The sequence below is a fragment of the Sciurus carolinensis genome, chromosome 4 (genome assembly GCF_902686445.1).
Source record: "Sciurus carolinensis chromosome 4, mSciCar1.2, whole genome shotgun sequence".
In the NCBI taxonomy this organism is placed as follows: domain Eukaryota; kingdom Metazoa; phylum Chordata; class Mammalia; order Rodentia; family Sciuridae; genus Sciurus; species Sciurus carolinensis.
In genome coordinates this window covers 38129718-38273896 of record NC_062216.1, presented here as the reverse complement: position 1 = coordinate 38273896, position 144179 = coordinate 38129718, and the positions used below count along the sequence as shown (strand labels likewise).

Here is a 144179-nt window from a genome sequence, read left to right as displayed (position 1 = left end):
GTGGGGGAAAAGGAATGTCTGTCTTTTCCAGTTTGGAAAGGAATGTGTACTTTAAGCACATTACTCTTACTTATCATGTTTGCTCAGTTCTAAGCTTTTTGCTCAGGAACCACAAGATAGGTTTAAATAAAGTAGAGAGGAAATTGGATTCCATCAATCAATACACTAAAACACAACCAAAATTAGATGTCATAAGGTTATACCATTTCATCACTTGTAATTAATGTTGTCTGTGCATGCCCTTTCTGAGAAAATATTTATATAACATTCCATTTCCTACACAGAAATTTATCTTCTGGCTTCCTTACAAACTGAAAAATTACCTAGTGAGTTAGGCAAAAATAAAAAATCATTGTAGTACCATTGCTTAATTTTAAAGCAGAATTTATTACAGAAAAATATTCCTCTATCCACATAGAAGATGATTGATTTTAAAGATTTGTCTACTTTTTAAAATATTTTTAGGTGGACACATCTACACAAAATATTCAGTACATGGACACAATACCTTTATTTATTCACATGTGGTGCTGAGGATGGAACCCAGTGCTTCACATGTACTAGGCAAGCACTCTATCACTGAGCTAAAACCCCAGCCCAGATTTGTCTACTTTTCTTAAAAAAATTAACTTCTAAAAAACTATAATCTGAGGCTATGTACTCATTCTTTGGCTCAAGCCAAAATTCAGTACCAACATATAAATCACAAATAAATGAAAATTTCTATTTATCTTTTTTTCACCAGAAATGCTTGTTTTTCATATGAGAAGTTTTTTAATTTTTTTTTCTCCTAGATATGGTATCTGAGGAAACTTACTATATAGAAAGTGAAATGTCTACTTAAGGATATTGATAATATAGCTTCTAGTCTTTCCTCTCTAGACAAGCCAAGGACAATCCACTATGGAACTGACTTCAGTTTCTTTAATTATGTAGCTCCTGTTTCCCCAGGTAGGATCTGACTCATATAGTCCTCGGTATACAAATTTGTTGGTGTGTGACCATATGCAAATTAGTTACTTCTATAAACTCCTGATCTGTAAGCTGTACGTGGAATAGAGCAGGATTCACTCTATAGGGCTGCCATACAGAAACTCAGTAGCTGGGGGCAGTGGTAGTGGTTTTGAATCCAGGGCAGCTACCAAGTCTGACAGACCCACGCTTTGCTGAATCTTCAAGGTATTTTGCTGTCCTCTTGTTCACTGGCACCTACGACAGTTTGTGTTAACAGCATTTGCTCTGCTCTCATACCTTTGGGTTGTTCCACCGCAAGCACTTCTACAAGGCTACTTCATTATTCCCATCTAAAATGTTTTAGCCTCACTCCCATCTTAAGCAAAATGAATCCTTCTACTTAATTTTTGCTACCAGGCTACTTTCTACAGACCTCTTTAAGAGCTAATATTATGCTGTAATAGACTATTCATGTGCCTCTCTCCCCTAACATGAATTTTTTTAGGGCAAGCAATAGTCTTGCTCTCCAACGTCTAGTCCAATGCCTAAAACATAGACATTTGAAACATAAGTGAATAAGTGCATGACAGCCCAAAGATCCTTGCCAGAAAGTTAAAAGCCTCCTAAAAAGGTAAGTTTTAAATCTATTTTCTCACTCAATCCTCCCCAACCCCTCCAATCTCTGCCCATGTTCCCGCTTCCTCTTCCTTTACCTTCCACCTGTATTTGATGGTCTTTTCACCTATGTGGTTTTGCCAGGCAAAGCTAAACCCTCTCTTCTCTGCCAACTAAGATCAAATATTTTCTTCATGATGTGGAAAAATATTCAAGTACTCTTTCCTAACAATTTCCACCCCTAATTTTTTTTTCAGAATTCTCTTCAACTTTTGGAATTTCTAACACTCAGTTTATCCATATATTACCCTCCACTTGTTTTATGAAGCATATCTTGGCCTCTCAAAGACAGGGAATGTCATTATTTGTTTCATTGTTATCTGCTATTACACAATTTCAGACATGAAGTTTGTTAGATAATCAAATAAGCAAGAAGTCCGTGGATTTACAATGATTACTTAAGAACTAATTGAATACAACATTTTTAAAACTATTTCTAGTAAGAATAATGTATTGCTCATACTATTACCAATATTCTGATGCATTGCCAGGGAATTTTAGGGGAAACCATGCCAAACCTGACCTTTGCCATGGGATATGATGCACCATATCAAGATTCGGTGCTGTGTTGTTGTTTCATGATTGAGTTTTTCTAGCTTGGGACCTCAACATTTGATCCTTCAGTACACAGGCTCCTGAGTCCATAGTTTTCACCTGCCCCTCAGGGGCCAGCTCACAAGGGTACATGTAGTGCCGGGTTTCATTCTGATCCCTGCTGCTCTGGCAGACATCCACACCATTTCAGTCCAAAACATCTCTTCTGGAATGAGCAGCTCCATCTTCTTTGCCAGAATAGGCCTTAGTCCTAAACCAAATGGGGCAGCTGTTTGCCAATCTCAGAGGTGACGTCTGATGCTAATGATCAACATGGAGCTAGGCCAGTGAGGAGTAAATGACCGAATGGAAAGTAATGATGCCCAATTTCCAGGATAGCAGCCATAATATATTTTAAAAGCATCTGTCTAGTTGGCTCCATCCTATAGGGCATCAATAAAACTTATCTCCCTTTATGTTCTTTTTACATTGGTAAAAAGAATGTTTTACTTATATCAAAGCCCCTTTCCATACTAAAGTTGGAAATCTTGAAATTAAGAAAACATGAACACCTTTAAGGTGAATAGAAGGAAAGCTGAAAGAAAAGGGGAGTAAAAGGAGTGCTTTACAATCACTTCTCAATTGTTTATTATTCTCTCTAAACACCTGAAACCTCAAAACATCACCAATGAAGTTGATATCTGTACTACACTGGTCAAATCTCATTGTCAGGTTGTTCTAACCTGGAATTAAGAGAGGGTCACAGTTAAAAGCAGAAGACTCCAACACTGGCTCTGCCCCCTCGTTTCTGTTAGAAAGCCAACTCTCCTTGAACTCGTCCCCAGTTCTTCTGTGTCCCCAGGAACATCTTTCATGTGCTCTACAATGACTTTTTGTATGGGCCAGCTCCTATAAGGTTTATACTAACAGGGGCAATTATTAGCAACTAATCTAAATGAAATCTGTATCACTCAGGGTTCTCCAAAGAAACAGAACCAGCAAAATATATACAACCTATTTCTATGAATAAATGTATGTTGAAAGAAAGAAAGAAAGAATGAATGAACAAGAGAAAGGATGAGAGAAAAGAGAGAGAAAGGGAGAGAGGGAGGAAGGAAGTGGATTTATTACAAGACATTGGTTTATACAATTACAGCCCGAAATATCCCATGATCTTCCATCTGCATGCTAGAGTCCCAGAACAGTTGTGGCATAGCTCAAAGGTCTGAGAGCTGAAAAGTTAACTGCATAGTTTCCAGACCAGTTTTGAAGCCCTCAGAATAAGGGGTGCAGGGACAAGAGAAGATAGATGTCCCTCCCAAGTCAAGCAGTCAAGGCAGAGTTATTTTCAGCCTTCCCCCAACTTTTTGTTCTCTTGGGTCCTCAGTGGTTTGAACAATGCTTACCTACATCATGGAGGCCATCTGCTTTATTCCACCAGCTCAAATGCTGATCTCTCCCAGGAACATTCAGAGATCATGCTATTTCTCTGAGCATCCTACAGTCTAGTCAAGCTGACGTATAAAATTAACCATCAAAAGGTCAAAACTACAATGCCCAGAGCTGCCACCACCACTGTGGATGCCCACTAAAGTCACCAATCCTACTAATGGTTCCTAGGAAATTGGACATCAAGTCTAAGCCATGTCCACAGATGCTCACCCAGACATAGCTGCTCACGTCTACCTACTTCTGTTCCAAGGCCTTAACTACACAACCGTTGTTTATGCCACTTTGAAGGTGCTGCTGGCTAAGAAAGTTGCCCTCTGAAGCCACTAGTTTTTTGGCGCCATTGTAACTGGCAGTATGCATGTTCAAATCCCATAGATATTTTCATGAAATTACTCTTTCTCATTCCTTTATTATAACTTCCTGCCTTAAGACTCAGAAATGCAGTGACCTGGCTGATCTGACATACTATCTACTGGCTACCCTTAGAATTACTTCTCTCCTTTAAAATCTGTTGGGTTAAACTCTCATCAGTGCCTATGAAAGCACGCAGTGAGATAAGAAGTCCCCTAAAGACTGTGAGAAGGAAGGAAATGGGGAGAGGAAGCTGGCCACTTCTCTTATCTCCAGTCTTTAGGAAAGGATCCAAATGAGTGACCTTTGTTATAAAGTTAAGTAATGTACCCGTAAAACATCTGAGGACATCCACCTGTGCAGCGGGTATGCCAACCCATCCTGTACATTCCCCCTGCTTGTAGCCATGGTACGGCCCTCCGTTGCATCCCAGCCTACCTCCAAGGAATACACTGTTCAAAACCTCTCCACTGAGTCCTCAGAGATCTTTCTTTGGGACTGGTAAACAGTATGCCTGGGGCATTGCGGGAATTGAACAAACCAATCCATGGACTCAAACTAACCTTTGAGTATTTATTCAATGTCTTATTCTCTCTTCCCTCAGAAACAGTCTCTTCATAAAGGGTTACTTATGTAAGTACTTTTCATTTAAATATCCATTTAGAATCCAATCGACAAATGGGCTAAGGAAATGAATAGACACTTCACAGAAGAAGATCTACAAGCAATCAACAAACATATGGAAAAATGTTCAACATCTCTAGTAATAAGAGAAATGCAAATCAAAACCACCCTAAGATTCCATCTCACCCCAATTAGAATGGCGATTATCAAGAATACAAGCAACAGCAGGTGTTGGCGAGGATGTGGGGAGAAAGGTACACTCATACATTGCTGGTGGGGCTGCAAATTAGTGCAGCCACTCTGGAAAGCAGTGTGGAGATTCCTTAGAAAACTTGGAATGGAACCACCATTTGACCCAGCTATCCCACTCCTTGGCCTATACCCAAAGGACTTAAAATCAGCATACTACAGAGATACAGCCACATCAATGTTCATAGCTGCTCAATTCACAATAGCCAGATTGTGGAACCAACCTAGATGTCCTTCAATTGATGAATGGATAAAGAAACTGTGGTATATATATACAATGTAATATTACTCAGCCATAAAGAATGATAAAATTATGGCATTTGCAGGCAAGTGGATGAAATTGGATAATATCATGCTAAGTGAGATAAGCCAATCTCACAAAACCAAAGGATGAATGCTATCTCTAATAAGTGGATGATGACACATAATGGGGTGTGGGAGGGGTTAGTGTTAGGGTTAGAGTTAGGGTTAGGGAGGGGGGCAAGAATGGAGGAAGAAAGGACTGTATAGAGGGAAAAGAGGGGTGGGAGGGGTGGGGGGGAAGGGAAAAAGTAACAGAATGAATCAAACAACATTACCCTATGTAAATTTATGATTACACAAATGGTATGCCTTTACGCCATGTACAAACAGAGAAACAACATGTATCCCATTTGTTTACAATTATAAAAAATAAAATAAAATAAAATAAATAAATATCCATTTAGTACCAGGTGGACTTACTAAGTTCTCTACCCATACCCAGGCAATCTTGCATTTGAAGGCATAGTAGTTACAAATGTATTTCCTTCATTCAATGTATTTACTTCAAAGAGAGGACACATATAGAACACAGTGAGTAATGGTCTTGTCCTAATTCATACCAATTTGTGGAGTTCAAAACTCAAACTTAGAAGTTCAAAGCTTGAGTTGCAAAAAGCATAGGCAATCAGCTCAATTTTGACCTGTTGGTTATTTTGTTTTTCCTTGTTTTCTTTGTGTCCCCCAAAGTATGACCATACTCTTCTTTAAATAAATTAAAATGTGGGCTAATTCCAAAAGTACCCTGCAAAACCTTAATGGATGATGACAAAGAAACTTTTTGAAAGTCCAATTAAAGAACATCCAGGTTCCTGACAATTTGAAACTGTGGTAATAAATAAAATTTTCATTTCATAGCTAGGTACAAGGATTTAAAAATTTAAGAGATCCCTAAAGCAATTTTGCAGTAGTGATTTTTTTTTCTAATTTGAAAAACCAAGCAGAAGAGCAAAAAGCAAGACATTACACTCAGGACTCTGAATATCCTGGGTATCATAGCTCTAGCCTCCCCATCACAGTTAACTGATCAGGCGAGATGAAGGACCCCGAATAGAAAAAAATCTTGTGTCTTCTATTTTAAACTGATTCATAAAATTAAATTGGGCATGCCTGCAATTCTAGGGCTGCCTGCCAAACTTCCCACCAACCTCTCAAGTCAATTACCATCTCATCCACCTTCAAAAAACTTTTAGCTACAAGGCATTAGATTCCAATGAAACCCTATGTTATTGTGTATATGGAAGTTAGAGGGCTAAATTTAACCCCTGAGAAACAGATACAAAACACCATTCTCCTAAAACAAAGGAGAATATCACCACTAAACAGATTAGCATGTGCCACATGAATGGCAGGCAGTCATTACAGTTGATTTGTGCCTAAAGCCCATGGACATAAATTCCTGTTTCTAATCTTGGCTTATTTTAAACATCATGCTGCCAGGGAAATGCACAATTCATTCTTTATATTTCACTTGTAGACTTGTATAATGCTCAAACTATTTTACTTATCTTTTTAGGCAGCACACTATCTTAAGAAATATATATCAACTCGCATGCTTTTCAAGATGTTTGACACATCTTAAAATAACTCTTAAATCATTAGATTTTCAGGAAATTTGTAATCTGTAGCAAGTCAGTTTCTGAATAGGAGAATAGAAATTAAAGAAACACAAGTAAAAGGATTCAGATGCCATGTTATCAAATTAACTCCAAATTATTTCACATCCTCAGACTGTAGCCATGAACACAGATAACTATGGAATGCTTGCAGGTCCCTCATCAGAGGAAAACTAGTAGAAAATGTGTGCACAGACAGCAAAACCCAATAACCACTGTTTTTCAAAAAAATCCTCCCAAAGTGTGTTGGTAGGTGATCAGTTTTACATCTAAAGGAATATACAATTTATACTTCTTTTCCAATTTTCTGGGAATATGGGTGACTTCAAAATATATGGCTACCTCTCACTGTCTCAAGAAGTAAAAACACATAACAACTTGATGAATCCCGACTGACTTCCAGGCAATCAACTCCCAAGAAAATATCACTTCATGACTATGGGAAGTCAGAAAGCCTTCAAAGAAGGCTACAAATTCCAATTGAATATCACAGTCACAAGTTTATCAAAAACATGAGAGAACTTCAATTGTCTCTCGCTGGACATCTTACGTAAGTTGAAACTCTACATGTGATTTATAGATCCAATCTCTTCCATGATCCACATTAAGTTTTGATAGTAAGGTGGGAAGATTTTGAGATTCCCTTAAGGTCTCTGACTTTTAAAAAGAAAGATGACCTTTTAAATTATTTGTGGTGCCCTCAACTAGTATTATTAAGTGAAAATTGTATGATACTTCACTTGTTCAAAATTAAACATTGTTCTTTTGTGTGTGTGTACATGTGTGTGTGTGTGTGTGTAACATGGTCTCCAGTGTTCAATGATTTCTAGTAATTTTATTTAGTCTCAGATATTAGATGTTGTCAGTGTGTCCTTGAAGGGCTATAAAGAAATAATAAACACATTGAATAGTAAAAAAAAAAAAAAAAAAAAAAAGAAAGAAAGAAAGAAAGAAAGAAAGAAAGAAAGAAAGAAAGAAAGAAAGAAAGAAAGATGGAAAAATGAAGTTTCTATTGGAGCTATGTATCCACATCCATTAAACACCTACTTCATGTCAAACATTGTATCAGGTATGGGAAATAAAAAGACATTAATATTGACCTTACTCTTTGGAAGCTTAACGTCTTTAAAGACCATGCTTTGCAACTGTGCAAAATATGATGTGCACGGAGAATGCATGACTTCATCTCTGCCAGAGAGGACACTTAAGAAGCAACTGCAGTATTATTCAGCGTGTACTAAGCTAGGAAAATACACATACCCCTGTAAGAAGACAGAAGAAGTAAATATATCACGTTGGAAAGTGGAGATGGTCAGAGAGTGCTTCCCAGAGAAAGTAACACTGGAGCTAAGATTTGAAGGTTCTATGGAGAAGACTAAAGGAGCCATGAGTCTGGAAATCAAAATGGCACATTCATTTTGATGAATTTGATTGGAGAAAGAGATTTGGTGTGCAGCCTTGACTAAGACCATCTTGACTACCTGAGCTTGCTAATACTCCGCCCACAGCCTAGCTCACCCTAAGTACTGAGTGCTCTGGGTGGAAAGTTTGGGTCTGCAGAACAGGACAAATATCTCACCCTGGGCCTGAAAATACAGAGAAGAAAAGGCACAGAATCTCCAATTATTACAGCTTATTAATACAGTAGATCTACCCAATAAGAAATGTGGGACAACTACCAATAACGTCACAAGAAGAGTGAGTGAGATGTGGGGTAAGAAGCCGAGAATGTTGTATTAGAGAAGTTTCTCTACATGAAAATAAAGAGTAAAGATTGTATTCCTCTCTAATACTATCCTAGTTTAAACTGCCATCATTTCTGGCGTGAATGACATTATTAGTCACTTATTAGGCTCCCCTCCCACCCTGTGGCATGTTCCACACAACAGTCAAAAGCAATCATTTTTTTTATTGTGGTAAAATACACATAATACTATGAACTGAACTGTTTGCTGTTAAAATTTATATGTTGAAGCTCTAACCTTCAAGGTGACTGTATTTGGAGGAAGGAAGTTATGAAGGCTAAAGAGTTAAGGGCATGAACCTGAATCAAGAGGGTTAATAAATCCTTTTAAGAGGAGACACTGGAGAGTTTGTCCTCTCTCTCGCCCTCTCTCTCTCCCTTTCTGTCCCTGTGCGCACACACATTAAGGAAAGGCCCTGTGAGCCCATGGCAAGAAGGAGACCATCTCCAGCCAAAGGGGACAGCCCTCCCGCAACATCAGTCCTGCTAACACCTTGACTTTTGTCTTCCTGCCCTCCAGAACTGTAAGAAAATTAACTTCTGTTGTTTAAGCCTGCTGGTGTTTTGTTATAATACCCTGTGTTGACTAAGAAAACAAAATTTACAGCTTTCTTAGAGCATTTGCCTAGCATGCATGAAACCCTCCATTCAATCCCCAGTACCACACACACACACACACACAAACACAAATACACACACTCACAAAATTACCCTTTTAACCACTTACAGTGTACAAATCAGTGATTCAGTGGCATTAAGTAAATTCACAATGTGTACTACAATCTAGTTCTAGATTATTTACATCACCCCAAAAGGAAATCCTACACCTACTCAGGGGTCACTTTTTCCCACAGTCCCTGGTAATTACTAATGTGCTTTCTATTTCTACAGATTTGCCTATTCTTTATATTCATATCAATGGAACCATATAATAACTGTCTTTTTGTGTCTGTCAGCTTTCACTTCACATCAAAGTTTCAAGGATTATCTATGCTGTAGTATTATGGTTTGGATGTGGAGTGTCCCCCAAAAGCTCATGTGTGAGACAATGCAGGAAGGTTTCAAGGAGAAATGATTGGGTTGTGAGAGTCTCAACCTAATCAGTGAATAACTCCTTGTTGGGATTAACAGTGGTAACTGAAGGCAGATGGGGTGTGGCTGCAGGGAGTGGTTCTTTGGGAGTGTGGTTATGGGATATATATTTTATATCTGGAGAGTGGAGTCTCCCTCTCTTTCTCTCTCTGCTTCCTGATCTCATGTGAGCTGCTTCCCTCTGTCACACTCTTCCACCATGATGTTCAGCCTCACCTCAAGCCCCAAGGAATGGAGTCGGCCGTCTATGGACTAAGACCCCTGAAACCGTGAGCCCTCAAATAAACTTTTCCTCCTCTATAATTGTGCTGGTCAGATCAAGTAGTCAGAGCAGTGAAGTAGCTGACTAAAACACGTAGCATGTATGAATAGTTTATTCTTTTTTATGACTTAATGATACTCCACTATAATAGATATATCACGTCTTATTTATTCACTCATTAGTTGATGGACATTTGGATTGCCACCTCTGGGCTATTTTAAATAGTACTGTTATGAACAGTGGTATATGAGTTTTTGTTTGAGCACCAGTTTTTAATTATTTGGGGGCTATACCTAAAAGTAAACTGATGGATGGCATGGTAGCCCTGTGAGGTCACTTACTGAGGATTTGCCAAGGTGTTTTGCACAGCGGTTGTACCATTTTACATTCCCATCAGCAGCATGAGTCTTCCACTGCTCCACACTCTGACAACACTCATTATCTTAGAGCAACATTTTAAAGACACACATCTGATCCTGTCACTCCCCCTGTTTAAATAAAAACCTAGATCCTGTGCCAGGTCCGTGTAAGTTCTGACACTCCGGGGCCGCCTCTTCACCCTCACCTCACACCACTCCCTCCCTCCATCTCTGGATTGCAACCACAGTTCTTCAAAATGCCTCTTGAAAACATTTAAGGGCCTTCTCATCGCACAGGCCCACATGGCTGCTCTCTACCAGGAAACAACAACAACAAAAATCGCTGCTAAAATTGCCCTGCTCAGAATAGCTTCCAGAGAACCTGTATAAAGAACACCCTGCAGATTCACACGTGTTGGGTCCTTGCTAGCTCATCACCCTGGTTTTGTGCTTTTGTGACTTTGAGAACTATCTAAACCTCACAGTCGCTTGTCTACCATCTTCACCCACTAGAATATGAGTTCGTGAGAGCAGACTCCACTGCGCTCACGGTCACTGCTGTATCCCCAATTGCTGATGGTGTCTGAGACAGAATAAGCACCCCAGAAGCATTCTTCAAATAAATGATTTAATCAATGAATAAATAAAAAAAATGAATTCTGGGTCAATAAAGCATCATGGTCAAGGAGTTAGAGAAAGGATGTCTTTCAGGGAATAGTAGAAGCTAAAGCTAGAGGACTAGAGTGTGAGGCAGAGTTTCAAGGCCTTGTGGGCTAAGCTAAAGAGTTTGATATTTACCCTGAAGGAACTCCTGAGGAATTTTAAACAGGCAAAATACATGGTCACATTTACCTTTTTTGGAAGATCACTGTGGTGGCAGTGTGCAGTGAACTGGAGGGAGGAAAGTTAAGGGCAAGGAAAGAGGTGGGGAGAACTTTCTGCTCACCCTAGGAAGAATCTGTGAAAGCCTGAACCGAACATGTAGACAGGGAGACAAGAGTTTGAAAACAAGAGCTAGTAATGTACTGAGGTGAACAGAGTCTTGATAAACCATCATACCATGTGCTTGAGGGAAGACATGGAGGACAGCGCTTGAACTTGAGCCTTGAGTGACAATTATGGTGGCGCCATTCACCAGAACAGAGAGGAGCGGAGGGGAGAAGCACAACTTTTAGGTTTTGGACAAGCTGTATTTGAGTATCTCAAAAGAAAAATTTAAATAGATACATCAATATATGGATCTCTCATTCAGTGAAAGAAAGAAAGAGAGGGAGGGAAGAAGGGAGGGAGAGAAAAGAGAAGAGAAGAGAAGAGAAGAGAAGAGAAGAGAAGAGAAGAGAAGAGAAGAGAAGAGAAGAGGGGAGGGGAGGGGAAGAAAAGAAGTCTGGAGCAGGAGGAGGGTGAGTCCAAAGCCAGACTCAGCAACTTAGCAAGGTCCTAAGCGACTTAGTGAGAGCCTGTTTCAAAATAAAAACTAAAAAGGGCTGGGGATGTGGCTCAGTGGTTAAGCACACCTGGGTTCAATCCCCAGTAACCACCCCCCCAAAAAGAAAGGAGAAGGAGAAGAAAAAGAAAAAAAAAAAAAGGAGGAAGTGAGGGAAGAAGGAAGGGAGTGAAGAAGGAGACAAAGCAAGCATTGATTGGGGGAGATAGGATTTATTTTCAAGTATAAAAGGTCATAGATTCTAATGAAACTACCCAGTAAGATTACAAAACGTGATATGAGTCTGGGAACAGTTGATATTTAAGAGGCAACTACAGAAGGGACCTTTTCAAGAAACTGAGAAACAACATTTAGTAAAATATATCAGAGAAAATCTAGAGATCCAAGGGATGGACAATTTCAACAGTATACCAAGGCTCAGGACCTTAATATCCAACCGATGTCTCCAACGTAGCAATCTTATTATTCTAGGGGAGTTTCAGCACGTGTGTTTGCCTTGTAGATGACTTTCCTGTGGAGAGATGACTCTCCAACCACAACTGCATAACCAACATTTAAAACAAAAATGCTCATTTCCTGACCAATGTCACCAGAAAACTGGGGAAATCAGGGAAGAAGTACTGATCTCCTTCCACTCCATAATGTCTCACGCACTTATTCGAGAATAATATTTTCCATATAATTTAAATATATGCTATTTAAGGTAGTCAACAGTTATTGTTCCCAATTTTTCATCTTTAGTTAAAGAACTTAAAAAGGAAAACTAGACTCTACTAAGATGACTATATATGGAACCCAGTTCTCTCTCAATTTAACTGTCATGTCTGGTACAGAACACACACATTTTATTTGTTAAGAAACCAGCCATGGATCCCAGTGGTGAAACAGGTGGAAATGCTCAAGGAGAAGGCCAAGGCGTCTGTAATAGATTAAATACTAGCATGAGTGCTTCACTTCAAACCTTCTGAGTAACTAAACCAAGACCAGGCATTCAGCCATCCAAACCAAGAGCTCCCTGTACAATTCCCCAGGGTTTCTATCCACTCCGTTCTCATTTGAAATGTTTTTATAGTGATGATAAACTGACTCCAAATAGAAAAGTCCCAAAACACATGGTCTCTGTTACTGAAGAGTAGGTTCGGTTGCGTTTCTATTACAAATATGCACCCTGGTTCTTCTGATTACTCTCCAGTGTTGGCAAAAGCAAGCAAAGGTGCTTCGAGAGAGAATCTGAGGCCAGTTAACCCAAACAAGTAAAATATCATTCAGGCATTTCTGACTTGGGGAGACACATTTAGGTAGGGATTTCCAGGATCCTGACAACAGCATTAATAAGCTGTTCAGAACAGAATCAACTTCAACTTTCAGAGGAGTAGTCTCCACAGTTGTGATTCTACCCATAGTCTCTAGGGAGAATGAAAGCTCATTTTGAATAGAGCTGTTGTCTTTTCACAAGTTCACTGCACTAACCAGTACATAGAGTTAACTGTTGGAAGAGCTGTAGGGCCATTGAACCTCAGCAAATGTGCATTCTCACAAGGCAACAGAGAGAAGTCAAAGGATCAGGAAATGGAAGGAAGTCGTATTAGGTTCGAATCCAGCTCTGCCACTTGCCAAGAATCCTTTATCTTTTCACAGTCTTTGTATCCTAGGATAATTTCTATATTGCAGAATTATTTTAAGAATTAAAAGCAAAAACACTGTTTGGCTCTTCTAATCGAGTCCACTTTCACAGAACCAGAAATGTAATTATCCCACAAAGAAAGAAGCATCTTTCTCAACAGCCAGTGGAAAAAAGCCACATGTCCTCATTCAGATTGAAATCCAACCAGAAGATAACCCAGTAAGGATGGAAATATCCCATTTAAGCTGCTTAAATGGGCAAATGTTAAAATCTTCTCTGTCCTGATCCCCTCACACACACACACACACACATGCGCATGCACCCTCTTTCTTCACAGCTCTATGATTAGCAAAAACACCATTATTAAAATGGTAGCCACTACAGTAACAGGATCGGGTGCCCACAAGGGGCCCCTATTTGCTGCTCACACCACAATGCCTCCGTTCATGTTTCCCAGGATACTAATGGCTCCCTTGATTATTATTAGTTAATTCAGAACAAACAGTGGGAAAACTCAGTGACATTTCAGAAGGGAATACCAAATGAACTTGAGCTGAACCATCACATCGTCCCAAGGAGTGTGAAGACGTGGGAATGAAACAATATGAGAGCCTGCCAACACTGAGGGCAGACACAAAGCATGGAATTCAGTGTGGCTAATTCCCCAGAAGAGATTTCACAAGGGCCCAAATCCTCCAAAGCATGAAAATCACATGGGCTCTTACCAAGGAGGAAGTCAGACACAATACACGGAAAGGGCTTGGGAGCACTGGCTGGCTGCCCAGGCCTTCGGATAAGTTGGTTTGCTTGGCCAGACCAGCAAGTACATGCAAATACAGCAAAGCTAGGTGAAGGTGAGGAAGATGAAACTGTAAACAATAAGGATGAGGGCAATCATCATGGAAGGTGCTTCTTGGTAGGACTATTGTTGAAGGAAGACTAGAGAAAGAAAAATCAACTTCCCAGTACAACCAACCTTAGAAACAAAACCTGTTTCTACCTAATTACTGACCATCGACTCATTGACTAGGATTGGGATGTAATACAGTCACTTTCCTGAAATACAATCTAATGTCTGATTGGAAATGTAAAAAGAGCCTCATGAAAAAGTCATCTTTGTAAACATATGTCTCTCTAGGTTTGGATCAATGCCTTTTTTTAACCCCCCAGTTCCTCTTGCATCGCCAGGTGTTTTGTTAAATAAGAGGATAATTAAATTAAAAGCATGTAATTGACCAGATTTAAGAGCTGAGGCCTGGGGGTGTAGCTCAGGAGTAGAGTGCTTGCCTAGCATGTGTGAGGTTCTGGGTTCAATATCCAAAACTATGGAGAGAAAGAGAGGGGGGAGTTAAGTAGACAGAAATTTTAATATAGACAGACTGTAAATAGAATCTTCTCAGAAAATATGGAAAGAGAATAGCATGTGTTTTAGTGAGGTTTTTTTTTTTTTTTTTTTTTGCTGTTGTGACTAAAGACCTGACCAGAACAACTGCAGAGAAGGAAAAGTTTATTTGAGGGCTCACAGTTTCAGAGGTCTCAGTCCGTTGACGGCAGGCTCCATTCCTCAGGGCTTCATGTAAGGCAAAACACCATGACGGAAGAGTGTGGCAGAGGGAAACAGCTCACATGATGACCAGGAAGCAAAGGGAGAGACTCCAATTGCCAGATACAAACATACACCCCAAAGTCACACCCCCAATGTCCCGCCTCCTCCAGCCACACCCCAGCCTTCAGTTATCACTCAATTAATCCCATCAGGTGATTAATTCACTGATTGGGTTAAGGTTCTCATAACCCAATCATTTTTTCTCTGAACCTTCTTGCATTGTCTCACATGTGAGCTTTTGGGGGACACCTCACATCCAAATCATAACAATATGATAGAAAAAAGAAGAAGAGGAGGAAGAGGAGGAGGAGGCAGCCAGAAAGAAGGGACAGCATATTGAGAAAGTACAAGGTACAAGAAATTATAATCCTGTGTGTTGACTTTAAGTATTGTTTCTAAATGTGTGGTCCACAGACCACCCACAATGAATTTTGGCCCCAGCAGTTTAATTCAAACCTCTTGAGTATAGAGACCACAAATTTGCATTTCTAATAAGTTCCTAAGCTCTTTTTATGTATATAAAATTTGAACTGGTTAAGGGAAAATCAAATTTAAACAAATACATATTCTTCCCTTAAATATGTGAAGAAAGACAGTATTTATTCAAAAGAATTAATGCTAGCATACTAGAGATACTTGCATACCCAGGTTCATAGCAGTGCAGTTCACAATAGCCAAATTATAGAACCAGTCTTGGTATGGATCAACAGATGAATGGACACTGTCTGGGTAAAGAAAATGTGATATATATACACAATAGAGTTTTATTTAGCTTACAAAAAAAAAAAACCACAAAATTACATTATTTGCAGGGGAATGGATAGAATTGGAGAGCATCATGTTAAGTGAAATAAGGCAGACTAAGGAAGTTAAGGGTCATATGATTTATTTTATATATGGAGGATAGAGAGCAGAAAAGGGGGATGGAAGATCTCATGAAATAGAAGGGAGACCAGTAGGGCACAGGAAGCAGGTCAGAAGGAGGAAGCAGGGGAGGACAAGGGAAGGAACTAGGAAGTGAAATTGATCCAATTATACTCTGTGCATGTACAAATATGCCAGAAAAATCCACTCTTCTGTATAGTTATTATGCACCAATAAATATTTTAAAAATAAAATGGTAATCACTGTTTGTTTTAAAAAGATGGGAGGAAAGAAAAGAAGATAGGAAGAGAAAGAGAATAGGAAGGAGAGAAGGAATGAAAAAATTATTTGAAGTACTGTATAGAAAATAGGAGTCAGTGACCACCTACCAGTCTCTATTGACTGTTCCGCAATTCAGAGACCAAATCTGAATAGCACCCAGGGCATGTGCCATAGGATGAAAATGCCTCTGAGTCTTTCATTAACAGAGTTTTGCTCTATCCTAAGGACAATGACGCTCCGGTGTAGGTTCCTGATCCAGGAAGTGACCAGATTTCAACCTTGAAAGTATTCTGTGAGGTAGAAAGTAGGGTGGAAATTTTTGGCAGGGAAGCTGTGTCAGAGGAACACTTGGCATTTGAAGAGGTGAAGTCCCTTAGTCCCCACACAGGCAGGTTAGAATTTGTCATGGTTTGGATGGGAGGTGTCCCCCAAAAGTTCACATGTGAGACAATGAGGGAGAAATGATTGGGTTGTAAAAGTCTTAACCCAATCAGTAAATTGATCCCTGATGGGATTAACTAAAGTGGTAGGGTGTGGCTGAAGGAGGTGGGAATTGGGGCCTGGCTATGGGGTATACATTTTGTATCTGGAGAGTGGAGTCTCTCTCTCTCTCCTTCCTGATGATGTGAGCTACTTCCCTCTGCCACGCTCTTCCGCCATGATGTTCTGCCTCATCTAGAGCCCTGAGGAATGCAGCTGGCCTTCTACGAACTAAGATCTCTGAAATCATGAGCCCTCAAATAAACCTTTCCTCCTCTATAATGGTGCTGGTCAGATCATTTAGTCACAGCAGCGAGAAAGCTTACTAAAAAAGAATTTAAAATGAACTGAAGAAGTAGGTCATCTATCATTGTTCGGCTAACACCTCTTCACTTATGGGAACTCCAACTGTACTCAAAAGAAAAGGGGTCTGTCCTCTTTGACACCTATACATCCACCTGTTCATCTTTCATACCAATCCTCAACCTTTCTTCATCCATATTCCTCTTCTGTTTCCTCAGCATCTTCTTTATCCTGACTCAGCAAACATCATTAAGCCCCTTCCATCTTAAAATAATGTTTTCTGGACCTGCATCTCCTTCAGTGGACCATCCTAGGTCTTCCCTTCCCTGTCATTAACAATGCCTTGAGAGGATTTCCTATCTTCATCTCTCCTCCTACTATTCTTCAAACCATGGCAATCTGCCTCCATCCTCGCCATTGTGTTGCCATGGCTCTAAACCCTCCAATAGCTTTGTAATTACAAAATCTAACAGGCGTAACTTTAACCTTATCTCCCTGTAATACCTGCCTTCTCTCCTTCAATTTCTCTCTCCTCCCTTGTCTTCCATGTCACCACTTCCATGGTTTTCTTTAAACTTTGTGTCAGAGAAAGATCATACTTTTTCCTCCTGGCCCTTCAATGCTACTGTTTCTGCTGTTTTCAGGGTGTAATCATTGAGCATCTGTTCTTCTTGCCTTGAACACCCCATTTCCTTGAGAAATTTCTCTCAGTATGTGTTACTATTGCTGGGTAACAAATTAGCCTAATAATTAGCCTCATATTTAGAAGCTTACAACAACCATTTCATTAAGCTCACAGATGCTGTGGGTCAAGAATCTGGAAAAGGTACAATGAAGATGAGTCCTCTGTACCCCACAGTGTCTGATGTCTGAACTGAAAGTACCCACAGGATGGAGGTGACTTACAAGCTGGGGATTGTGCTATTGACTGAATGTTTGTGCCCCCAGAAATTCGTATGTTAAAACACTAATCCTAAAGTGATGGTATTTCACAATAGGGTTTTTAGGAGGTAATTAGTTTTAGATGAGGTCACGAGGGTAGAGCCCCCATAATGAGATTAGTGTCCTAAGAAGAAGAAGCAATTCAAGTTTTCTCCTGAAGATGCAGCAAGAAAGAGATCATCTGTAAACCAGGAAGAGGACCCTCACCAAACACTGAAGCTACCTGCAACTTAGTCTTGAATCTCTCAGGCTCCAAGAGTGTGAGAAATAAGTCTTTTGTTTAACCACCTCATTAATGGTATTTTGTCACAGCAGCTCAAATGGACTTAAGACAGACTGGAAAGAGGAATCTTTACTCATCTCTGTTGCCTGGTCTGGATTATTAATTGTAGTTCCAGCCATAACCTCTCCAAGCAGGCTGGGCTTCCCTACAACATGGCATCCCAGAGCTTTTACATGCAACCTGGAGCTTCAGGCATGAGTATTAACAGTCAAAAATGTACTATCTACCCCCTCTTTTCTAACTGCACCTCAGAAATCAGTGTCATTTTCACTTCATTTCATTGGTAATCTAAGAGTCACAGGTCTGTCCAAGTTCAAGGGGACAGGACATACACTCTACCTCTTGAAATGAAAAATGTCAATGAATTTGCAACCAATTTTTAAAATATTTCTAACATCCATAGCCACAGGTCCTATTATAACATCGAAATATTTATCTGAAGCCCTAATCTCTAGGAATACATATCCAATTGCCTACTCTTCTACTATAACTAAAAATAATAATAGTAATTGATTCTAGGCACTAGGCATGCCAGACACAGTTCTCAGTATCTGATATTTATCAACTCATGTAAACCTGATAATAACTCTAGAAGGTGAATATTATTCTAACTCACCATTTTTTATATTTTTAAATTATTTCAATTGATACATAATAATTATACATATTTTGGGGGCTAGAATATGATATTTCAATGTATGTATACAATATGTAATGATCAAATTAGGGTAATTAATATATTCATCATCTCAAACATTGATCATTTCTTTGGGGGACATTCAAAATCCTTTCATCTAGCTATTTTCAAATATACAATAAATTATTATTAACTGTAGTCATCTTACTGTGACATAGAACTCTAGGACCTATGCCCTATCAAACTGTATTTTTGTATACACTCATCAACCTCTCTCTAGCCCCCGACCACTCCCCAACCTCTGGTAACCACTGTTCTGTTCTTTACTTTCATGAGATCAACCTATTTAGTTTCCACACATGAGTGAGAACTTGCAGTATTTTTCTTTCTATGCCTGTCATCACCATTTTAACAAAGATGTTGAACAACTTACATGAAGTTCACCCAGAAAGTACAATGGAGCTCTATACTACACCCCAGACTGTCTGGCTCCCAATCTTGATTTTTTAACCAGGGCAGTATATTGCACTCATATTCTACAGGCATTTCAAAACTAGTACAACCAAAGCAGTGTTCTCACCCACCATCCTCTGATTAAAACAAAATTATCTGGCAGTACATCCTCCTTACATGTTCTCTCCTTTGTTCATTATGAGTGGTGGCACTCATAAAGCCCAACTCAGAAGGCCAAGAGTCATTCAGGTCTCCTAACTTCTCCCTAATCCCCCTTGTGAGATTTGTCCCCAGATTGCATCAATGAACCTCTAAAGGATTTCTACACCTGCCCACTCTTCTCTTTTCCCATCACCCCAACTGACAACTTCCCCTGGATGGTTAAGTTAACTGAACTCCTTGCTCCCTATCTCCTTCAATTTCGATCCATCCTCCCACCTCCCAGGATGATGCTTGTAAATGCAAATTTCATTTTTATATCTTTCCCTTAAAACTCTGCAAAGTCTTCTGAAAAAATAAATTCAAAACGTTAGTGTGCCATACAAAATCCCCTCTGATATAGCCCCTGACTACCCTGACTGATCTCCTGTCTCTACCCAATGTTAAGTTCTATCCATAGCAAATTACTTGCTGCTTCCTAATTTGCCATCTGTTTCTTGCTTCCCCATACACACTCTGTATAGTTCTTTCTACCTGGAACGTTCTCCTTCCTAATCCTGTCCCAACTCAGCCAGGAAAACTCCTACTTACCCTGGAAGATCCAGCTATAACATTTCTTCTTCCCAAAATTTTCTTTGACACCTGTCCCAAGGAGAGTTACAGCGTTCTTATTCTATCACTGTACAAAACACTGTCCTACTGTTCCCTTTCAAAGGGGAAAAGATGCCAGGGGTGGAGGGCGGTACATGCCTATAATCCTGGCCACGTGGGAGGGTAAGGCAGGAGGATAGTAAGTTCAAGGCCAGTTTCAGTAACTTAATGAGACCATAAGCAACTTCGTGAGACCCTGAATAAAATAAAAAGTAAAAAGGTCTAGGGATGAGACTCATTGGTTAAGCGTCCTTGGGTTCAATCCCCAGTACAGAAAGAAAGAAAGAAAGAAAGAAAGAAAGAAAGAAAGAAAGAAAGAAAGAGCGAGCTGGTGATGTGGTGGTGCATGCCTGTAATCCCAGCGACTCAACAGACTGAGGCAGGAGGATCCCAGGTTCAAGGTCAGTCTCAGTAACTTAGTGAGGCCCTAAGCAACTTAGTGAGGACCAGAATCAAAATAAAAAATTAAAAAAGGGCCTAGGATGTAGCTCAGTGGTAAAGTGCCCTGAGTCCAATGAAATAAAATAAAAAGGGAAAAGAAAAAGAAAATAAATGAAACAGTCACGGAAAAAGAACCTCTTCTTAGAACAACACCCAAACCAAAAGTAGGAATCTCTAGGAGTAATAGGGAATGGGACAGTGCTTCTTGGGTAGAACTTTCCTGCACAGCTACTCTCACTTGTTTCTTGACAGTCACCTCTGAACATTTTCCTCTTGACCTCAGTGAACACTGGATATAGAAAAACTGCCCACTTCAAGTCCTTGCTTTCCAAGCTCTCTGCAAAGCCTTTAGAACTCATTACAAAGTGATGTTGCATAGATGTCTAAACAATGCCAAAATAGCCAGTAAAAAAGCAAAAAATAATACTACAAAAACAACTGGTTCTGTAAACCAACTCATGAGGTAAGATATAAACAACTGGTTGTGACAATTACACATCAAATAACTTGTCTGATTTTTTTAAATTTTTTCCTGTGTGTGTGTGTGTGTGTGCATGTGTGTAAACGCAGCCTGTAACTGACAGAGGAAATGTGTTCTGCAATAATATAGCCAACCCAAATAGACAAAATCAACAGACTATATTATGCTTATTCTCCCTGAAATCCAACATAGGTGGATCACTGGAAAAAGTTTAGAACTAGAAAAACACACCTCTCCCCTGTGGATTTTATATAATCTACCACAATGGCCAAAGTAATACCCATCCTGGTTTCGTGATTTACACTTCCCAGGCTGGCCCACTGCGCTTACAGCTTCCTGAATCTTTCTCTTTTCTCCATCTGTCTTAAAACTACATCCAAACAGACTGCTCTATTGAAAGTATGCTACAGCTCTGCTCTCCTGAACTGATATGGCTCTGTCATTTCAGGCATTAAGTCCAAAAACCTTCTTGTTGGATTTCCAAAGCCTTTCATACTTCTCTTCCCTCATCCTTCCCTCCTCTTTGAGAATCAGAACATATTGACATATAACACCAGAAATATTTGATTCCACACTGGGAGATGATAGCAGGACCCTACCCAGACCTCAGGAAGTCCTGGGTTTTAAATTTCAGTTTTACCATTTTTCAGTTTTTGCAAGTTACTCAGCTTCTAAGAATTATTTCACCTGGAAAAAATAAATGAACCTAAAGATAGCAGTTGGGGTGCATTGGCGCAGGACAAACTAAGATCACGTGGTATATAAATCAATCACTATAGCACCTGGACCACAGAGGTGCTCAGTGAACTGTCAAACTCTTCCTTTTCCTCTGTAATTTCATCCGGGGTTGGGGTTCTTCCTGGTTTCTTAGTCACACTCCCCTCAGAACCCTCACTGTGGCTGCAGGGTCCACACAGGGCAACCCCAACTCTTGGTTATTGCTACATTCGCCTCCCTGTGTCAAAAATACATGTCCAGAGAATGAATTTGAGGGAGATGACAAGTGCTCTACTCAAAATTATTTATATTTATATTTTAAGTGTATTGATTAATCACCCATTCATAAATATGTCTAGATGGTTCATTGGATTGGGTATATGTCTGGCCAACATTTTCACTTTTAGATTCCTTCATTGAAAAAAAAATAAACCTTGATGTATCGATAAATGTGCTAATGTATATTATAGACACTCATAAATATATATGAATGCATACATATAGTTTAATTTAGAAGTGCTTTGTATTTATTGAGCACAATAAAAGAGGTAGCTCATTTAATTCTCACAGTAATCCTACTATCTTGTACAATTATGACCCTAATTTTACAGATGAGAAATCTGAGGCTTAAGAACTTTAAGTAACTTGGTCAAAGTCACACAGCTAGGAAGTAAATATTAACGCACTCAAAACTAGTAAATAACCAGTTGCGTTGAGGTGCTTGGGTTTTGATTAAAAGTATGGAGGCTATAGTTGGAGTGCTTTTCACTTCCAGTAAAGTGCACCGCTGAGCTCCAAGGAGACGATAAACAGGAGGACAGGTGTTACTTTAAGAGGGTGATGGAAGCTGTAACCCGAAGCCTCCTCCAGCGCCTGCAGCCAGAGGAGTCTGGGAGGCTGCAGCGCGCATCTGTAAACTCCTGCGGGTCAGGCGCGTCCTGCTTCCAAAGTTGGAGCTCTCCTTGGTGGGAGGGGGTGGGGAGGAGGGGAGACCGGTGACGTCACTCGGGAGCGGGGATAAAGCTCCCTGGTTGCACTCCCGGCTAGTACGCTGCCCCAGGGAGCAGAGTGGCTTGTGAACACTTGTGGTGTGCAGAGCCACCCTCCTTTGCCCCCACGCCCAGTCAGCCAAGGCGCCCCTCCCGGGGAAGGTCGCGCCCAGAGGCACCATGCCCCAGACCGTGGTCCTCCCAGGCCCTGCGCCCTGGGGCTTCAGACTCTCCGGGGGCATAGACTTCAACCAGCCTTTGATCATCACCAGGGTAGGTGTTTTTCGGTCTTGCTTCTGTTACAGGTCGGGGACTGGCGACCCCGGTTGCGCAGCCGGATGCCCCAGAGTGAAGAGTGGCCAGGGAACCCAGAGGGGGCAGGCGGGATTGGTGCACTGGTGGGTCTTGGGCTTCTGGCTCCGAGTTCGAGGGGCAACACCAACTGGCAAGTTGAGGTTTGCAGGATGCAGAACCTTTTGAGACTTAACAAAGTCAGCTTAAAAGTTCTCTGCATCCTCATGGTCCCCAGCAACCTTCTGAGGAGAGGTCTACTGACAGCGCGACAGGTCTCAGAGAAGGCGAGGCTGCGGGGGCTGGGGTACCCTCTGCTCTGCGTACCCCACCTCCCTTCAGTAACAAATAAATGGGGTTTAGGGAATGAGAGAAGAAGGACTGACAAACACCCGCGGTTTTTTCTTGGAGTTAGATGCACATCTGAGCGTTTTTCTTATTTGGATGACCACTGAATTCAGCAGGAGCGTTTTTCTTGTTTGGATGACCACTGAATTCAGCAGGGTGCTGTTCTCAGGGCACAACCTCGGTTGGCCAAGTTGGAACCGCTCATATCAGCCCAGACAAGGAAAATATTACTAATGTGTGTTCCTGGGTTTCCAGGCATTTCGAATAAATGTTTTCCAAAGCCAAGAGCGAGGCTTAGAAATGACCACCTGTAACAAACTACAAAGAATCAGTTTTAATTTACCTGGTGGAAAGTAATCACTCAGACTAACTCTGAGAATACTACTTTAAGATTCAAGCCACACTTTTCCTTATTTAACTTTTTGTAAAGCACCATTTAGGAAAAATGAGAAAGTAAAAATGAAACCTCTGGGTTTCTCCCCATCAGTGAATTTCTGGAATTAATTCTAAAGCATTATTTGGTTTAGTTGATTTTTTTTCTAACATAAATATTTTTCTTAATAGAAAACAATTATTTCAGTTACTACATATAAAGCATTTTAAACCTAATTTAAAAGGATAAACTTTCTGAACATTATACTTTTATTTCCAAATGTTGTTTTTCTCTTTTTTAACTGCTTGTAGTGCATTTTATAAATGTATACTGTATAATCTGATCACTCACAGATTTTTGAATATGGCATTACATTTTAAATTCTGTCCTATTTATATTTCTATGAGATTTGAGAACAAACATTCTTTTAAAAATTTTTCAAAAGGATCATAAATATCCATATACTGGATCACTTCAAGCTTGGTTTTACATTTTTCAAAAATTCATAAACACATCTAACATGTGTTTTTATATGAGACATGAAAATATAACATAGCCCCAAAATGTTCCTAAATAAATTAAGCAGAAAATGCTTCTGTGACCTGAGCCAAGCAACTCCTTTTATAGATTTACCAAAGAAAACAGTTTCCATTATCTCTACTGAGAAACATTTTTAGTTTATGGAGTACAGTTTTCATTTGTTTATATTAAATTAAACAAGCTCTCGAGTTCTAACAAAGAATAAATCATATTTAGAGTAAATCCTAAAGAAATAATTTTGTCACAAGAAAACTTCAGGAAATTTATAAAAGAAATATTTTTGTTATTACTATGTAACAAGTCAGTATAATTAATCATGTGTTTGAAATTTTGAATTCTTGACATTATAAGCAAAGTTTAAAGTATTACACCTGCAGTTGGTCTAAAAAATGCTATCAGTAAATTATCTGATACAATGACATGATTCTTTGAAAGGTCAGTCCTATCCTGAATTTCTAACTCTTATCTAATTCGCGTCACTCATTTTGACACAATTCAATAATAATGTGTACCCAGATATGATTATTTCACTTGAATTGCCTTTTGAATTATTTTAACTCTAGGAGAGATGGTTACACTGACCTGTTTTTTATTCCGAGTATCCCTGAAGCCACATGTAGCATAGATTCCTGTTGAATGAATGAATGCATATTCACTTGGACTTCAAGGCCTTAGTGAACAGACCTAGTTAATATTTTCACCAAAATGATAGGAATACTGAAAATCATTTGGAACAAGACTAAAAGGTATTACTCAGAAATAATTTGGGTTGAGACTGGGGATGGAGCTCCATGATAGAGCACTTGCCTAGCCTGAGTAAGGCCCTGGGTTCAGTCCCTAGCATCACGAATAAACAAACAAATTTAAAAGAACACCAATAACTTTTTTTTTAAGTTGTCATTTTTAGGTAGAATTGTTCTACTTTATAATTTTCATAATTTTTAAAAGCAGTGTATGTACTATTGTACTCTTGCTTGCATGCATTATTCTAAAAGCCTTTTATATTCACGAACTTACTTAAGTCTTAAAATAATCCTTTGAGAGTAGTAGTAGTAGCAAGACCATCTTTTGCAGAATAAAAGAAGGAACACTCACAAGGCTCATTAGCTTTCCAATGACCTCAAGTAGCAGAATGGGATTTGATGCCAGATCAAACTGCCTCCAAAGCCTGCCTTCTGAAGTCCAAACTTGCAAAAATTCCCCTTATTGTTCAGATATTTCTATTCTGAGCTGTCCAATAAGTCACAGGTCCTATCAATTCTTTGTCTTCAAGATCTAACAATTTCCATTTTTCCAACCATGATCTTTACTCAAGATTTCATATCTTCACACCTAGACGTTGACCTCTCCAATTCACCCTGTATTTTCTTACCAGCCATCTTTGAAAAATGCAGGGTTGCTCCTATCTCTCCCATTCTTAAAAATCCTTCAGTGGCATCACCAACTTACCGAGAATGAAGGTTGTGATCCTTCTTATAGCATCCTTAGCCTTTCACTGTCTATTCCAACTCTGCTTTCCAATTTCATGTCTTCCCTCTCTTCCCTCCCTCTCCCTTTCCTCCTCTCACTCCATACCTAACAGTGGCACCACTACACTGGGGCTGCTTAGATTTCCCTACCATGTTTTTGCTTCTAATGTACCCCACTCTTCCCTAGAATTCCTTCCCCCACTGCCTCCCCCACTGTCCTTTATGCCTCTGAAAATCCATTCAAAAACCACTCCCGCCCTTCTTCTAGGGGTAGTGTGGCCATCCGTTGGATTACATGGCTTTGGGCCTTTCAACTCTCCTTGCTGTCCTGCTTTGTATCATGGGTGTTTGCGTATACTGTCCCACTAGATAACGTACTCCCTGAGGGCAGGAACTTTCTACTTTGGAGGCCACTCAGTGCCTAGCACAATGGCTTATACAGCATGTATCTTGTAGAATTAAATATAGACACAATATGAACAGTTGACTAAAATGCTCACTTTTTATTTACCTTTATTGTCATGAAATAGGTGCAGATTGTGTTCTCAAAAATATTCCACAATAAAGATAAATGAGGGGGTTGGGGTTGTGACTCAGTGGTAGAGCACTTCCCTGGCATGTGTGAGGCCCTGGGTTTGATCCTCAGCACCACATATAAATAAATAAATAAATAAATAAATAAATAATCCATTGACAACTAAAAACTATTTTTAAAAAAGATAAGTGAGAATTGTTTTGTTAGTTACTTGTCTGTTTTAGATAATTTCTCAAGTATACAGAGAATTGAAATAGCAATGTCTATACTATCACAAAAGTTCCATCCACATAAATGAGATGTGTTTTGTCAAGTCAGTTAAAAGACTTTTTGTCCTCCTACAAGCCCCGCCCCTCTACACCAAAGCAGATTGCAGGTGATCCCTGGCTAATGTTGGAGCTACTTTACAATGATGTGAAAATGATACACATTCAGTACAAACCTTTCTTGGAAGATTGAATTTTGATGTTTTCCTGGGCTGATGATATGAGGTATGCTACTCTCTCTCAATGATAGCCTGCAGCAGTGAGTCGCAGATTTCCATCATCCACAGGGGACCATGAGAGCCAACAACCGACATTCGACAAAAGGCCATGTTGTTATAAACTGTGATGTGCGGCAGGTTAGATTTATTACAGATATTTAGACTTCGGATCTTTTTCAACTTCACAAAGTAGAGGAGCAACTGTGTAGCAATACTCCTAGACAATAGAACTACAACCAGTTTGTGAGAGGCTGACACATGTAACTCTCCCCCTCAGTCAAAATTGCAATTCACAGGGCTGGGGTTGTGGCTCAGTGGTAAAGCGCTTGCCTAGCATGTGTGAGGCAATGGGTTTGATCCTCAGCACCGCATATAAATAAATGAATAAAATAAAGGTCCATCAACAATCAAAAAAATTTTTTTAAAAATTGCAGTTCACAAAATTAAGAAAAAGGGTCTCTTCTTCATAACTGTTTTCAAACCAGTTATTCCATGGGGTGAGTCTTTGTATCATTAAACACACACATGTGCACACACACAATATGTAAGGTAAATCAACACTAGACACTAGCAGTTTCTAGGCAGTAAGTGTGCTATACTTTGTGCAAGATAAAATTTGTTTTGAATATTCAGTTTAAGGCAGGGAAGGATTATTTCAAACTCCATATATAATTATTCTAAATATTTCATAAAATAATGTTTAAGAGTCACATCTCTATGTGAACTTCTTTTGATGTTCTTGCAAGAAGGTTCTAAGGAGTCTCTCTTGAGCATTTTGGAACTGTCCAGAAAGTGTATCTGCTCTGATAGACAAGTTACAGGTTGTTTGCTCTCACAAAATTCCAACACAGATGGCAGCACAAGTTTGCATTGTGTATGTGACATAAAATGATCACATACATCTGATGCTGGTCTGTCTTTTCTCATTAGATTCCTCTTCCCTACCCCTTCACTCTTCCCTCCTTCCTGTTCAGAGTGCATGGAGGATTTAAATCAAGATCAAGATCATTGTAACTAGTTGTGTGGACTTGGGTAACAACATAAAAGTGTCAGTGCATTCTTAATTTTAGTAGGCTTTAACATAGAAAACTATATTTCTTTAATACAAAAGTGAACTTTTAAAAAGGAATGTGTATGCAGTCAGAATGCAATCCTTTTTCAGGATAAAACAAATGCAGTAGAAAGGTTGATGTGAATAAAAATCTATGTAATTTTGTACTAATAAAGACTGCAGCTACATGAAAATGATTTTATGTGTTTAAAATAGTCATACATCCCACAAATATCTATTGTGTGTACAATGGCTTGTGTGTGAAAGTTACTGTGGGGTGCAGTTATAATCCAGGTGGATTTTTACCCCCACCCCAAAATGGATACAGTAGAAGAGAATGAACATATACTGAAACTACCAAGATATGACCTGCCCAGGATCGTACCGGAAGTATGGCCAAAGAGATAGGAGATGGCAGCGGGAGCGATTCCTGCAGCAGAGGCAGGGTGGGGTAGTGTGGAAGAGCTTGAGCTATAAAGTGAGACAGACCCTGGGGAAAATTCACATTTTCACTGGATGATCCTATGCCAGTTTCTTATGCTTTCTGAGCATCAGTTCTCTCCTCTTAAAACAGAGATGGCTACTTTGTAAGATTGTCTTCAGAATTTCACAGGATTGGGGCTGGGGAGATAGCTCAGTGGGTAGAGTGCTTGCTTTGTAAGCAAAGGCTCTGGGTTCGATCCCCAGGACCAAAAAAAAAAAAAAAAAAAAAAAAAAAAAGAATTACACAAGATCACAGTTCTCTGTAATATTATTATAACAATAAAATAAGAATTCTTAACCCTGGCTCCATTGGAATCACCCACATAACATTTGCAAATATCCATGCGAAGGTGCATGCAGAGATCCTGCTATAACTGACATGAGGTACAGCTCTAGAAACATGAATTGCAGATGGCTACCAGAGGGCTTTATGCCAAGAGAGGCATGTGAAGTTTATTTTATAGGCTAAGTCTCATGATTTTGACCCACGCCCTCAGTGCAGCCTTTCTGTATATACTTGTCTTGCTCAATAATTTCAGTAATTTTTATTTATTTATATGTGGAAAATGATGTTCTGCTGTGCTATCCAGCCTGGCCCTGAATTCCCGGGCTCAAGCAATCCTCCTGCCTCACTCTTCTGAAGAGCTGAGACTACAAGCTGAGCACCTCTGCACCTGATTACATTTTTATTCTTAACATCAGAATCACATCAGAGGCATGTCTTGAACTTCCCTTGTGTCTCCCACAGTAAATAAGACATTATACATGCTCTGTGTTTTAAATTAGTTTTTTCCCAGATGGACATAAGTAATAGGTTAATATGAATAGTAGAAATCATCTCAGGCATTTGCTAAGGCAAATTCCCTGGCTCCTCTCCTAGAGATTCTGATTCCTGATGCCAGACATCTGGAGTAGGAGGGAGTCTTTATGTTCAACAAGGACCCTAGGTGATTCATGTAATCAGACAAGTTCGAAAACATAGTGCTGAGTGATTGATTGCCGTGCTATGACCAATTATCTCTCTAGTATTTTCAATATTTAAGACCCTAATGAACCTGAATAATTATCCTTTTAAAAATTCTACGCCTCATTTCAACTCTCTCCTCCTAACTTAGGAAAACATAGTAATCATCAACTGCGAGCAATAATATAAAGTAATAATATAACAAAAATATTAGAATATAATAAAGTAATAATATAAAGTAATTCTGGGAAAATAAGAGATTCTTAAGTTTAAGCAAATGGTTTAACTTTAACTTACAAAACTTAGCAGTCATTTTCTGATCACCAACTTCGATGAACTTGAAAACTAACAAGAAGTAAAGGCATCGTATTTCTTCTTCTTTCCCATCTCTCTAAATTCTATCTTCTTCCAATTTCTTCCTCCATTAAGGCTCAAGGACAGCAATTACCAGGTTGAATACAAAGTCAGAAGTTAGTTCTGGCAGCTGCTTTCACCAAGTAGGAAGGCACAGGTCACTTAGACACCTCTCCTCAGAAAAACAGACAGTCTTCTTCATCCAGTATTTCTTAGAGAGTTGTTGGAATGGTCAAAGATATTAGGGGGGAAAAAGTGCTTTGCAAAGGTAATATCTTGCATAAATATGAAATGATAGTCTTAACATTAGCATGAACACTATTAATAAATGTTAGTAATCTTCAATCTCTAAAATACTCAAATTAGATGTTCAATACCTATTCAATAGGTAAGTTCAGTATCTATTAGTTAGATTTTCAATATCTACATTCCAATATGTCTGTTTAGAAATGTCTGTAGACACATATACACACAACCCTACCTTCTACTTATTGTAATCAAAACTGTATTGAACATTATATAACTTAAATTCATTTACATGTCTTAGTAGATCTGAGAGAGGTTTTAAAAGCAAGCACAATAAACCATGCTCTCTGGTGTTTTAACTCAAAGAAAAGCATTTTTAGAAGTTTAAAAATAGAAAAATACCGATGTTGACTTATGGTATCTAGAGAAAATTAAAAGTTTGAGATTATTTATATCCCTACATCAGGATTGGAAATTTTCAATCTTCTAATAGTTCTAGGTCTGGGAGAATTTCTAAGTAGAAAACAGTGATAAAATACCTCCCAGAGCTAAGTGTAATAATCCCAGTTGTCTTTACCCAGCTTCTACCAACTGTTGGTATTGAAAAATCATCATGATCACTATAGCAAGAAGATCACACAAGTAAAGCAAGTACAATAAATATTTCAGTGATGAGATTGAGGATCTAAGAATTCGTTATTTTTTCAGTTGTATTTATTTAGATGAACTCAAATCTCCCTTAGAACCACAAAGTTAAATAGAATAGATAACTAGAATAAACAAATGGGGGGAAATGAATTGATAACTGATCCTCAAGGAGAGCATTAGGAACTATCTAGTTTATTCCTGGAGCAGTTTGAGATTTGAGTCAAGTCTTGTTATTATTCTGCTCTAAATACTGGGAACTTCCAAGCTTGACAATGATAGGTTGACATTAGTAACCATGATCTTTGGGTATGGAGTGATTAGCTCTTTTTGTTACATGAGCTCTGACTCAAATGGCCTTTTGATTTATTCTTCCATTTATCATTTATTAATTCTGAACACTGTGAAACATTAGAAATATAGGTACCCCTATATAGGTGATAGGATTACATCACAAGAAACCCATCATAAGTTGAAAATGTATTCAGTACACCTAACCTACTGAACATCACAGCCTGCCAACACAGTACACTGCAGATCGTTGTTTACGCTCTCAATAGCAAGGGTGACTAGGAGCTATGGCCTCCCTGCTACCACCAGCCTAATGAGAGAATAAGATACCACATGTTATGGTAAAAAGGAAAGCTCAAAATTCAAAATCTGAAATGAGGTTCCTACTGATGTGTATCAACTTTGTACCATGGTAAATTTGAAGAACCACAAGTTGAACCGTCGTGAGTTAGGGAACATATGTACACAAACTATACATGTATCCAAGAGCTTACAGTCCAGTTGAGAAGAAAAATGACACATAAGTTAATAAACAAACATAAAATGACAAAAAATTTTCAGGAAGGAAATGAACAGAGTGTGAAGGTAAAGGACAGTGGGGAGAGAGAATAGAGAAGCTACTCCAAGGGAGCAGGAAGTTGCTAGAAATATAACATTTGAGCCTAGACCTAAAGGATAAGAAACAACAAGATGAACAGTGGGAGAAGCATTTCAGGCAGCAATAACAGTGCATATAAAACCCCAAAGAGAAGGGAAAGGAGAGGGAATGGGAATGGGAAAGACAGTAGAATGAATTGGACATAACAGTCATAGGTCCATATATGAATACACAACCAGAGTGACTCCACATCATGTTCAACCACAAGAATGGGATCCTAAGTTATACTCCATGTACGTATAATATGTCAAAATACACTCTTTTTTCATGTGTATGTAAAAAGAACGAATTTCAAAAAATAAATAAATAAAATCCCAATAAGGTACAGAGTTGGCCTGCTTGAGGAAATACAAGGAAATCAGAAATTGTTTTAAATTATATTTAAGATTTCCTGCCTGGTTAAACATTAAAAACCAGGTTAAAATACAAATAGCAGGCACAAAACTCAGGATATTGCAGGATGTTGGTTTTTAAATTGTGCCATGATTTATTCCAGATTACTCCAGGAAGCAAGGCGGCAGCTGCCAACCTGTGTCCTGGAGATGTCATCCTGGCTATCGATGGCTTTGGTACGGAGTCCATGACTCATGCTGATGCGCAGGACAGGATTAAAGCAGCCGCACACCAGCTGTGTCTCAAAATTGACAGGTGCCCCTTAATTAATGGTGTTAAAATTTGATCTGTTTTGCAGGAGAACGTGAACCACAGCTACAAATGTTTTCATCCTCTTAGTGAGAAGGACTGTCACAAGACCCAGAATTTTGACTGACTTTTTTGTGTATCAGTCACTTTAGTTTATTCATCATTAAAGTCAGTCAATCCAGTAGTTGTTGACAAATCATTTTTAAAAAGAATCCTCTGGAGTGTCCAAATAAATGAAGAGGCCAAATGAATTTTTTTCCTTCCTCTACTAACCCAGTTAATTGACTATAATAATAGCCATTGAGTATGTAAACTCTGAACAGTATGACTAGCAGTCCTGCTGTCCTCGACACGGTAGAGAATGGAATGGAAAGTAGAAATGCTCCTAAGAGAATCTCTTCACTTGCCAAAATGTGTTAAAATTGGCAGCTAATATCCTGTAAGTCACTGGCATTTTTTTATACAGAATTCAGGCCAGAAGAATATTACAAGGTGTGAGAATTCATGTGCATGTGAGTGTGTTAGATATGAGACACTTCTGACCAAAAAGGAAATAAAGAAAGAAAAAGGAAATGAACCCAAACTCTTGTCATCAGACCCCTGATCTGAAACAGAAACATAAAAATAGCAGCTGGTTATAGTGATTGTTTTGTATGTGTTTATCCGATTGTTATGTACTCACAATTGTTTCTCCTGATACAGAAGGCTCAATGAATTGGTCAATCCACCAATTTCATGGAAATAGTGAAATAGAGTCTTTCCATCTATGCATAATCTGTGCTACTGCCAGGCACATGGTGCCCTAGGAGCCATAAGGTCCCAGGGGATGCCTGAGAAGGTTTGGATGAAGCTGGATTCCTTGATGACAGTAGCAAATCTACACAACCAGTCTTTCATTGTCTCTTGTGGTGGCCTGAGTGGGATAAGAGGGAAGAAGAGGCCACCTGGAGTTTGCCTCCTGGGATCTGCATTCTTTGAGACCCTCCCTCCTCTGGGCCATCCCCCACGTGCACCTGGAGGCCAACTTTCTCCAGTAACTGCACAATGCACTTCGGGCAGCCTTGGTCTATTCTAGATTCCCCCAAGGACACAAAAACATGAGATTAATTTGGATGGGAAAATACAAAATAATAAGTAAAAAATAAATAAATAAATAAATTCCTTTGGCTTAAATTAGTGACGGTTGCTAGTGTTTTCACAAAAATAATAGGAAATTAAAGTATGCTAAAATTTTGTTCTATTTTCAGGGCAGAAACTCGCTTATGGTCTCCACAGGTATCTGAAGATGGGAAAGCTCATCCTTTCAAAATCAACTTAGAGTCGGAGCCACAGGTATGATTATTAGAGTAAATGGCATTTGCATTATATCTCCTTTCAATGATGGGATTCTTCCAAGAGGAAGAAGGGGCAAATATAAAAATCGAAACAAGACCTGATGAAACAGTCGTCTGTCTTTACCTTCTGAGATTAATTTATATGATACATGTTTTCTTACATCAAGAAAAAAGAGAAGTATGCTCAGGACAATATCTTGTTAAAAGGCAAGTATGTTCTCATCAGGAAGAATTTGACTAACTCTACACAGAGTCCACTTGGTTTTTTTTTTCATTTCTCGTAATGAACTCCTGCCAAATGTCCATGAGGTAATCTAAGAAGTTGAAGTTGTTAAAACAAAGCAAAATAAAAATAGACTCTACCACTTGGAACAGGTGTCTCTAATTTAATAGTTATTGTGAACTTCAGTTCTTCAAGGTCTTTGCCCAGATCTTATTTGACACCTTTCTTTAATTTCTCAATTGTGGTGGTATTCTATAATCAAATTTACCTTACAAAAAAAAAGTTTTGCATTATGTTATCGTGGAGATATTCTGCTCATGCAGTTGAATTACAAAAGATAAAGAATTTTCCCTTGAGGAAACTCTTATCTCATGAACTAAATTAATCAAATAATCTGATACTTATCTGAATATGTCTACTTTCAAAAAGTCCAAAGAAACTGAAATTCAATCAAACCTCAATTTTGATATACTGAAAAGAGGCTCCCAAGGTTTAGAGATGCAGAGATATGAATTTAATATCCCTTTTGAAATAAGTTTTCCTAAAAAACTGATTAGATTGTCCCAGATATGAATTTAATATTCCTTTTGAAACAAGTCTTCCTACTAAACTGATTGGATATTCCCAGTGTGTATTTTCTATACGTATCTAATGAAAATCTGTGCTCCCCCTTGCAGGATCATCAACTCCCAGGTTTTTCCTTCACATCCTCAGCTTGTCCCCATTAAACTTTTTTCTTCTGAATGAAATAGATGTGAAATAACATACATACAAGTACCTCATAGGATTTTTCAAAGATTAAAAATATACAAACGAAGAATGTGGCACATGGAATTGTGCATGGAAAGTCTCAAATAAGTGGTAGCTCTCATCATTAGTGAGGTGTCCCTCAACTCCAGGCTTTGATGACTTCCTGGCCTTTCTTGACAGTGAGACAGGAAGTTGCCTTTGTGAGAAGGCTTCTTGTCTATTTATTGTATTATAATAAGGACTTCCTTTCTCATTACCACTAGAGTACAGTTGGACAGGGGTCTTCATGACTCTTACGTGGGTCCTTATAAATTATGTTGGATCAAAGGCTTTATTTACTGTTAAAATACAAACTTTCACCCCCACTGGAAGAAGCACCCCATGTAATCTTTAGAGTTTATAAGATTCTTGTCCTAACTTTTGACTGGAAGGAAGGTAGATCCTCTAAGCCTAAAATCACAAGGAGCAAAAGGAGAAGAAAAGAGACCCCAAAGGGAAAGACCAGGATACTGAATATTCTCAAAGACAGGAACCCTGTGTCTATTCTCTTCTCTCTGGCTCTTCCAGGCATAGCCCACAACAGACGCTCAATAAGTTGCTGTCAAATGAAAGAAAAGAACCGGAGGACCTAAAGATAAACAGTGTCTTTTCTAACATTGGCCAGGGCCAGTCCTGGGAACAAATTCCCAGAACGGATCTGCCACCACCTCCAACTGTTGCATTGTATAAGTGATCTTGAAAGTTGAGTGGGATATTTAGGTCAGGTAAGACTCACTCCTCAGGGTAGGTGAGCAATTGATAAAATGGACTAGACAGATAATACAGGTTGAATACCCCTTATTTGAAATTCTTGAAACCAAAAGTGTTTTAGATTTCAAATTTGTTTTAATTGTAGAATATTTGCTCATACATTATGAAATGTTTTGTGGTTGTGGCTCAAGTCTAAAAATGAAATTCATTTTTATTTTAAGTACATGTATACACATAGCCTGAAGATCATTTTATACGATATTTTTAGTGTGCCTGTGTGTTTGACAGCAACCCATCTCATGAGGACAGCTGTGGAATTTTCCACTTGTGGCGTTATCAAAAAGTTACCAATTTGGAGCATTTCAAATTCAAAATTTTTGGATTAGGGATACTCAACTGTAATATAGTGATAAAGGATCTGAAAGCTGATGGTGGCTTTCCCTGGATCGCAAGGTGGGTTGTTGAATAGTAACACTTCTAGAGGAAAAAAATGGAAAGATTAAAAAAAAAAAAAAAAAAAAAGATTGGAAGAAGAAAAAATTAAGTTCCCCAGGAAAGCCATCACTTAAGTATAGCCCTTTGCATTATTGCCCAAACTCACCTGCTCCCCACCCCCGCCCCGCCTCATTGATTCTTCACTTAGAAGCAAAACAAGAGAAAAAAGAGACTCTCTGGTGCTTTATTTAAAAAGGAAATTTAAGGCCCTTATCAATGCATGTATGACAATCCAAATTCTTGCTCTCTCCAGGATAAATTAAATGGAATCCTTCATTCCTTTGTTCATATACCACATACTTCCAAAACTGCATGCCACCATTTTGCAAATTATCTTTCCAGTCAAAATTTCTCCTAAATTTTTAAACCCTGTTTCATCAATATGAGATGTTAAGGTATGGAACCAGTTAGACAAATTTGATCCAAGTACCAAATCCCCATGATCACCTCTTCCACCCTGACACAAAAGTAATTTACCAAATATTTGATTAAGCACAAAACGCACTTAGACCATAAGAGCCTGTGCTTCACTAACATCTATCCAGATTTGGAGAATAAAGGTAATTCCTGAGTTGTAGCTCTAGAAAGCACCTCATTTGCAAATCTGTGAGCCTTCATTTATGACTATGATTATTCTAAGAATTGGATTTTAAGACTTAATACTAATTTTTTTAATAATCTGTCCTCTAGTCAGTGGTGTCTTAGCCCATGTGACCCATTTTGGAGTTAGAAAATATGAATATTTATGACACTACAAATGAGAAAAACGAAATGAGATTTAAAAAAAGAAAAACTGAAGATCAGGTTAAGAGCTAGAGCAGCCAGTCAGATGGAGCCTTTAAAAATTCCATTAGTTTGAGTCATGACTAATTCTTACTGGCATCCATGAGCCAGTGCTTCAAGGGCTCAGAGATAAGAGCAATTTCAGATCTCCTAATGGACCAAACAGTTTCTACTCCTAATGAGACTGTAATGTCAGATTTCCATATGACCTGTTCATGTATTTTGTGCTCCAGAATAGACATTCCCTTTACAAAAGAGCTCAATTTCAATGCATCCCTGCTATCTGAAAATCCTATGGCATAAACTAGGGGGAAAATGTGGTTATGAAGATCAAATTTAACTTGATTTAACTTGAATTTAACTTGTAGACTGAGATCAGAGAAACACTGAGCTATAGTTATTTTTCAAAGTTATATGAAGCTCTATAAAAAGATCCTTTTTTTAATCTTAATGAGAACTCTGCAAATAGAGCAACCTCTGGACAAGAGAGGTGTGTCAAATGCATCATGCTTTAAAATGTCATTGTAGAGAGACAGTGAAATTCAATGAACAATACAATATTCAAGCTCTTATTTCTCATCTCAAGTCAAACTTTTATCATAGGTATTGTGACCTGTGCTTCATAATAAAATATTTTTTTCATTTAAAAGTATTATCTATTCATTTCAGAAGAAAACACTACATCCAACCATCCAAACCGAGCCACAAATAATTAAATTTTATGTTTTTCAGTTTTTTTTTTCCCTCTACACATAGGTTTAGTCTTAGGGAACTTTTTCTTACATAGTAATAATTAATATAAGAATCTTTGATCTATTTTTTTCATTTTTCCATGCTACCACTAAATAATTAAATTTCATTTTTATAAATTCAGACTTGAATTTCAGACTTAAAAAGGACCTTTGAAATTGTTTAGATCAACTTCCAGGAATTCCTTCCATATGATCCTGAATAGTCTATGAGCAGATCTACATGTTTTTCTATACAAAACATTATTCTAGACTAAAGGTGTGTCATTAGTCCTTCTTCAAATGTTACATTCTCAAATAAATCATTACCCTTATTTTTTTTAATGTTGGTTGATCAACTCAAAAACATCATTGCCTATCATAGTAGAAAGATGTTTTTCAGGGAAAAAAACTGGTTCTTCTCAAAACAAGAAGAAAGCTGTCTCCATTTTCATATAAAGGACTTCATCCATGCCATTGAAGATCTGACACTCACCATGCACTTACATGCACAGTCACAGTTTATTTTCACAAAGTTCACTTTAATCTACAATGTTTGGATAACTGGAAAGCAGCTCTTACAAAACAAGCTTTCCTGATCACCATTTCCCCACATTCTTCCCCAGTGAGAGTGGGAAACACTTGAAACAGATCACTGGAGAAAAAAATCATCTTAAGAGTGACTTTATTTTTCCTTTGAGGGGTGAGCGTGAGGAACGGTTGATTGTGCATAGATTTCAAACGTGATGAAAGGCAATCATTTCCTCATTGTGACTTGGTCAAATACACACTCACTTCCTATAGTTTGTTTCTCTTATTTCCCACCATTTTCAAATGAAAAAATGTGTAAGTTGTAGGGAAATAAGAGAAAGAAACTTTATGCACCAAGTGTACTGTTCTGATGGAGGTGAGTATGTCCTGAGTCTCTGATGGTGGATCATTTCTCCAGGAAAGAAACTGAAGGTGAGTTGATCTCGAGTGCTGGCATTGTTGAGGTCATTTCAAGGACCCTGGAGGCTCTGTGAAGAGCTACATTCTGCCAATGTGAGCAGAGCTCTGTCACATTTCTTAACTTTATCTCTGGCAACTCTAGCATTTCACTACTAAAAATATTGTTCCTTAATATAAGCTGCTATCATTTAAAAATAAGATTTTTAAACTGTCAATTAATTTGGATGATTACTTTTTGAATTCCTAGGCGATAAGAATTATTTGATGTATTTGTCTGGGTGGAATAAACACAAGAGCTGGACTAATTAACTACTATATAAATTTGTACAGCTATTTTCTGTTACTCATTATTTTCCAAAAAAAGCAAAAAGGAATTAAAATGGGACAGCAAACTTTTAATTGGTTTTTTCTTTTGATTCTGTTTGACGGTCAACAATGATGTAAGACTTGGATAGAAAGTTTCCTTTTAGTGCCATACTTAAATTTCTTGTTTACCTTTGGTATATACACTTCATTGTGCTTTGGGGAATGACTCTAGAAGCCAATAAACTAATGCTTTGCAAAGCCTAAATAAAAGTGTTTGAAGTCTGTGTTAGAAATATTTCCCCTTAGGCTGGGATTGTGGCTCAGGGGTATTTGCTTACGTAGCGTGTGTGAGGCACCGGGTTCAATTCTCAGCACCACTTATAAATAAATAAAATAAAGGTCCATTGACAATTTAAAAAGTATTTTTTAAGAAAGAAATATTTCCGCTTATACTCTGAATGAAAAATAGAGGAATTTGTTTTTAACAAAACTTGCATTCATCACCTTTGCAATATTCAAATTCTAAAACTGAAAATGGTGAGGAAAAGGCTTGGTGCTAATTAACTTATATGTTGCTGTTTAGAAGTACTACTAGAAATTATTAAGATACCAATATTTTCAGGAAGATTGCATTATTTACAGTACAGTTACCATTCATGCTTATTCATTTTAAGGTTAAGAAAAATTAAAGGCAAAGATTTTTCCCATAGAACCATTTTATTATGTTAATTAATTATAAATTTAATTCTATTCACCAAGATTTTTAAGGCACTTCATGCTTTGTTTAAAAAAAAAAAAAAAAAAAAGGCTAAGTTCCTTAAGGCTTGAGCCATTTAGTCCTGCCTGATTTGCTCTGTAATTAACCTGAAAGATTTATAATTCACCAACACTAAATTAGGTAATTTTCCTTCTGTCTTTTTCCACATCAAAAAGAGTTACAAAGTCCTGGATCATACTTATTGCCATTACTCACAATTATTTCCAGTTCATTTTTTTTCATGCTATAATAATGGTTAACCATAAAATACAGCCAAGCCTAGTTCATTATTAATTCAGCTAAAACAATTGGATTGTACCACTGTGTAAATGTTTGGCTACACACATTTTCACACATTCTCCGATTCAAAACTAGAACAATTCTAAAGTTAAACTTGGTTGTTTCAGTGGTTCTGCTACCCAGTAACAGCAACAATAATGTTGCCTTGGCCAACTCCTCTGCGTTGAGCACTATTATAGAGGGAAAATTCAAATGAAAAAGATACCAGTCGATTCAATGTCACTATAGAATTATTGGCTAAATAACATTCAATTCAACCTTTCTTTTCAGTTTCAGATTAAAGAAAAGGTTTTTACTGGCTTTACAAAATTATGCAACCATTCAAAACTTGAAAACATTCCTACATTAACAAATACTAATATAGCGTTTCAGATCATTGAGGCATTTTTCAAACTCAGGTTTTAGGATTCTGATGTCTGATCCTTTTCCCCAGTAAGTAAAAATCCTTTTGTAAATTCAATACACTGCTTATCTCTAACTTACTGACTTTAGTCTTTCCAGAACTAGAATAAATATGAAGAGTTCTTTAAATACAAAACATGAAATCATAAAACAAAAGGGGGGGTCTATAAATGTTATTCCTACTTTCATAAAAAATATTTTAATTATTATTTCTTCAAAATTCAAGATCATAGCCTAACCCAAATAAAGTGGTGTTTTTGTTGTTGTTGTAGGTGCCTTTTAGAAACAGAATTTTTACCTAGATTAGTTAAAATAATTCAGTATATTTATTCAAAAACCATCATTCCCCTCCTGTCTTATGAAGGTTTCCTAAGATAGTAATAAAAAAAAGCATACGTAAGTTCTTCTTGAGAAAAATGTTAAATGCAATAATTTTTTCTAAGCCAAAAATCTCATTTCTGACACAAATTTTCAATATTCAAACAAGTCATTACAATTTCTTAAAAGCATAGATGAAGTCAGTAGGGGGCAGACAAGAGATACAATGTTGAAATTATTGTGATATTTTAAACAAGGTCAATTCCTTTGCAGGATAACTTTTGGTAGGTGAGTATAGCACAATTAAATTTCAGGGAAAATCACAGGAAGATGCATCCCCAACTCTTCCTTTAACCTTTCCGTTAACCTCATGGCAGGTAAGGATGCCTTTATTAACAATAGAGATGCTATTAGTTTTGCTTACTAACGGCTTGTTGTGCACTCTGTGGCCTTGTGTATTTTGTCTGCCATTGTACAGGAATTCAAACCCATTGGTACCGCGCACAACAGAAGGGCCCAGCCTTTTGTTGCAGCAGCAAACATTGATGACAAAAGACAGGTAGTGAGTGCTTCCTATAACTCACCAATTGGGCTCTATTCAACTAGCAATATCCAAGATGCACTTCATGGACAACTACGGGGTCTCATTCCTAGTTCACCTCAACAGTAAGTATTGGACTCTCAGTTCCGGCCACAATGTTCTTGACCTTGATAATATGGTTTCTTTTCTTTTCAAAAGTCCAGCTCTTGCTGTTTTCCTTTTATTTTCCTGAAGGCACTATCGGATTTTTATTTTAAAGACAAGCATCTAAACATGGTTCTAATTGTTCTGGAACCCAACCGGGCAGTTCCTGAACATTTAGTGAGTAGATGGTTAAAAGAAGAAATCGTCTGATTATATCACCACCCTTCTTAATCATATCTATATTTGGTGGTAAATAATCCTGTCTATACAGTTGTTGTTCGATTGATTTTATTTTTAAAAAGTCATCTTCCACTGAGGGACTTTTGTAACCCTTTGTTTTTACAGGATGTGAACTACTTTGAACACAAGCACAATATTCGGCCCAAACCTTTCATAATCCCAGGCCGAAGCAGGTCATAAACTCTGAGATTGTGAAGTTTGAACTGCATGCTCCTTTTGTGCATTCTTACTAATTACCAAGAAAGTAACTTGTAAGATGTTTGGAGTGACTTTTCTCATTGCATAACTTATTTCAAAAGCAAAAAGAAACAAACTCACTTAGCAGAGAACAGCGGCCAAATAACCTCCATTTCTGAGAGTAAATATTGACAAGATTACAGAACTGTGAAATTTCAGACGATCACCATGTGTATTTATAACTAGTACCCCTGCTGCTCTGGGGATCCCATCCAGGACATGGTGACCTTTGAGTCACTCAGACATAGTCTATCCCAGGTCAGGAAAGCCCAGCCAGCAGGAACAAAAATGGAATCCTGCCCTGGGTCAGGAGTAAGGAAGCAGACGGGCACACGGGGGAAGCTAGGGTCCCTTCATAAGCATGACAGGCTCTGGGCATCCCACCTCAGTATCTGCTTCTCACTCAACTTTCAAATCCCACTAACCCTAGCCCTTACATAAAGATAAATCAGCATACTTATGGATCCTTGCAAAGGAAGAGAAGCCCTCTGACAGGGAACTTTTCCACTTGCATTAAAATAAGCATAAAGTAAAAACTGAGAGGGAGGGAGATGCATTGGCTACCCTCATGGAGAACAGTGTTCGAATTAGAATAATGATGAACCACGTCAAAATTCTTATCCAATCAATCAGAAAAAGCTATCGCCTCTAGATGATCCTTTTCAAAAAACTTCTCTAGAAATTGAACTTCAACCTAAGGGGAAAGGACTAATGCCCTGTTTTGCCACACGGGGAAATTTTGACTTTAGGAAGCCTCAAACCTACCACTCTGACTTCAACTAAGTTAGTCAGCCCATAGGAAGGATGTGCTGGTTAGACTGAATTGATCCTACCAGGTTAGGAATATGGAACGATGATTTTCATCAAGTGTAAACTGGTGACCCACTGGTAGGTTCATGTTTTATTTAACCCTCCTTTTCTTTAAATTTTTTTAAGTGCCTTCAACTAGGACATCTATCCACCAGTTTATTAAAATGCCCATCACTTTTAGTGTATGCTACCTGGCCTATTTTTATATTATGTGTGACTCTCCCAGCCCCCTTCGATACCTGAGCTTCTGACTCCTGCTGTGGGTAGCCAGGCATCACTTGATATATGGTTTCCAAGTACAGATCTTTCAATAGTCTAGAGCCGGAGCCATAAAATTATGTCAAAAATAAGCCAGACATTTTTGTGCCATCAGACCCAGATAAGAGCGCTGGAATGGAAGAGCAGGAGAAAGATGATAAGAAGGTGGTGCTTCTCAAATACACCTTCTTTCCCTAGAATGCAAGCTGGGCATTTGCAGACTCCTTGTCTGGCTGGTTCCACATTATATCCCCAGCACTTAGAAATGAGGCTGGTACAGAATAATGAAGCCTCAGTAAATGTGCATTGGGTAAAGGAATAAAATCCTGAAAGTAGTATTTCCTGTGTGGCAAGAAGAATCTGGAGCAACATGTCGTCCCTCCCTGGTCCTTGAGACTCTGCACCTTCCTCTTTTACTTCTTGTTGTTTATTTTCTCATTCCTGTTCTATTTTCCCCTGAATCTCTTCTGTTTTTCTATTATCAGTTGCTTTCCTGTACCATCCCACCTTCAATAACCTAACAACATTGTAGTAAAAGTTAAAATGCTATTTTACTATTGAATAAACACACCTGCAACTTCCCAAAGAAGCATAGTAAAAGTAATATAATTGCATTATTTTAAGTTTAGTAGGACTGTAAGTCCACTAACTCCAGCTGTAGGACTTTTGGAAGCTTGACTGAGATGATTAGATTAGTACATAGCCTTCCTCTTCTAAAGACCTATAGCACGTTTCATTTATAAAAAATTCAGAGAAAGTCAGTAAGACCCATGTACATAATCCTTTCTGTTTTTTTTTTAAATTTTTTACTTTAAGCTTTTTAATTCAAACTTGGTGATAAGGATAAGCCAGTATTAGTTTGTTGTTTGAAGGTCTCTTTTAATAAAGCTAAGTTTAGAAGAGGGGAAGAGAGGTATAGGAATGAAAAAATTTGCTTAAATCATGTGCCAGTGAAAAAAATTATAAAAATACCTCCTTATCTTTTTTCCTTCTTGTGCCATCTCACTATTTTCTCTAGCTTCTGAACTTGCTGTTCCCTCTGAAAGATTCTTCATCAAGATAATCTTTTGAGAGGAAATTATTAGTGGCTACAAACCAAGCCACTACTGCACTATTAAGGAATAATTTGTTTATTCCAAAGTAGATTGGACATGCTAAATTTGTAATTTGTAATGTTAATCTCACTGGAGTTTAACTACTAGCTCTAATTCTTTTAATTAATTTATCATAACTGAAACATTTTAAAACATCAGTGTTTCATATGCAAATACATAAAATTTAAAGCCCAAGCTATAACTAAAAGTGTATGCAATGTATTTTATAGATCCAAATGTTAAAATACAATCTCTGCAAGTGGTTTTTGGACAATTTGCATCCAGAAGCATGCCCCCCAAAATCTGTACACACCCCAGAGAAATTCACTTTCTGTCAAATGACCTGAGTGTAACGTTATTGAATGTGTCATCAGCCTTGAAAATGGTCTTTCCAAGTCACTAAATCCACCTCAGGAAATCTCACTGGTACAAACCTACTCCTTTAGGAAGGTCATGGTGACCATAAAGATAGCCACAATGACTGGAGTTCATGAAAACTATTTTATTTAAAGCATTAGTTTAAGAGTTTTTTTAAAATTGTCCCAGAAATTTTAAAAGGTCATTCTGGTTGGCTTCAGGTTTATGTTCCATTCCTTTAATAGACATGGGCCACTAAATAGAATGATAAAGGAACTAGGAAATAGAAGACACAATCCTTGCTTAAATAAATTATATGAACAACCATGCCAATATATCAAAACCCAAATAAATAAAAGATTCCTAATTACAAAGTAAGGCATATCTATAATTTCCATCTGATAATAGTTTATCCAGCATCCAGCACAATGCCTGACGTATAGCAGGGCCAGAATAGATCCAAATGCTTGCAGAATACCTTCAGTATTTAGAACCCAAAATATCCCAAGCTTTAACTCAGTATTTCAAATCCTAAACTACCATTTCATAAACTTCATCACACTTAGGTCAAATCAATGTAATCCTAATTAAACTACACTACTGCTGAAATTTTATGTCTCTTCTTTTATCAGCTGAAGTTAATTTTAGGATCCAGGGTAGTGTTGAGCATACAAAATGGGTGAAAAAAGCCACTTGATATTTTGGTATATGATCTCACCAGGGTGCAGATTTAGTTTTAAACAGGTTCTCAACAGCCAGGAACTGAAAGAGAAAGACCCTATTTACCTGCCTGGTTTGGGCTATGTAGGTAAATGAATAACACAACCTTTTTTTAAAAAATTGAATCCATTTGGTGATGTGGGTTGTTAAGATTAATCAGGCTGCAACAAAATCACTACCCAGTATTCTTCCAGGATTTGCTAGCTATGCAAGATTGAAGTTAGCATTAGTAGCCCTAGAGAGTAAATGCAGAAATGGAACCATACTTGAAACCTGAGAGAATATTGACTTTGCAATAAATGCATCACATAAATTCACTTTCCATCTTAAGTATATAGCTACACTAACTGAGAGGCATGAGAGAGGTTTATATGAATACTAACATTTCTTTTTGCTTTGTCTTAAATGATTGGGCTTTTCTAAATCTCTTAATATATTCCATCTTCTCCTAAAATGTATCTAATGATGCACTTAAAATGCAAGTAGAAAAATGTTCAGTTGTGACCAACCTCCAGTAGGTCCAATAGTTTCATGAGGAGAACAAAATCTCCTTAGTTCTTAAATTTGCATGCATCGCCTTTCTGATATATTAGTAATAAATCCTTGTAACTTGTCTTTAAAAGTTAATTAGAAATATGCCTAGAAATATATGCATGCTTCCAAAATTTTACATGAAATAGCTGTATCAAAGAAATATATCTTAGTCCAAGGGTAGCATCTAAATAATCTGTGACTACCTTATTTGTCCTCTAATCATTAATTGCAAGGTGAAAAGCATTTATTGGCTGCTTCTAGATCCTATATTAAGCTATGGGACAGTGTTTTAAAATAAAGGAATAAAAACAAAGTATTGAAACAGTAACAACAAAATATTTACAAAATACTCTTTTTTTTTTTTTTTTTTTGTGGTGCTGGGGATTGAACCCTGGGCCTTGTGCTTGCAAGGCAAGCACTCTACCAACTGAGCTATAACCCCAGCTCTGCAAAATATTTGTAAACATAATCTATATCTTATAACCTACAAGTTGCCAATTACTAATCAATTGAAGCTCCTCTGTATTACTGAAAAATATTTCTTATTTTGAAATGCTTATTCTCACACTTTGATTGGATCTTCATGCTGCATATTCAATTACTATTTGTGAAGGATCATTCATCAATGTTTTAATTTTAAATAGTGTATTCCAGAAATGTAAAACAATGTCTAGCCAATGTAATTTCCCTCCATTATTTGTCTATAATGTTTTAAGGTATAAAGTTATTTGACCTTTTTTTTAAAAAGTGAAGACTGCTGCATCTTTTCTACTTACTTTATATACAACTTTTTCTGCATGTAGCACTCAACTCACAAATTGCCTGGAAGAACGGAGCCAATAAATGCATTATCACCTGCATCTTTTAATTTCATTAAACTTTTTCATCATAAATCGTCCTTTTTTAAAAACAAATTCTAGCCAGTGTTTTAGTTGGATGTAATTCACCTCTCACTTTTTGCCTTCTGTTCCTCTTAACCTATCTGTCCTGTTCTCTGTGTCTGGTGCCTTGTGTCGTCTCTGTGTGTCGCGTGGTCCTTAACACAGTGGATGCAGCACTCCCTCCGGTATTGATGGTGGCAGTGGACGTAGCACCCCGTCTTCTGTCAGTACTCTTAGTACCATTTGCCCAGGTGACTTGAAAGTTGCTGCTAAGATGGCCCCTAACATTCCTTTGGAAATGGAACTTCCTGGTGTGAAGATTGTACATGCTCAGTTTAATACACCTATGCAGTTGTACTCAGATGACAATATTATGGAAACACTTCAGGGTCAGGTTTCAACAGCTCTAGGGGAAACACCCTCAATGAGGTAATGCGAATCTTTTTGAACCATGGGCATATTAACTAAACACATGGGCAATGTCAACTTCAGTGGTATCTTTTAATAGTGTCTTAATGGAAAGAAAACTATGTGCAAAGCTTTAAAGAAAAAATACTGAAGATTTATTGCAAATACCTAGGCCTGGTGGTATAGATGATTTGAGGAATTACCTAAGTTGATAATGTGACAACTATAAAATGAAATCTTATAAGAACCAAATGTATATGTCATTTGAAAGCTGTGATGTACTTCACGAATATCTCATTTAGTACTTCTCACAGTAATTTATCATCTACACTATGTCTCTTTTGGGGGTCAAAAATTAGGAAGGAGGTCTCGCAAACACAAAGCCCTGGGTTCGATCCCCAGCGCCGCAAAAAAAAAAAAAAAAAAAAAAAAAAAATTAGGAAGGAGAGGGAGGGTCACAGAATGTTTACGAGATGGTACCTCTTCTCTCTTCTTATGGCAGTGTGTGAAGAGGTAATCATTTTTCATTTAAAATGTTCGACTCCCATAAAGTTTTGTAAGTGAATACCTCAGGTTATGAAAGGAGATATTTAATTCCCATTGATCTTTATTTTGACTAATTTCTTACCTATTATAAATATGTTTCAAGTACTTTTGTTATACTTTTCCAATTAAAACAATTTATTATGGGATAAAATCTTATTACATTCTTCAATATTGCAGAATCACTTTTTATAAATTATTATGGTGCTTAAGAATGCTATGTAATATTTTAAATATATTTCATGATGAATTCATCTAGTTAATAATATATCTCATTTTGCAAAAAAAATTAGTGTTGTATGATTATTTTCAAGTATAATATAGGCAAATTAAAATGTGTATATGACTATCTTTTCTAGATAATGCTGTTAAATGACATAAAGTAATAAAGTATTTAGGGCCTGATAAGTAGTAGTACGGTGATATTTTTAATTGTTCATTATGAATATAATTGTAGAAAGCAAATTAAAATACAGCTGCTATCATTATTCTGAATGAATTTTAATGTGGCTATTTTTAAAATGTAGGACAATCAAGTTAAAGAAGTATAGATGAAGATTTTTACGTTACATGTTTTCAAACAATGACAAATAGATTTCATTGATTTACAAGTTAAATGATACTTTGGTCATGTCCACAAGTTAACAAATTAACCTTAAAACCAAATTAAGCAATTTACCCTAGTTAAATATCAAAAGTGAATCTGAGTGTCATTATAAATTTTATGACTGAGAATAATCAAACTGGGTTCACTCCTGCACTATCATGTGTTTGTTGTCTTTTTTCTGAGAAAAATTAATATATATGCATATATAATTATATCCTTCAGTATTGCATAATCACTTTTTATAAATTAAAATAATTTATAAATTATAATAATTTATAATTATATATATTCATCAGACACAAGTCTTGTTTCTTAAAAATATCATTTCCTAACAATCACCTTTTGGTTTCCCTCCAAAGTATTTTGCCATATGGGGAAGTGTTGATGTGATTCCCAGGTCTATGCCTCAATGACATAAGGCAACCCATGTGGATTCTCATTGTTTTTGATTAGAATATTCACTTGAAAGTCAATCTCTGTTGAATAGTTGCTGTAAATAGTGATGCCTGCTTATTGAAGTCTATTGCTGCTCCTGACGATGCTTCACCTGCCATACTTGTGTTTCAGTGAACCCACAGCCTCTGTACCTCCCCAGTCAGATGTGTACCGCATGCTCCATGACAATCGGGATGAACCTACTCAGCCTCGCCAGTCAGGCTCCTTCAGGGTGCTCCAGGAATTAGTGAATGATGGCCCTGGTGAGTAGTCACTAACATCTGCAGAAACATTATTGATAGAGGCCATTGGAAGGGTGGGGCAGGAAGAGCACAGCAAACATAACTGGATGAAAGCCTAAAAGGTGTTTTTTTTTGTTTCTTGTTTTTTTGTTTTTGGGTATCAGGGACTGAACTCAGGGGCACTCTACCACTGAACCACATCCTCAGCCCTATTTTGTATTTTATTTAGAGACAGTGTCTCACTAAGTTGCTTAGCACCTCACTTTCGCCGAGGCTGGGCTTTGAACTCCAAGGTCCTCCTGCCTCAGCCTCCCAAGCTGCTGGCATTACAGGCATGCATGCACCACTGCACCCAGCTAAAAGGTGGTTTTAATTAGTAATCAAATGAATCTTGGCTCAGAAGGATTTGGGTGATCCCTCACTTAGGAAAAGAGCCTTCAGGATGTATCCAAGTAGCCACAAAATGAAACCAGTCATAAAAAGTCACCAAAGACAAATTCAATTAATGGTAGTCAAGGGGTAGCTCAGCTCATGAATCAAAAGTTCAGTTTTAAGTAGATACAGTAAAATTCCTCAGCCTCCCAAAATGTAGGGCATCATCAACATCAAAGCAAAAAAAAAAAAAAAAAAAAAAAAGAAAAGAAAAGAAAAAGAAACATTGTAATGAATGTTTAAGAGGTTCTGAATTCTGTGCAGAATACTTTACACACATTATGTAATCTTCGCTGTAACTTATGGAGGTCAGAGCTATTATTTGCCCTATTTAATAAATAAGAAACTGAGATATAAGGAGGACAGGTTTGTACAAGGGGACACCACCAGTAAACTGCTGAGCTGGGCCTCTATCCCACTGCCTCTGTCTTCTGATCTTCCACTCTTACCCCCAAGGATACATACTTGTCCTTTAAAAGTCACACAAAAAAGCAAAATGTCCCATTTGGATGGGAATTATCAAAAAAAAAAAAAAAATGGAAACAAGCATTGGAAAGGAAGCTGGGCACAGTGGCACATAACTGTAATCCCAGCAACTTGGGAGGCTGAGGTGGGAGGATTTTAAGTTCAAGGCCAGCCTCAGCAACTTAGAGAGACCCTGTCTCAAAATAAAAAATAAAAATGGCTGTATATATAGCTGAGTGGTTAAATGCCCCTGAGTTCAATCCCCAGTACCAAAAAAAAAAAAAAAGAAGAAGAAGAAGAAGAAGGAAGAAAGAAAGAAAGAAAGAAAGAAAAAACAAAGTGTTGGTAAGGATATGGAGATTGTAAGAAACTTTGTGCTTGTATGTTGCAGAGAAAAATGTAAAATGGTAGAGCTACTATGGAAAACAGAATAGTAGTTCTTCAAACACTTAAACATAGAATTAACAGCTAGGCATGGTGGCACACACCTGTAATCTCAGTGGCTTGGACTGAGGCAGGAGGATCTCAAGTTTAAAGCCAAACTCAGTGACTTAGTGAGAACTTGTCTCAAAATAAAAAAGGGCTAGGGATGTAGTTCAGTGGTTAAGTACCCTGGGTTGAATCCCTGGTACCAAACAAACAAACCAAGGAATTAACAGAAGAACCAGCTAGGAGATGTATACCCGAAAGCAGAAACTCAAGCAGATACACGTACACCAGTGTTCACATTATTTGCAAGAGCCAAAAGGTGAAAATAACTAAAATGTCCATTGACAGATAAGAGAATAAACAAAATGTGGCATATATATATAATATAGGATATTATTCAACTTTAAAAAGAAATAAAATTCTAATACGTGCTGCAACATGGAAGAACCTTAAAAACATTGTGCTAAGTGAAAGAAACTAGACATGAAAGGATAGGTATTGTATGATTCTACATATATAAGGCAGCCAGCATAGACAAATTAATAGTGACATAAGGTGGAACAGAGGTTATCGGGGTCAAGAGGAACAAAGAATGAACTGTTATTGTTTGATGAATGCAGAGTAGATGAGGGACAAGTTTTGGAAGTGGCTATTCATGATGGTCACACGACACCATGAATGTACTTAATACCACTGAATTGCACACTTAACAGTGGTTAAAATGCTAAATTTCATGTTATGTATATTTTCCACAAAAAGATAATGAACGTTGCCTTCTGCTCTTTTGAGCATTTTGTAAGAGCTCCCCCTCCAATAACAAAAAACTTTCATTAGTTCTCTTTTGAAAGGTCCTATTTCAGAACCAAGCCTCTTCTGCTTCAACGGGTCCTGCTCTTTGGAAATGATAGCGCAGCTACAACTTAAGAATTCCTTAGGTTAAAGTGCACACTTTAAAATAGAAGCAAAGTACAAACTGGAGCCAGCTGTTCCTTGCCATAAATGGAAACACTTTGTTTTTCAGATGACCGTCCTGCTGGAACGCGAAGTGTGAGGGCTCCGGTTACCAAAGCCCACGGTGGTGCTGGCGGTGCACAGAAGATGCCATTCTGTGACAAATGTGGGAGTGGCATTGTGTACGTCTTATTTTGAACCCAAAATTTCACCATAAATCTTGGTGGCAGTTTTCTATTTCTTCTACTTTAAGACTTTATACAGAAAAGGCAACTATGAAAAACTTAAATTTCTACCCAACAACTTGAAATACAATGCCCACAACATTTAGCACATTTAGACCAGCGTTCTTTAGTTGTACCCCCAAACTGGCATATAATGTGAACCAGCAATATCAAATTTACTTTCAGAAATAACTCTTGTGAAACGCAAAATTACCCCACATGTGTTTTTAAATATAATTTCCAAGAATCATGATTTAAAAGCCCTCCCTTTGTTAACATATAATCTTTTAATACTTCCTTTTCTGCGTAAACTCAGGGAAACAAATTCAGGAATCATCAGGTTGTTGATTAAAACACGTTATCTTTACCCAATTGCTTAAATTATGCAAATGTTAACATATAATTTTTCTAAATATCAGCCTCCATGTCAAGAGACTTCATGTTTAAATAGCCGTGCTTGCTAATTCACATTAAGCAAACTGGATTATTTGAATCTCTGTGCTTCATAAGTCTTATGTAGCCACCTGTCCCACCCCTTTTTGCTGTTGCCCTATCACAAGCTCAGGCACCAAAGCAGCATCTCAGTCCAGTGATCTAGGCTACATCCCAAGAGGACAGTGGGGAATGAACCTTATTAGAACTAGGGGAGGAATGTGAAAGAGAAACAGCAAAGAGGAGAGCAGGAGACTTGGGAGCAGAGAGAACCTTAAAAAAAAAAAAAAAAAAAAAAAAAAAAAAAAAAGTCATGGTGTCGCCAAAAGCAATTATTGCACTAAGTTGGGGTAAACTGTTTCCACCACAGTAAAGGCAAATCCACCGACTCCCTGGGACTTGTGTCTCTACTCTACAAAATAGAGGCTGAAGATAAACAGCTGTCCGAAGTCATCTGGATAACCCACAAACCTGGCCAAAGTTAGAATTCTTTGCAGGATTTGTCTTATTTTTATCAGGTCTCTCTCTTTCATAGAAACAGTAGGAAAGAACTCAGTGTAGGGTCCTACAGATTGTTGGGTGGGTTGGGTTTTTTGGTCCATAAACTACTTGTATGATAATCTGGAAAAATATTCACACATCAGCCTCAGAGAGCAGCACAGGATGATTTAGTCTGGTTATCTCCCACCTCCGTGACAATTACATACACTGTCACAGTCTTGCGCGGGTCTGCAGCTGGAGGCTGTTATTTCCCGAATGGGAAGCAGGTAACACCTGCCTTCAGTGTAGTGTTCTCTCCCTTGGTGTCACTTGCTTGGCTGTTTTTCACTTGTGCTTGTTCCTCCCAACAGTGGTGCGGTTGTGAAGGCGCGGGATAAGTACCGGCATCCTGAGTGCTTCGTGTGCGCAGACTGTAACCTCAACCTCAAACAGAAGGGCTACTTCTTCGTGGAGGGGGAGCTGTACTGTGAAACTCACGCCAGAGCCCGCACGAGGCCCCCAGAGGGCTACGACATGGTTACTCTGTATCCCAAAGCTTAAGTCCTATGCAGCCAGAGCACGCGCGCACGCACGCACGCACGCACATTCACACGCGAAGACAGGAATGGCTTTGGGCAGGATGGCTACTGTCAACTCCAAACCTAAAGCCAAGGCTTTTAGGCATTTGTTGTATACGGAGGGAAAGAAATGGAAGGCACGTGTCTGCTCTATGACAAAAACATACGTTTAGCTATGTTTTGCAACTCTTTTTATCTTTGCGGGATAGCAGCAATAACATTTACAGCAATAACTTTTTTGTATGTCGTGCTTCAGAATTTGCATTTATAATATGGCCATTCAAAGCATAAACATCAAGATATTTGGAGGAATCGAGTTGTCTTTCCTTGACAGGTTGGTTTTGGCGATTGTAGTAAATACCCAATAACAGTCTTATATTCTAACAATCCGTAGCTGTCATTATTAGCATGCATGTCAAAGTTCCCAGGATTTCTCTAGTTTCGTATTCAAACATCTACACCACTGAATGCAACAAACATAATAAATATATACAATGTTTTTAAAATACCTAATGTTGTGGCACTCAATGAATTCAGTTAAAATCAATATTTCACTGAAAGGCCCCAATCATATCTTAACATGTACACTAACAATAACAAATATTTTTTTTAAATATTTTGTCTTCTTTGGTTTTTATAATTCACTCTTTCCTAAAAGCTCAATTTTTCTGCTGTTAGAAGGGGCATTTAAATTTGCTAGTTAAAGGTAATTCTGATTAAAAGTTTGCCTTGCTTCAACATAGTCTCTTTCAATTGAAATGTCTCTTTCTGATAAACATTTAGGCAAATGGAGTTTTCAAAATCCATCAAGGCTGTTTCTATGCACTCAGTGATTTACCACTGCTTCCTCCTCCTTCCTGAGATAGCACCTCCAGGAGGAGACAATTTAGGAGATATCTTCAGGAAGGCAGAGACAACCAGTCTCCTGTGGCCTGCTTATATCCATTGCTGAAATCCAGGATTTCATTTGTGATCTGTTTCTGAACATGGAACCAAGCAATCACCCTACCTCCTCCACCACCTCCAAAACCCTTAGCTCAGCCTCCCAAGGAGTCAAGAATCCTTTGCATCCCAGACATGAACTCCATCTGGTCCCTGGCCCAGGCAGTCTGCCGTGCAGGCTGTCTCTCACCCAAAGTGGCCTGTGGCAATGCCCTTGACTTTCGTCTCTCACCTACTTTCCATGTTCCTCCTCAGAGACACATGGGAACTTCTGAAACTGTCTCCTCAAAGTTCAAACCATGGGGAAGCAGCAGGGTAGAGAGCTGGGAATTCTCTTGGGCCCTCTCTCCCAACTCATCACACTGGCATCTCTACACTACTGCAGCTGCCTAGTGACCTAGAGCAAGTGCACTTCTCCCAGGGTGTCCCAAATAGGACACCAGTTTCATTGCTATGGAGTTCTCCCAAACTTACTAATAATTTCTGACTCCAATTTGTCCAGGGTCTGACCTAGTGAGAGGAGCCAAAATACCTGCCTGGCCCCAATAAGCATTTGAGAGGCAACCCCTGTGCCAAAATATTTATTTACAGAACTATTTAAAAAATAAGAAACTATTGCAATCAAAACTATGAATGTATCCAAAATACATTTTTTTAGAGGAGGAAAAGTTTATTTTGGAGCTTATGGTGCCAGAAGTCTCAGTCTGCAGACAACCAGCTCCATTGCGGTGGGTCAGAGGTAAAAAAGACTATCATAGCAGAAATGTACGGCTGAGGAAAGCAGCTCAGAACATCACCCAAGGAAGCAGAGGACCAAAAGACATTTTTATCCAAAGGGTTTTTTTAATGTTTTCTTCTGGGAAACTTAAAGATTTAGAAACTAGAGAGTAAATTAATGATAATTGGCTTAGAAAACCTGAGAAAGTTCAAACCCAATGTGGCAATGAGAAAAATAAAAACCAACCCTATTTATTCTCTAGAATCTTGAAAAGGTATGAGAATGAACAGCACTAGGCACTTTCGGATGAGACAATAAAGGTGTAAATACCCTAAGGAGGACTGAGTGGAAACTGTTTAAAAAGCTCTTAATCCCTGGAAGTTCCTTTGTCCTTCCACATACTCATACATATTCCCCAGCATTTCCCAGTAAGTCTGTATTATCTAGAAAAAGTGAGACAGAATATTTTTTAACTGGAATACAGAAGGAAGCACAGCCGATGGTAGGTATACCATACTAAAAAAGAATAAATTAAGAGTGAATAGAGAAACAATATGTATCCCATTTGTTTACAATTAAAAAAAAAAATGAATGACTCAGGAAAAAAGCATACACTAGACAGTATGTTGTACATGAATGTACACTGTATGTTAGATATTAATTGATATTTTCCTTAAAATTATATTTTATATATTTTATATGTAGCAGATTGCATAATGAACTGCTTAAATTCTGGCTTAATAAGGAACTTTTCTTTTAATTCTTTGAATCTTTGCATTCTCAATGTTAGCAGAGATTCTCTTGTTTAACAAACATTTGTTCAGATCAAATAGGTGGAAGAAACAGTCACTTGCTCATCTGAGTCATACACTTGCCTGTGATAAGTCTTCTCCCGGTTCAACATATAGATTTAAATAAAACCTTGCCTAGGGAGAGGGAGGAGGGGAAGGAAAGGAAGGTTCTGGGAGGGAGACTGAGCAACTAATGTTGCGTGCATGTACAATTAGGGCATAACGAATCCTGTTACGTACAATTATAATGCACCAATAAAAAAATTTCATAAACCTTGCCTAGATTCTGACAAGGTCAGGCCCAGTATGATTACATAAACTTGGCTAAAATAGGCCTTAGGGAGAGGGAGTTCCACTTCAATGAAGAAAAAGAATTCGCCAGGTGTCTCATCAGAAGATTCAGCTTCAGTACTCACCATTGAAGAGGTATTCCACCAAATGAGCCTGGTCAGCCAGTGCACAGGCCCTCCAGTTTTTGTTAAAGTTGAGTATGGCTGACATTTCCTTATCACTCCATTTGAAGTCAAAGACCTGAACGTTCTCAACAATGCATTCTGGTGTCAAAGACTTGGGGATCACCACCACGCTCCTCTGAATCTGGAACCAGATCAGAATCAGAGCAGAGGATTTTTTGTGCTTTGCAGCAATCTCCCTTAATCTCGGGGTCCTCCGGGAGTAAAGGGTCTTCTGGTTTGGTCCAAGGTCTATCTAGATAGCCCAGAGGGCTATAGGCTGTGACAGCGATGCCCTTGGGGTGGCAGTACTGGATCATTTTCTCCTGGGCGAGCTATGGGTGAAACTCTACCTGTTTAGTCACTGGTTTATATTTGAGTCTGGTCTTGTTCAAGATCCATTCAATTTGGAAGTGGTTGCAGTTGGAGATACAAGGGCTTTCACCAACCCCCCATCCACCAGCTCCTTCATGACCTCTCAGGCATCCAAGAATGTTATTTTACTGATGCGGTTTTGTCTTTATCATTCAGGGGAATAAGTCCTTCCCAAACCGAAATCCCTAGGGCCAATGAATAAGACAGACAGATAGTCCAGTTTCAGATCCTGGAGGATCTTTCCACAGGCTTCCTTCACAAGGTTTCCCTCAAAGAAGAGGCACTACAACTTGCTCACAATAAAGAGGTCCTCCAACTTCACCACCTTCTCTTGGATCTTCTCTTGGATATCTTCTACCTCACTCTCATTCTGATAGACATAGGCACAATCTATGTGGCGATATCCTGCATCAATGGCCACCTTCACAACTTCTTTGACTTTGCCTGAGGGAGACTTCCAAGTACCCAGACCCAAAATGGGCATCTTGGCTTTGGTGCTGAGCTCCATGGAGGTGGCAGTGGTTGGTGCAGAAATGGTTCTGAGAGAGCAGATCCATGTCTAGTGTCCTCAAGAGCTTTTTATAATAAAAATAAAATAGTGTAGTTCTAATCTGAAATTTAGAGAGATATGTTTTGGGGTTTTTTTCTTTGTTTTTGTTTTTTGTTTGTTTTTTGTACCGGGGATTGAGCCCAGGGGTACCTAACCACTAAGCCATACTCCCAGCTTTTTAAAATTGATTGATTGATTGATTGATTGATTAAGATAGTGTCTTGCTAAGTTGTACCACCACACCCTGCAGCAGAGATATGTTTTAAACTGATAATTTAAACTATGCGACTAAGGCTAATGAAGCCTGCCCTTAAATTGCACATTCATTATTGTGAATAAAAATTGTTCTTTTGAGAATTCAAGTTAAAAGTATAAACATGTAAAAAAATTAACTAGAGTAAAGAAATAGAATGAGTGCTACATAAAAATTGTTTTAAAATGTATAAGGTACAGAATGAGAATGAAAATAACGACAATTGAAATGAAAAGAGATTCAAACTTTTGGCCAGGCACGGTGGTGCGTGCCTATAATCCCAACAGCAAAAGAGGATGAGTAGGAGGATCAAAAGTTCAAAATCAGCCTCAGCAAAAGTCCTAAGCAACTCAGTGAGACCCTGTCTCTAAATAAAATTCAAAATAGGGCTGGGGATGTGGCTCAGTGGTTGAGTGCCCCCGAGTTCAATCCCTAGTACCAGAAAAAGAAGAGAGAGATTCAAACTTTTTCTAAAAAAAGCAAACAAATATGAAAGTAAGATTTTCCCCATAGAGCATTTTGTCCTTTAATAGTGAATTCGCAACAGAAATTCTACCCGGGAATTCATGCCATGAGCAAAAAATATCAACCAGATTTTATTTAATTCACATAATACCATATTTTCTTAGAAAACAGATATAGTCACTGTGCATAGATTTATAAGCTTTTGAAAGCTAACAATAATCGATGAAGCTGTCCATAATTAAGAATTGGGCTTCTGTGAACTTTGGACTCATGATTAACTAAACGACTGTTTTTCAGAGTAAACTTAAGAGAGAGTTGAGACACTCTACTGAGAAGGTGATGAATTGAATGGAAACCATTCTAGTTATCATATTTTTGCAACTGGGTAAGACAAATAGAATAAAGCTTAATGATTAATGTGACCCACTAAAGGTTTGCTCCTCTCTACATAGGATAAAGTTTCCTAATTGCCCAATAAGGGAACACACCAAGATTAGCAGGATGGAGCTTCCAGTTTCTTCAATTAACTACTTTATTCACAAACATTTGTCAGATTGTCCTTGGAACAAATCTGATTTCAGTCCAAGAAAAACTGCTACTTATAATGATTACTCTTTATCATCATGTCACCAGAGCGTAATGTTTTTTTCTTTTTTACACTATGACATCTGTACCATAAGCATAAAAAAGAATGAGGCATAATAAGTCAATAAGCCATTTGCTTGACCTACAGGACTGTGTAATGGTTATGCTCTAAGGTTTCTACCCATTGTGGAGAGCACTCGATAAGTATTTATTGAGCACCCACTGAGTAAGAAAGGTGAAGGTGACATAACAAAATAGTCTTTTAATAATTTTGCCCCTATTTACAAATTGACTTTTTAAAGCTGATTGGAATGTTTCATGTGATTAAATTTTAAACTACCGATAAGATGTGGTTGCTTTATCATAATGACTTCCACATTTTTAAAGAATATTATCAATTTGATTTGATCTCTATTTGATTGATTATCAATCAAACCTAAAATCAGATATTAACATTAGCTTTCCAAATACCTGAGAACTTTGTCTAAGTAGGCGGAGAATTCCAAAAAAAAAAAAAAGTGTTTTCTTCTATCTAGGAACAAGGGATATCAGCACATCTTCATTTATGAATTATCAGCATAATTCCATATCCATAATTCAAAGGATACAATATCTAAACCCTAATTACTATCCCCATCATAATTAGCTTGTAAAAACTGACTTTAAGACTATACAAAATGTAAAATATTTCTTTAGGGATGAAAATTACTCCATTCATTCATTTCTTCCATTATTCATCTGGTTAAAAAGTGTACATATTATCTATTAAAGCACCAAAAGCAAAATTTTATTTTAAGTTTGAGAACTACCTCTCACAAAACCAAATTCCCATTCTACCTCCTTTCATAAAGTATACAAGTTGAAAAAGTCCAAGTGTGTACACATTACCCATCATTAATATAGAAAAGACAGTAGAAAGAATTGGACATAACTTTCCTATGTTCACATATGAATACAGGACCAGCATAACTCCACATCATGTACAACCACAAGAATGGAAAGTTATACTCAAGGTATGAATATGTCAAAATACACTCTACTGTCATGTATAACCAAAAAGAACAAATAAAAATAAATAAATAAACACATACATACATAAATGTACCGAGGAGTGCACATAGCTGGTTCACTAAAGCACTGAGGCTATATCCCCAATGTCATTCACAGGCACCCAAATTTCGTACAATTATCATTTCCTTCAGTGCTGCTTGGGCTACCCCTTCTTGAATCTAGGGCTCCAGTAGCTCCATACGAGTTTCCAAAATTCCCAAACATCATCCTTCTAGATGATGACTTCATTCTGCAAACCTTTCATTCCTCCTCAAGGATACATTGTCCTTGACCCCAGTTTCAGTGCTTAATCTGCCAGTTACTCTAATTTTCTACTAACCTCATTTATGTCAGATATTCATATTTTGTTCTCAACAATCTTTTAAAGAAAAGTCTCCAATGGCAGAAATCTTACACAAATTGGTTGGGGGAAAAAAATGCTATGGTGGTAGATACTTCAATGGCTCTCCAATGACTTTTTTAATTAGGAACAGAAAAAAAAAGTTGATCACAAGTTCAACACCCAATTCAGTCATTTGACTTTAACCTTCAGAGATTATCCCAATATTGAGACACTCTTCAGATCAATTCCATTTTAAACATGCTTTATTAAAGTATAAAACACATACTGAAGCCAGGCACAGTGGTGCACGCCTGTAATCCCAGTGACCCAGGAGGCTGAGGCAGGAGGATCATGAATTCAAAGCCAGCCTCAGCAAATGCAGGGTGCTAAGTAATTAGAGAGACCCTGTCTCTAAATAAAATACAAAAAAGGGCTGGGGGTGTGGTTTAGTGAATGAAGGCCTCTGAGTTCAATCCCTGGTACCAAAATAATAATAATAATAATAATAATAATAATAATAATAATAATGAAAGATACACACAGTATTTGTGTGCACACAACACAATGAGTTTATTCACAATGAGTGAAGAAATGAGTGACCTGTGACCACCCATGGGTGAAGAAATGAGATACAACTAGCTTTCTAAGCCTACTCCTGCCCTCTGTCATTTATTAACATACCCTAGTCTCCAGAGATTTCTGCTATGCTAACTTCTAACACCATATATTGATTTTTATAATACAAAAATAAAGTTTGAACTTAATATAAATAAAATTATATAGTAAATACTCTTTTGTAACTGGTTCCACATATTTACCTTTTCCATTATACTTCTTTTCTTTCTGCATTTCCATGTTGGAATCTTTAAGAACTCCCTTTAGTTATTCTTTAGGGAAGATCTACAAGAGACAGATTTCCTCCATTTCATTTAATTTTTTTTTATTTCAGCGTCATTTGTAAGGGCTCTTTCAATTCTAGGTTAACAGTTATTTTCTTGATTTGGTATCCTTTTATTATTGTAATATATATATATGTGCATATATACATACATATAACATAACATTCACCCTTTTTAACTATACAATTCAATGATATCAAGTGCATTCGTGGTATTGTACAGCAATTATAAATATCCATTTCAGAACTTTTCCATCATCCCCAAACAGAAACTCTGAACCCATTAAATAATAACTCCACATTCCTCCATCTCAGTTTTCTGACTCTATTTATGCCTTTTCCAGATAGACTCATATAATACTTATCCTTTGGTTTCATTCACTTATTATGATGCTTTCAAGATTCATCCATGTTGCAGCATGTGAAGGATTGTATTCCTTTTTAAAACTGAATGATATTCCATTGTATCAATATACCACATTTTTCTTATCCAATCATATATCAATGGGCATATAGGTTATTTCCACCTTCTGGTTATTGTTAATAATGCTGCTATAAACATTGGTATGTAAATGGAAGTTATTTTATTTTAGTACCTTTACTTTCAAAGATCGTAATACTGATGGTGTCCAAATTACCACTAAATATTATAAATCCAAATATAAAGGCAAAATATGGCAACAACCACCCCCACAGGTTATGACCTTATAGCTACAAAGAGAACTAATGTACCTTTGCTGACTACACATAGTTAATTGAGTATATATGTATATTTTTAATTGGAAACTTTCATAAAACTTGACATAATTTATTGCTCACATTCATACCTTATTTCTAAGCCTTACAACAACTTTGCAAATATTTTACAGATGAGAAAGTTTCAGAGAATTTAGTTTTTGTGCAGAATCAAACAAGTAGAGTAAAAACAGCATTTAAATTCGCTAACATTCCCTAGTAACAAGTAATACAGATTGGGAATCCTCAAACCTACGAATTCTAAACATCATTAAAATTCTTCCTCTCTATTGTGTTATTTATATCACAGTTAAGTTAAAGTCTGTTTGTTCTTTTATAATAAAAATCATTTCTTCCCAATCCTTAGCAGAAAGTGCGAAGCAGGGGGTATCGCAATACCAGATCTTCAACTGTACTACAAAGCAATAGTAACAAAAATGGCATGGTATTGGTACCAAAATAGACAGGTAGATCAATGGTACAGAATAGAGGTCATGGACACAAACCCAAATAAATACAATTTTCTCAGACTAGACAAAGGGGCCAAAAATATGCACTGGAGAAAAGATAGCCTCTTCAACAAATGGTGCTGGGAAAACTGGAAATCCATATGCAACAGAATGAAATTAAACCCCTATCTCTCACCCTGCACAAAATCAACTCAAAATGGATCAAGGACCTCCAAATAAGACCAGAGATCCTGCATCTTATAGAAGAAAAAGTAGGTCCAAATCTTTAACATGTCGGCTTAGGATCAGACTTCCTTAACAGGACTCCCATAGCACAAGAAATAAAAGCAAAAATCAACAACTGGGATAGATTCAAACTAAAAAGCTTTCTTTCAGCAAAGGAAACTGTCAGTAATGTGAAGAGAGAGCCTACAGAGTGGGAGAAAATCTTTGCCACTCATACTTCAGATAGAGCGCTAATTTCCAGAATATATAAAGAACACAAAAAACTACACCAAGAATACAAATAATCCAATCAACAAATGGGCTAAGGAAATGAACAGACATTTCACAGAAGAAGATGTACAAGCAATCAACAGATATATGAAAAAATGTTCAACATCTCTAGTAATAAGAGAAATGCAAATCAAAACTACCCTAAGATTTCATCTCACCCCAATTTGAATGGCGATTATCAAGAACACAAGCAACAATAGTTGTTGGCGAGGATGTGGGGAAAAAGGTACACTCATACATTGCTGGTGGGGTTGCAAATTAGTGCAACCACTCTGGAAAGCAGTATGGAGATTCCTTAGAAAACTTGGAATGGAACCACCATTTGACCCAGCTATCCCACTCCTTGGCCTATACCCAAAGGACTTAAAATCAGCATACTACAGAGATACAGCCACAACAATGTTCACAGCTGCTAAATTCACCATAGCCAGATTGTGGAACCAACCTAGATGTCCTTCAGTTGATGAATGGATAAAGAAACTGTGGCATATATATACAATGGAATATTACTCCGCAATGAAGAATGATAAAATTATGGCATTTGCAGGCAAATGGATGAAATTGGAGAATATCATGCTAAGTGAGATAAGTCAATCTCAAAAAACCAAAGGATGAATGATCTCACTGATAAGCGGATGATGACATATAATGGGGGATGGGAGGGGTTAGCGTTAGGGTTAGGGTTAGGTTTAGGGTTAGGGTTAAGGCGGGTGGTAAGAATGGAGGAAGGAAGGACTGTATAGAGGGAAAAGAGGGGTGGGAGGAGTGGAGGGGAAGGAAAAAAAATAACAGAATGAATCAAACAACATTACCCTATGTAAATTTATGATTACACAAATGGTATGCCTTGACTCCATGTACAGAGAAACAACATGAATCCCATTTGTTTACAAAAAAAAAAAATCATTTCTTCCAAGAGAGCAGAAAAAGTAGTGTGGAATAATAAAAATGTCAAGCAGTGATATTATTATGGAATGATGTCATATTTGTCATGGAAAGCGCTCTGGATAAGGCTCTGGATTCTAGCGGCAGCCCTGCCATCATCCAGAAAGATGAACCAGATGACCTCTGAGACCTCTGCCAGCTCATACGTTCGGTGATCTGTACTTGAAATGTCTTCAGTGTCAACTGGGTTGACCATTCCATTGAGCAAGGGTGTGCTGTCAAAGCAGCCAGATTCTTGGTTCAATTTAGAAAGTTTCTTTCTGTTCTAGGGTCACAGATGCCACCTCTGACTCATGCCATGGCTTACAATAGAAGTGAAGTAAGAAACAGATTTGTTATGTAAAATGCATTAGCTCCATCGGAAGCACACAGTCGTGGAATCCTTATAGGGCAAGGGAAATGTGCTATTATTATTGATGTGTGGCAAAGTGATCTGAGGAAGGGCAGCTGGTAAATGTCTAAAAACCAGAAAGGAGTTTAGCACCAGGGAAAAGAGGACTCAGTACTGTGGACTGAATTAAAGACTCCTCAATTTAGAAGAAGCTACAGAGACTACTATCTCTAAATGTACTGAGAATGATAAACCCCTACACCCCCTCTGGAAACTTCACAGAGCAAACACTAATGACCTGAGTGTCTTGTTACAGAGAAATGACTATTGCTTCTGCCTCTATCATCTCTAGCAAATGACCAAAACTTCACACATTATCCTACCTGTTACTCTATTTCTCAAGTTCTGTCCCATTCATTTTTCTAATTGATCTTTCTCTATCAGTGACTCTTATTCTTACCCTAAAAATCAACTACTGCATTCACCCTTAAAAAAAAAAAAAAAAAAAAAACTCTCTAAAATGCACATTAAAACTACTCTGAAATTTCACCTTATTCCAGTAAGAATGGCAACTATCAAGAAAACAAGTAACAATAAATGTTGGAGAGGAAGTGAGGAAAAAGGTACACTCTTACATTGCTAGTGGGACTGCAAATTGGTGCAACCACTCTGGAAAGCACTGCGCAGTTTCCTCAGAAAATGTGGAATGGAACCACCATTTGACCCAGTTATCCTGCTCCTCAGTATATACCCAAAGGACTTAAAATCCTATACTATAGGATACATACTATAGTGATGCAGCCACATCAATGTCAATAGCAGCTCAATTCACAATAGTTATGCTATGGAACCAACCTAGGTGTCCTTCAACAGATGAACAGATAAAGAAAATGTGGTATATATACACAATGGGATATTACTCAGCCATAAAGAAGAAGGAAATTATGGCATTTACCAGTAAGTAGATGGAACTGGAGACTATTGTGCTAAATGAAATAAGCAATCCCAAAAAACCAAAGGCCATATGTTCTCTCTGACATCCAGATGCTAACTCACAACAAGCGGGGTGGAGGGAAGGGAAGAATAGAAATACTTTGAATTAGACAAAGGGGAATGAAGGGAAGGGAAGGTAGATGGGAATAGGATAGCCAGTAGAATGAATCAGACATAACTTTCCTATGTTCATATATGAATACATGACCAATGTAGCTCTACATCATGTACAACCAAAAGAATGGGAAGTTATACTCCACATATGTATATGTCAAAATACATTCTACTGTCAATTATAACTATAAAGAACCAATTTTTTAAAAATCTCTCTTTCCCTAACACCTGTATCTTCTTAAGATACCTTGATATTTCTCTGCATATATCCCTTTAGTATATCAAACTTCCTAGAGTCAGATTAACTCTACTCTCCCAATAACCTCACTGTACTTCTAAATAAGTCCTCTTAGGATCACAAGTTCAAGAGCAGTCTCAGCATGTTAGCAAGATCCTGCCTCAAAATTTAAAATAAATAAAGGCTGGGGGTATAGCTCCAAAGTAAAGCACCTCTGGATTCAATCCCTAGTACTGCAAAAATAATAATAATAAAATTTTAAGAATATTAAATAATTCCTCTTAAAAGCAGAAATTAGCATGCTAAGAGCCAAAGTTGGTGGTTATCCTTAGTTATGGAGTTTATTCTCTTATATAGACAGGATTCGCACAAAAGGCAAGTTAATGAAGACTGAGTATAAAAGTGTTTCCATTTGGGTCAAGCCTTTGAGTTGTGGAAGGAGGGCCCATAAGTCACCCAAGACTAGCATACTGGTCCTCTCTCTGATCAAAACACAAGTGTTAGGACAACTGCCCAAATTTGTTATGTCTTTAGAGTGATTTAATCACTTTCTCATACTAATAAAGATTTCATCTATGATTAATGACAGCCTTGTGATCTCAGGTTTAAAAAAGATCTTATAAAGCTAAAAACACAAGAAAAGTATTTTAGCCTGGTAGTAAGTTTCTAAGAATAGATTTGACCGGCTTGTTTTGTGCAACGCTCTTGAATTTGTTCCAGATTCTTAAATCTTCAGCTGTCAGTTAACAGGTGAGGGCTCTAAAAGGAGAACTCAAAGATTTTGAAATACTGTGATTCACAATTTTTTAAGTTGTAGTAAAGATTTTAATTCCATTCTTAAGCAATGAACTTCACAATCAAAAAGTTCACAGATATTTTTTCAGGGCAGTTGGTAGACTGATCAACATATGAGACAGAGAAAGCTTATCCCCTGACAAGTTATTGCTCTACTGTCTATGTGACATGAGACCAAAAGAAATAGAAACAGTCTCACCATGTGGAGAAGACAGTACATGTGAAATGTGATTCCATATGAAATAGAAGCCTTTAAGCTCTAGTATTAAACATGTTTATAATTTCTCTACATGTTTAGATGAAATACTAACCTACTTCATAGATTTCTAACTTGTTATGGGAAAAATTTTTTAAGATATGCTGATTTCTGAAATTAAAGTTTCAGAATCAGGAAGTCTAGTATTGGCCAGTTTTTTTTTAAGTTTTCGAAAAGTTCCTTATAACCTTCCTAGAATGTTCTCCCATGTAAACCTAGAAAATTTTTTTCATAAAATTCCACAATCTCTCAACACCATGGAATGTCATCAGGAATATTTCACCAAAAACAATTATTGGGGGAATAATTATGTTTGGAGGGAGGAAACCTAACACCCCCCAGAGTGTTTTGAAGCCAGAAACATTGTTTGCCTATTTTCAAATGAGACACAAATCATTCAGTGTCACCTGAGTAGGAATAGTGACAGGGAGATCTGGGCAAGCAGATGCATAATACGACAGGTTTTTCTGGATATCACTAACGTTTTCTTGCCTGTGTATGGAGAATCTGAGTGCTGTAGAAGACTCTGAATACTCAAGAGCTGTCAAATAGCCTGGAAGAATCTCAAGAATCAGTTTTTACTGGTTTACCCAGGATAATGGAATCTTCCCCATTTTGAAAGTTCAAAGGAAATCTAGTTGTACTATTCTCTTTTACCTTTGCTAGTTCTAATTTGTCTTCTAGATAAGCAAATAATAGCTTTATCTGACTTTCACAACATAGCAATGAGTAACTTTAGGGTCAAGATCATAGATATTGAGTGCCCGTAGAAAAAAGCATTTAAAAAATAATTCTAAAAATATAGCTGATATGGGAAATTATATTCTTCGCAATTAAAGTTGCAGCAGACAGAATTACATTTTTTTTCAAAATAGCTATTGACCCCTGATACTCATAAAAATCGATTTCAGATGAATAGCAAATCTAAATGTGAAAGATAAAATAACAAAGCTTCCAGAAACAAAAATGGAAGAATCAGTTCATGATCTTGCAAAAAGGAAACTTTGGGTGTCCAATCCCAAGGAGGAAAAGGAGATCACCTACCGAGGGGGATCACTGGGGTCAGTAGTCAGATCCCTAATTGGGTGAGCAAGTGACCCTGCATGGGACTAGCTGGGGAATGATGTCAGCACCCAAGAAGGATGAGGAGATCTTCACAAAGAGGAGGGCCTACCCAGAGTACCAGTCCAGTGAGGTGAGGACCAAGTAGAAGTAGAAGAGAAGCTCAGTGGAGTGCTGAGTTCAAGTAGAACAGGGGGGAGGGGACAGTACAGCACACAGGAAGTAGGACTTTGCTCAGATAAGTGACTCTGTAATGGACAATGAATGTCATGATTCTCATTGTTGGCAAAGGAGTTGTAAACATGGAAAGAGAAAACTTAGAGTTGTGGTGTTGGATTGGAATTGAAAGTGTCATGAGTTTATGACTCCCTTTATATACAGAGAGGGAAATCAATATGGATGTAAATGTGTTTGTGTGTATGAATGCATGTGTACACTTCTATACAAATACAAACCTTCATTAGCTCTAGTCACTAAGATGGCCTGCGAGCAGTTATACCCCAACAGCACCCTTAGCGCTCATATCGTAGCTCCTAAAACCATTCTCCCTTAAACTGAGACTCCTTGGAGAAATGGCTGATCACAAGGCTAGGACAGGAAAAATATAACTGAGGCTGGGATGTCTGGTTGTGTCAATGAAATAAAGAAATGCTTCAGCAGTGAAGGAGATATGTCGAAAGTATACAGAAGTCTGCTGTAGAAAAACGGTCCCTAGCCAAATCAGGAAAGTTTGAACAATATAAATAATGTGAGTAGAAGAAGATAATCCATCAGAACCTACTGAATAACAGGAAACTTGAATCCATACAGATAAATATAAGTAAATTAACAATTTAAAAGTTGATGATAGGGCTGGGATTGTAACTCAGTGGTAGAGCACTCGCCTGGCATGTGTGAGGCACTGGGTTCGATTCTTGGCACCACATATAAATAAATAAAAATAAAGATCCATCTATAACTTAAAAAAAAGCTTTCTTTAAAAAAAGTAGATGATAAAGGGGATATTTACATAAAGTCTCTCCCTACAAAATACTTATTAATTACAAAGGAAGAAACAAAAGTAACTTTACCAGAGAATCTTGGCAGACACTTAGTAAAGTCATCAAATGAACATCATCACTGAGACAAAACACAAATTAGACAACATATTCTCCTGCTATCTCTTTTAAAGACACCTCTTTTCCTGATATGTGAACTAGGAGAGTTGAATCTCTTTAAATAAGAAAGATCTACCAGAAAAAAAAAAAAAAAAATTTCAACAATGGTATGGAATCTGTCTCATCTGTGGGGTCTAGGGCTGCAGCTCCCTATGGAACTTCCTTAACTTCTGTTCCCATGGGAAGAGGAGCCTTCACATGGATTTTTACTAATCCTCACAATTGGTCTTCTGTCCTACAAGCAGGTAAACTGATGCTCAAGGAGGCCAACTAATTAAGTCACTGTTATAAGTTGGCAAGCCACTGTTAGCCACCGAATTCGGAATAGAGGGAATTTCAAGTATAAGTTGTGACAGGTGCCAAAAGCTTTAAGTGGCATGAGTAATCAGATAAGATTTTCTTTGCTTTTCACAAATGCTGTAAAATGCCTTCCAAAATGCTGAACCCACCACTCATTCCCATTTTTTAGAAACATGCTAATTCTCTTTACCAATTCCAGATTCTCCTATGGTCACCAAATTCCATTGTTCTTGTGAGGCCCTTAACAAGGGGTCTTTTCTGAGGTGTGCCATGTGCCATTCTTTTTTTTTTTTTTTTAACAACTGATAATCAATTTATTAAAACAGTTGACTTAGGCATCACCAATGGTGACTTCGACCTCCACTCCTGGCTCAATACTGATGGAAGTAATCTGCTTAACAATCTCAGAAGGACTGTGCAAATCGATGAGTTGCTTGTGGATTCTCATCTGGAAACGATCCCTCCTTGGAACCTTCACCACAAGGTGTTTTTCTTGTAGTGATTCTCAAAGTCTTAGTAAGCATGCGAACAGGTCCTTTCACTTTGAGATTCTTCTCCTTTGCGCCTCTGATCAAGTCAGCACACACTTTCTCGAGCGATTTCACGTTGCAGCTGGTGAGGGTGATTCTAATTCGATGAATCGCCACCTCTGGTTCCACGGGTGTCTTTCCGGTGTCTTTAAATGCCATGGCTGCTGTGCGGCTTCCTGACCGACTTGTTCCTCAGCTAGAGAGAACAGCGGTGAGTCAGCAGCAGAAGCAGGCGGCACAGGGCTCTGCTGCACCCTTAACCGCGTCGCTCTCAAAAAGCTGAGGTGTGCCATTCTGATGGTAGGCATCTTCATTATTTAAAAGATTTTTCTGAATTTGTTATAACTTAGATGGACTTTTGATATATTAATCACAATAATTTTCTGACAAATTAATGGGATTTTGTTCTAAATGATTTCACATACAAAAGAGAAATGAGTTGGATCACCAAGAGGCACATTGACCTAACACCTAAATAAACTGTCCTTCTTACTATTGAGCCACTTTTCTGACTGATTGAGATGTATCTTAAAATTAAAGTAAGTCTCTATTGAGGTAAATGCGTTGTCTAATTTTGCAAGAACTATCATCTGTTTTTTCCATTTTATACTATCTGGTATGACTGAGCCTTCTTATTTAAATCCAGACATTTAATTTCAATATATTTTTGTATAATAATCAATATACATTTGCCATCTGTTTTAGTCAGGTTTTTCAGTGCTGTGACCGAAAGATCTGACGAGAGCAATTAGAGGAGAAAGCGTTTATTCTGGCGCTTATGATTTCAGAGGTCTCAGTCCATAGATGGCCAACTATGGGCTGAGGTAAGGCAAAACATCATGGCGGAAGAATATGGTGGAAGAGAGCAACTCAGGACAAACAAGAGGAAGCAGAGAGCTCTACTCATGAAGAACAAAATATATAACTCAAAGGCAAACCCCCAGGGACCCTCCTCCTCCAGTCACCCAACCGGCCTACAGTTACCACCCAGTTAAACCCTATCAGGGGATTAATGCACTGATTAGATTAAGAATCCCATAACCCAATCATTTCACCTCTAAACTTTCTTGCATTGACTCATATTTTTTGGAGGATACCTAATAACCAAACCATAACACCATCATAATCTACAAATACACATAGGTAAAATGGAGTTATTACAGAATATCAAATATGCCATTTATCATATTACTAGAAGTTAACACGTATAAGTGAATAAAATATAATAATTTGTTACAGAAAATTCATTAACATAAAGATTAAAAATTTAAAAGGTAGTGACTTTTTTATTTAGCCTTTTATTGGTGCATTATAGTTGTATTTTATGATGGGATTTGTTGATACACATTCATACATGCATGCAATATAATTTGGCCAATATCACCCCCCAACACTTCCCCCTTCCCTCCCTTCCTCCCACCCCCCTAGTCCCTTTCCTCTACTAATCTCCCTTTGATTGTCATAAGATCCCTGCCCCACAACTTTTTTCCCCCTTTTTCCTCTCTAGCTTCCACATATGATAAAACATGCAACTCTTGACCTTCTGAGTTTGGCTTATTTTGCTTAACATAATGGTTCTAGTTCCATCCATTTTCCTGCAACTGACAAAATTTCATTTTTCTTTATGGCTAAATAAAACTCCATTGCATATATATGCCACATTTTCTTTATCCATTCACCCATTGAAGGACACCTAGACTGGTTCCATAGTTTGATTATTGTGAATTGTGCTGCTATAAACATGGGAATTTAATGGCATTCTCCTTTGTTTAGTGTAGTAATTTAACAGAGACATTAAAGTTCTCAAAATTATAATGTATTAAAATTGTCTACAATACTGTAAATTGACAAATCTTCTAGAAACCATTCTGTAGGAAACAAGAAATTAAAGCAAATGAACATTGAAACTATCATAAAATTATCATAAAACAGCCACAAAAGCAAGCCATACGTTAATTATTTAACAAATTATTATATCACAGTGACTTTAAATTCCTTATGATTCCGATTTAAAATTTGAATTTTCAATGACTATATTCTATGTGTAGTGATTGATATTGCAAAATAAATAATATATATTAATTTAAAACTTTTAAAGATCTAATGCTGCTCAAATCCCTAAACGCTGAGGCCACGCTGATGGATGGGTGGAAATAAGAGGAATAAAACTATAAAACAATTAATGGGTGATAAGGAAAAAGTAAAAGAGGTGAACATCTGTCCCCAAATGTCCCCCCCTTCTCCACACAGCTTTGGTCCAACAGGCCTGAAGTCCGCCTATGATCCAAACCAAGATCTGATTAGCATGGAGGATGCGGGAGAAAATGCCCAAGTGGGACTGTACTCCGGATTTGGGAGGGCAAAGCAAAGGACAGGTCCTTCCCATCTCGCAGCTGCCCTGAGCTGAAACGTGACCCACCTCCTCTCGCGGCAAAGGGATGGGGGTGGGGCGCCGCCTCCCGGTCACCCCGTTACCAGGCAACGGGATGCCCCAACGTGAAGCCACTGAGCGGAATGTGTGGGGCAAGGCAGTTGGTGGAGAGATCTTGAGTAGCAGAAATGAGCCCCGGTAAGAAGCGTCCACGGGGTTGCTCCTCTAGGGGGACCGTGGGAAGTGGAGGGTAGCAGAGCGCGCCTGGGTCCCTTCACCCCTAAGCCACGGGGATTTCCCGGGTTGTCTGGAGTGGGGATCTTCTTGATTAGCCACACATACCCTGCTCAGCCCCAGAAAAGCACCTGCCTCCCTCCCTGTCTCGGCTGCGTGATTGCAGCGCCCTCCGGTGGCCGCAGGGGGCGTGGACCACCCGGCTCTCCAAGCCTTGCCTCCCCAGCTGCTAGGGCTCCTGATCCACTCCGCTCCTCCTAACTGAAACAAAGACCTTGCTGGGTTCTGTTACAGAAAAGCATGCCGAGGAAGAGGACGAGGTCGACTCCGTTCTCCTTTCAGCGTCCAAGATCCTAAATTCCTCCGAGTGGGTAAAGGAAAGTGGTGGTAGTGAAACAGGTAAAATCTTCCTGGCAATGATGCTGCTTCTGTACTGCATTCAGACAACGGGCACACTAAGTCCACTGGCCCAACAGATGTGCTTTAGTAACTATTATGATAGTAACGGTAGCCAGAGACCACCCTACCACGTAAATGTATCCATTCATTCAATCCTCACAACAGTCCTGTGAAATAGGTACTATCGCTCTCCCCATTTTACAAATGAAGAAACAGACCCAGAGAGGTTAACTCCCCAAGGTCACACAGGTAACAAAGGATAGTCAGGATTCAGCAGGTTGTCTCCAGATTACAGGTCTTCACCTCCACTCTGTACTATACTTCATCTCTAGATGACAAAGATACTTTTTTTTTAAGGAAAATACTTTTCACAGTAAATATTTGAGGACTACAGGTTATTTGGGGAGGATGTTTGAATAAGAGCAAATGGCTACAGTTTTCAAACTTCACCGTGAACCATGAAAAAGGTGTGTATATATCCAGGTAAGGAATCTGAGGACACTGAGGCTGGAGTCTGATTTCCTGGAGAGAAGCCCACAGTGATTCTGTACCTCCAAAAGTGGCCTGGTGTTCAGTGAGACATGCCAGGGAAGGAGCAGAGTGCATGAGCAGAGATGGTACCTAGACTGATGGGCAAGGTGAGGACCCCAGATGTTCATAGCTCACGTGTACCATATGGGCAATCCAGATGCAAAGAAGTGCCCAAATAGAAGCTTGATATTGCACAAGATTTCTGCACCTTCACAAATCCAGAACCTTCACAAATGCCTTCGCAAGGTCCCTGAAAGAAAAGGCCAGAGCAGCTAATCTCAGTAGATGAAAGACAACCGAATACTCAGTCACCACCAAGAGGAGAAACATCTCAGTGGGGGCCAGCAAGACCAATCCTCTCTCTGCTCCTCTTCCCACCCTCCTCCATCCATGAGACTCCAGGCTTCCTTGTACAACCCGAAGGGATAAAGGGGACAGGGGAAAAAGAATCCTCCTCACAAAGAACTTAGACATTAAACTGGCCCAGTATTTTACCTCCAAGAGACCATTTAAGGTTGAAGAGATGTGGAGATACTTCAATTTGGCAAGAACATATGTTGTCTAAAGTGCTGGAGGAAAATGCCAATATTTATAGAAAATGGAGTTACTTGCAAAACAGCCCATATACCTGTTTACGTGCTACGGTCTTTCTTCCTATAGTATAGAGTTTACAAGTGCAGGGAATGCACAGGACAGGTACTCAGTAAATGCTAGGTATCCCAAATCGGGTACTGCCAAGGATGGTAGGATTTACTACAACTGAAGGCAAATTAGGAGGTGTGACTTTGGGTCCTCTTTCTGTTCTGTCTACACTTCACTGTCACCAAGTGATCCATTCTGAGTACTAACCAAAAGAATATTTACCTGATTTGCCTTAATGGTGATAATTATTTGTACAAATAACAACAATTAGCTCACATAATTAACCTTGGATTTATAAAAATGAGTATGTAAGAAATACTCTTGAACTTCAGAATGACCAACATGTTTTCTTCTAGCACCCTGTCCTACCCAAGCCTTCATTCATTTTGTTTGTCTACCAAACAAAATTTCTGACCTCCTGCTTTGTATCCAGGACTGTTCTACCTGTTAGGGATCCAAGCGTGAATGCCACCTATAAGACCCCTGCCCAGATGAAGCTTACCTTCCAGTGGGGGAACAGACAGATACAGGATATCACATGCACAAGGGGAGTAAATCTTATGGAGAAAAGTAAGGTAGAGAAGGAGGTGTGGAAGATGTAGAACGTCAGAGGCTGGTGGGGAGTGTGCAATTTTAAATAAGGCAGGTGATAGGAGAAGACTCCTCTCAGCAGGTCACATCTGATAGAAAGCCAGAGGAGGCAAAGAAGAAATCACTGCAGATTTCTAGGGAAAGAGCCAGCAACTGCCACAGTCTGAGTCTGGAGAATGCCTGGTGTCAGGGAGGAACAACACCTGAGACAGAAGACTGAATGTGGGGGAGGGGTTCAGAGGAGAAACGGGTGGGGAGTTTGTAGGATGTAAGGATTTGGATTTCATTCTGAGCAAAATGAGAAGCATTAGAGGTTCTGAGCAGTCTTCCTTCTCCATCTTAACTAGAAAATTTAAATTTATGGAATCATCATTATATCACCTGTGCAATGATTAGACTAAAACTTCTGAGCATTTATGACATTGTGTACTGGATGTAAAGGCTTTACCTCCAAACTTGCCTTGAGTTATCCCTCACCTTGTGTGTGGCAAAGCCAGGACTCAAATCCAGGCAACCCAATTCCATAGTTCCTATCTCTCATGGTTGTACAGAATGTGGCACAACTCATGGGTCTCCTAAAACAAGTACTTGAACTGTCATAGCAAACCTGGTATTTGAACCTGAGGATTACAAATCTTTGAAGCTGAGAGTCATTGCCATGTTGCATTTTAAAAACTCATTTGCTCTCCTTTATCCTTTAGCCAGAGGTGTGCCCTTAATACTTTCTGCAAACATTAAGTATGACATAACTTTCTGCAGCCTTACAATAAATCCCTTTATGTTCACATTAATTACCTCAAAATTCATTCCACCTTTTTTTTACTTTTGACATTTAAATATGAAATAGCTAGAGAATTTAAGTTGAATATAATATGAATATTTCTTATATAGTCTATAGACAATAAGCTTCTTGAGAGATGGGACCTATCTTCCACCTCATCTAAATCCCTCCCAATACCATACATTCAGCAAGAACTTAATAAATAGTGATATGTGATTATGTGCTCTTTCCTGTGGTTCTTTGATATTATCCCTTCCAATTTTAGAATCACATAGTTCTGTGTTGCTCTTTATTGCTGAATTTTAAAATTACCTTTCCACTGGGAATAAGTAGCTGCCAAAGCCTCTGAAACTCATAAGAAAAACAAAGGGTATTTTAATAGTTTTAAAAATAGGTGAATCTAACTCCCAGCCTACTCTGCCTGTACTGCATCATCTGAACATTGCTAGAGAAAAACAACTCACTTTTGAGTCATAACATGAATCTAAAAGGAGCATTCAGTGCTATTTGGTAAACTTAACTTTATTGCCCCCAACACATTCTTTTTCAAACCTTCTCTCTCCAAGATAGTCATTGCACTCCTCTTGTTCTCAAATCCCCAATTCCTCTTTCTACCACCTGGAAACTCATAACATGGTCTTATGCTATGTGAGCAAAGTAGAAGTCATCAGATCAAAACTCCCTCACCCTCCACCTTCACATTAGTTACCTACCTGCTTGGGTACCTCTATGCTCTACCTACCCCCGCTTCAATGAGAGAACTCTACCCACTTAATCAAAGGCTAATTCATCAGGACCCCATCTCTTCTGGAATTCTAAAGTACTTAGCTGACTGAAATTGCTGAACAATGAACCACTAAAACATGAAACAACACCCTCCCTAAAAACAAAACAAAACAAAACAAAAAGCTGATCATGAAATTATAAAAAGCCTTCTAGACTTTCAGTGAGAGATTTTAGAGTGAAGAAAGATGCCAGATCTTCCTTCCCAAAAGCCAAATGATATGAACTAAAAAGTGCTAGAAAAAGAGCAAAATTTCACCAGCAGCACCAGGAGAAGGAAGGAGGCACTCCCTTAGGTCATAAGATAGGAAAGTGGAGGCCCAAATTAAAAACAGAAGGTCCAGGTAAGCCAAACCATTTCCTAGCTCCTGATTCTGCCCCTGATTTGTAGAAGCAATAAAGCAAGTCAAAATCCTGAGAATACTCATTAATGCCCGCAACCCATATGTGAATTAAAAAAGAGAAAACATCTGTACATTTCTGTAGGTTAGGATTCATATGGGTAGAGTGGAGCAACTTCTGGAGATAGATGGGTAAACCTGGAGGTTGATTAATAAATAGGCGTTTACTATGAGGAATGGAGAGGTTCTGGGTAGATCTGCCACTAGCCTATGGAATGGCTTTGTGTGGATTTTAAAGAGGTCCATCCTCTTCCAAGTGGATCCAATCCACCTGGGGTGCTGGTTAGTTGAGTAGAACAGAGCATGGAATGGATTTCAGCCCCACATAACCTTGTGGCAAGGAGCCCTTGTCCAGTGAACAACCTTTACATTCATACATGGTAATCCCAGTTCCAGGTCTCTAAATTGAGAGAATGGGCCAAGTCAACAGAAAATTTCCTCAAGGAAGGTGTATCCTTTCACTTATAATTTCTAACCAGTCTCAGGAAACATCACCAAAAGTATCACCAAAGAGGTCACATCCTCCAACAAGTCTGTCAATACTATTCCAAAAGATTTTTCCTTCTCCAGACAGATACATCCAATTTTAACCCTGTCCCTGAATCTATATCTCAGAGGGATAGACTTATTGGGGGTCAGGGAAGGATGTAAAAAAATATTAGAAAACATGTAAAATACCGTTCAAAGAAAACAAATTCTGAACAGGGTTGATCAGGTTAAATATAAGCCATATGACAAGAAGCAGCTGGTAACTATGTAATTATACTGTGGCCAAAAATGGAGGAAGAGATGGAGGATAGAAAATATAAAGAGAAGCAATGTATAAACCCTACTGTGTTTTCTTAAAATTTTTTTCTTTACTATGTCACTTCACTGAGTCTATAGATTTCTTTTGAACCCTATTTCTTCCTTGGTTTTAGCAAAACGAATCCTATATTTAGCTTTGAACTTACAAGTTCTTCTAATAGAATAGGGTGGGTATTGCTGCAGGTACAAGAAGATGTAATTTTGAATAGCAATACTATTAAGAATAAAGAGGAAGGGGCTGGGGATACAGCTCAGTTGAACAGTGCTTGCCTCACATGCACAAGGCCCTGGGTTCAATCCCTAGTACCACCAAAAAAAAAAAGAAAAAATTAATAAAGAGAGAGAAAGGCTAAAAACATTTCCAAGAATAATATCCTATCTTTGTATTTAAATAGTTTTATGAGGACTATGGTTACAGAACAGAATTAAACATCATAAAACTTCACTGTGAAAATAATATAAATAGCAAATATGAAAAGTGGGGAGTAGATGTAGAAGAAATTATAATGCTAGTTTTCTCATTTTTCTTGTGGGGGAGCAAATCAACACTGACCACAACAGAAATGTATGTTTTAAAACCTTGAACAGGGGCTGGGGAGATAGCTCAGTCGGTAGAGTGACAAGGCCCTGGGTTCGATCCCTAGCACCCCCCCCAAAAAACCTTGAACATTCCAGTACTGCAATATATATAATCAGAAAAATGAGAGAGTACACTCTATTTATGTTGGTCTATCAAAATGTGTAAATGCATTCTACTGTCATGTACAACTAATTAGAACAAGTAAAATTTAAAACTTTTTAAAAAACGATGAAGATTCCAACCTCTTATTCTTCTTCATGATATATTTTTTTGGAAAAATATTTTTATCTTTTAATTGAAACACAGTATTTATGTTTATGGGGTACAGTTCAGTACATGTATATACACAATGTGTAATGATTAGCTCGGGGTGACTGGCACAGCCATTACTTCAGTAGCATGTGTAATAATGATCCTGTTGTTCTAAACTACATTTATTTTTTCCACATATAAGCATAGAGAGCCCAGTAAAGGATAAGTACTCAGAATTAATAATGTTAGTTCTGGATGGTGGGATTCTACATAATATCTTCTTTTTGATTTGCATGACCTATTTGGATTCATTAGAAGAAGATACTTTTGTAAATAAAAACTTTGAAATGCCTTCCTGCCTCCATCCCAGCCTTACTTCAGTTTTATTTTTTTGCCATTTTATTCCCAGTGAGATGCAGAGCTAAGTAAGATCCTGGTAAACACACTGTCCCTTCTGTCTCCTCCTAAAGGTGGCATTCTGCAATGGGTCACACACATCTCTAGGTTCCCAACCAGTGTTGCTCTATCAGTTGTGACAGACAGGTGGCAAAGGAGGTATCTGAACTTGGCAACCAGTTTCTACGACACCTAGCAGACTACCAATCCAAAAGAGGTCTCTTAACCAGGCATGGTGGTGCATGCCTGTAATCCCAGTGGCTCACAAGGCTGAGGCAGGAGGATCACAGGTTTGAAGCCAGCCTCAGCAACTTAGCAAGACTATAAGCAACCTAGTAAGATCCTGTATCAAAATAAAAAATAAAAAGGGCTGGAGGGACTGGGGAGATAGCTCAGTTGGTAGAGTGCTTGCCTTGCAAGCACAAGGCCCTGGGTTCAATCCCCAGCACTGCAAAAAAAAAAAAAAAAAAAAAAAAAAAAAAAAGGGCTGGGGATGTGGCTCAGTGGCTAGTGCCCCTGGGTACCAATCCCTGGTACAAAAAAAAAAAAAAAAACTCTTTCAACTGAAAGGGCAGAACTTGTTAGTGAGAAGATTGTTCATTCTTAACTCTCATTTCATTTCATTCAGTTTTTTCACTTTTTTAATTAAAAAAAATTAAAGCAAGTTGCCTAACATATGGTCGAATAGGGATGTATGTCAGGAAATTTGCATATATTACATTGTTTCTCCCCTGTTGCATATCTATAATCTATCTATCTTCTGGGAAGGTGTTGAGTAGGTGATAACTATTCACTATTGTTAAGAGAAGCCTGAGCACTTTGGTTCACTGTTTGTTGGTATTAAAGCACCAAGGAAAACAAAACATAGTCCAACACTGGATAGAACAACACTTGAGTCACAAAGCAAAGAAAGAGTGCAAAATCAGCTTCTGCAGTAGCCACTGAACCCCAATGGCCAGTGAGTCACTGCTGGCAACCAGCGTAGGACAACTGGCCTGCACACACCCCTCTTGTGCTATCTATAGCAGAAGGACCCCATGCTCCCGCTTCAGGGAGATGGTAGTGTATTGGTCAGGGTTGGTCAGTTGTCGTAAGATGCACACACTTGAGCAGAACAAAGGAGTATACATTGGGTCTAAAATGAGGAAAGGTGTCAGGGACTGTGGTGTATGCAAGTAATCCCACTGACTCAAGAGGCAGGAGGATCACAAGTTCAAGGCCAGCCTCAGCACCTTAGGGAGACTCTCAGCAACGGACAAAGATCCTGTCTCAAAATTCAAAATAAAAAGGATTGGGGATATAACTCAGTGGTAAAGCATCCCTGGGTTCAATTTCTAAATAAATAAATAATAAAAGGGGGAAAATATTTCCACACAAAATGATGAGTTTAACATAGACTGTGAGTACTCTGTTGGTAAGAAAGTGTTCCAAACCTAAGGTTCATTCTTGCATGGCTGAGAGGGGACCATGGACTGCGCACGTTGAACTGCCTTTCCCAACAAAAGGAACACATGGGTCTTTCTAATGCTTTGCTTAAGAACAAAGCTCATAGTGTGTTGTTAATCCAACCTGTTCTGCATTATAAAGGGGAAAAAGTCACATTACAATTTTATTAAACTGAAACTTAATACAGTATTTTGCCAAGTATCCCATGACATGAGTATTATTAGTTTGTATTTTTACAAAAGAAATGCAGCTTGTATCTCAAAATCAAAGATATTTGAGCTTTTAAGATCTTTCAAGTTAGGTGCTGCAAGCTAATTTTATTATAAAATTAAAAACACAATACTCAAGTAGGTATTTTAAGTCAAATGAAAATTCTTAAATTTATGACTATCATTATGTGACTATTAAATATTCTCATTATCTCACTGTCTTCCTGTCCAAGAAAGTGAGGAGTTTGCTATCTACTACTGTTGTTTAAAAATAAAATTTAGGAAATCACATTTTTTTCACATTTACTTTTCAGAATATGGCTGCATATCAGAATCTGAAAATCAAATCCAACCACAGTCAGCATTGAAAGTGAGTCAATTTCATTTTATTATCTCCAAAATCCTATGTAAAGGCTGATCTTGTTCTGAATAAATATTTCCCAAATGCTTATTGATTCTTCCACTTTGTCCTCGCAAAAATCTCCATGAAGGAGCACTGGAGAGTTGGCAAAATGACTAAGAATGTGAGTCAACTGACTCTCACGTGATCCCTTCTGATAATGGCGATGTAAAGAAATACAAAAATCAGAACAATCCAAGATTATGTTTAGCAACCTAAAAATATTCAACTTAATACTTGTTTAATTTCATTTTTAGGTCCTTCAACATCAGTTAGAATCATTTCAGGCTCTGCGAATACAGACTTTGCAGAATGTTAGCATGGTATGGTTCTTTTCATCTCTTTATGGGATAGGCTGAGACTTAATATATCTTCCCCATCTCCTAACTATGACCACTAGCCTGTGGATAAACTGATGTAGAATTTAATATACCAGAAGCCATGACGTAGTTCAGGCTCAAAATTTGTTTTGAGAAAACTACATTCTCTCTTTTATACTTGTTATTTGGATATAAGGCAAAAAGAAAAAGCATTTGCTGAGTTTTAAAATGTTACCTATACACAGACAACAAATAGGGATCCTCATTGTATATAAGTCAAACTGGTTTAGGGGGAAAAACATACTCTATTACCTCAAGTAACCAAAAATCCTAGAAATAGCTCACTTCAGGATGGCTTAATTTATATGATCAAGATTCATGTCATTGGGAAAAAGTCTTGCTCCATATCTTGCTTTCCAGGATCGTGAATTCTCAGATACCAAGTGGTGCCAAAAGGGGTGCTAGAAGTTCCAGGACTTTATCCTTCCAGATTTGAGTGGGACAGAGAAGACAGCCATGCTTTGTTCTCTCCCTTAATGACTTACACATCTAATGTTCTTGGACTTAGAGAAACTGCAGAGAAATGGAAGAGAAGACAAACTCTTCTTCAGGGTGACAGAATGTTCCATTCTGTTCAAAGATCTCCCATTTACTAAACAGTGTAAAAAAATAAAACTGAAAATTATTTGAATATAGTTCATAACATTTCACTGATTCACTAAGTTATCTTTCTGATTTTGTAATAACATAATGAAGATAATTTTCTTAAGGCCTCCTTTAGTGACAGAGTTTTACAATAAAGTAAGCAAGCTTATGTTCTCTGTGATGGGAAGAATTTCTATGTATAGAAAATGTAAAAGTATCTTTCAATTATAATATCTATTATTCCATACATTTATAAGTTTATAAATCTAAAATTCTAACATTTTATCTTTTAAAGGTACAGTCTGAAATCAGTGAAATACTGAACAAAAGTATTATTGAAGTAGAAACCCCACAATTTGGATCAGAAAAAAATCTAGCATTCAGTACACGCACTGAAAAGGATTTGGTATGTGATTTATACAGATCTTTCCTACATTTAGGTGCTTCAAAATGTTACTACTAGTTTATCTTCACTTTTACATTCTCCCCTTCACAGGAAGAATGGACTGTCAGAGATGAAAATAAGGAAACTTCTGTCCTGAAGACCTTAAAAGATGTGCGTTTACTTCTGTACTTCCACAGTTTTCCTATTTCTTTTGGAGTCTGTGAGGGATGTTTGAGTTAGTCCAGATACTGAAAGAAAGTAAATTCAAATACAAGGCAGTTTGGATAGCCTCTCTGTGCAATTAGGATTGACCCAATTCTGAATGCCCTAGAGCAACAGCTAAGCAGAGTGACCCTCACCGTGCCCACACTGGTAGAAATCACATTTTTCAGAATAGTCACAACTCTAAAATGATCTAAAACTAGGAATGCAAGCAGAAATAGAAATATTTGTTTTCCTAAAACTCTCATGGCCAGATCTATAACCTTCTCCACCTATTTTTGATGGTCTGTTGAAGGATGTTAAATTTCTATTTCTGAAATTGAAGGGTTCGCCCATGTATCTCATCCCCTCAAGAAATAAGTGCAGTTCTGAACAAATTGAGAAGACCAGAATCACAGGTTAACTGTTGTTAAATTTTCTGGAAAAATACACCATACTTGTTAGGCTTATTTGCTGTATAAAAGTAGATACAATTTTTATTTTGGTTATATAAATAAATCATCCACAAGTTATAATCTTAATTTCTTGGTCATATGGCAAATGACAGTACATTTACAGTGTGCTTTTCATTGTCAACAGCCTGTTGAGAAGCCAGAAGAAATCTTTTCCATAGAAAAAATTCATCATTTTGAGGATTCTAAGACTCGTCATTCAATGGAAGAAAAAGTCAGTAGCAATAATGTTAACGGTCTCTCTCAAAATACAAATATTCCGTCCCAGATACATTTCAAGGACATATTAACTCTTGAGAACTTGAGAACTCCAACAGACAATTCAGTGTCAAACATAATAATTATGAACCCTTCAGAAAATTCTGACATGTTGAAGAATTATAATAATCAGTACAGTTTTCTACCTAAAGCATCACAAAACGAGATATCTCAAGCTGATACAGGCATTCTGGATAAATCCAAAACAGACATGCCTTTTCTGAAGCATGGACTTTGTGAAAATTTAGATGATATTTGCTACTCTATTAGGCAAATGAAGGAAGAGCTTCAAAAGTCACATGATAGGGAACTGGCACTCACAAGTGAACTTCAAACTTTAAAAACCAACCCAAATATTCAAAGAAATGGGAAATATGACCTGTCCCCCATTCACAAGGAAAAAATTGACTTCATTAAGGAGGAAAGCATAGAAAGTAACTTAAATGAAGATATAAAATCAAAGAGAATTTCAGAATTAGAGGTATTAGTAAACAAGTTACTCCCACTCAGGGAAACAGTGTCAAAATTCCATGTGAATTTTTGTAGGAAATGTAAAAAATTATCTAAGAGTGAAATACACAGGGGAAAAAATAATGAGAAAAACAATAAAGGCATTCCTATCACTGGCAAGAATATTACAGATTTAAAATTCCATTCCAGAGTTCCAAGACATACACTTTCCTTCCTTGACCAAACAAAACATGAAATGAGAGGCAAAGAAGGGCAACCATTTGTAGTAAAACACGGATCAGTAATATGTGAAAATGAGAAAACATCTAGAGTCAATTCCGTTACTGAGCAGTGTGTTGCAAAAATTCAGTACTTACAGAATTACCTAAAAGAATCTATGCAGATACAGAAAAAAGTAACAGAACTGGAAAATGAAAATCTAACCCTGAAGGCCAAAATAAAGCCTCTTGTCTTTACCACACAATCTCTGATACAGAAAATTGAAACTTATGAAAAGCAACTGAAGAATTTGGTTGAAGAAAAGAGCACTATTCAGTCCAAATTAATTAAAGCAGAAGAAGATGGCAAAGAATGTCTTAAAGAATTTAAGAAAGTCATTAGCAAATATAATGTTCTCCAAGGCCAAAACAAAATGCTGGAGGAAAAAAATAATCAACTTTCTTTGGAGAAGCAACAAATGATGGAAGTATTCGATCAGCTAAAAAGTAAGGAACACAAAGTTCAAAATGATATGGCCGTTGTCAATAATGAAAATAATCGAATGAGTATAGAAATGGAAGCAATGAAAACAAATATTCTCTTGGTCCAAGATGAAAAAGACATGTTGGAGAAAAAAACATACCAGCTTCTACAAAACAAAAGTTTACTTGAAAATGAGCTAAAAGAAAACCAGCTGGAGATCATGCAACTAAAAGAGAAGGAAAGACTGGCAAAAAGTGAGCAAGAGTCACTTCTTCAAATCATAGAAACAGTTAAAAATGAAAAACTGAATCTTGAAACAATACTACAAGACTCTACAGCTGCTAGACAAATGATGGAAAGAAAAATTGAGAATATTCAAGCCTACCAATCTACTTCAGAAGAGAATTTTCTGAAAGAAATTAAAAATGCAAAATCAGAAGCAAGTATTTATAAAAACAGCTTGTCAGAAATCAGCAAAGAATGTGAAATGCTATCAAAAATGGTAGTGGAAATTAAGACAGATAATCAGATTCTGAAAGAAGAACTCAAGAAACATACTCAAGAAAACATGAATTTTGAAAACAGCCTCAGTAGACTTACTGAAGACAAAATTCTTTTAGAAAACTATGTAAGAAGTATAGAAAATGAAAGGAATACCTTGGAATTTGAGATGCGGAACCTTCAACGAGAGTATTTGAATTTAAGTGATAAAATTTCTAGTCAGCATCATGACTTAACAAAAAGGACTCACATTTCAAGACGAGAGAAATTCCATTTTGACAACTATGGTACTTATGAAGACACTTCTAGTCCTAGGAATAGGCCTTTAGCTCAAGATTTGAAAGGTATGTATGTTGTGGTAGATTAGTAAAAACATGTCAAGAGTCTTTTAGCCTATTAGGCCCTAACAGAATACAGAAATAAGAAGGAAACTTTAAGATGAATACAATTTAGTTTTGTAACATTCATAACCAATTTACTATATATAATGGAATTATTTGGGAATTTTGTGTTTTCAATAAAATTCACATTTTATTTATATTATTCATATACATTGAATATGCAAAAAGAATCTTTGGGCAGAGAGCAAGAGTTTTAAAATTATTATTCTGAAGTATATTTAGCTTTCCCATTTTTAAAAAATGCTCTTTTTCTTCCAGGAATTCCAAGTAAACTGTATCAAATGCTTCCATCCAAGATATGTAAATAAATTTCTAAAAATCAATGTTTCAAATACTCTTGTCCAAATACTTTTTTCCCACAGAATACTCTTAAATTCACTTTTACATATGATTATAATTACCTTTTAATTGATTACACTAGTTTTTAAAATCAGAATTTGTCAAGAACTGTGAATAATCTGAGATTTTACCCAATTAGTGAGCTAATGTTAGCCTGCCACAATTTTATGGAGTCTAGTGAAAGACATGAAACTCCTGGATCAGAGATAAAGGATAGGTTTGTTACAATGAAAGCAGTGGCTAGAATATTGACAGTTTTGCATCATTTCTCCAAGGCTTACTTCCTGAAGAGAACCACAAAGTGGGCTCCATTATTGGAGTGAAACCCTGAGTTTATGGAAGCCAAATCTTTTATAGTGTGCAGCAAGCCTGCTCTTTGCTCTAGATGGAAACACTACCTTTATTTTGTTGAGAGTAAGATTCCTAACTTGTCTCCAAAGGAAATACAAGCTCTAGCTTCCAAAGCTGTAGCAAAACTGCCCTTTGCTCCAGAGAACAACACTCACTATCTTGTCTTCCAGGACTATAGTCTATACAATTCCTTGTTGGATTTTGTCAAATGTTTTTTTCTGCATTTATTGCATTTATTGAAGTGTTTTTCCTCCCTTAACTTATTAAAGGGTAAATTAAATTAATTTTGAAGCATTACACCAACCTTGCATTCCTGGATCAAGCCCCACAAGGTCATTTTGTATCATTCTTTTTTTTTTTTTTTTTTTTTTTTTTGCGGTACCGGGAATCGAACTCAGAGCCTTGTGCTTGCGAGGCAAGCACTCTACCAGCTGAGCTATCTCCCCAGCCCTACTGTAGCATTCTTTTAATGTATATTTCTGGATTTGTTTTGATAATATTAATCCTTTTGTTAAGAATTTCTGCTTATAAACTGGGGATATAGTTCAGTTGGTAGAGTACTTGCCTCGCATGCACCCTGGGTTCAATCCCCAGTACTAAAAAAAAAAAAAAAAAAAAAAAAAAAAAGAATTTCTGCTTCTGCTTCTACATAGAATATTGTTCTATTATACTACTTTATTATTCTTCAATAATTAGTGTGGAATTGGTATTATTAATATTTAATATTATTTCTTCCTTAATACGTAATAGAATTCACCAGAGGGTCTAGATTTTTCTAAATGGGAAGGTTCCAAATTGCAAAATGAATTTTACTATTCACATAAAAACTATTCTTTCTCTCTATATTTTGATAAATTGGGCATTCTGAAGAATTTGTACATTTAAGTTCTTAAGTGTACTTGCTCAAAGTTGCCAGTAATATTTCTATGTTTCTAATGTTCAGAGGACCAGTGATAATATACTCTCTTTAATTTCTGACACAGATAATTTGGGGTTCTCCTTTTTTTTAAATTTCTTTTTTTTAATCAGTCTTGCTAGAGCTGTATTAATGTCATTGCTCTACTATTATACTTTTCAGAAAGGTTATGAGTGTTCCCACCAATGAATATTATGTGAACCATGCATTACTTTAAAAAGGCACACTTTTAATAAAAATTAATTGCAGTTAACAAAGGATAGAGTTAAAATGGGCAATTATATATATATTCTAATAAAGTCTATAAACTATAATCTTAAAAGAATACATAGATTTATAAAACTAATTTGGTAATATTTATCAATATAGAACTATAAATTGATTCAGTTATGTGCTGAAAAACTAGTAAAGCCATTCCTATTTGGAAGACATATGTCACCTTTGAATCACATTATACCCATGGTAATATTAAGATATTCATTGCCCACTGATTAAATATAAAGCATGAAAATTTATTTTAAAATTTTAACATTAGCAAAAATTATCTGTACTATTTTCACCCCTTTGAAAACCTTGACAAAGTTCCCCTTGCTGGAAAACAATGGACCCCAAAGGAAAAGAGTCCTGAAACCTCTCCAGTCTGATTTTTCAGCTCCCAAAGAGCCTAGACTTGTAGGGAAACAAAAAACTAAGAAAGCATTATTGGTCAAAAATAACTTCCCTCATATATTTTAAGGTTCTTTTTCTAAATACAGACATCACTACCTCTTACCCCATTGAAGACTATTGATAGAGACCTCAGTATGAATCACTAATATATTTAAATAATATGTTTAAAACACATTTTTAAAAGAAGTCAGGTGAAGGGGAAGAAAGAACTTGGGATCTAAAGCATAGGAGTAAGCTGGATGCTCCAAGAGAGGCAGAGAAGAACATGAGAGAACACCAAAGACAAACCTCATCCATCGTGCTGGTTATAAGATACTGAATCAATCAATGCATTTCCCCTCTCATCTTCAACTCATCCTGGGGTTGCCACTGGCTAAGTAATCTGATGATCTACATAAGTGATAAATAAGAGATATGAAACCACGTAAGTTGAAACATATGTCTCACTATAATGTGTATATACATAAATTATGCAATATAATGGATCTAATATGTATCGTCGATAAGTGTCATTGGTAGGCTATGACACTTGGATAACTATCAATACAGTTTCCAAATAACTCTAAGAAACAGCAAGTTAAGAATTTGTTGTGTACATTCTACCCCTCAGACCTCCTCTGTCCTGCCCTCCCACTGTGCAATTTTTCAATATTAGGAAGAAAAGATTCCAAGTAATAGACTACACTTAAAGATTTTATAACAATTTCAGCATTATATTCTGCTTAGGAACTAGATGTAAAAAAGTCAGAAATCATATGTTCAATTATTAGCAAAAATTATTTATTAAGTAGTAGTATTAAAATCAGGAAGAATATTAAGAGTTGGAGGTTTAAATTTCTTTTCAATGCTTGAGCTAGATAGCGTGTTCCACACACTTTGCATCTTTTCAAATAATTAGCTCTTGACAATGAGTTACTAGTAGTGAGGATTTAGAAAGTTACATGTCTTGTAGTTGCTAATAGGACTGTACTGAAGCAGTCTTGTAATTCTTCATATTTAGTGACCTAAAATTGAAAAATAAAGACACATTTAATTTTAGAGATACAGATAATATCTCTTTACATTTTCTATAAAATTTTTGCATTAAAAATTTTAAATTATATATTTGATAACATATTAGAGATCCAGAAACAAAATTTTTCTCACTGACTTAAAAAACTTACCTTTATTAGAGTCAGAAAAATTTAGAAAATGTAATTTAACAGGAGAAACAATTATGTAATAAATTTTAACTCTTACTGTCAAAGGTCTATTCATTTTAATATTAGGGGAAAAGACACAAACTAAATTTGGGATATTTAGGATAATATAAAAACAGATTTCAATAAAGTCAAAGTTACTAAACAGACAAATATAAATATTATAAGTGATGTGCATTTTTAATGAACCAGAATATTTCCTGATGGCACAGAAAGTTGTTTCAAAGCTAGGGGCAGGGGGCTGGGGAGATAGCTCAGTCGGTAGAGTGCTTACCTTGTAAGCACAAGGCCCTGGGTTCGATCCCCAGCACCCCCAAAAAAAAAAAAAAAAAAGCTAGGGACAGAACTCTTAAATCTCATTAGGCTTCCTCACAATTATCAGGGCGTGGTGGCACCTGCCTGTAATCCCAGCCACTCAGGAGACTGAGGCAGGAGGATCACAAATTCAAGGGTAGCCTCAGCAGTTTAGCAAGGCTCTAAGCAACTTAGTGAGACCCTGTCTCAAAAAAGAAAAAAAGAAAGGATTCCTCACAATTGCTGAGAAACTCCCTTTAAGAAATAGCCATGGTAATATATACTGTTAATTAAAGTACAAATATCTTAAGTAGTTTTAAATAACTGGAAATAAATTGCTTTTTACAAGGGAAGACAGGTACATTGAAGATGCTTAGATTTCTAAAGTCACTCAAGTTTAATTTTTTAAAGTGTATACATAAATATTTTGAAGTCTGAAATTTGAAAATATTTTTCTTGACTTAGAGACTAAATATAAGATATTCCTACCTTTTGACATTCAGAGTCATTATACTTTCAATTGGTCTGCTTTTTGGTCCACTTGGGGGATGAAAAACCTTATCCTCTTTTCTTAGAACCTCCTTTCCTGTTTTAACCATATAAGGGTCAGAAGAATGTGATGGGTAAGGCTCAAATGTTCCTGCTTTCATTCCACCAGGCTACAAATAAAAAAGAGACCGTTTAATGTGATTTTGCAAAATACTTTTTAAAAATTAGGTTGTGAATAAGATCATGGATACTTTTGTAGTCTATGAGGTTAGTTCTACATTTAAAGAAAGTTATCTATTCTGTTTAATTCAAATACCAGTGAAAGGTCTCCCTACTACCAATTCTATAGGGGTTAAAACATTCCATTCCAAAATTTTTCCATACAAATACATTTATAGTAAGGTACTATTCTAAGCTGTTGCCAAGCATTAATATTTTAGTGAGAGTTTCATCAAGCTATGGCCTAGTTTAGGTGAGTCTATTACTGAGGAAATGAGACCCAGCATACATTTCATAGAGAAGGAAACAGACTGGCATCAACATGAGTATGCTAACAGGCAGACAGTGATGGGTTAGACAGCTTCCTCAAAAAAAAAGGAACAACATATGGGCCGGGGGTGTAGCTCAGTAGTAGAGTTGCTAGCCTAGCCTGTGTGAAACACTGGGTTCAATACTCAGCACACGTTAAAAAAAAATAAAAGCATTGTATCCATCTACAACTTAAAATATTTTTTTTAAAAAAAGGAAAAACACATAAAATAGAAGGTCAAAGGAAAATGTGATCCACTTTAGAGTTTTATTTGTAACCTAGTAAGATAAAATAGTTTCTACCTATACACAAGACAAATATTTGATTTCAATTTTTAAATGAATTTGACAGGGTTTTTACCTTTATACTACACAGTCATTTAGAAAATTCTGTAGAGATATTAATAAGCATTTAAGCCAAAATATATGAAGATTTAATTCATTTGAAAAACATGCTTAAAATTTTGCAAGTTTTCCCAGATTGAGAGTTTATGGATTATTTTGAAGGACAAAATAAAAAAGAAAATAAAATGAATTAACTTGAAAATATTTTGCCTTTATAAGCAAAATGAATTAAATTAAAAATAAAATATACATGGTAATTAAACCTATCAAATGCTAATAAATTTGAAAATTTTATTTAAATAATTTTTAACAAAATACAAATGATCAGAATTGACCAAGAAGAAATAGAAACACTACAAAAAACAGATACCACGTAAGACAAAGAGCACTAAGCCCAGAATATTTCCCAGGTGAATTCTTTCAAGTCTTTGAGAAATGGAAATTGATGGTACTATTTAAACTGTTATAGAACATAGTAAAGGAAGGAACTCTCCCCAATTATCTTAAGATGCTAGCATCTACTTATACCAAAACAGAATAAGGCCCACACACACGTGCACAACCCCCTGCCCCCCCACACACACAGTACAAAGCAATCACATTTAAAATTATTGATGTAAGATCTAGTGATGTAGCTCAATGATAGAGCACTTACTTAGCATGGTCCAGGCCCTGTGTTCAATCTCCAGCACCACATATGCACACACACATACACACACAAATGTTGGTACTTAATAAAATAACAGCAAATTAAATACAGTACTATATTTAAAGATCAATATATCACCAAATCATATTGCTTACAGAAATATATTTATAATATATACATATACATAATTCACCCTATAACTAGTAAAAAGAGAAAAAAAGACCTAAATATATTACACCATTTGATAAAATTCAACATCTGATAAAATTAAACATATACTCAATAAAATGTAATGTACATTCCTAAATTATTCCTATTTTGGGCATAAGACTAAAAATGAAAGACTAGGGCTTTGGATGTAGCTCAGTGGTTGACTAGTGACTGGGCATGTAGCATGCCTAGCATGTGTGAAGCCCCGGGTTCAATTCCAAATACTGAGAGAGAAAGAAATAAAGGAAAGTGGGAAGGGGAGGAGGGAGGGAGAAAAGAAAGAAGGAAAGATTAGAAATTTCTCTTATAAAGTCAAAATTAAGGCAAGCATGGCCACCATTGCCAGCCTAAGCAACTGGACATGAGCATGATGACAAGAGATACACAAATATTGGAAAGGAAGTAGAAAAATTATTTGCAGATTAATATAATCATGTACCTGAAAAATCCAAAAGTAACAGAAAACCCACTAGAACATAAGATAGTTTAATGAAGTGGTGGTTATTTTTTAAAAAATTGAATGCTCGCTAACAAAAGCATTAAACATTTTTAAAAATTAAAAAAATCAAATGTCTTTATAGGGACAACTTGACGGAAATACAATAGGGAACAATCCTATTGATCAGAGCCTTAAAACAACTAAGAATGAATATAAAATATGTAAGCCAAGGTGATGTAAAATAATACAACCATACAAAATATATGAAAGATGACTCTTAACAGCAGTTTATTCCTGACCAGAAGATAAAATTATAAACATGGTAATTCATGAAAAAAAAATCTAGGATTTAATTTTATAGCAAAGTATCAGACTCTTTTTTCTTCTTCTTTTTTTTTTTTTTTTTGAACTTTAAAAAATAATTCTGAAGTTCTGAAGATTAAATGTGAGATAATAGCCAATAAAACGCTTTCAAAGAAAAACAAGAAGAAATTAAATCACCTGTCATTAAATATAATAGTAATTAAAAGTGGCTTGGCCAAAATAACAAACAGATCAAATAGAATGGAAATTCAAAACATACAGTCAAAAATGAGAATTTTGATTTAATGAAAATGGGATTTCAAAGCACTGGTTTTTAAAATGAATTATTCCATCAGGGAGATTAAGAACCAATGGTTTTATAAAAATCAGTTTTATTGATGTCTTAATTTATATAAAATAAACTGCACCCATTTGAAGTATCCAATTCTATGGGTTTTGACACGAGACCACTACCACAATCAAGAGCATTTCTATCCTCTCCAGTTTCCTCATTCCTCCAAGGCCTAATTTTGTAAAAGATGAAAGCTAGATCCATATCTCACTCTATATCTTAATACATTTAGATAAAGATTTAAATGCAAAAGGATACTGCTAGCATAAAAAAATAAAGAAGGCATGTTATTCTAATATCAATGGTAAAAAGAAATCCATTCTGAAAATGGCATAAACTTTACAAGACTGATAAATTTATTCAATTTCTGAATAGCACAAGATACCAATAGAGTAGAAAAATTACTTTCACTACCAATGAAAAAAGGACATATCCTTACTATAACAAAAGATCTTAAGAGTCAATATGGAAAATACAAACACCCTCATAGAAAGTTCACAGGAAAATGTACAGGCAACATCATGTACAACCACAAAAATGGGAGGTTATATTCCATGTATGAATGATATGTCAAAATACATTGTCATGTATAACTAAAACAACAAATTTTTTTAAAAAACAGAAAAAAAGAGAAAATGAACAGACAATTCACAGAAAGAAAAAAGAAAAAGGAAAACTAAGGTTTATAACTTCATCAGAGCATTTTAAAATTTTTATTCTCATTGATTATAAACTTCTATAGTAAGGAGGTAGTTCATTTTAAAAATTAAAAAGATGACTTGGCTTTTTATGGTTTTGAAATAACCCAAGTCTACGGTCCAGAGAATCACTTGGAAAACCCTCTGTAGGCCTAAATATATTTGAAATGATTAATAATTACTTCATTACAAGATCTTCTTTACCCCATACCTTAGTCATACTTTTATATAATTTTGGAAAAATGGGTTTCATGATTCTTGGCATCCAAACAATGAAAAGTTTATTGTTTTCATGGGTAATAAAACAATTTGACAGCAAGAGGTTATTTATAATGCTTAATTATTTTTCATTCTGAAATTTTTAACTTACCTTTTTACCAGGAGAAGAGGGCTTAAAAGGACTTGGAAGTACTTCTTTCTTTTCATCTTTTTTAATTGGAGGTAAAGGTTTCTCAGTAAAATAAGGATTAGTGTCAAAATAGTCCCTTGGATAAAGATTTAACTTGAAAGGTGCTCCTTTCAGTAATTGATGGTGTTCTTCATTGTCTTTCTGTAAATTAAAGAATTTGAAATTACATAGCATATATCATGCAAATTGGACATAACCTAAAGACAAATCTCCTCTTAAATTTTAATATAAATGTGCAGATTCTTTAATTCATACTGCTGGGTGCACTCAGGAGGCTGATGCAGGAGGATCACAAGTACAAGGTCAGCCTCAGCAACTTAACCAGACCCTAAGCAACTTAGCAAGACCCTATCTCAAAATAAAAATGTTAAAGGGCCAAGGCTATAGGTCAGTGGTTAGGCACCCCTGGGTTCACTCCCCAATACCAAAAAAAACTTAATAAAATAAATAAATAAAGCACCTGGCATATTGTAGGCCCTCAATAAATGTCAGTTTTTACTTTTAAGAATAAACAATATAACATTTTTATATTACAATATCTTTAGCTACCTAGTTAGTATTCAAGCAAGTCAGAGGATATTTTTTCCTTTTATGTTGCAATCTTTTCTATGGGACAATACTAAGTATAAAAATTTCTAGCTGTTAATAAAGTATCAAACAAATCATGTTGTGATATAAAAATGTTTAAAGACAACTATGAAGTGAATATCAATGTTTTTTCACTTTTTGCAAATACGAAATCTGATATTTCATCAGCCAATAAACTGAACTGAAAACATTTAAATAAAATCTAAAATTGTTATGTGAGAGAAGACTAGTTTTCACTACCGGGAACCCGACTATATTTCTTTAAGATTTCTTTCACTCCTCCTCTTGGGTGTCCTCGTCCTTTCTCCAGTCTAAAGGGCTTTTATCAGTTTTTGGTAATATGCCCTGCCCTCTTCCATATCTCAACAGTGGTACTGACAATTTAACTATTCCATATAGCCTTTGGGGTAGTGTTTCTCAAAATTTAGCTTTCATGGGAATCACTTGGTAATATATTTAAATTAGAAATTTTCCATCTCTTCAAAGATTTCAGATTGCATAGGTCTATTGCATTGCCCCACTAATCTTAGGTAACCTAAGTGATTCTGAGCATGATATTATAGGGCAATGTTTTAATGAACACCTTTTTACTTACTAGAATATGATCACCTTTTATGAGAATATTGTATTTATTTACCAACTGCTGACCTAGGATAGTCAGTTGAGTACTGTTGAACATATATGTGAGAAAAATATCACCTGGAAGAATTAGAGGTAAGAGTACCTGGTTTCCACAAAGTACTGGTTCCACTAGCTGTACCAAAAAAACTTCATGACTCAATTCACGGAGTGTTATGGTTTGGCTGTGAGGTGTCCCCCAAAGCTCACATGTGAGACAATGCAGGAAGGTTCAGAGGAGAAATGATTGGGTGTAAGAGTCTTAACCCAATCAGTGAATTTATCCCATCAGGGTGTGGCTGGAGGAGATTGGAATTGGGGTGTGGCTATGGGATATATATTTGGTATCTGGAGAGTGGAGTCTCTCTCTCTCTCTCTCTGCTTCCTGATCACTGTGATGTAAGCTGCTTCCCTTTTGCCATGGTCTTTCACCATGATGTTCTGCCTCATCTCTAGCCCCAAGAAATGGAGCCTGCTGTCAAAGGACTAAGACCTCTGAAACCATGAGTCCTCAAATAAACCTTTCCTCCTCTATAATTGTGCTGGTCAGATCATTTAGTCATAGAAGCGAAAAAGCTGACTAAAACACAGAGCATTGGAGTAGAGCACATTAAAAGGCCTTGCCTCAATAGTGGATAATAATTAGCCCTAGAATGAGCACTGTTCCAGTCCCACCTAACAAATCTTAAAAGCAAGACCTGAAAATATCAACCTGTGTTTAGCTGCATTCCAGAGCAAAACGCAAGAAAATTTATAAGAATACAAAAATATACGGAACTCGACAAGGTAAAATTCCTGGTGCCTGACATCCAATCAAAAATTGCTAGTAATGCAAAGTGGAAAAATATGACCCATCCTGAGAAGAAAAGCCAGTTGTTCAAAATACAGAACTAACTCAGAATTATCAGAGAAGGGCATTAAATAGTAATTATAACTATGTTCCATATGCTCCCCAAATTAAGTGGAGACATGTGAGATATTAAAAACATTCAAATCAAACTTCTACAGAACAAAACCACAATTATGATATTTAAAAATACATTGGATAGCATGAACAGCAGACTGGAAATTTATAATAGATTAATTATCTGGAAGATATGGCAATAGAGAACTATAGAGAAGGAATCAAAGACTATTTTAAAAAGTAATAGGGCATTGTTAAGTTGTAGACAATTTCAAGATACCTAATACACATGTAATTGGAATCTTTGAGAGGAAAAAGAAGAGGGATTTTTTTTGTAAGCTGAAGAAATATTGGCTGAAAATATTCAAATCTGATTTTTTAAAAAACCATAAAGTCACAATCAAAGAAATTTAATGAACTCCAAGTACAAGAAGTGTGAAAAAAAAAAACCCCAGGCACATCATAATCAAATTGCTTGAGTGATTTTTTTAAATAGCCAGAGAAAAGACATACTATATTCAAATGAACAAACATAAGCATGACAGCAGATTTCTCTTCATAAATAATTTAAGCAAAAACACAATGGAGTGATCTCTTAAAATACGGAAAGAAAAAACAAGATATATTCTTCCAATTACCCTCAGAAATTATTTTAGGAAATCCAGGTACACAAAATTTCTGACATGTATAATATATTCTGAAAATGAAAAGCTTAGGATGAAAGACTACTTACTGAGTCTCTGAAAAAATTACATTGTAGGTAGGTAGGTAGGTAGTATACATTATTATTTCTGTAGATGAAAAGTAGTTTGCATACAATTTTATATAAACTGCGTAATCCTTATACACAAGTAGAGCTTCTTATTTTCAAATGACAAAACATTCTATCCAACTTCATTAAAAACTTTTCCTGGATTTGGACATACCCCCTTGCAAAACTGGCCACCATCCTAACTCTCAGCCACCAATTAAAATCAGCACAGCAAAGTTATTGAAGACTGCAAGTTGAAAAAAAAAAAGAAACCTAAGAAAGTGATGGCCATTTCTGTTTTAAGTACAAACTAACTTGACTTTTCACTACTATACCAGCTTTCTTTAAGTTACATTGATATTTTTAAATTATCTTGATCTTTTGCCAGGTAAGGTGATACATGCCTATAATCCCTAGTGGCTAGAGAGGCTGAGACAAGAGGATTGCAAGTTCAAGGTCAGCTGCAGCAACTTAATGAAGCCCTAAACAATTTAGTGAGACCCTGTCTCAAGATTAAAAAAAAAAAAAATTAAAGGGTTGGGGATGTAGCTCAGTGGCAAATTGCCTGTGAGTTAAATCCCTAGTAGAAAAAATATATATGTATGTATCTATATTGATCTCATTCTAAAATTTATAAGTGCTCCTGTAAGATTTAATCGTAGGTAAATGCCCCCCACATAACTGAACATGTTTTGTTATATGTAAAATACTGTGTAAAACAAATGTAAAGGTTATATGCCAGTATGTTTTAGTTTTTACTGCTACTATTTAATACAGTGGGAAGTTTTCTCAGATCCTTTCCCTCTCCCCTGTAGATATTCATCAATTCTCTACCCTCCTCTTTCTCCCACCATCCCATCACTCCATCCTATACACTCACCCCAAAAGAGTTATCATTACTTTCTCAGGCACAAGATATTAGTGTGGGATGGGAGTATGGCTAAGGGGCTAAGGGATAGGATATGACTCTTCCCTTGAAACAGAACATAATCGATTAGGTCAAGTCAACATGTCTCACAGCTAGTTAAGAGAGAAATGTGAGACAGATATGATCAACTACAGCAGGAGATAAAATTTATCCTGGCAAGTGCCAAGAGGATCTACAAGAAGATGTGGAAATCTAATATCAAAAAGGTAAGATTATTACAATTGATAAACATCAGTCTCTATTGTCCCCATCACACAAATAGAACAGAACAAAACTTAATTAGATAATAAGTAAATTCTCAAAGTAAACCAAATAAAAGAGTTAAAAAAATTTAAATAGATTATTTTACCTTATAATTTTGTCTTGCTACATCATATAAGTCGGAAGAGTGTGAAAACTGTTTACCTATGGTAATATTTGCATAGCTAAGGGAGGGAAATAAGTAATGGTGACTTCAGGGTTCAGAAATTTTTTTAAGTTTCAAAACATGATAGGAAAATATTAAAAATATCTTACCCATATCCGGTTCCTTTCTTTCCTGGATTTGTGTATAAATTCTTTCCGGGCGGCATGTATTTTTCCCTGGGTTTTGCTTGTGCACTGAAGAATGGGACTGGACCACCTATTGTTCCATAGTAGCTACCCAGTCCACATCTTAAATACAGTTATTTTTTGAAAGGAAGAGGTTAAAATGGCTAACTTAATCTTACATGTATTTTAGTACAATTTTTTAAAAGAGCGAAAAAGGAGAAAAAAGGTACAGAGGAACCGACTTGCCTAACTCCAGTAAGAAAAAAAAAAAGTTTTTAGTTTTTAATCTAACTTGATTTTCCTCATTTTCAAAGTTACAAATTTCAAGATATGTTTTTAATATTTTTATATTTATTTCAAATGTTCCATATAAATAAAACTCCATAATCTTTAGTAAGTTAGAATAGTTCCCATTCCTTTAGAAATAACACAAATCTCTATGCATCTTAATGCAAGTTAGCTAACAAATGGTGAATGTCTTTTGATCATCCACTCATTAAAAACTACACTTTCAAAAATACATATTTAAAATTATGTTTCACTGCTGATGGTAAATTGAATCTTATGGAATTTTGGTTTAATTTTTTAATTTTTGGTTTGCCCTTACTACTGTAGGAAAAAAAATTAACCAATCTTTTCTTCAACCTTAATGTTAGATTTTTCTGGGCACACAATATCTAGGTAATCCAACTATTTATTACTCAGTCCTTTATTATTTTGACAAATGTTTTCTTTAAATTTTGCACAATCAAAAGGATAACTATTGCTAATCAGTCATAATCTCTAATTTCCAAGTTGTCATTGAAGTAAAAAAGTTGTAATCATCAGAAAATGGTCTGCCAAAAAATGAAACATTATTATAAAAAGATGACACTATGCATTTATATTTAAAATTTCAAAAATTAGAAAGACATGAACACTGATTACTTATTATCTTCAACCTACAAATAAAGTTAGGAGAGGTTACTCATTTTCATTAATCCCTCCTTATGAACATATGTCATAACATTCTAAAATATAATAAGGAAGTAAAGAAGTGATATTGCAGAGAAAAGGACAATTCTGGAAAAGCATAACTTATCTAAGATGTGATGTAATGCAAATAATGTAAGTCACTACATTCGGAATTTATTAAATGCCTATGATCAGGAGGAGAGTGGATAGAGGGAGGCTGGATTTGATCCACACATACTGTATACATGTGTTCAAATATCATGCTGAACCAAATTAATATGTATAATTAATACATGCTAATCAAAAATAAAATATTTTTAAAGTCCAGCAGAGAGATGAATAAAATAATCATGAAGAGAAAAAATATGACTATTGTTCCATAATTTGGTGTTGAATAAACGTCTATATGAGGCTTTCTTATTTATGCCACCAATTTCTCTTTTTAGATATACTTTTTGTACACCACTAAATTATAGGTATTTTTCACATATTTATAAGCTTTTAAGAGAAAGGAAAGTTAGTCTATCAAAAAATTATTTCTTTTGGATATGATCTCAGATTTCTGGAGTTATTTAATTTCTATTTTCTATTGAATAGTATAGGAGGAAAGGAATAAAATGTTAACAACTTCAAAAAAAAATTATTTCTTGACTGACAAATTAATATAAGCATATTATAAACTAATGTATTAAGGTAGAAATTCTCGATTATTATTACCACCTGAGTCCATGTGTATCACAGGTGGGAGAAAGACTGAAAATCAGGAAACAGTTATTTAAAAGGCAAAATATATAGATTACATGAAAAAGAAATGAAAGACAAAGGAAAATAATAATTTTTAAAATTTATATCTAAGGAGAAGTGAATAACTCTAAGAAACAGAGATAATTTTAAAAAGTAATGATATTCAAGTCAAAGTGTGAAAAGGTGTGTTATGGTTTGGCTGTGAGGTGTCCCCCAAAAGCTCACATGTGAGACACTGCAGGAAGGTTCAGAGGAGAAATGATTGGGTTCTAAGAGTCTTAACCCAATCAGTGAATTAATCCTTGATGGAATTAATTAAAGTGGTAGGGTGTGGCTGGAGGAGATTGGAATTGGGGCAAGGCTTTGGAGTATATATTTTGTATCTGGAGTGTGGATTCTCTCTCTCTCTGCTTTTTGATGATGTGAGTTGCTTCCCTCCGCCACACTCTTCCGCCATGATGTTCTGCCTCACCTTGAGTCCAAAGGACTGGAGGCGGCCTTCTATGGACTGAGACTTCTGAAACCATGAACCCTCAAATAAACCTTCCCTCCTCTATAATTGTGCTGGTCAGATCATTTAGTCACAGCAGCAAAAAAGGTAACTAAACAAGGTGAAAAGGTGGGAAAAAGAAAAAACCTAATGATAACAGAAAAGAAGAAATTCCCCATTCTTAATAAAGGCAATAATTTTGGCTGAGAAGACAAGATTACCTGTTATATTAGAAGGAAGACTAAGTTATAGAGATGAAGTTTTCACTGATCTCAAGAAAATACAGCAATAAAGCGCAAAGTTAAACTTTAATCAGTTCCCACCTACCATAAATTTTAAATTGAGAGAGTCAAAGCTACTGAGCATGAATGAAAACCAAATTTAAAATTTTAGCTATATTACATATTATAACACAGACAACATGGTCTTAACTTACTAAGGTAATGATTTAATGGTAAGAAAAAAATGTACTTTCATATGGACAACAGTCAAAATTGAAATTTCGTTAATCTCCATGAGTGCAGCTTCACAGTGATTTAAAAATAATATATTTTTGATAAATTATTTTTTTCAAATAAAGCATTTCTCCTATCTGCACATTTTTATTTACACTTTTTAAAAGTTGTTTAAACAGAAAACAATAGTCAAAAGAAATAGAACGACTCAAGGCAGACCTGACTTTTGCAAGGTTTTTGAATTGTTTTTGTTATTTTATGGCTTTTATTATATAAACACATGGAGAACAGTGACATAATCAAAAATTAATATGAGATTATATTTTAAATTATCTATCTAAATCATCCAATATAGCTATCTCCATCTAAGATAAACCAACCAAAAAAAACACACTTAAAAATTAATCTTCCATAAGTCCTATAGAAAAATAAATAATTTTCTTTAGGTGAAAGAGATAAAGATAATAATTTTCTTTAGGTGAAAGAGATAAAGATGCAAGAGATCTATTTAAGACTCCCCACCTCCACAAAACACTTACGGTTTTTTATCTCCATTACTAGGGAGGAAGGCTTTGGCAAGATTTTTTTTGGCTTCTTCCATCATATGCCGTCTTCTCACTTGATTTAGACTTACGTAGCCTTCACCTTCAAAAATTCTTATGAATTGGGGATCAAAATAACCTGCCTGGAGATTTGACATTTCTTTGGTTCCCCCAGGTAGCATCTGTCTATTTTTGCTTGCAGCCTCATTGAAGGGCCCTTTAAAAATAAATTGGCCATAGTATAAATTTGAGCTGACTAGTAATTAAGGGACATGGAGAAAACAGAAAATTTTCCAAATGTACTTTGTGACAATTCTGAGTTTGAGCTCTAAAATAAATGTTGTTTCAAATGTTCACTGAAAGCTCTGTGTTAAAGGCTATATTGACATTAAGACCTGAGAAGATTTCACTAAAATGCTGAACATGATTTCTTGTAATACACTGAATTTTGGAACTGGATGAGACCTTAACATTTATTTAACCCAATGTTTCTCTAGCTACATACTAGGAAGCTGTTGGTGTGTGATGTCAGTAAGAGTATGTGTGGAGGCTGAAGAGAAACAATTCCCCTCCGAGGTATATGCTCAAGACTTTGAGGGCTAATGTTCTCTAAACGATATGAACAAGAATGTTCACAGTAGTTTCATTGTTAATAATCAAAAACAAGGAACAACTCAAATTTCTATCAACTGAACAGATTTAATATTTGTGGCATTTCACATCAATGTTTATAGCAGCACAATTCACAATAGCCAGACTATAGAATCAACCTAGGTACCCTTCAACAGACTAATGGATAAAGAAAATGTGGGATATATGTACAATGGAGTATTACTCAGCCATCAAAAAGAATGAAATTATGTCATTTGCTGGTAAATGGATGGAATTGGAGACTACAATGCAAGTGAATTAAGCCAGACACAGAAAGTCAAAGGTTGAATGTTTTCTGTGATATGCAGAAACTAGTTTAAAATAAGGGTGAAAGGAGGAGGGAGAGAAAGAGCGGGAGAGAGAGAAAAGAAATGGGGGGGGGGGGAATTCTCATCAAAATAAAAGAAAGATCAGGGGAGTTGAAGAAGGGGATCGAGGAGGAGGGAAAAACAGTGGAATGAATATTACCTAACTTTCTAATGTAAATATATGCAGTAATGTAAAATAATATGGTGAATTTTACTACTATGTATATCCACAAAACACTAATGTTTTAAAAATGTAAATAAATAGATGAGTAGAGTAGAAGAAAGGGAACAAGGGAGTGGGAGGAAGTGGGTGAGAATAAGAACTGGTGATTGAATTGGAGCCAATTACAGTGCATACATTTAAAATTATGTCAAGGATCGGTAGCGGGAGCGGAGAGCGGACCCCAGAGAGCCCTGAGCAGCCCCGCCGCCGCCGCCGGCCTAGTTACCATCACACCCCGGGAGGAGCCGCAGCTGCCGCGGCCGGCCCCAGTCACCGTCACCGCAACCCTGAGCAGCGAGGCCGAGACCCAGCAGCCGCCCGCCGCCCGGCCCTCAGCGCTGCCGACACCAAGCCCCGCACCACGGGCAGCGTCGCAGGGAGCGGCGGCCCGGCGGCCTGACATCGGCGGCGCCTGCCGGCGGGGACAAGAAGGTCATCGCAACGAAGGTTTTGGGAACAGTAAAATGGTTCAGTGTAAGAAACGGATATGGTTTCATCAACAGGAATGACACCAGGGAAGATGTATTTGTACACCAGACTGCCATAAAGAAGAATAACCCCAGGAAGTACCTTCGCAGTGCAGGAGATGGAGAGACTGTGGAGTTTGATGTTGTTGAAGGGGAAAAGGGTGCGGAGGCAGCAAATGGTACAGGCCCTGGTGGAGTTCCAGTTCAAGGCAGTAGATACGCAGCCGACCGTAACCATTACAGACGCTACCCACGCCGTAGGGGTCCTCCACGCAATTACCAGCAGAATTGTCAGAACAGCGAGAGTGGGGAAAAGAATGAGGGATCGGAGAGTGCTCCCAAGGCCAGGCCAACAACGCCGGCCCCAACGCAGGCCAAGGTCCCCGCCTTACTGCACGCGGAGACCCTATGGGCGTCGACCACAGGATTCCAACCCTCCTGAGCAGGGAGAAGTGATGGAGGGTGCTGACAACCAGGGTGCAGGAGAACAAGGTGGACCAGTGAGACAGAACATGTATCGGGGTTATAGCCCACGATTCCGCAGGGGCCCTCCTCGCCAAAGACAGCCTAGAGAGGATGGCAATGAAGAGGATAAAGAAAATCAAGGAGATGAGACCCAAGGTCAGCAGCCACCTCAACGTCGGTACCGCCGCAACTTCAATCACCAACGCAGACGCCCAGAAAACCCTAAACCACAAGATGGCAAAGAGACAAAAGCAGCCGATCCACCAGCTGAGAATTCGTCCGCTCCCGAGGCTGAGCAGGGCGGGGCTGAGTAAATGCCGGCTTACCATCGCTACCATCGTCCGGTTTAGACATCCAAGAAGAAGAAGTGAATATGAAATTCCAGCAATAAGAAATGAACAAAAGATTGGAGCTGAAGACCTTAAGTGCTTGCTTTTTGCCCGTTGACCAGATAACTAGAACTATCTGCATTATCTATGCAGCATGGGGTTTTTATTATTTTTACCTAAAGATGTCTCTTTTTGGTAATGGCAAACGTGTTTTTTAAAAAAGCCTGGTTTTTCTCAATACACCTTTAAAGGTTTTTAAATTGTTTCATATCTGGTCAAGTTGAGATTTTTAAGAACTTCATTTTTAATTTGTAATAAAAGTTTACAACTTGATTTTTTCAAAAAAGTCAACAAACTGCAAGCACCTGTTAATAAAGGTCTTAAATAATTAAAAAAAAATTATGTCAAAATGAATCCTAATGTTATATATAACTATTATGAACCAATAAAAAATTGTGGTATTTCTATAATGAAATACTAGCCCCCCCACACAAATTTCTGAAGGCTGTTTTTGTAAATATTTAGATTTTTAATAATTTGGTCCTAAGAGGGCTTAGTTTAGGAAGTCTTTCCAAAATGTGAAGAACTTGTTGAAGTGCATATAACCCTTATTTCAAGGGGTTATTGAAATGTAAATTTGCATCAGTGATTTTTTTAATTTGAATTTTGAAAAGATCACACATTCAGATACTTTCCAATTTGATATCACAATAAATCTTCTTCCTATACTTGACCATTCAGTTCGTCTACAATAGAACAAGCATTGATATTAATTTTGTCTTCCACAGAATGTCCAGACATTTTTCATGAATATTCTCATTTTAATATTTAACATAATAAATACACTGTTCTCCATTTTTTTTTTGGGGGGGGGTGCTGGGGATCGAACCCAGGGCCTTGTGCTTACAAAGCAAGCACTCTACCAACCGAGCTATCTCCCCAGTCCCTCCATTTTTTTTATTTAACAATTTTTCTTTGAGATAGCTCCATATCTTTTTTGTTACACAGAAGTCATTGGACATCCAAATGCTTAAATGAGATATTAAAAGTGTATATTTATTTTAAGTCTTTTTGTTATGATTGTCCTAAAAATTTCCTTGGCTATTCATAGAGCATCTCACTTTCCAGGAAAGTGATAATGGATAGCCTTCTTAGAAGGAGAGAGGTAAAATCACCTATGAGGGCAAGGTAGCCCAATCAAATGAGCTTCCTACTCTTATAAATTAAGTTCTCTCATAACTATTGCAATGCCACAAGTTAGTCAACTTTAGAGCTCAATACTTTAAAATATAGACCATTAAAAATATCATTTTTAATTTAAATTAAATATTGAATTTAAAAATTAAATTTGCAATTTCTAGGTAATGACCACTATTTGCCTATAGAAATATACCAACTATACTCACGATTAAATGGTGACATATATTTGTCACCAACTGTAATATATTCCATCTCACTGAAGAGGCCAATCCTCTCCATATCTGTTTTTCCTCCTTCTATAGGCATGGTTGCTTCTTATGGTGGTTAACTTCAAAAGCTTCTTTCTTGCTGCTTCGTTTATAGCAAAAGTTTACTTTTACATTGAAAAAAAATGGGAAGGGGGGTTAGCCAAAAAGCAATTATTAAATTTCAATCCAAATTATTTTCAGTCTAAGAGTTTAAATATTCAGTATAAAACAACAGTCCCAAACTAAGTGGGGAGAAATGATGGATTTGGAGAATAAGAAATACTGAGTTCTGAGAAAAAGAAAAGGAAGTGAAAATGAAGGCCACGCATTGACAGCTTTCATCTCCCAAGAAAAATGTTCTCTAGATGCTGGCTGCAGGCAAACAGTATGTTTTATCATCCTCAAAAGGAAACAGTCTTGGGCTGGGGATATAGCTCAGTTGGTAGAGTGCTTGCCTCAAAAGCATAAGGCCCTGGGTTCAAACCCCCAGCACCACCAAAAAAAAAAAAAAGTAGTTTCTAGGAGGCGTCATCTCCTCCAAAGCAAAATCCTCTTAGGCACTATCCACAGACCTTGACCAAAAGGCTCACATTCCTGACTAAGCAAAACTGACATATGTTCACTAGACCACCCCTCAAAATAACCTATGTAAACCCAGTCCCTTTCTTTGTTGAGTGGCTCATTTTCCACCAGAAGAGGGGTCCACAGGCACCATTTCATCCCCCTGAATAAAGAGCTGAGATGACGTGTGAGATTTGCGTCCTACCTGGTCTTTTTGTGCTAACAAGAAATCTACTCTGCATTCCTAGAACAATGAGATTCAAAATCATTGCCCTGATGCCTTCTCTTGACTTTCCATGTGAGGTACCCATAAATTACAAAGGAATGTGTGAGATACTATCTGCCATTTCTGTGTTGGAAATGATATTACTACCATAAAGTATACTATATATATGTATAAACAATGTCCTTCATTTGAGAAGTTCAATGTAAATTTAAAATTGTAATTATATACAGCAAACATTTTGTAATTTAAATGAGATCAGGCATGTTCAGGGTGGTATGGTCACAGACTAAACATTTTGTAAAACAGATAAAATGTTCATCAGATTGAAAATTATAACAGCTTTTCAGAATGCACATTGCATATAGGTATTGCTCTGCAGTACTTGAGGTTTTTTCAAGTTCCAATTAGTATAAGAAATGTGCCACTGGCAAAATTAGTTAATAAAGGGAATAAGGGAAAGGACAATTGCTTAGGCAAGATGAAAACACAAAACAAGAAATCCACAATGAATTCTGAATATTTGTTAAAAGGCAGACTGCAGGGTTGGGGATATAGCTCAGTTGGTAGTGTGCTTGCCTAGCAAGCCCAAAGACCTGGGTTCAATCCCCAGCACTGCAAAAGGAGAAAAAAATTTAAAAAAGGCAGAGTGCAACTTTTCAAAGTGATCACTTCAAACAAAAGGGAAATATCACATTAAACATTCAAGTATTAACTCAAATGAAAAACCAAAGAGGTAAGAATACTTGCTTCCATTTCATCTGTTATGGCTTGGATATAAAGTGTCCCCCAAAGCTCATGTGTTAATACAGGAAATGTTGAGAGGTTAAATGATTGGATTTTGGTGGCTGTAACCTTAATCAGGCCATCCTGGTTTGAATGTACTGGGTGATAAATGTAGAGGGGGCATTGGCTGGAGGAGATGGGTCACTGGGGGTGTGCCCAGGAAGGCTTCATCTTCCCCAGGGGTTCTCTCCCCCTGTCAGCTTCCTGATCCTACTAGGAACTGAGCAGCTTTCCCACAAGTCCCAAAATAACGTTTTCTCCTCTAATAAACTTTTCCTCCTCTAAGTTGATTTTGTCAGGTATTTTGGTCACAGCGAAGCAAAGCTGATTAAAACATCACCCTGAAGTTTTTGAACTATTTATTTATTGATTTGTTTACCTATTTATTTTTCTTGATGCTAGGGATCAAACCCAGGGTCTTTCACATGTTAAGCAAGCACTCTACCACGGAGCTACACTCCCAGTTTTCTATATAAAGTCTTTTGGGGGGGCAGGTCGCTATTGGGGATAGAACCCAGGGTTTGTGCATGCCAGGCAAGTGTCTACCATGAGCTACATTCCCAGCCCCTACATCTTAATGTTTTTAAGCACCAATTAGATAGGCACTGGGCATACATTAGTGAAAAAATAAACTTTGGTTTATGCTTCTCCGTTTATAATCTAAGGTAAGAGTCTTTAACCTTTAATTTAGAACAAGCTGTTTCAATGACTCAGCAAGCTTTGTATTTGGAACTGTACTTATCTGCTTATGAATCATTGCTTAATGTGTAACATCAAAGGGTCAAGTGAAGATTCAGTCTAAAACTAAAGTTTGAGAAAATACTACACCCTTCCCCCATCCTACCTCTTTCTCTGATCAGGTATGCTTAAAGACTACATATCAGTCGTCTGGGGTGTACTACTATATGGTTTGTAGTTTATTTCAAAGCTCCACCCCAACACCTAACTGTAGTTTCCTTTGCTGCTACAGAGGTTCAAATCCTTTAAATGGCCCATAAGGTCCACTATCAGCCAGCTTCGTTAGTCACCACCGGAACCCACCTCCCTGGATCGTGGCTGCACCTGTCTTATTTCAGTTTTCAGGTCGGGCTTTCTCACCCACCATTGCCAGTGCTTGTTTGACTTTGGTGTGCAGACTCTTTCCTGCCACCCAACAAAACATTGATCTTCCTATTGCTCAGTTTGTTCAGCACTTCTTTAATCCCCCTCCTTATAGCTGCATGTACATCTCCTTCCATGCCTTGATCAAGGTTTTCTAATAATTGGTCAACATTTTACATTTTTGGTGTAGGAATTCTTTGCTTTTCCCACTAAAATGTTGACTCCACAAAGGCAGGAACCGTGATATGAGTTTGGTTCTTCTTCACCAATTTTATGAGAGGGGAGCCCTCCTTTGTTGCCAGGGCTGGATTCAAAACTCCTGAACTCAAGGAATCCTCCTGCCTCAGCCTTCCAAGTATCTGGGATTACAGGTGCACGATACCGTGACAGGCTAATTTGGTTATTACTGTGGTATTCCCAGTACACAGGATCTGGCACCCCATCAAGCGACCCACACAGGAAGAGAAGGAAAAAAGTTCTTGCCATTAACTTTCCCACTACTTAACTCTTCTTCAGCAACAGTTACAAAATCATTCATTCACTCATTTAACGTAATACTTGGCAAACCCCTCCTCCTGGTAAGGATCGCTGGTAATGGCTAGGAAAACTGAAACCTAAAAATGGACAGATATACCTCACAGGTAGCTGACAATCTGCTAGGCAAGAAAATAAGTATAAGGCAAGTGGAATACGGCAAATTCTCTTCAAAAAGCATGGATAAAATGCATGGGGGGGGGTGAAGAAAGGGCAAAAACTTCTGGCTGAGGCGATGAAGAAATTATTTCCCATTAGGAATAAGGAGGCTCGGAGTAGACAGGTATCTAAGGGGACAACACCTGGTGTCCTCGAGGAATAAGTCACCTCTCCGAAGGGCACCTGATCCGACAACTGAGATCAGATCGTCCCAGCTCCAGTCCGAATTTACTCCGCTGCAGGAGCAACAGGGCTCCAAGTCGCCCTCCCGCGCGCGAGGGCTTCCTGCCAGGCGCGCAGGCTGCGAAAGGCCTCCGCAAGTTCGGTGCCCCGCTGGGGTTTATTGTTGTGCGTTGCCCGGGGAACGGGAGAAACTATTCCAAGTACGCTACGGGAGGACACGAGGAGAGTTCCAATCCGCATCGAAGATCACACCGGAGGACTTGTGAGCGTCTGTGGGACACAAAAGACTCAATCAATACAATGTATCGAATAAGTCTTCCGTTTCCCACCCTTCAGGTCTTCGGCGAGGAGTTGTAATGTGGTACGCTCTGTGACGTATTGCTGCCCGGCATGCTGGGAATTGTAGTCCCCCCGCCCAAGCCCTGCCCTTTGACCGACGATGACGCCACTTCCGGCCCCTGATCCTGTAGGCTGATTTCGACGTCCCGGTCGCTGCCACGTCGCGAACATGGTAAGTCCTAGTGCTCCTCACCAACTACCGCGTTTCCCCTCGGACTCGGGCCGCAGCGGTGAATATGGGTCCGAGCCTCTGAAAGGAGACGAGTTCGCAGCTGCGAACTCCGTGGTCTGGTCAGTGCTCCCCTCGGCCTCTCTCCCTGCTGCGGCCAGAGGGAATGTGTCCACCAACACCTTGCACCCACGGCTCAGGGGCGATGGGATACTCGCTTCCTGCCCCTCCTTGTGAATGTTCTTTTGAGAAGGAGGTATTTTTCGTCGTGTTTGAAGGCTAATGAAGAAAGAGGGTTTGAGCTAAGAAAGAGGAATAACTATTCAAATAAATACTTTGTTCCCTTGGCTTCGGTGAGGTTGCACTCTCCTGGTTTCCCTCCTGTCTCATACCTCAGCCAGGTCCTTCAATTCCTGTCCTAGATGTTGGTCTTCTTCAGGGACGCTTTACATTCTGTGCCTTCTTCCAATTTTGTATCTCCCTCTTAGTCCTTTCTTCTGAGCTCCAGATTCATAAATCTGCTAACTGTGCCTCCACTTGGATTGCTCATCTGTATTTCAAACCCTGCAGGTTCAAAATTGACTCATCATTTCCACTTCCCTCACTCCGCATCTGCTCTTCCTCCAGGAATTCCATCTCTGCACACGACACCACAATCCACCCCTGTTGTGCCAGCCAAGAACTTGGATATCACCCTTAACACCTTCCTTTTCTCAAAGGAACGGCCAGTCAGTAATCAAGTCTTATAGATTCTACTTCTAAATGCCTATCCATTGTCACTCTCTCCACTCTTCCCGTCCTTGTCCTTGCCACTGGTAGTTCTATCCATCTAGGTTAGTCTCATAAGTGGTCTTTTAAGCATTCCTTCACAAGTCCATGCCCCTGTTTAGAATAGGCTCTTCTACCTCCAACTCCAGCCTTCCCTCTAGAAACTTAATACTACTACTCTTACTTACTTAACCTTCACATCTCAGCTTGAATATTGTTTCTTCAGAGAGGATCTTGATTCAGAAGTCTAGGGAGACTGGTGTTTTCACATAAGGAATCTTCATGACAACCCTTGGAAGTTGTATCTTTTTCCAGTTTTACAGAAGACAAATAGACTCAAGCAATTACACTATGCAAAATCATACAGTGGGTAGCAGAATTAAAATCTGTTCTTGCCTGTCTTTTTAACTTTTACCTTCGGTTTTTTAAAATAGTTTTTATTCAGATACCCACATACTGTTTTGTATGGTAGTATTGCTCCTTATTTAACCAACTTCTTACAACTACCTTAATGGTTTATTTTTTATTTTCACTATGTAAACAGAAGTAGGATAAATGCACAACATTAAAACTGAATGTGCCCTGAACTTTCTTGATTATTTTCTTAGAATAAATTCCCAGAAGTAGAATTGGGACAAAGGGTGGGGTCTTTCAACAGGTTACAATTTTTAGAATAAATAAAAGCCGTTACTCTTAAAGAAATATGGCAAGATGTTTGTAAAATGAGAAGACATGGTAATGGTACCTCCTTTATGTTCTGAGGGTCAACGTTAATTTATGTCCAGTTATTTAGCATAGTAGATGTTAGTACCTATTTAATTCCAAATAGGATTCATACTGTGCAGTATGGTTTTTCAGCCTGGTTAAGACATATTTTGAGAATGTGACAAAATCTTTGAAACCTCTCTTCAAAAGAAAGCTCTCCTTCCCACTCCCTTGGCAGGTGTCCATCGATCTCTCTTTTTTTTATGTCTCTCACACACAATGATAAAGTTTGTTTGTCATATATCATCATTGGCTACCTGAAACTCAGCATTTGGGCCCAAGTTAAGAACTGCTTATCATTTCCATTTAGCAAGTGCTTTCTCCCTCTGCAAGTTACAAGTTGCTAGTGTTGTCCTATGCCATTTAAATTCTATTTAAAATTATTTTTATAGCAATATGATATTCATAATTACTTAACCAATCTTCTGTTGATGGTAATTAGGTTAACATACCCTAATCTTTGTATGTTCTGCAGATTTCCTTTTTTTATTGTTTGTTTTATTTAGTTATACATGACAGCAGAATGCATTTTGATTCATTGTACACAAATGCAGTACAACTTTTCATTTCTGTGGTTGTATACGATGTAGAGTCACACCAATCATATAATCATACATGTACTTAAGGTAATGATGTTTGTCCTATTCCACCATCTTTTGTTCCCCCTACTCCCTCCCCTCCTCTCATTTCCATTTACACAATCCAACATTCCTTCATTCTTCTCTTACCCCATCCCCCATTATGTATCAGTATCCACTTATCAGAGAAAACATTCGGCCTTTGGTTTTTTGGGATTAGCTTATTTCACTTAGCATGATATTCTCCAACTCCATCCATTTACCTGTAAATGCCATAATTTTATTTTTCTCTATGACTGAGTAATATTCCATTGTGTCTATATACCAGTTTCTTTATCCATTCATCTATTGAAGGGCATCTAGGTTGGTTCCACAATCTAGCTATTATGAACTGAGCTGCTATAACGATTGATGTGGCTGTGTCACTGTAGTATGCTGATTTTAAGTCCTTTGGGTATAAACCGAGGAGTGGAATAGCTGAGTCACATGGTGGGTCCATTCCAATTTTTCTGAGGAATCTCCATACTGCTTTCCAGACTGGTTGCTCCAATCTGCAGATTTTCTTAGAGTAAATTTCTTAATTGCAGAATCACTAGGGCAAATATGGGAATATAAAAGACTTTGATTCTTATTACCACCTTCTAAGAAGAGTTTCCAGTTTATACCGCCACCATCAATGATTTATTAGTTCCCTCTCATTGTTTTGTTCTCCAGGTATCATCATATTATGTTCAGTGCTCTTATCATGTTCTTAAACTGGTTCTTTACCATTTATGTTTTCATGTCATTGTTAAATCCATCAAGACTATAATTTAGAAATATTGTCTTAAAGTCATGGTTCTCAACCTTTTTTTGCACATTAGAACCACTAGCATGGGGGCAGAGGAAGCTTTTAAATATCCTTTTGTCTGGGCCTAACTTAGACCATTGATCAGAATCTCTAGGGGTGCAACCCAGGTATCAAAATTTTAAGCTCCCCAGGTGATTTCAGTATGGAACAAAGGTATGAAAGCCCTTGATTTAAAATTTAGGGATGTTATGGTTTGGATATGAGGTATCCCCCAAAAAGCTTGTTAGGCAAGACAGAAATGTTCAGAGGTGAAATGAGTAGATTAATGAGAGTTATAACTTAATGGGTGGATTAATCTACTTGGTGGTTTAATAATTTGAATGGAATCCTGGGTCATCACTGTGGCCTGGTGGGACTTGACTGGAGGAAGTAGATCACTGGGGGCGTGCCCTTGGAGATGATGGTTTGTCCCTGGCACCTGAGTACACAGGGCTCTCTCTCTCTCCTTCCTGGCTGCCATGAGCTGAGCAGCTTTCCTCTGCAAAACCCTTCTCCTGTGGTATTTTGCCTCATCTCAGACCAAGAGCATTGGAGTCTACAAAACAACCATAGACTGAACATCCAAAAACCCTGAGCCCAAATTAAATTTTTTTCCTCCTCTAAGTTGTTCTTTTCAGGTATTTTGGTCATGGCTATGAAAAACTGACAAACACAAGGGATTGAGATCTATTTTTCTCCATAAAACAAGGAACTAATTCAAGAAATAATCTGAAGAGTCAGGCTTAATTTATGCCTTACTCTAAACTCTAGTAGATTCTAATTTATTTGAGGATGGATTCGTTTTGCTTTATAAGGGAGTTTTTGTTTTATTCTAGGTAATTTCAGAAACTGTGGATATACTCTTCAGAATAAGAGGAGGCCTCGATCTGGCTTTTCAGCTACCAACTGCTAATGGTAGGTCTTGAAAAAAATTCTACCTTTTTATCATAAAATTAATGATGAAATATATTGAGATTCCATTTTGTAGATGAAAATGAGTGAAAGATAGGATAAACGAACTAACTAAGGTTATATATTTAGTAAGTGAATTAAATGGTATTTAAACTTATACACTGTAATAGCACCCTTACCAGTCTATTGGTACCTCTGTGCTAATTGAAAAGAAAAAATGTCCACTCCCTTAGGGAACTTTTTTGCCTTTGCAGAAAATTGTTATAATAAATATAAATATCCTCATTGAACATAATGTAAATAATACATTCAGAATTGTACATTTCAGACTTACAACTGTACTTAACCCCATATCTCCAGACCCTATTTTTTAAAATACTGTTATGTTATAATGGTACAAGAAAGTCCACAGGAGAAAAATCAACAGGGTTTATATAAAACAAATTCTAGGATGTCTTCCTGCTTCTGATTTGGACTGCTGCCATAAACAAAGATAAAGAATTCCAGAGGAGGAAATGCAATGAGTTGCGTTGGAGATTTTTAGATGCCAGTGGGTCATTAAGTGCAGATTCCCCACAGACATTTGGTTGAGTCTGAAACTTAGGGTAAGTGGTCAGAGTTGGAGCTAAAGAATGTGATGTCCATAAATGAAATCACTCATGAAAAGCATAATCAATTGTGTTACAGCCAGACAAAGGTTCAAAAGATAAGAAATGAAAAGTGTAAAGGAAATGAGAACTAACTGCTACTAGGGATGGGATTTCTGAAAATTTTCTAGAATTAAATAGTGATGATTGTAAAACCTTGTGAATATATTAAAAGCCACCTATTTTATACTTTAAAAGAATGAATCTTATGGTCTGTAAATTTTATTTCAATTTAAAAAAAATAGAAAGGCAAAAATATTTGTTACAATTATTGGAAATGGGTATTTGAGAGTCAGTTTTACTATGCTCTACTTTCCTTTGTATTTGAAAGCATTCAAGTTGAAAAATTTAAGATTTTTTCTTACCTTCTACATATTCTTTTAATTTAGAAATTTTTATCAAGAAGGCACTAAAACGTGTATTGAGTGACCTGTCAAAAAAGCTTTCTTCAAATGCACTTGTATTCAGAATTTGCCACAGTTCAGTGTATATATGGCCTAATAGTGACATAAACACCATTCCAGGAGAACTGACTGATAGCTCTGCTTGTAAGAGCATAATGCGCTTTATTCAGTGAGTATATTTAAAGATTTCTAGAAATGTTTTCAAAACATCATTTCATATGTTTAAGTGGATTTGTGTATCAAAAATTTTAGATCTGAGCAAGAAGAAGATACAAAACGAAAATTCTTGAGGAAAAAAGACAAGAAGTTATCAGACATGGTAAGCAAATCACCTCTCTTCTTTATTAATAAAAATATTAAATCTTTGATTTAAAGCTAAGATCTTAGCGGGAGTGTAATCTAACGTTCTCATTTTTATGGGACAGAATATTGAGTTTCAAAAAGGTTATGTGTCTGTTTCACATATCTAAACTTTATCTCATTATAATACATATCTTGGCATATTTTTTAATGCTTTATTTGTTCCCACAAAAATAAAACAGACTTGAATACTTTTACTTGTTCCTTAAAAGTAAATAAAAGTAGATAAAAATACCCATTCTTACACATGACAGAGTGACACATTATGCTGTGTAAGATATCAAATGTTAAAGGATTTCTTTTTTTTCACACTGTTCTTGGTTCTGATTTTTGAACCACTATTACTGATTACCTGCCATATCACAAATTTTTGCATTGTTAGAGATGAAAAATGGAAACACTTCTTCCAGATAGGAAGTTGTACAAAGTTAGTGTGACTATTTGTTTTTTTAGGCTGGTACATGGACAGTGGGTGAATATGAGATTAGAGAGACCTAATGAAACCATTAGTTATGAAAATAAAGAATTAAAAGATATTTAGAGATACAATGGATTGTACTTAGAAACGGATTGTATATGGCATAACCAGTTTCTTACTTGAGAAAAGATGGAAAGTGAAGGAGACAAGTCATTTGTGGTGTATTTGACAGAGGTAAGACATACAAACTGTTAAATTTATAATTGTGGAGTGCACAAAAAATTGGAGGTGGAGATTAATTTGAAAATTACCAGTAGTTAAAACTTGGCATTTTGAACACAGTAATACAAGTCAGTTATTTTGTAATATATTCCCTGATTTGAATTTGTTTTATGCTTTCTTGTGATTAGATTCCTATATTATGGTCAGGACTATCACAGAAGAAATGTTATGTTCTCTTAGTACATCATACTAAAGAGGCAGATGTTATCAGTTTGTTCCAGTTCTTGGTGATATTAACTTTAATCACTTACTTAAGATGGTATCCACTAGTTTTCTCCATGGTAAAGGTGCTGTGTTTTCCATTATGATTAGTATCCCATGAGACAATACTTCTTATCCAGCACTTAACCTCCATTGACAAATTTACCAGAATCCACTGTCAATCTGTTGGTTACAACCTGGTGATTTTTCTATCATTTCCTTCTACATCTGTTAGATGGCAGGTATGCTGTAAGGAAAGCCCATCCTCCCTTCCTCCCTCCCTCCCTCTCTCCCTCTTTCTTTCTTTCTTTCTTTCTTTCTTTCTTTCTTATCTGCATGGAAGCATAGATTCTTATTTTATGCAATGGATTATAATCTGGTACTATCACTATAGTTATTTTGACATTCACATTTTCCAAGAATTGACCAAAAGGAGCTTCCTCAAGCTGCCTCTATTGTCCTTTTACAAGATGTTTCAGGTGCAACAGGTACTTTCCCTGTTCCAGCTCAGGAATCAGTCATTCTTCACGGAGTATTCATATACTTGCAGACACACACACATGCATATTTATCAGTGTAAATAATATTGACTCCTCCAATACCACTTCAATTCCACCAAGTTCTTAACTTCTCCCAGTGAGAAGACTGATGGCCAGTATCTTCAGGTTTTTGCTAAATTTGTTCAATACACAGAAAATAGTTTAGAATTGTTCTGTACCACTGTAAAAATCAAACCTAGTAAATAGAGCTGAACATTTGTTTCTGGGTCTATATGTATTTAAACCAGGAGTACATAGTCATATTTTTTAAAAGTTCCTTTGGTGTGTAGTTATCTTATGGTGTTTGTTTGAATTTTTTTTTTCATTTAAAATCCATACAAAAGTGGAAAGAATAGTATAACGAACCCCAGTGAATCTATACATAGTAATAACATTATATCATCACACGACCAGTCTGATTTCATCTTTACTTCCTATTCACTCTCCTTCTTTGCCCAGATTATTTTGAAGCAAAAAGAAATTTCTTAAAATTTGTACTTTTAAACAGTTTATGGCAACTTCATGTATTGTGCTTAAAAAAAATCCTTTTACTTATATTTGGGGCTTATTGTTCCACAAGTTAACCATTGCTGTTTATCTATATAGCATCAAATAGTAAATATAGATCTTATGCTGGAAATGTCAACCTCTCTGGCTGCCGTGACTCCCATCATTGAAAGGGAAAGTGGAGGACATCACTATGTTAATATGACCTTGCCAGTCGATGCAGTTCTGTCTGTTTCTCCAGAAGAAACATGGGGAAAGTAAGTATTTTATACTCTTACTGCCATATTTAAATGAAGATCCTGCCCCAAAGTAATCAGAGCCCATTTTTAAATATTAGATAGGTATGTTCGAGTGGTTGTTGTTTTTACTCTGATGTACTCCTTGTTTATTATCAACCTAAGAGTCAACTACTGATTGTTTATTTGGAGAAAGTAGGTTAGCATGCTAAAAACTAGAGGGTTTCTCTTTATCTGCACAGAGCGAATATACAGTTTCTTCTACTTGGCATAATTTAGACTTCTTCTAACAAACCTGATACAATCAAGTTTTTTATTGTGTTAAAGATATATTAGCTCTGTACCTTCCTTGATTTCTATTCCTTGTTAATTCACTTGTGTATTTCCCCCCCAGAGTTCGTAAACTTCTTGTGAATGCAATTCATAATCAGCTAACTGATATGGAAAAATGCATTTTGAGATATATGAAAGAAACATCTATTGTGGTTCCTGAACCACTGCACTTTTTATTACCAGGGGAAAAAGGTCTTGTAACAATTTCATATCCATCAGGAATTCCAGATGGTCATCTGCAGGCCTATAGAAAGGTAAAACCACTTCATTTATTCTTTTTTTTTTTTAATTGTTTTTCTATTTAGTTATACATGACAGCTGAATGCATTTTGATTTGTTGTACACAAATGGAACACAACTTTTCATTTCTCTGGTTGTATATCACGTAGAGTCACACCATTCATGTAACCATATGTGTATATAGGGTAATGGTGTTTGTCTCTTTCCACCATATTTACTTCCCCCTAGTCATTTATTCTTGAAAAACACATAATGACCGTTGTTTATTTTATATTTACTTATATACTTCCAGTAAAATAAAATTATTTTGTGATTTACCTTCAAAATATGGAAATAAACTATTAGTTTTCTATATTATTTAATTTGTTTTCATGGAACTTCTTTTTTTAAGTATTACTAATGAAAAAGATATTGTGCTGGTTTTAATTTCAAATGCTTGATTTGGTTCATCCATTCTATGGATTTTTTATAATTTTTCCATAATGAAATGCAGAAATGAAAAGATGCTGCATGCCCAGAGTAGCTGATGATTGTTAACAAATTACTTTTCCCTTCTGTTACTTCCAAATTTGCCGGGGGGGGGGGGGGGGGGGGGGGGGGGGATATATATATATATATGTGATTACAGTTAAGGAAGGAAAGTTATAATTTATGCAAATTCTGATTATGATCTATGGTAATACTCTACTTTCGGCAGGGTTTTTAGGTTTTATTAGAGGAATTTGGGAGAAAATATCACTAGCACTTAAAGAAATGAGACTTATTGGTAAAAATTACTGTTTTTTAAGTGCTTCTTTTTGATATGTGGCTTTGCCTGGCACCCATCAAATTGTACCATGGGGCCATCTTTCTCATCTCTTTCCCTAAGAAGTAGTGTGATATTCTAACACTGTGTACCTCTCTGTAAGTGCAAGGTGAATCGATTTGCAGAGGCAACAGCCATCCAAGCTGGTCTTTTCAAACCATAGAGTATGCAGAAGTTATGTCAGACTTTTAAAAGTAACCATTATATGTTTTTATGCAATTGGGAAAATATCACATTTTAAATATATACATATATTTTTATTATCATGCCATTTTGTTTTGGTTTAATACCAGCAACTTCTACTCTGTAATTTATTCACTACCCTTTATATTTGTAAAGTGCTCTTAACATGATTTTTCAAAATACTTCGATATAGTTTTATCTTTTTAAATATAATGTATGTTTTATATCGTCTTTATTTATTGCCTAAGAATTTAAATCTTTTTTCTTTGTTGATTCTGATTTCATTTAGGAGTTACATGATCTCTTCAACCTGCCACATGACAGACCTTATTTCAAAAGGTCTAATGCTTATCACTTTCCAGATGAGCCATACAGAGATGGTTACATTAGAAATCCACATACTTATCTTAATCCACCTAACATAGAAGCTGGTATGGTGAGTTTAACTAATTGTTTATAAGAGTCATTTGATCATTTATCTCATTTGTTTTTTTGTTGGTATCCAATAGAAGTTTTAAGGGTTGATTCATAATGTATGTAATCCCTAAAAATTAATCTGTCACCTATTTCTTTGAATGTTGTTTAAGGTAGCAGTAATTAACAATGATATAAAAGAGTAAATAATTAGTGATGATCTAAGAGTAAAGATATATACCGCAGTTTTCTTACTCAAATTCCATTCCTTGATTTCTTTAAAGGTTCATCCCATTTTTTTCTGTCTGAAACTGCAGAATCATTCTAATTAAGGGCATGTCTACTCAAACCACATTATAGGATAATTCTAACAACTTTCTGGACTTATTTTCTGTGGATCATCTACTTGGTAGATTCTCACGAAAGGTACCTTACATAAAAGGGGTGGGGAAAGGAGTTAAAGATACATGTAAGCCAGTAAGAGATAGGAGTAGGATCACTAGTACAGCTGGTCCTCTTAGAAACAAAGGAACCCTGATACTGGCAGCTGTCTCTGTGTCTTTCAAGTCCTACATGCTCTCCTTCATGGCTATTCCATTACTTTCTATGTATATCCTTTTGATTCTGACTGACCTGTCTTTTTCAATTTCATACCTTTTGTATCCTCATTGTTTCAGTTTGTGTATGACTTTTTCCTATCCTTCCTTTTAGCTGCTCAGTGTGTGCTTCATTTCAGTTCATTCCGTGCTCCTTACTGGTTCGCTGTGCACTTCTCAATTCAGATTCCCAAAAACAAGAAAATCTGATTGGCTGTCTTTTCGTGACAATTATTCAGCACCTTCTGAGTGTCCAGGGGGGCTTTTGTAAGAAAATCTTAAGAATTAAAATTGCATATATGATACAATACCTACCCTAGAGGCATTAGGGGCCTACTTTTAGTCTTGCCCATCTGAATGCACTTGAGGCAGCAGCTCCATCTGACAGAACTGTGGACAGATCAGCTGGGGAAGAAAGAAGTAGGGTTAGAAAGAACTCTGACTGGGCACTCACTGTTACATATACATAAAAGAGTCTTCAGAGAGTATTTCAGGGATATTAAATGACTTCACTTATTGTAAGCAGATGGGAGGAAATCTTGAGACCTATTCCTTGTTAAAACTCTTGCTCTATCACAGTTATAGAATCATAGACTAGGAGGTATAAAACTTAGAGTTTTATACTGTTTTATATTGTTTATACTTTTCATTAGATACAAAAAGCAGAACTCGTGTTGGTTTTCTAGTAGATTGTTACATAAATGTTTTGACTTACGTTCAGAATTCCTCCAGGGTGAGTATTGTATCATATATTCACTTCTAATTCTTAAAAGAGAACCTGGACACTCAAAGTATTAAGTGAATGCTGATATATTTGTGACAATGATATTCCTTATCTGTATTGCAAAGGAGCTAGACGCATTGATAATAATTTTTAAATATATATGTAATATTTTATATGTGCAAACATATACGTAAAATGTACATAGCAAGGAATTGAGTACTGATGAGCCCCTACCTTACTTAAGCACTAGAACATTACTGCCTGACAGAGTACCCCTTCCTCATCCACTCCCTACCTCCACAACATAGTCCCAAGAAGAATTCTTACACAGTTGGCCCTCCCTATCCATGGTTGTGCATCTGTGGACACAGTCAACACCTGATCAGAAATATTTAGGAGAAAAAAATTGTGTCTATACTTAACAGACTTTTCTTTCTTATCATTATTTCACAAGCAATACAGTATAAAAACTATTTACACAGCATTTACATTGCATTAGATATTATAAATAATCTACAAATGATTTAAATTATATGGAAGGATTTGCATATGTTATATAAAAATACTATTCCATTTTATATAAAGGACTTAAGCATCCAAGGATCTTGTATCTGTAGGGGTCCTGGAGCAGACTTCCACATATACCAGAGGACCACTATACTTTTCTGTATTCATCATTCACTTCCTTTTGTTTTTTAATAACTTTGTCATACGTGCATATTACCACAGCAACGTGTGATGGCTTTTAAACTTCATAAAAATCACATTATTCACTAGGCATGGTGGCTCATACTGGCAATCCTGGCTACTCAGGAGGCTGGGGCAATAGGAGCACAAGTTCAAGGCCAGTCTTGGCAATTTAGCAAAGACCTTGTCTCAAAATAAAAAGGACACAGTAGTAAAGTACTTGCATAGCGTTTCCAATGTCCTGGGTTCCATCCCCAGTATTGGGGGAAAAAAAGAAAATCATGGTATTCTGTATGTAGGCTTCTACATCTTTTTTCATTCAGCATTATATAGCTAAAATTTAATTTTCTTCTACTGTTTTTTTCTGTTTTGTTTTTTGTATCAGTGATATATTGGCTCATTGAGTGAGTTGAGGAATGTTCCCTCTTTTAATTTTCTAAAGGAGTTTGTATAAAATTGACATGGTCTTATAATTTAAGAAGTTAAGGAAACAATAAATCAAATAAAGTAAAAACCAAGTATTAATAAAACAGGCCACAAAAGTTAGAAGGGGGTTAACAAAGCCAAAACTTTAAACAAAAACAGCAACAGAAGAGAAAGCATAAAGATGATAGCACTGAGGTTCTGCATTTCTTCGGGCTCCCTGGAGACCCTGTTACTACTGTGGAATAACCAATGTGGAACAGGGAACTCCTAGACCCCAGCAAGCTTTTACAGGTTTCCTGGAGATGGGCCTTTGGGGAGAAGTCCACCTGCATTCTGAGACAGGTAACCTGTGAGCCTTATGAGGGCGAGGACTGGGTCCATTGGGCTTGTCACTGTATACCAGGTGGTGGGCTCGGAGGTGCTCAGGCAGTTGGAACAAGCCCATGAAGTTGCTAGGTGGGAAACTACAGCAGCTGATACCTGGAGGGAGTGGTTGGACCCACTAGCCAAAGGCTTACTGAGCAGCTGGCCAACTTCTGTCTGGCAGCTTTCTGATTTTTCTAGAAAAACCAGGTAATCTGGCTTTTTATAGGAAACCTCCAACTTTGTGTCTTTGGTCTCCCATTAAAGTTTTTTCTCCACTGTTGAGCACTTTGGCCTTTAATAAAAAGCCAAGAGGTTAGAGGGTATAATGTTAAGCCATAGATCTGTGAAGGCATTTTAACAAGGTTCTAAAGCAATAGTTTGCCTTTCAGAACAGTAAACATGACTCAGGCATGTGTATAGAATATGTACTTTTCTGTCTTAAGTTAATATTTTACTATATTTCTTCTTTTTATATAGATTTATGTGGTCCAGGGCATATATGGTTATCATCATTATATGCAGGATCGAATAGATGACAATGGCTGGGGCTGTGCCTACCGATCACTGCAGACTATCTGCTCTTGGTTCAGACATCAGGGATACACAGAGAGATCCATTCCAACACACAGGGAAATTCAGCAGGTATGGAACACCTCATTTTAAACTATAATCAAGTATGTATTTCATTAAACATTAATAATTTAATATGCCATTAATAATTTTTATTGCCCTGTGGTATAGACATATTTTTATTTTAAAGAAAAAGAAATATTCCATACTGGTAATCAGAGAAAATGCACTAAACATAATTTTTAATAGTTGTCATGTATATGGATTTTTTTGTATTTTTAAATACATAAAGGCTCTAGTTGATGCCGGTGACAAACCAGCAACATTTGTCGGATCACGGCAATGGATTGGATCTATTGAGGTACAGCTGGTACTAAACCAATTGATTGGTATAACTTCAAAAATACTGTTTGTCAGGTAAGGACACTTTACAAAATTAGGTAAATCATTTCAAAGTGATAGTTTGTCATTTTTATTAAAATAAACAATGTTAGATTTTTTTTTATTTTCATTCTTTTCTCTTCTTCATTATCTCATTACTTAATAAGTTTCATTTTTGAACTCTAAATTTTTTTTTCCTTAGAAGACATTTGAGTTTATAAACTGTGGTATATACTTTCATTGTCTAAGCCTAATTTTAGCCTATACAAAGAAAACTTACAAATACTTTAACTTTGAAGTTGCATATACAAAGTCTAGTTTGGGGTTTTTTGTTTATTTTTTGATTTTTGATTTTTGGTACCAGGGATTAAACTCAGGGATGCATAACCACTGAGCTACATCTCCAGTTCTTTCTTATTTTTCATTTTGAGACAGCATCTTGCTAAGTTGCCTAGGGCCTCTCTAAGTTGCAGAGGCTGGCTTTGAACTTGTGATCTTCCTGCCTCAGCATCCCAAGCCACTGGGATTATAGGCATGCAACACCACACCTGGCAAAAGTCTAGTATTTGAATGCTTGATTCTTAAAAAGTCTTGAAAGGACAAAATCAAATGTTGATCTGTGACTGACATTTTTGTTTGTCTCCTGTAGTTTTTCTTCCTAAGATGTTAATAAACCAGTAATGTTTCCAAATAATATAATTCTAGGAAATTCTAATATTAAGATGAAAAAATATAAATTGTTATATCACTTTCTCTGACCATAACTAGCTTACTCCTTATTGTATGAGCTTTTGTGTTTAAATGTATTTTCTACTGATAATTCTAGTTACAGTATCCTTATTATCAAGTGCTTTAGTATGTCTGATTTCAATTGGAATTTGGAGTAGTTATGGAAATCAATGCTAAATAATGACAGATTAAGAAACAGAATTTTTTTAAGTGTGTTTTGGTACATTAAAACATTATTTACACATTCCCTATTAAGCCAAAAAGGTTTAGCATCACCTGGCACCTCAAAAAAAAAAAAAAAAAAAAAAAAAAAAACCATACTCACAGCACCTGATTTATAATGGGTCAACTTAGGATTTTTTACTTTACAGTGGCACAAACAATATTCATTCAGTAGAAATCTTACTTTGAAATCTTTGATCTTTTCCTGGGTAGCAATATACAGTTTAATACTGTGATGGTGCTGGGCAGCAGCACCAAGTCCAGTTCCCAGGTAGCCATTTGTTCACAAGGAGAAACACCATGTACTGTGTTGCTAAACTGAGATGTTTGGTATGTTAGGTATCTTAAATGCATTTTCACCTGATAGTGTTTTCCACTTGATGAGTTTTGGGGATGGAATCCTGTTGTGAGTCAAGGAGCATCTGTACCTTACTTTACCTGTCCATCTTTCTTTCCTCTTCTCAAAAGTAGAAATTTAATAGTACATGGAAGTATCCCTAAAGCATAATTATATTGCACTTGACAAGCATTTTGCAATTTCATACCAACTTCACAAACACACATTTTATTCCTAGAACCTCCTCTGTCATGTCAATAGGTAGGTATTATTGTTCCCTATTTCAAGATGAGAAATACACACACAGAAATACCACAGCTGGGGATGTAGTTCAGAGGCAGAGCACTTGCCTAGCATGCTCAAGGCCCTGGGTTTGATTCCCTGCACCACCAAAAATACATAAATAAAAAACTCCCATTTTTCTAATAATTAAATCTATTTAAGAGTTCCCTGGCATCAAGATGAACAGTTTGAATCTCATGTTAAAAATCTAGAACCTTCTTTATGCAGTTCCAGAAGCAGAAAATCAGGTCTTCCTTCTTTTCTAGCATAATTAGTAGCCTTAAATTTTTAGTTTCTGTTGCTTTAAATTGCTTTCTTTTCACCTTTGGGAAAAACAAAATGCTTTCTGTTTTCTACCACTGAATTTTTACTTTTTTGTTTGTCTGCTTGTTTTAATAACAAACTAAAAAGAAAACAAAAGGTTGAAAACATTGGCTCACTAAACTCATTATTTGACCTTAGTGTTCAAAGTACTTCATCTAATGGAAAATGGTTTCTTTCTAGCCAAGGTTCAGAAATGGCTTCACAAGGACGGGAACTGGCTAATCATTTCCAGACTGAAGGCACTCCAGTAATGATCGGTAAGGTATTTTGGACATCTTGGGCTCTTTTGATAGAGTGGAGAATATGTCACACTAATTAGTAATATCAAAATGTTGCATAAAATTAGTTATTTTAAACATTTTAAAATTAGATTTTATACCATAATATTGATTCTCTGGATATTTTTAAAATTTCTAAGGTTGTTGACAGGTTATTAAAAAGATTATAATAACCAGCTTTTCTTAAAAGCTAAGAAATGATAACTGTATTTAAACATTTAGAAAACTAAGAAAAGTATTAAAAAGAGAATCTAGGTGCAGTGACACAACCTGTAATCCCAGCAGCTTGGGATACTGAAGCAGGAGGATTGCAAGTTCAAGGCCAGCCTCAGCAACTTAGTGAGTCCTTGAGCAACTCAGTAAAATCTGTCTCAAAATAAAAAATAAAAAGTACTAGGGATGTAGCTTACTGATATAGCACCCCTGGGTTCAATCCCCAATACCAAAAAAAACGAGGTTGTCCCTTGACCAGACTTCATAAGTCATGGCTTTCTCACTAACTTGGTTGATTGTGTGACACTGTGTAGATTACTTAACCTCTCTGGGCTTTATTTGTTGAATAAGAATATTGGATTAACTGATCAAAATCACATGATTCTCTGAAGAGTAAGACTTGTCCTATAATGACACAAGGCAAACTAAGAGTAGTATGAAAGAAACAGAGGTAGGCAGATATCAGCAGGATATCAGAAAGAGTGGATGGGAAATATCACTGGAGATATCAGAGCAAATATAGCAGAGGCTCTACAGCAGCACCTGTTCTCTTGGGAGGAATTTGGAGTCTCTGGCCCTTTCTTATCCAGTTTAGGTAATTCAAAGGATGTGGCAGTGGAATATAAGCTTTATGTGATTATGGATACAGTTGCATCTTTCATGTGTTACAGATACAATTTTATCTTTTCTGAGTATATTTGACATCATGGTCTTTACAATTAGGGTAATCAATTTTAATACTACTTAGGTCAGTTAGTAGGCAAAATAATCTCTTTACTTTGAAATAGAATGGTAGTTGAGATTGGTTTATGCCTCTGGTGTGTCATGTCTTCTCTAGGAGGAGGAGTATTGGCCCACACGATACTAGGAGTTGCATGGAATGAGACGACAGGGCAGATAAAATTTCTGATTCTAGATCCACATTATACAGGTGCTGAAGATCTGCAAGTTATTCTGGAAAAGGTAAGTATCTGTTTAACACAAATTTAGCAACAAAGCCAAAAACCCAGAAATGAAGGATAGCAAACTAGATGTCAGCAGAAGGATGACGAACTGAGGGCAGCGAGGAGGCATTCTAAGGCCGTAATGAGTAACTGTGTCTCTATTCAGGAGTATAAGAGGGACAAAGTCAGTTGGAAAAGACAAAATTTAGGTTAACTTTATAAAAACTTTCTCAGTTATTATATGTAATAATGGAACACAAAGCTCATAAATATATTCCTTTAGAGGTTGTATAGCTATATATAAACAAATATATTAAGGTTTACTGATGATGACTTAAAATATGAAGGTAGAATATATATAAACTTCTATAATTTTAGAATTAACTAAAAAAAAGCCAAGCAAAGTGCTGGACATTATGGAAGTTTGACTACTTTTAGTTTATTTACATTACAATATCAGCTAAAGGAAGTCTTTATTTAAATTGCTTTATAGGGAACTAAATCTCCCATATGAAAATTCAGTACTAAATCTTCAGGAGACAAGTATTATAAGACATAATTAACCTGAATTTTAAATAACGTTTATATTCTTTGCCAAATATATTAAAATTACAAAGAACACTTATGACCTTTTAAATCATCAACTAATGAATGTATCCTACTATTTTATTACTCAGTCATTCCTCTTCATTTTTGTCATGTTTTCCTTAGGTCAGTATCATTAGGGTCAAAGAAAGTTTCTCTGAATTTAAAGTTGGAGTTTAATTAGGTCACTTTTTGTAAAGAATGGTATGGTTTAACATTGAAATTCATTGGTGAGGTGTTTTCAGAAATTATAGAAAAATATAATTACAATCACCTTTCTAAAGTCCTAAGGATAAAGAGTCATCGACCCTGAAAGAAAGGCATGGACTGCTCCAAGAACTACAGGAGGTGGATGTGCTCAGAGCAAGCTGTTGAAGCGTGACTGGAGGGACAGGCAGAAGCTACAGTCAGGCAAGGCCCACAGGACTAGTTTTATCTCAGAAGCAAGAGAAGCCTTATTTTCATCAGGGGAGTGAAATAGATAATATTTCTTCTTTCCAACTGGCTTGAAGGGCTTTGCACTAGATGGAATTATCTACATAGGATTTTCTGAAGCAAGTAGAGGAAGTTGGTTGTCCCTGATTGCTTTTCCTGTGAATTGCAGTCGTCTCCTCTATGAGTTACATTTCTATAGACCTTTGCAGTAGCAGGAACCCCTTGATCCATTAGTGCTTATAAGAAACTCTGAGGCCAAGTGCAGCCATCAGTAGAATTTTGACTGTCACTTGTTGCAAGCAGTCTGAGGGAAATTCTGCCTCTCCTATTCCTCTTTACCCTCCTGTGGAGCTTTCCTATTTACACTCCCAGGCCAGGCATCTCAGAGAGGATGGGCCTCCATATACTTGCCTTTTGCACCTTCATTACCCACTTCTCCTTTAAAATAAAAATTGATCTGGTTGCCAGGAGAAAACCTAAATGTGTGAAAGTATCAAAAAAGGTTAAAACAAAAAGAGTATGAGCCTTTTCATATTTGTCCGTTAAGAAAACAGATTTTAGGACATTGAATTTAAAGTTTTGATGAAAAAAGCCAATAAATAGATTCTTAATATGTAGAAACATGTCTAAAACATGGTAATCCTGACTTTATGGTGGTTGCCTAGGGAGAGGATTTTTTTTTTTTTTTTTTTTATCTTACTTGGATTTTTATAATGTATATTTTTGCAATCAAAACAAAAAAACAAAGCCTGGCACGGGGTACATGCCTGTAATCCCAGTGGCTCAGGAGGATCGTGAGTTCAAAGCCAACCTCAGCAACTTAGCAAGGCACTAAGCAACTCAGTGAGACCCTGTCTCTAAATAAGATACAAAAAAGTGCTGGGGATCTGGGGATGTGGCTCAGTGGTTAAGTGCCCCTGGTTCAATCCCCAGACCAAAAAAAAAAAAAAGGAAACTGAAAAACACAAAAATTAAAAGAACATTTCCAGTCAGCCCTCCCTCCTCCACACTAAAAAAATGGAGCTAAGGCACTATTTTCTATAGCCCCTCTAAATTTTAGCCAGAATACCCTGTGCCTTCAGACTTACAGGAATAAGCCCACTACTTGTCTCTCCGTAGTATCTGAAGAGCCCTCAGCTAGCCTCTTCCCAAGTATTTCTCCAAGCATTTCGTTCTGAAACAACACAGACCAGCTTTTTTTCTTTAAGAAAATAAATTAGTGGCCCTAGAAGAAATTTGATAAACTTTCATATTATCATGTGATTTTGTATGAAAGTAATTTTGTTTGCTGGAGAAAAGGATTAATACTGATATGAAGAATGGCAAGTGGAATTGGTTATAGCCTGAGGAAAATAACACAGAATGCAGCTCATGGAGCAAGATCCAGTTTCTCACCACCCTATTTCATCCTTTCTAGGATGCCACCCAATAAGCTATACTTATTATTGACTGCCAGATATATAAAACTGTACATCTTAGAACCAATGAAGTGTGGTATCTGAACTAACAATTACTCTTAGGAAGTTTTTCTTTTTTGGTGATTTCTGTGATAAAATACTCTGGAATCAAAAGTTTAAAAATCTATGTTGAAAGAACCCAGGTAAGTTACTTTTCTACACTTAGGAAACCCTTGAACTATATAGGTAGTGGAGTCTTATTCCCAGGTCCTGCTGACAGAGCTTTGTGCTGCAATTCCCACCAAGTGGTCTTAGAATTTAGTAAAATGTTTTCCTTTCCCTTCTCCCAAATCCAGGGCTGGTGTGGATGGAAGGGCCCAGACTTTTGGAACAAGGAAGCTTACTATAACCTATGTCTTCCTCAGCGACCAAATATTATTTAAATTATCTTGGACTCAAAGACTGTAGTAAAGTGAGTGGTATTATAAACTTTTTAATTAAAAAATTTAATTTCAGAGGAAATCATGAATATAACTACTGCACAGTTTATTCTTTAGACATTCCTTTAATAACATAAAAGGACAACATGTACAACCAAAATATTATAGGCATGTAAATACATGTATTCTTAAATGATCTCTTCACTTGGAAGAAAGTTTTCCTCCTTCTCAGGAGTTTAGCCAAAAGCCATCACTTGTAGATCTGCATGGAATGAATTCCTTCTTCAGACCTCTTCATAACCAACATGACATCTGTTTTCAAAAAATACGTTAACATTAAAAACATTTTTTAAAAAATGTTTTCTCCCCCAAATTTCCACCATGCCAAATAAATGTTAGACTCTAGTAGTAGTAACTGTAACCACTATTAAAATATGAATGAAGAAACAATATTAGAAATAAGAATAATAATACTTAAGTGAAACAATAAATTCTATGCTAGAAAGAGATTCTTGAGCGAGAAAGGAAGAATCAGCTATAAGTCACTTACCAGCACCTCCTTTTCCCATTTGTATTTTCTGTGCTTCCAAAACTACGTTTCTGTCTGACCACTGGAACACAGTGATCCCCATCAGATTGTTCACTTGATTTTATTATCTGCATACATTTAATTGTTGTAAGAAACTTGGCACATTCTGGGAATCCACATGACCAAGCAAGATCTTCAGCTGTTTGCCCATTCTTATTACATAAACTGAAATTAGACAAAAATTGAATTAAATAAAAATTGATAATTGTTTAGTCTTTTTATATCTTTCTAACAAAGGCATTTGGGGGCTTATACCAAGGTTCGTTGCAAAATAGAAGCAGTATTAGACTGGAGGTGTGTAGCTGAGTGGAGGCCCTATATTCAATCCCTAGCTGGCATGTGCAGGCGCATGTGCTTGCACGTGCACACACACAAAAGAGGTAAAGGACACTGAGGGATGCTTGTTTTTGTTCGCTGTTGTATCCTTAGTGGCTAGCAGATTCAGCCCAGAGTGGACATTCCATTGTATTTGTATTTCAGTATTGTATTTCATTGTTGAATGAATGCAAGAGTATTTGGTGCCTAATACAAAAATACCCAAATGTAGTCAATGAGGAAAAGTGTAATACTGCAGTGCTATAAAGAACAGAATTGCATCTATTAGTACTTAGGATCTATTTTTTATTTACTCCAATTTAAATAACATTACCATTTAAATAACATTACCAATTAGTCAAGCATTATTTTCAAAAGCACATGTACTTAAGCTTGAGGAGTCTGGTTACTTCAGTCCAAGAAAACAAAATTTGAAGCCAGTGATTTTATTTTATACTTACTCAATTTGGGCATCACCAGCTACAAGGAGGCTAAGGCATTCCAGGCTTCCAACTTTTGCTGCCTTGTGGAGTGGAGCCTCTCCCAAAACATCCTTTAGGATAAGACAGCACATTTTAGAGTCCCCAAAACACTTTCCATATACGCTATTAAGTGAAGTCTAATATTAACTATTTGTGGAAGTCAGTCAGAATTTCATTACCTGGACTGAATTCTTAAATTTAAAAACTTTTCCCTTACCATGCTATTTAGTACAAAGTTCTCATTAATAAAAAAATGTATGTAGCCACATCCACACACTAAAATTTAAATAAATACAAAGAAAATAAGTTCTACAGAAGTCAAAAAAGTTCACAATTTAAGATCTGTAGGAAACTATAATGGTTGTGAGCATGCCTCCTGAATATTATTTAAATTGCTATATGGAAGCTTTTAGAAATGTAGCAATTCTTTTGAAATAAACCACAAACCTATGTTATCCAATGTAATAGCTAATAGACACTGATGGCTATGAAATGTAATGCTAGATTGAACTGAGTTTGCTGTAAGAGTAAAATACACCCGGATTGTGAAAAAGAAAATGTAAAACGGTTCGTCAATTGTTTTATATTTATTACACAGTGAAATTATACTTCAGATAAATCATGTTAAATGACAAAAATTAACCTCGTTTCATTCTACTTTAATATAGATACTAGGAAGTTTTATATATGTATCTTGCATGATATTTCTGCTATAGCCATGCTACAGATACGTCTATAACAATTGAAACAACTGAATGTTCTGGCAATTAGGAAATGTTTGCGGATTTGGGGTGGAGGGGAGGGCTGTATACACAGCAACAATCAGTTACCTAGTTACCTGTTGGTTGAGATCAGCACCTGTCTGCAGCTGCCAGAGAAGAAAACAAGCAAAGCCGCCACCTGCAGCTAAGTGGACAGGCGACTGCTCACAAGGATCTGGGGGTGCGTTGACAGAAGCCCCCGCCTCCAGCAGATACTTCAGGCTGTCTACCTGTGGGAAAAGAACAGATTCAATACCTCTCTTCCCTTCGTTCAGTCCTGAGACCTCCAGGAGTGGCAATCTTCCCCACAGCAAAAAAAAAAAAAAAAAAAAAAAACCTTCTAACTCCGACAAAACTTGATTTAGCAGCGCTCAGTAATAAGTTCCTGTCAGTCTCGCTAGCGCTCCAGAGAAGACATATCTGGTTAACTATAGCCTGCAGGGACTAAAGGGTCCAAGTCTCACCTCCGGATTGCAATCGAGCAACAGCATCTCCAACCTAAAGCAGAGAACTAGAGTCTCTAGGAGTGCAGAGCGGTGGGACACTTGCTGCAGCCTGGCAGGTGAGTGCAATGGGCCGCCCAGGTGCCAGAGAATTTAGAGACTGCCAGGGCTAGAGGGCGGGTCCCTTGCTGCCGCGCCCCAGCAGCCTAATCCCCAGCTGCCGGAACTTTACCAGCCCTGCTGCTGCATCTGCACGTACACAAACATTGACACGTGCGACCCGGAACCCGACAAAACAGGCTGAGGAGGGTGAAGTGGCAGTAAGTGGGGGTCTGCTAGCCGATTGGCCGTGCCGGGCCGCACTGGATCCGCCCGCTTCGGGGCGGAGCCCTGGGCCTCCCCAGAGAGTCCCAATACACGCGCGCCGAGAAGGAAGAGGGTGGGGAGAATTTCAACGCCCGTTGCGTTCTGCGGCGGCCATGAGACTTGCACAGATTGACACGTAGGCTGCCACCGTGCCAAACCTTAATCCCTCTGGAGAAGCGGCAGTCGTGGGTGAAAGTTTTGGTGTCTGCGTGCACGCACGTAACCAGGAAAAGAGGGAACTATAAGAAGCACTCCGCCTACGCCGCCCTGGAAGCCGTTACGTGCGGTGTTGGCGCGGCGCCCGTCTCCCCACCCCACCCCCAGCTCCGGAGGAAGGAGAGTTCCCTCTGCCCGGGGTCAATCAGCCTCGTCCCGGCACGCCCGGGCCATTTGGGAAGGAAAAGCCAAGACTAGGGCCATTGGAGGGCAGCCTAACGTGAATCCAAGGGCTAGCTTTAACCGCAGGAACTGCCATTTTCCAAAATTAAATGAATCGTCAGGCGAGGCCCCGGGGGTTTAACGTGAGACCGTGCCCACAGTGGGACTTCTGTGACGTGACCCCTGGTGCAGAGCTGAAGTCGCTACTGGACTCCTCGCCTGTTAAAATCAGCGTCCAAGCACCTCAGAAAGGGGCTTCTGAGGGCCGCACGAAGGAGGAAACGTGATTGCCTTCACCCTGGTGATCCGGACAGTTCTAGGAGACCTGGGTCATTGGACAGCCAAGACAGGGGTCTCTCATTGCTGGCAGGGCTTACTGTAACCCTGGGGTTGAAATGGCTGTCTTGGGGCTCTTTATACTCTTTAGCTCGAGTCATTCCCCTTTGTAAAACTTTAGAAACCAAGGAACTTCAAATTTAGCCACTGACATCCTGTCTCTTTCTTGACTGTCTTGCCATTAAGTCAGAAAGATTTCAGACATGTGGCTCAGAGTAGCAGGCATAAGTTTATTAAAGGGTTAGGAAAAGGGAAAAAGAACACTGAAAAGGGAGAGAGTGGATGCTCTCAGGAGGGGACCGTGTGCTTCTGCACTGGAGTTCAGCGGGGAATTCCTTAGAAGTTTTCAGAGAGCTCCACCCAGGTCCAGCTCTTGACTGACAACTAGATGACATCAGCCTTTGAAGTCTCCACTGCCCTGACAGCTCTAGGTTACTTTGGCCCATGCCGACCTGTTCTATTTGATTCTAATTCTTACAGATTTAATGGTTAGGAGGAATTATCTATCTCCTTGAGTTTCAGGATCTGGTCTGTGAAAAGGGATCACAAAAGTCTCCCCCTTCTCAGTAACTTGGAATCCTCTTATCGACATTATTTTGGATCTGTATTTCTCTTGCAGATAACAGGTAGTTTGCCAAGGAATATGACATAATCTTGTCCTCTTAAGCCAGGCAGGGCTGCGGGAAAATTGCTTCTTGGAAAATAAAGAATGTGGGAGTCAGTGGTAGCCCATTTTATAGAATTATTCCCTTAACCTCATGTTCTGGCCATTTGAATCTGTCTGCCCCCATCAGCCATATATTTCTTCCCTCTCAAATCTTCAGGGATTCACTTCTATCTAGAAGGACTGAAAAATAGATGTGTTTGTAATGTTTTTAGGGGATTATCTCACTGTCTTGGAAAGAGTGATTTTTCAGTTGTAATTTTTGTTAAAGTATATTATTTGTAATAGGAGCCATAAAATAATTTGCAATAAATTGATGTTATTAAACTTGTGCAGTAAGCCAGAGAGTAGTTTTAAACATTTTAATTCATATGAATCTTTGAACTTAAATTGGTATGTATATTTAACTAAATATATGTATATATGTTTGGTACTGGAAATTGAACTCAGGGACACTTGATCACTGAGCTACATCCCCAACCCTATTTTGTATTTCATTTAGAGACACTAAGTTGCTTAGCGCCTCGCTTTTGCTGAGGCTGGCTTTGAACTCTTGATCCTCCTGCCTCAACCTGGGATTACAGGCGTGCACCACCACACCTGGCCTATATGTATACTTTTGATATTTAATTATCCATGGTACCTTTTAAATAGCACTGCAGAAATACTGTCAGAGATGTGGCAAACACGTACCCATATTGCCAATTTCCTTTTTCTCCTGTTTGTTAATTAGATAAATATTCTAAAAGAACATGTAATTAAGCTTCAGGTTTGCACATATGTTCATTTTTAGAAATTCCTATTAGAAAGTTGTCATCACAGAAGTTCTTGAGAGTTCTAAACATGTATCATGCCATTAACTTACATAATGGAATATATATGTGGTGAAAGTGCCTACACATTGTATCCTTTTTTAAAAAAAGATTATGTTCAGCATGCATTAAATCTGGTAATTATTTTAAAATTCCTTTTATATGTGTCAGTTTTTCAGGGAAAGGGAATTTTGTACTTGTTGCATCTTTTTTTTCCTTTTCTCACTGAATACTTATCTATTTACAGAAAAAAATTGGTAAGGCTTTGAGAGATTCAATAAACTTGTCTAAAGTCTTGGCAATAAATTAAGGGATAGAGCTGTAATTTGTGCTCAGTTTGACTTTAGAGCCCACATTCTTATCACTCCTATACAACTTAGAGAATTGATCATCTTTGGCAAATTGTTACTAAATTTGACTTTAAAGCAGAAGATATCTTCTAGAAAATTATTATAATTGATTGAAAATGTTTTCATTTAATAATGGCTGTTAATGTAGCTTCGTCCCTGGAATTTTATCTCCCACAGTGCTTAGCCTAATGCCTACAATTCAAGAAATTCCTTTTGAGTAAATGAATGAATATGTGTCCATTGGTGAAAATTATAAAATATAAGTGGAACAATAAATAACCTAATTTTATCTATTTCTTATTTGCTTTTATTGACCAAAAGAACACTGAAAAACTTTTCATAAATGCACAGCATTGAAAGGAGTAGTAATTGGGAATACCTATCACTATTATATAACATTTAATTAAAATGTATACATTTAGTAATAAAGCCATAGAAAATTTTAGCTCTAATTCAAGTGAAGGAAAGTAAAACAAATTATCCACTCTCTTGAGCAATTCAAACTTCTTGAGAAAGGTGACAAATTGTACAGTTATTCTAAGCAACTGCTGTACCAGGATATTGTAGGGGGAAAATATCTTCTTTCCATGACAATTTCTTCAGAGTCTATAATCACAAAAGCACTGATAGTCTCAATGGTAACATTTAAATGTTCACATCAGTGTTTGATAAGTACTTGAAAGAATTGGAGGGTGTTTTATTGTTTTGTCATTTCTTCTGATCATATAGTCCTTTTTTGATGAGGTGTGCAAATTACAGATAATAAATTTATTGCATAGAATGGAGTAGGGAAAATGGTAGAAAGTCCTTAAAATTAGACCTGCAGATGGAGGAGCCAGGTTTCTCATTCTTGGAGAGGGAAGTTACAGTATAGAAGGTTAAAATTAACCTTATGGTACTGAATTTGTGGGATACATCAGTAAGAACTTATAGGTACCTTAATGTAAATTCAGAAGGATGGTGTAGAAAAGTTTTAGGTATGTGCGTACATGGGTTGGGAGACAATATTTTTTAGCTCTGCCTGCCTTGAGAGAGCCTAGAAGCAGTGACCACAATAGCAGTGGACATATCAAGCACTCACACTCTTCTCCAATAAAGGAAACCAGGGCTCCTTGGGGAAATTTCTCATTCTAAAGTTGGACATGTAGCTTCAGTGTAGTGAGGAAATGCTCAAGAATAGAGCATAGAATAGAATAGAGGCATTTGTCACAGGGTCACAGGAGCCAACCTGAAAGTGCTCCCTAAAACCAAAACTGGAAAAACTTGAGCAGCAAACTACTGTTGGATAACACCATAAAATAAGATACCCATGAGTTCATAGTGATATAATATTTGAATAAATAAATGGAGAGAAAAGACAACACTTCTTGAAAGAATTCCAAATAGTCCATGTAGATCCTGTCCCTACAGAAGGTGAAGATTAGACCTCCACACCTACCTCCTTGAGGGTGGATTATACGTAATGACTTGCTTCCAAAGAGTAAAGTATTGAAAGGGGAAAAATAAGTGGAGAAACCTGTCAAATACTACATTGGGCATGTAATTGTTAACACCATCATCAATAAACCATGTTGATAGTATGAACCCCTGATATGATGTGATGAGAAGGTCACTCCCCTCTGTGATAGTCTTTCTCCACACCCATAATGCAAGTCTAACCATGAGTGAAATACCAGATAAAACCAGACGTTCTACAGAACACTCCTCAGAACTGTCATGGTCATGACAAAACAGGAAAGTCTGAGAAGCTATCACAAAACAGGATAGAAGTGAGACATGATGACCAATTGCAATGTGGTAACCTGGATGGAATCCTGAAACAGAAGATTATGGTAAATATAGCAATGATGAGCAGGGCGCAATGGCGCATGCCTGTAATTCCAGTGGCTCGAAAGGCTGAGGCAGGAGGATCATGAGTTCAAAGCCAGCCTTAACAAATTAGTGAGGCCCTAAGCAACTCAATAAGACCCCATCTCTAAATAAAATACAACAGAGAGCTGGGGATGTGGCTCAGTGGTTAAGCACCTTTGAGTTCAATCTCTGGTACCAAAAAAAAAAAAAAAAAAAAGTACCAATGATGGTTTTTTAGTTGTGATAAATACCATAAAAATATAATGTTAGCCCTAGTGGAAATGAGGTGAGGGAATTCTGTGTGCTATTTTTGCAACTTTTCTGTCAATCTCAAATTATTCAAAAACAAAGCTTATTTTTAAAAAGAGTACCTAAGCCAGTATGAAACTAGTTTTAAACAAAGAACAACAACAGCAACAAAAAAAATTCACGAAGTTCTCACAATTAATAATAAGGTTCTCATAACCATTTGTCTGATTAACCAAGACATTTCATTGTTCCTGTAAGACACACTGCCCTTTGTATTGATCAGTGGAAGGTTCTAGGCTGTTCCCTAGAACGCTCAGTTATTAGGGCTCTTGCCAGTTAAAGGGTGTGCTTGTCAAGAATCAGTCTGAATTTTTTCCACACCTATTAGGATGCATATAACTGGTGAAATATAAGATATAAGAGCTTGTGGTTTTTAAATACATAAATTGAATGCTTGCTTTCAAAATTATCATTTCTAAGATGGTAGAGTAGGTGAAAATAAGTCAATTGTAAAAGATGGGAGGACATAATTTTACATTCAAATTGTGCATGGGCACATTTTAAATTCACATTTCATTTTAAAGAAACCTAATCTGGAATTCATATGCCCATGCTTTATGCAAGAAAGGTAACTAAACTTTTCACAGTTGACTACTACTTTTAAAATTTCTTCTGCCACTACATGAAAAGACTAGAATATAACTACATTTTATGAGTTTTAAGTTAAAGTATGGTACACATATTAATCTCCACTCTGACTCATGTTTCATTGACCAACTACGAGTTCCAATAATAGCACATAAGACTCCCAAAAGCATTTATGTGCAAGCTATTTCTTTCATGTAAAGAACATGAAGACTTTAGATGAATATATATATAATATCTTTGAAAAAGTATACATAGTTTACAATCATATATATGTAATTTATCTTTGAAACATCTTAAAATAACTCAAAATTTATCAAATTTTTAAACATCCTACTCTATCTTTGTATCTAAAAGAAGAAAATTTTAGATAAAATGTTAATTTTACTAATAATTAAAACAAATGAATAAGAATGTAATGTGTGATGTTGATAAGTTCTATTCAAAGTATTTATCTAGGATTCTACATTTTCCAAGCACTTCGAATAATCTGCATTTTTAAGATAAAACAACTGAATTTCAAGGTTTTAGGTTTCCCAGTCATTTAATGAGTCATTTTTAATTATCAAATTATCTTATGCAAGTTCAATTGATAATATAAACTCTGATAAATTTAATCTTTTTTGAAAAACAAATTGCTAAAACATTTGAAAGCTCCTTGTGTAATTGCTGTTAAGCACAGAAATTACATAGATTGAAAGTCATATTTAGACTCTCATGAAACCTCATCTCTTACCCAATGGAATTGGGACATAGATCATACTTTGAAAAAAGTCATCTTCAAATTATTTAAATTTTTAAAGATTATTTTTAAGTTGTTATCAGAGTAATCACATCATAGTCTGAGAAACAGCATTACATATTGGCAGTGATTATGTATTTTAAAGATGCAAAATTCAATTCAAATCTTGGTTCTATTACTGCCTACGAGTGGAAGCTTAGGTAAGGAACTTTCCTTTTCAATGAAAGACTTTTAAAAACTTTAAAGTAGGAATTAAATAAGGATACAGTGCCTGACAGATCATAGACTATTAACAAATGATTGGTTTTGTAATGAGAATTTTTTTTCACTCATGCTGAGGATTGAACCCAGGGATACTTACCACTGACCTGCATCCCCAGTCCTTTTCAAATTTTATTTTGAGACAGGTTCTCACTAAGTTGCCCAGTCTGGCCTCTCAAGTCACTGAAACAACAAGCTTGCATCACCCCATAATCTGTTTCCGCTGTTTACTGGTGACGAGTTCTGCTCCCTCTAATGTTGAAGTTTGAACACTAGAGAAGCACGCCAAGGCAAGCTTATTAAGCAGATTTTATTTAAAGGTGATAATACAGACTTCTCCCAGGAGGGAGAAGGGGGCCATGGCTGATGTTCTAAAGTCCCCAGAAGTGAACGCACCCTACATCTTTTATAGGCTAAGGTCTCTTTTGTTCTCCAGTTCTCTTCCCACTTGTCTCTCCTTCCTGCCTATGTGACTAGGCCTGGTTTTGCAGGAGAGATGCATAAAGTGAGAAGTGAATGGGCAGGGGAGGGCCAAAGTGATTCAGCAGGAAAGGCCCAGGGGGCATTAATGAGCAGCTCCTTCCCTGCAGTCCTTGAAAAGGGCTGGTAAATTTGGTAATCAATGGGTTCAGGAGATCCTTGACATTCCATTCTCCCAGGGCAGTATCCAACTTCCAGAGGCAGATGGCTTTCATGGCCTCTATTTCCTCGATTTGACCCAATCTCCTATTTCTAAACTAACTGCCTGTCCCCAATTCTGGTTTCATAATGAGAAATATTTTTTTAAAATATTTACATGGTTTATTTCTTTCACATTTGTCCATATAATCCCTAATCAATCCTATACACTTATTTCCTTCATTTTCTTGAGGATATTGGGAGAATTAGCATTTTTATACCAAAAATGGAAAAAGAAGTTTTTATTTAACTTCTGATATTGAAATAGAATATTATGGCCAAAAAAAAAAAAAAAAAGATAAGATTTGACTGCCAAGTTTACTGAGAGACATATTCTAAACCCTTATCTCAACAGGAAGTCACTTGGATCAAAATTTCTTCCTTTGCATTTGTGATAGATTCCAACTTTGATAATCAGGCTACAGGCTTGCTTGACTGGAGAGGAATGTAAAAAACTAAAGGTCCATCCTTAACTAACTAAGTTACTGTAAGCCCAAAATAGGAACATAGGTCTATAGGTAGGTAAGCAGATAGACAGCAGCTGGTTTCTTTAGTTCTGATGTTGACAAAGCAGCAAGGTTCTGAAAAAAACACCAGCTTTCCCTCATGCCACACTCCCCACAGCACAGTTATGACATGGAAGTTGCAAGCAGGAAGCAGCCAGATGGGTTGAAGTCAGTGCTCCTGGGTCTCCATGGATTGTGTGGGGCACTCAAGAGCCCCAGGGAGAGACTGAGCTGCTCAGAGCATCAGTGACCCAGCAAAGATTTGGCATCAAGGTGAAGAGGTGAGGCCCTCAGACTGGAGGTGAAGTTTACAGACCATGAGACTGAGTGGTGGATGTCAATCAGCACACCACTGTCAAAAGGAACACAGAGGCTAGTTGTCCCCTAAGTTGCTAAGGAAGCAGCCAACCCAGGGCACAGATCTCCCAGCTGTTCTTATAGCAGAGAAAGAACAGCAAGGACCCCAGGATCGACTCCTAGAACCAGGAGGTGACAGCGGGCTCTCATTATCCTACACACCAGAAAAGACTAAATGTGAATTAGAGAATTTTGAAATTATTTCAACAGAAAGAAAAAAGAGTTATTTTTATTTAACAAGTATAGTTGTTTCCATTCCAGTGTGCATGTGTTGGGGTGGGGAATTATGGAGAAGACTAGAACAGTTGGAGATAAAGCTGGATTACCTTTCCTTTGTCCAACTGTGGGTGCTGTGGCTGAGTAAATCTGTGACCTCATCACATTATCATTAGAGAAAATTTGAGAAACAGATAAGAGAAATTAATGGGTTCACAGTCTCAAATCTGTGATTCTAAAATCCATTTTTTGTATTTTATGAATTATATTTCAGTCTTTTCAACTTTTATTTTTTCTACTTTGTATGAACAATATTACATTTTACTGCAAAAATATTAATGATTATGGTGAAAGTGTGCTATCCTAGATCATGCCAATGGTGTGCTACAATATGGTAGATATATGTAATATACTACACATTTATTGTATGATGTTTCCAAAATTCAACATTTCTTTTTTTAGCTTTTTTTACTGGCACATTATAATCACACATAATAGTGGAATTTTTTTTTTACATATTTGTACATGCATACAATAAAATATAATTTGGTTGATTTCATTCTCCAGCACCTCTGCCTCCTCCTCCTTCCTTCCCCTAATCCCCTTCCTCTATTTTACTAGTTTCTCCTCTATTTTCATGAGATTTCCTCCACCACCTTTTTCTTTATTTTTTTCTCTCTAACTTCCACATGAGAGAAAACATGACTCTTGACTTTCTGAGTTCAACTTATTTTGCTTTACATAATGTTCTCAACCTATCCATTTTCCTGATAATGGTATAATTTCTTTCTTTTTCTTTTCTTTTTTTTTTTTTTTGGTACTGAGGTTTGAAAACCAGGGTCAGGGGAAGGTTGCTGCTGAGCTACATACTTTATACATCCCCAATTCTCAGTCTGTTTGTGTGTGTGTGTGTGTGTGTGTGTGTGTGTGTGTGTTGCTTAGGGCCTCACTAAATTGATGAGGCTGACCTTGAACTTGTGCTCCTCCTGACTCAGCCATCAGAGTTACTGGAATTATAGGTGTGTGCCACCATGCCCAGCCTATTTCATTCTTTATGGTTGAATAAAACCCCATTGTGCATATATACTACATTCTTTTTTTAAAATTTGTTTTAATTAGTTAAATGTGACAGCAGAAGGCATTTCAATTCATTGTACACAAATGGAGCACACTTTTCATTTTTCTGGTTGTACATGATGTAGTCACACCATTCATGCAATCATACACGTACAGAGGGTAATGATGTACATCTCATCCACCATCTATCTCACCCCCTGCCCCTGCCCCTCCTCTCACTCCCTTCTGCCCAATCCAAAGTTCCTCCATTCTTCCCTTACCCCCCCCACCACATTTTTTTTATCCATTCATATTCATCTGTTGATAGACACCTAGGCAGGTTCCATAATTTGGAATATTGTGAATTGTAATGCTATAAACATGAACCCCAAACATTTTTGAGTTATAAAACACATCTTTCCTCAAGGCTTCAGATATGGTTTTATATGTCTGTACATGATTCCATGACTCAATATAATTGTTTTGATGCAATTAAAATCATGGTCTCTTATTCTTTTCTTTAATTTTATATAGCAACAAGCATAATTTAGGTCCATGGTTCTAGAGCATTCACTCTCTTCTGGGTTCATTGTCCTTCATAATGCTGATACCTGAGTTCTTGATCACTAGCAACCATATTAGTAAATTCAACAACTACATTTCTATTTATGAGTCCCTGGTACTGCTGGGGAATGCAGTTTCTAAGGTTCAGGGGTCATAGTGGGACACACCTGTCTTATAGCTAAAGGGATTTGCTGGAACCAGTGTAGATCCAGCTCACACAAAGACAGCTTTCCAAAGCACAAACGTGGTTGAGATACAACTACCAAGTGGCAGCCCTTCTAGGAATGTGGTCCCCAAAAGCACAGAATAGGATAAGACCTAGGCTATTTTCTGTCCTGTCATTCCACCACTTTTTGGGCCTCTGACTGACATCTTAATTATTTATTCATTACCTTAAAAATGTTTTCAGTTTTCTTCATGTACATAATAGACAATTCTGAGATTATTCCTGCATATTTTATGTTTATGTTTTCATTATAAATGAATACTCCTTGACCGAAATATTTTCACACTGGCTTTGAAGATACATTCTTTTTTTTTTTTTTAAATCTTAGTGCATTTATTTTTTATTTTGCCACCTTTTTGAACCTTTTAATGAGTAACTTAAGCTAATTCCTTTGGATTCTCAAAGTTATAATCACCTACAAGATTGTGTTTCTTCTCTTCTTATATACATGTCCTTTTGTTTCATATTTACTATTTTGACCTGAACTTCCAAAATATTACAGCATAATAACAGTGATACCAGCAATCTCTGTTTCTATCCTGATTTCAAGCAGAATATCACTTATTCTTCTCAGAACATACCTTCTCTCTGTCTTGCTCTAAACTGATATCTGTGACTTTTCTTAGACATAACTTCCCTGGAAGATAAGACCAAAGAAAACCAGAGCTTGACCGTATATGATGTTATTATCTGCAACTTGTAAGTTGATTAAGGATATGGGGGAACACAAACAACCTTGTGGGTCTGCTCATAATTGTTTTATAAAAGTTGAATCCAGTTTTCCTGTTTGGTGTGTTTCTCATGGTCATTAGGACAATGAGGTCAATTTAAATTTCTGTTTACAGATTTTCATCACTTTTTTCTGAACTTTCACTACACTTTGAGCATGATGAGCAATTACTACATTTAAAAGAATTTTGTTCACGTATTTTACTACCAGATCTCAGGCGGGAAATCATCCAAGCTTGTATTTATAACTGTAATAGTGAAGCCAGAATTAAGGACAGGTAGTTAGTGTAGAAATAGGAAATGGGGTCAATTCGAGGAAATGAAGCCATGAAGCCATCTGCCTTTGGAAGTTGGAGACTGCCCCTGGAAGAATGGAATGTCAAGGATCTCCGGAGCCCATTGATTACCAAATTTACCTGCCTTTATCAAGGACTGCAAGCATGGAGCTGCTAATTAATGCCCCCTGGGCCCTTACCTGCCTGAATCACTTTGGCCCTCCCCCTGCCCATGGTTTCTCAGTAATGCAAAAACCAGGCCTAGTCACATAGGCAGGAAGGAGAGAGATAAGGGGGGAGAGAACTGGAGAACAAATGAGACTTTAACCTATAAAAGATGTAGGGTGCACTCACTTCTTGGGACTTTAGAACATCAGCCATGGCCCCCTTCTTCCTGCCGGGAGAAGTCTGTATTATTACCTTTAAATGAAACCTGCTTAATATGCTTGCCTTGGCGTGCTTCTCTAGTGTTCAATTTTCAACATTAGAAGGAGCAGAACTCGTTACCGGTAAACAGCGGTATCAATAGCATCAACTTTTCTGCAAAAACAGGCTTCTATAAATCCAGAAAATAGATACGTACTTGCTAAATAATATCATATTCATTTACCTTATATTGAGTGATATTCCCTCAGGAAAGGACCTAGCCAAGAAAGGTCACCACATATTGGGAACAGAATGGGTGAGGTATGTGTGTCCTATGCAATTGGCATTCAGATTTTGAATATATCAGTATTTTGTAGCCTGTCTTACTTGCTTACAAGAATGCAAGGTAAGTCAGAGAAAAATAGAATAAAAATTGACGAGGCTTTCTCCTCAGGTGCTTACCACAACTTATATGAGTATAAAAGACATCCTGTGAAGCCAGGCACAGTGGCACATGCCTGTAATCCCAGTGATTTAGCTAAGGAAAGAAGATCACAAGTTTCAGTGGTAGAGTGCCCCCTAGGCTTAATCCCTAGTACTACAGGGGGGAAAAAAAAACCATCCTGCCTTTCTGCATACTTTTATTTTTCTCTCTCCCATTTCAAGGAATGATGTAAATTTTCTGCACACAAGAGAAAAAGCATAGGGACAAGCACTTTTGTATTAAATAAACAAATGGGCCTAGCCGGAAATGGGGGGAAGGAAGAAAAGAAAGAAAGAAAGCCTCCAAAATTTTCTTTTGAATTTTGGTAGCAATTATTTGTTTCTAATTTTCCATCATATATGTATAGATCATGCTTTCAGAATTACATGGTAGCCTGTTTTATGGATACTGACAAAGACACAAGATGCCTGGGTCAGAGACAAGTGATTTTATTACTCATGGTCAAAGCAGTAGTCAGAGTGTCAGCATGATGCTTGAGCCAATCCCCATGCCCCTCAGCTCCCACAGAGATAATTCCCAGGTCCCATGAAGGATGCCTGAACACCCAGTAGACTGCTTTGTAAGAGTGGAGCTCTGAGCTTGAGGGATTCACTGCTTTTTAGAAAAACAAGACTGCTCTTTCAGGGAGTATTACCTTATCCTTCAAAGTCCCTTACTGGAAACATAATCCTGAGAATGGGCCACATAAAGAGCACATTGAGCATTGCTTTAATGGCACATCCAGTATGTAAGTCAGATTTCCGTTTCTGTGATAAAAAGGCTGAGAGAAATCAACTTAGAGGAGAAAAATTTACTTTGGCTCGTAATTGCAGAGGTACTTGACCCCATCCCTGTGGACTTGTGACAAGGCAATGGATACATCATAGCAGGGAACATGTGGCAGAACAGAGCTGTTCACCTCATGGTAGCCAGAAAGCAAAGAGAGAGAGAGAGAGATCTTGCTTTGATAACAAAGTCCCTTCCAAAAACCATTAAGCTATGAATTCATAAATGGATTAATCCATTCAGGAGGTCAGAGCCCTCATGATACAATCACCTTCCCAAAGACCTACCTCTGAACACTGTTGGACTGGGAAACAGCCTTCAACACATGAGCTTTTGGGGGATATTTCAGATCCAAATCATAGCACACAGGAAGAATGTGCACGGATGCTTGAAACAGATTGCCTCTTTTAATAGGGGCATGACCTTTTAAGCCATCTGTCTGCACAATGGAAGGAGCAAAGAGTGAGGGGATTCATGTTTCACTAGGAACAAAGTTTAGTGGGGAGAAAGCTACGGAAAGGGGCTGGGGAGATAGCTCAGTTGGTAGAGTGCTCGCCTTGTAAGCACAAGGCCCTGGGTTCGATCCCCAGCACCAAAAAAAAAAAAAATAGCTGTAAGTAGTTTTTAGTAAACATTCCCAGCAGATAGGGAGAGGGTCACTAACTCATAAAGATCTGAGAAGGCACCGACAGTATTTCTTACACCAGCTCTTCCTGTTAAAATCACAGATTTCTTTCAGATTCTGTACTATCAATTAATGTATTAATGTATTCTAGAATTTTCTAGATTTACAACATAGGTGAAGAATTGTCAAACTTCAAATGATGATTTTTTTAACCAATCCTAACACTTAACCAATCCTAACAGAAATAAACATACTGCCGCTTTTTTTCAGTCTTCTCTTAGTTTTTATTTTCTGATATTAAAAAGTACTAAATTTCAGGTTCTTCTATTACAAGAGTCCTTCCATGTTAAAACGTCCCATGTCTTGCATTTGTTGGAGAGAGAGAATAATAAAGAAAAACACTGGCACAAGTGCATCCCAGCTGTTTGACTAGCCACTGTGACACTGGATAATTGAACATCCTCACCAGGCCTCAGTTTCTTCACGTGTTCAGTAGACCTCATAATAATCCCTATTTCATAAAATTTTGTAGGAGCGAGTGCCTGTAAGGCACTTAGAACAAATAACAATATCTGACATTTAGTAAGAGCTCAATAAATCTTTTTTATGTTCCAGACCCTCTCTGGTACTTCTTTTAGGCTACAGCAAAAATAAAACCAAGCAAAAAAACATGTGCAGTCTTATAACCCGAGAGGACAATATGAGTTCAAACAAGGTAAGGTTTTACTTTCTGATTTGCTACCTTTCTGATGCCATTTCTGAATACCACAATTAATTTTTAGACTTTTTTTTTTTTTTTGCCTATAATAGCATTCTGGGTTAATGTCTTCAGTGAAAATAACAACTTCTACATCCAGTTTCTGAGTAATTACTGAGTGAACAATATCTGAAACATCCTATTTGAATTGTTGTTCATTTATATATTATACTCTTTAATGCAACCACAGATTTTGGGAATCACATAATCAAATAATTTTATATGTCTAGAAAGGGACATTTTAAAATCCCTTAGTTCAAACTACTTATAATAGTCCAAACTGCAGATGAGGACATCAATTCTTAAAAAGATTTACTCTTCCAAAATCATGATAGTTCAGTGAATTGTTTTTGCCAATAAACTGAATTTCCTGCATTTCTTCTTATTTAATGAAGCAAATTATTTTCTAAAAATAATATCCTGTAATTATACAAACGCAACCTTCCAATCACACTAAGAATCTCTTGAGTTCTTCTCTTGTTCACCAATCAGGAACCCGACTGGAAGCTTGTCCCTGATTGGTGAAAATAAGCTGTAACAACAGAATGTCAAGGAGTAAACAAAAAAGCACAGCAACTGAGTTTGCAGTCTGACTACCTTCAGCATAGGCCAACCTGGACTCCTTCATCCCAAATGAGGTGACCTCTACATTTTATATGAAGGCTCTGATTTACCATTCAACTGTGATCTATCTTATAACATGGCATTCCAATACAGATGGGAAGATAAAACTGAACAACACAGCTAAAATAAAGGGTATTTCCAGGTAAAGTAGACAAATGATTTCACTTGACATGGGTTACTTTGATAAGCTTCAGTTACAAGACTACAGGAAGTTAACAGCACCCGTGAGCTATTTCTATGAACAGAGTCACCAATTTTGAAGTGGCGGCAATTGTAGTGGGTGACATGATTCACTGCTTTGTGTGAACTCAGCCAGACAGGACTCACAAGCAGGTTTCATCATTAATCCCATGCTGTGCAAAAAGGCATAGAGGGTGGCTAAGGCTTATAGCTGTGGAGTGTCCTGGTTTCCTAGGAAAGAATGTTCACATCTTGGAGCTGGTGGCTTGCTGTCCTGTCGCTAGGCAATGAGGGGAGGCTACCTTTTATAATGGGTGCTAATTGGCAATGGAATCTCTGCACTTTTCTGGAGACAGAATTTTCTGCCATCTTATTCTTTTATTCTTGTTTATAGGATACAGATTGTGGAAACAGGATGAAGCTGA

General features: G+C 37.1%; 6 protein-coding genes and 2 pseudogenes across 11 annotated transcripts in view; 4 read left to right on the top strand and 4 right to left on the bottom strand.

Annotated features, from left to right (window-relative positions):
- Positions 1-22607: 22607 nt before the first annotated feature.
- On the top strand, positions 22608-52819 carry Pdlim3 (PDZ and LIM domain 3). 2 transcript variants are annotated; one of them, XM_047549418.1, is made up of 8 exons: positions 22616-22841; positions 31797-31948; positions 33190-33274; positions 41070-41137; positions 46021-46284; positions 47981-48111; positions 50438-50549; positions 51875-52819. In XM_047549418.1, exons 1-8 carry the CDS (start codon positions 22749-22751, stop codon positions 52062-52064), a joined length of 1095 nt encoding a protein of 364 aa, XP_047405374.1. In that variant the 5' UTR covers positions 22616-22748; the 3' UTR covers positions 52065-52819. The 2 variants fall into 2 exon arrangements, with proteins under 2 accessions (XP_047405375.1, XP_047405374.1); XM_047549419.1 differs by lacking the exons at positions 41070-41137; positions 46021-46284 and adding an exon at positions 40518-40705 and having other exon boundaries at positions 22608-22841.
- A 2118-nt stretch (positions 52820-54937) lies between these two features.
- LOC124982679 (aldo-keto reductase family 1 member B10-like) lies at positions 54938-59460 on the bottom strand (annotated as a pseudogene).
- Positions 59461-67725: 8265 nt separating this feature from the next.
- On the bottom strand, positions 67726-68146 carry LOC124984018 (40S ribosomal protein S20-like; annotated as a pseudogene).
- Positions 68147-70362: 2216 nt separating this feature from the next.
- Positions 70363-83391, top strand: Ccdc110 (coiled-coil domain containing 110). Its single transcript, XM_047549654.1, has 7 exons — positions 70363-70455; positions 70802-70928; positions 78662-78717; positions 79005-79070; positions 80008-80118; positions 80899-83026; positions 83342-83391. The coding sequence occupies exons 1-7, from the start codon at positions 70363-70365 to the stop codon at positions 83389-83391; spliced, it is 2631 nt and encodes an 876-aa protein (XP_047405610.1).
- Positions 83392-86134: 2743 nt separating this feature from the next.
- C4H4orf47 (chromosome 4 C4orf47 homolog) lies at positions 86135-106457 on the bottom strand. Of its 2 annotated transcripts, XM_047548980.1 has the most exons (8): positions 106177-106457; positions 102628-102794; positions 98776-98995; positions 95579-95716; positions 95412-95487; positions 91235-91414; positions 87341-87510; positions 86135-86362 (listed from the first exon to the last, which is right to left on the bottom strand). In XM_047548980.1, the coding sequence occupies exons 2-8, from the start codon at positions 102725-102727 to the stop codon at positions 86314-86316; spliced, it is 933 nt and encodes a 310-aa protein (XP_047404936.1). In that variant the 5' UTR covers positions 102728-102794; positions 106177-106457; the 3' UTR covers positions 86135-86313. The 2 variants fall into 2 exon arrangements, with proteins under 2 accessions (XP_047404936.1, XP_047404938.1); XM_047548982.1 differs by lacking the exon at positions 102628-102794 and having other exon boundaries at positions 106177-106454.
- Positions 106458-106649: 192 nt separating this feature from the next.
- Positions 106650-131853, top strand: Ufsp2 (UFM1 specific peptidase 2). Of its 3 annotated transcripts, none has more exons than XM_047548977.1 (12): positions 106650-106727; positions 110501-110579; positions 111613-111796; positions 111880-111946; positions 114034-114191; positions 114565-114757; positions 116021-116167; positions 119422-119586; positions 119807-119931; positions 121970-122046; positions 123119-123243; positions 125998-131853. In XM_047548977.1, exons 1-12 carry the CDS (start codon positions 106725-106727, stop codon positions 126082-126084), a joined length of 1410 nt encoding a protein of 469 aa, XP_047404933.1. In that variant the 5' UTR covers positions 106650-106724; the 3' UTR covers positions 126085-131853. The 3 variants fall into 3 exon arrangements, with proteins under 3 accessions (XP_047404933.1, XP_047404934.1, XP_047404935.1); XM_047548978.1 differs by lacking the exon at positions 125998-131853 and adding an exon at positions 124094-124934; XM_047548979.1 differs by lacking the exon at positions 106650-106727 and adding an exon at positions 111027-111181 and having other exon boundaries at positions 110524-110579.
- On the bottom strand, positions 126194-129210 carry Ankrd37 (ankyrin repeat domain 37). 2 transcript variants are annotated; one of them, XM_047548984.1, is made up of 5 exons: positions 128693-129128; positions 128306-128458; positions 127447-127538; positions 126632-126835; positions 126194-126393 (listed from the first exon to the last, which is right to left on the bottom strand). In XM_047548984.1, coding segments are annotated over exons 1-5 (477 nt in total). In that variant the 5' UTR covers positions 128720-129128; the 3' UTR covers positions 126194-126392. The 2 variants fall into 2 exon arrangements, with proteins under 2 accessions (XP_047404940.1, XP_047404939.1); XM_047548983.1 differs by lacking the exon at positions 126194-126393 and having other exon boundaries at positions 126489-126835; positions 128693-129210.
- Positions 131854-142818: 10965 nt separating the features above from the next.
- Lrp2bp (LRP2 binding protein) overlaps positions 142819-144179 on the top strand; it is a 24825-nt gene continuing 23464 nt past the window's right edge. Inside the window, exons 1-3 of the mRNA XM_047550937.1 lie at positions 142819-142908; positions 143443-143716; positions 144149-144179. The exon at positions 144149-144179 is cut by the window's right edge and continues 96 nt beyond it. Coding sequence (XP_047406893.1) covers positions 144170-144179 — 10 coding nt within the window. The 5' untranslated portion in view covers positions 142819-142908; positions 143443-143716; positions 144149-144169. The remainder of the gene's footprint in view (positions 142909-143442; positions 143717-144148) is intronic.

Bases quoted from the DNA above. Each gene is read 5' to 3' on its own strand.
- Ankrd37 (XM_047548983.1), bottom strand. From the start codon at position 128,719: ATGCTGTTGCTCGATTGCAATCCGGAG. The intron at 127,539-128,305 runs GTAACTAGGTAA...CTTATCCTAAAG, and splicing joins GTGCTGATCTCAACCAACAG to GATGTTTTGGGAGAGGCTCC. The intron at 126,836-127,446 runs GTAAGTATAAAA...GTCTAATTTCAG, and splicing joins GCTGGTGATGCCCAAATTGA to TTTATGTAATAAGAATGGGC.
- Pdlim3 (XM_047549418.1), top strand. From the start codon at position 22,749: ATGCCCCAGACCGTGGTCCTCCCAGGCCCTGCGCCCTGGGGCTTCAGA. The intron at 48,112-50,437 runs GTGAGTAGTCAC...TTTGTTTTTCAG, and splicing joins ATTAGTGAATGATGGCCCTG to ATGACCGTCCTGCTGGAACG. The intron at 50,550-51,874 runs GTACGTCTTATT...TCCTCCCAACAG, and splicing joins AAATGTGGGAGTGGCATTGT to TGGTGCGGTTGTGAAGGCGC.
- C4H4orf47 (XM_047548980.1), bottom strand. From the start codon at position 102,727: ATGCCTATAGAAGGAGGAAAAACAGATATGGAGAGGATTGGCCTCTTC. The intron at 98,996-102,627 runs GTGAGTATAGTT...TTATTTTTAAAG, and splicing joins ATATATGTCACCATTTAATC to GGCCCTTCAATGAGGCTGCA. The intron at 95,717-98,775 runs GTAAGTGTTTTG...ACTGTATTTAAG, and splicing joins AGTAATGGAGATAAAAAACC to ATGTGGACTGGGTAGCTACT.
- Ufsp2 (XM_047548977.1), top strand. The intron at 111,797-111,879 runs GTGAGTATATTT...CAAAAATTTTAG, and splicing joins AGCATAATGCGCTTTATTCA to ATCTGAGCAAGAAGAAGATA. The intron at 119,932-121,969 runs GTAAGGACACTT...GTTTCTTTCTAG, and splicing joins TCAAAAATACTGTTTGTCAG to CCAAGGTTCAGAAATGGCTT.
- Ccdc110 (XM_047549654.1), top strand. From the start codon at position 70,363: ATGGGGGTGGGGCGCCGCCTCCCGGTCACCCCGTTACCAGGCAACGGG. The intron at 78,718-79,004 runs GTGAGTCAATTT...TTTCATTTTTAG, and splicing joins AACCACAGTCAGCATTGAAA to GTCCTTCAACATCAGTTAGA. The intron at 83,027-83,341 runs GTATGTATGTTG...TTTTTCTTCCAG, and splicing joins TTTAGCTCAAGATTTGAAAG to GAATTCCAAGTAAACTGTAT.